The sequence below is a fragment of the Scyliorhinus canicula genome, chromosome 11 (genome assembly GCF_902713615.1).
Source record: "Scyliorhinus canicula chromosome 11, sScyCan1.1, whole genome shotgun sequence".
Taxonomy (NCBI): Eukaryota; Metazoa; Chordata; class Chondrichthyes; order Carcharhiniformes; family Scyliorhinidae; genus Scyliorhinus; species Scyliorhinus canicula.
This window is the reverse complement of record NC_052156.1, coordinates 138,975,284-139,119,462: the sequence shown is the minus strand read 5'-3', so window position 1 is coordinate 139,119,462 and position 144,179 is coordinate 138,975,284. Positions and strand designations below refer to the sequence as shown.

At 46.5% G+C, this 144,179-nt stretch overlaps 1 protein-coding gene across 2 annotated transcripts; it reads right to left on the bottom strand.

Annotated features, from left to right (window-relative positions):
- Positions 1 to 24,770: 24,770 nt before the first annotated feature.
- On the bottom strand, positions 24,771 to 130,249 carry LOC119973418 (guanine nucleotide-binding protein G(t) subunit alpha-2-like). Of its 2 annotated transcripts, none has more exons than XM_038811501.1 (8): positions 130,097 to 130,249; positions 109,460 to 109,502; positions 107,284 to 107,425; positions 93,384 to 93,541; positions 92,844 to 92,972; positions 69,202 to 69,331; positions 61,510 to 61,663; positions 24,771 to 25,563 (listed from the first exon to the last, which is right to left on the bottom strand). In XM_038811501.1, the coding sequence occupies exons 1-8, from the start codon at positions 130,233 to 130,235 to the stop codon at positions 25,373 to 25,375; spliced, it is 1,086 nt and encodes a 361-aa protein (XP_038667429.1). In that variant the 5' UTR covers positions 130,236 to 130,249; the 3' UTR covers positions 24,771 to 25,372. The 2 variants fall into 2 exon arrangements, with proteins under 2 accessions (XP_038667429.1, XP_038667430.1); XM_038811502.1 differs by lacking the exon at positions 130,097 to 130,249 and adding an exon at positions 128,891 to 129,030.
- Between the last annotated feature and the right edge of the window lie 13,930 nt (positions 130,250 to 144,179).

Here is a 144,179-nt window from a genome sequence, read left to right as displayed (position 1 = left end):
TGGTTCTTAAGTATGTTCAAGGCTGAGATAGATTTTTAGTCAGTAATGGAATCAAGGATTATGGGGATAAGGTGAGAAAGTCGAGTTGAGGATTATCTGATCAATCATGGTTTCATTGAATGGCGAAGCAGGCTCGATGGGCCAAATGGCCTATTTCTGCTCCGACGTCTCAAGGTCTTAACCCTTCCAAAAAATGCAATTTGCTTAAATATTACTTTGTGATCCTTAATTACATTGAGAACTGCTTGTTTCCAATTTCAATGCATCTGAAGTTGGTCAAAGACTTGTCAAACAGTAAAATATCACTTCATAGCCCCCATCATTACTTACTATTACGATGGCCTGAATTTTACAGCGGTTGGGGGTGTGGGGGTTGATTTTCACTGTCCTATCTCAACTATGGGATTTTGAGCTGAAAGTTGTGGTCTGTGACACAATTCTCTGCCACAGGTTGTAGTATGGACCCCCCCCAACCCCGCTACAGAGCCAGTAGTCATTGAAATCTGACAGAACTTCTCCTTTCCTATTCCCACCTCAGTGCTAAACCCCATAAAAAATTCAGTTGTGGTCAATCAAGTCTAACTGGGTTTTTAACAACGATGTGAGTAATAATAGTTGCTGGACAACAGAACTGGATACAAACAAAATTGTTGTATTTGTGGATGTCTCCATTTGATGAATTAGTAGATTTTAAAAACATTTTTTGACATAATTTTCTTTTAAAAAGGTTTTTTTCCCCCAGAATATTTCAGCTTCTACCTTCATCTGTGTATATGCCCCCAGTCTTAAATTTGTTCTGTGCAAAGCATTTCAAAGTTGTTTTACTTTTGGTACTTTTCTTTTCTGGGTACTGGGAAAATCCTTTAATATGCTGCTACATGGGCAGTCTGATGACATGGCTGCAGCTGTACTCTGTGAAGCCCCAGTGAAGAATCAGTTGCAGGACCATTGGACAGAAACAGGGGGAAAATTCAAAGATTGTGAGTTCTTACTTTGAGGCCTGCCCTTGCTTCACTTCTGACCCCTAAACTTTGGACCATTATTGAATGATCCTTATTTTCATTCAGTAAACTGACATTTGTTTGGGGAGGGAAAATTGACAGTGGAGCTGTGTTATTTAAATCACCATAGAATTATGCAAAAACTTTTGTGTTTTGATATGTTTTACATCACGATTTGATTATTCGGGAAACTTTCTCTCGTTGGTTCATGAATATTTTCATTGATTTTCCAATCCGTGGTTTTTGAGTTTCAGCAATGAGGTGAACATTGGCAATAATTTCCAGTTCTAAGGTTAAACCCACCATCTGCACAAGGTTAAAAATGAGAAGGCTACCCCAGGCTCAGGTCTGGGTGCCCTCCAATTCATCCTGGAGAAGAGTTTCAGCATTGATGTAGGCTACATGCTGCACAAGTTCATTCATTCTGCAAAATGGCATCACCACAGAGACCTCCGAAGAAACCAATGCCCCAGGGATCTCAAAGTGACCAGAAAGAGGAGCAAGAGGGAGCAGAGAGGATAGAAACTGCAAGGGCAATTGGGGAACTTGGCAAACTTGAAAAAATTGACCACTGCACTCACAGTCCTGTCTATAGGATCAATATGCCTTTACCGAGAGTAGCTTAGGCTTCCAGCAATTCACAAATTTCATGTTCATATCACCTGAAGAGATATGTTTGAATTTTTATAAGAACACAATGCTAAGAGTTTCAATTTCTCCTCAGCAGTCATGTGAATCCAATCCTGTGACAGACAATATTGAACTTCATTTAAGTACAGCCACAATAATAGATCGTTTTGCTGAATGGTAGTGAGATGGTTAGCATTAGATTGTCTTGGGATTAAGTAGAGCTCTCGTTGTGTAAGGGATGGCCTCTGCTGCGGCTGATCATCACAGGCTCCATTGTAGACGTCAATGTTACAAGGCTACGTACATTTGACAAGTGGCCTCTCTCTCCATTTAAACCATCACCTGCAAGCTGCATGGAGAGGTCCCTAAAGTTTGAGCCAGTGTTTAATATCCAGTAAATATGCTTCTTTTCAACAGGCCTTGGGAGGGCAATGTCCTCAAAGTTTAACAGACACGTTAGATGCAAAGTTACTTTCTGGAAAGCCATTTCCTTCTCTCCTGTACTGCTGCTTACTCCTGCTGTGTACCTCCTGCAATGTGCTCTCTTCTAATTCCACTCTCTAAATGGATGTAACTAAGCTGGTTTCCAGATGGGGTGCAGGTAAAGTGCTGGCATAGTTGACACAATGAGGGCTACTTCACTTACCTGAGGCACATTTGGAGAAAGCGATAAATATTACAATGATTTTCTGTGGAGCAAACTTTTACATAGTGTTATGGATAAGAGAGAGAAGATAGGATAACTTTCCCCTTGCTCCTCACCCCCTGGATGTCTGTAGCAAGATGTGCATTTTAGAACAAGTGTTTTGAAACCCTTTGAATGTTGTGTATTTTAATAATAGACAGGGTTTCTGATCAGTTTAAACTCACACAACACCCCAAGATGTAAACGCATTGAAAATACTCACACTCTCAAATGCATACACACATGAAAAGATGAATTCTAGAGACAAATCATGCACTTGGATTCTTAACAATAAACAAAAAAAATTACACGTTTAAATCAGTCCTGTTTAAGATTTGCAGCCCTGGATGGGTTCTCTCTCACGCTTCTTTGGAGGTGAATGGAGGTTGAATATCGATGGGTTTCCAGGTGAAATTGTGGTTAGGTTTCTACAGGGACCACCTTTGCAGGTGAAGGCAAATTAGCCCCTCTCTCATTGCCTGGGTTGATTGGTTGTATTAGGTCGGGTTCCTTCGTGCTTTCCGTAGGATGTGTCCTCTTATGTCTTGCTGGTCTCCCAATTGATTTGGCTCTGGCTGGATCTTCGGCTAGTAAGATTTGTTATCTTTAGTCAGTTTGAATAATATGACTACATGATCAATCCTTCTATTGTCCACACAAATGATTTGACAGTGAAAACCACTGCTACATAATGGGGGAATTAATGGTGGATGTTCACACCTTTTTGTGATAAACTAGTTTCTTCTCAGCTCCATTACGTTTTGAGCTCACAGACACTGCTTTGGGGGATTATTGATTTTGAGTTCCTGTTCATACTTAAACAATTGGAGGTGTAAATTCCCAAGTGGTTTTGCCTTTTGAATATGTTTTTCAATGAAGGTCCTTCCACCCTTAGACATTTTAATGACTTTCCAGAAGCATGTTCCAACATGAATTAATCCCGTTCTGTCTGGAAATCACAAAACAAATTACTTTACCTTTGGCAGCCATCATTGAAGCACATTTAAAGGAAAAGTCAATTTCAAAGCATTGACATTGAATAAAATCTGTGTCTTTAAAGTTAGGAATCTTTACTAGGCTGACAATAGTAAAAGGAATAAGATTGTAAATGACTTAAGTATATGTTTTGCTAACAGTGGTGATATGCATCACTGTAAATACATAAGGGGTTAATGTAAATACACGTAGACTAGCTCGACACTAGAGGGAGCACCAGAGACATGACACACAGACATTCAACCAATAGGTCAGTAAGATAGGACATGGCCAATGGGCATTCAAGACACACACAGAGGTGACACTACCACAGGAGGGCATTACACCAACCCATATAAAAGGACACAGCACACATGATCTTCCTCTTTCCAGTGGAGACACTTAGTGAGTACACAGGGTTGATTGAACATCCCACCCACCACGTGGATTGTAGCAGACTGGTTAGATAGTCTGAGTAGCTATAGCAGGATTAACAGGAGAGTCGAATCCAAGTAGGATAATCGTTAACAGTTTAATAAAAGCTATTTCCAAGTCTGAACCTTCCTTTTTTCAGAGTGCACATCAAGGAAGCAGCTTATGCTACGTCAAGAGCATAACAAAACACTAACAGGCAGTGAAATAGAGAATAGGGAAGAAAGGAGGGGCGAGTAGCAGAAATGGCTAATGAATTCAAATCTTGGGGCAAACTTCCTACTTTACTACTACTAATAATAATCTTTATTGTCACAAGTAGGCTTACATTAACCCTGCATGAAGTTACTGTGAAAAGTCCCTAGTTGCCACATCCCAACACCTGTTCGGGTACACAATTCGCCTAACAGCAAGTCTTTTGGGACTTTTGGGAGGAAACTGGAGCACCCGGAGGAAATTCACGCAGACACTTTGAGAACGTGCGGACTCCACAAGCCGAGAATTGAACCTGGGACCCTGGCACTGTGAAGCATCAGTGCTAACCACTGTGTTACCGTGCCACCCCTACCTACAGCACCCTCTTCCACCTAGTTCTGCAGAATTTTGTGGACCCATTCCTCACTGTAGGGGTAATGGATTAAACCTAATGAGTCCACCTCCTGCCATGAGCTGTCATGTTTAAAATGGGATGTCTTCTCTGGCAATAATAGTAAAATGATGTGAGGATATCACAACAATACTCATGTGTGAGTAATACACATGTTACATATTTGGGTATTTTACCTTGTTGCTCTAGATTATTTCAACGTGCATTTATTTAGAATATGCCCATCATCAAGTTCCTATTCCACATACCTTTGAGCTCTTCGGGGAGCTTTCAATAAAATGTGTGAGAAGCAAATAGCAAACACTGAATGGTGACTGCTTTTAGTTGCTGGATTTATTCTGTGCTGACCACATTTCGGTCTTTGAGAGCAGTAGAGTATTACATTAACCTTGCTTTAAGTGAGCAGAATTATTTCATGAAAGAAGTAATAATTACATAATATTAACTGACAAGACAGGTACATCATTTTAGATTATGAGTGAAGTAATATAAAGGTGGCAAGTTAAAGGTCGCTCCACTGCTTTATGGGTGTTTGTGCTAAGGTTTATAAATGTTTTAGGACAGTTTAAATTGGAAAATGTTGTAAATGCCTTACATTCTAAGTACATTGCATTCATGAATGTCATGGTAAGTTCTGGACAAACATTCTTTTAAAACAACTTGATGTCTTCTAAAGTTAAAAAATATCAGGATGTCTGCTCCATTAAGCTGATTAAAGCTTTAAATTCTGCAACAGGATATGAGCAACAATGATCTCTCAATGAGAGATAATTTACATACCTAGAACTCATGCACAATGATTGAAGTAGACTGATTCTGGAAACATGCATGGGGCAAATGCATTCTCTATTCACACATTACCTTAATTCTGGTTATAAAATGTACAGTATGTTTGACTGTGCAGAGATAGGACAAAACATTCCAGTTTTAAAATAAGTTTATATTCTCATTATCCTTGAGAAATGGTATATGTTACATAATTATACAATAATCCTGATAATAATGATTCTCCATCCGATTGTTTTATGCTCCTGTAGCAATGGACTTTTTCAATCGCAACTCTTTCCACAGCAGTTGTCAAAGTTGGCTGAAAGGCAATTTTGTGGAATTGTCAGGGGTCATTTTCATCTCTGCGGCCCTGGTGTTAATCTGTCGGTGTGGTAGAATTCCCCTAATTTTAATCCCCCCAATTTCAATGTGATGGTTAGCGGACAGGATCCTTCAATCGCTGAGGACCTGATCTGCCCAGGTGGTAAAGGTGGAAGTTTACCCCATCTTAAAAAAACAATTCGTTCACAATGGTCAGATCTTATATAATCTTTACAGATAGATTCATAGACAATAAGTGTTTTAAGTGTATCTGGATACACATGGAGCTAACTCTTTGAATGCCTAGGGCAGCACAGTGGCACAGTGACAGCAACCCAGACCTTGGGCGACTGTCTGTGTGGAGTTTGCACATTCTCCCTGTTTCTGTGTGGGTTTCCTCCGGGTACTCCAGTTTCCCCCCACAGTCAGAAGATGTACAGGTTGTATGGATTGGCCATGTTAAATTTCCCCTGAGTATCTAAATGGTTAGGTGGAGTTACAGGGAGAGGGCAGAGGTGTGGGCATGCGCCTGGCTAGTTTGCTCTTTCAGAGGGTTGATGCAGGCTCGATGAGCCAAATGTCCTTCCGCACTGCAGTGATTCTACGAAAATACACTGTTACAGTGCGTGTTTAGTCTGGGGTTGATCTGCAGGTGTGTAATGATGAATATTATATTAAAGCACTGTTGTTTGATAACACAATACCCGAGGGCAATGACATTTGCTGATCCGTACTTCCTCAGCGGTGACAAAATGCTTGCTAAGATCACAAGGATTAATAAACAAGTTGCTGTCAGGGGTCTCCTGGGGCACTTGTTTTGCAGTTTTACAACCTCAAAGCCCAGGAGCAGATTACGTTAATGAGGTATCTGTATGATATAAACTCCACTGTGAACACTGAACAGAAAGTGAGGCATGAACAGGATGTCAGCAGAAATGAAAAACGATCATCTTTAAGGTGGAAAATTGCCACAAGTTAGAATAATCACAATTAATCAACAGGACTCATTCACCAAAAGAGAAATCTAAAACTAATGAATCCACTGTAGCAATGCTCACATAGAATAATAGCAAAAAATAAGTTTAAATCCCTCTCCTATTTCTGTCTCTGCTCTAATTTTTCCTTTCATCCGCCTTATTTTTCTATTTGTCTTGGAAATCTATCAAGCTTTTTATTCCTCTCTCTCTACAACTTTCAATGGCATTTCTGGTCTTGACTGTTTACTGCATGTTCTCTGTTCCTATACATTGCTCCTTGCTTCTCTCTCCCCTCGCTACTGTATACTTTTGACCCTCTTATACTTCTTTTCTACTTATATCTCTCTTTTATTTTCTGTATGCCTGTTACTCTTTGATATTCTGTTTTTAAATGGAGATTGAGAGGCTGAATTCAGGCCCAAATCTTCAGATAGCCACAGACACGATCTCATCTCTCAGCGAGTACAGCATTGCGATTCTCCTATCAGAACTCAGTACGATCCTGAAACTCCATTTAGGAACAATCTGACACGATCAATCTTTCAATCAAATTATAGATTAGGAAATAACTTCCATCACCATATCAGGTACCATTCCCTATTCCCTCCTCCATAGCCTGCTGGTTTGTAAAGTATATTGTTGGAATGTCGGGAAATGAATCTGTGAGAGGCTAGCATCGAGCTAATACCCAAATCCAAAAGGTGTGCCATTCAGAATAGTACTGTCCTTGGTTAATGTTGTAAAACAATGTCCAGGGGTATGGGAAAAGACAGGAGAAGGGCAGTAAGTCATGATGCTCGTCTGTGTGACATCATAGAAATTTTCCGTGTACAAAGAGTTAATGTTATGTTACAATTAACCACTAGATGGAGCTAGATGCGGTACTATATAAAGCACTGACTCTCAGGCTTCTGGGAGAGGGAAGGCTGGAGTAGAATGCATAGGAGAGATCTAGAAAGAATAGAGTACAGTTAGAGTCAGTAGAGTGTAGATTATTATAATTATTGTTTACTATGGGAGTAAGTTGTCGAACTTAATTTAAGTAGTGTAAATAAAAGTTAACTTTGGTTAATGAGCTTAGCTTCTGTGGTCTTTGTGAACACTATAACAGCCATCCTGATAACAGAATCAGAAAGAACACCATTGTCTGGCGAGCCGGTGTAGCCACAATGGGCCAAATGGTCTCTTTTAACCTCGTAACAATTCTATGATAGTGTGATATCACTTTATAATATAATAATCGCTTATTGTCACAAGTAGGTTTCAATGAAGTTACTGTGAAAAACCCCTAGTCGCCACATTCTGGTGCCTATTTGGGGAGGCCAGTACGGGAATTGAAGCCGCACTGCTGGCCGTGTGCTGCATTACAAGCTAGCTGTTTAGCCCACTGTGCTAAACCAGCCCCTACTTGTCTAAGTAGCGATTAGGCTGTCACAACAAAAATATGATCCAACAAAAGCTATACCTGTGCAATGTTTATTATCAATATCTTGACTGAGCAATATTAATGGCAATGTTAGAAATTACTAATGAAATAATACTGAACATACTTTTATTAAAATGATATCACCCTGTATAGTGTTAAAATCAGCTGAGTGGAATCGTGGGACAATCTTTGTAAGAAATTTATTCACACAGGTTCCGAACTTGAATTGCTTTGGTGATAAATATAGTTGATAGCGTCACTTGTATATTTTAAACTTGCAGACCAAGAGGATAGTTTTGGCAAACAAATTTCTAGCTGTACAGTAAAATATAACTTTCACTGCTCTTTTTGCTGTACAGTACCTTAGAATTGTGCAACATAAAATCATTTTTAGTTGTCTACCGAAAACAAATGTATCATTTAAGTAGTAATGCCTCACTGTAATTAATATCATAATTATGATTGTTATCTGAATGGCCGTAGATTGAGAGAGGGGAGTGTGCAATGAGACCTGAGTGTCCTTGTATACCAGTTGCTGAAAGTAAGCATGCAGGTGCAGGAGGCGGTAAAGATGGCAAAATTATATGTTTGCCTTCATAGCGAGAGGATTCAAGTACAGGAGCAGGGATGTCTTGCTACAATTATACAGGGCCATGGTGGGGCCACACCTGGAATATTGTGTGCAGGTTTGGTCTCTTTATCTGAGGAAGGATGTTCTTGCTATAGAGGGAGTGCAGCAAAGGTTTACCAGGCTGATTTCTGAGATATTGGGACTGACGTACGAGAAGAGATTGAGTCAGTTAGGATTATATTTGCTGGAGTTTAGAGGAAAACTATAGAAATCTAACAGGACTAGACAGGGTAGATGGAGGAAGGATGTTCCCGATGGCAATGGAGTCCAGAATCAGGGGTCACAGTGTAAAGATACGAGGTAAATGATTTAGGACAGAGATGAGGAGAAATATCTTCACCCAGAGAGTGGTGAGCCTGTGGAATTCACTACCACAGAAAGCAGTTGAGGCCAAAACATTGTGTTTTAATATGTAGTTAGATATAGTTCTTGGAGCTAAAAAGATCAAAATATATGGGGGGAAAGCGGGAACAGATAACTGAGTTGGATGATCAACCAAGATCATTGTGACCGGCAGAGCAGTATCGATCGGCCAAATGGCCTCCTCTTGCTCCTACTTTCTATATTTCTATATTTCCAACTTCTGCGATCTCTGTCAAAATCCAGGAATTCCCTTCCTAACAGCACAGTGGGTGTACCTATACCTCAGGGACTGCAGTGATTCACGATGGCAGCTCACCCCACCTTCTGAAGGGCAACTAGGGATGGCCACATCCTGTAAATTCATTTTTTAAAATCCTCCTACTCACTGATCTCTGAAAAAAAAGTCCTTTCTTTCAAAGGAGTGATAAATCACAGAACATTTTTTTCATTTCCTTTTTGAATCCTTAATCTACATTGACTACAAAAGTGAAAAGTGATGTTACATTTGCAGTTGAAACATTACTTGCTACTCTTGGCATCTTACAATAGAAAGAAAACAAAATGTGCAGACACAATTTTCTGGGTTTATACCAGTAATGACGTGAAGAAAAGCTCAATTATGGCTTTTTCATTGGAACGTAGAAAATAAAAGAGGAATGTAAATAGCGGTTAAAAAAATTAGGAGAGCGTTTTCAGAGTAAATTGTAGAACTTGATCATGACCAGCTGAAAGATGAGTAACAAACAAATAGAACTCAGGGTTATCATTAAGGAAGTGCGGAAAGTTGAAAGTATTTTTCACATTGCAGATTTGAAGTCTTTGCAATGTTTTACCGCCAGTAGGTATTAATGTTGATGCTATAATATGTTAACGCTATCGCTGTATATACATATTAACGTTATGGGGCGATTCTCTGGCCATGTTGAGCCCAGTGCTAATCCTGTGATGAATTATAGAATCCCTGCAGTGCAGAAGGAGGCCATTCGGCCTATCGAGTCTGCACTGGCCCTCTGAAAGAGCACCCTACCTCGGCTCAATCCTCCACCCTATCCCGGCAACCCCACCTAGGGACAATTTAGCATGGCAAATCCACTTTATCTGCCATTTTTGGATTGTGGGAGGAAACCGGAACACCCGGAGGAAACCCACGCAGAGACGGGAAGAATGTGCAAACTCCACACGGACAGTCGCCCAAGGTCAGAATCAACCTGGGACCCTGGCACTGAGGCAGCAGTGCTCCATTGTGCCACCATGCCACCGTGCCGCCCATCGTATGCCGGGAGATAAGCCGGAGAGCCCAAAAACAGGATTTGCATTGGGCGCCAACAGTTTGCCATTCTCCCGGCCTGCTCCAGCTGCCATGATCAGGATCTCGCCCACAAATGCGGCGGCAGCCTGGGAGTCACCACCCCAACCCCCCCCAGCGGGAAGTCACCCGGGCGTCATTCAGTACTGCTCGACAAAAGCGGGGACCAGACACCATAGACACCGCGGGGAAGCAAGGAAGTGAGTAGCCCCCTCCACCTACCTCCAGGCAGCACAAGGGCACCGTAGCTGCTGGTCAGATGCTGTGGGGGAGGGGTGGTTCCTTCAAGGGGGCTGAGGGTTGGGGGGCTAGAGGCAGCCAGGTCGGTGGTAGCCCCTGGGTTGGGGAGGATTTTGGGATGTGAAGCCATCTTGTGAACATCCATAACTGGGCAAACCACAGCTGCAGCCTCTCTGTCCTACAAAACTCCCACAAGGCAGAGCCATGCTGCAACCTGTCTCTTGAAAGTCCAATTTACCTCCCTTGAAGTTTTCCCTTTTTTCATGCTTGTCTCAAGTTCATTTCCACGCCCTTGAAGTTTCAATAGGATCTGTGGTGTCAATGTTGCAGCTTGCCTTCTTTTATCCCTTTGTACTAGGTTGTTTATATTCCATTTAACACCCCATTGACTGTGACAAGCCTTTTGCTTGACAGCTAGAGGCTATCTCAAAGTAGAGAGTAACTTTGTGAGTTGCAATAGCACTTGATGGTCCTTGAACCCTGAAGTGCCTCCTTAAAAGATCAGGTGACCTGGCTGAGAGAAATCTTTCTAGACTGGATGTCCTGCAACCTTTGATGCCTGAACAACATGCCTGCACTGTAGGTACATCAGCACCATAGATGCAGCTGGCAACACTCACATCAAAGAGCAAGAGTTCACCACTGAGGACCTTCTCCTGGCTAACGGGTATCTGGATGAGTTGAAGAGAGCAGAGCATGACCTCCCTGATGTTGCCGGCAGTGGACTGGGGGTCTTGGATCTCTGAATCTGGGTGGGAGTGAGTATGCAGAGTGAAGGTTGCCAGCACCAGTGGCTCACTGAATGACACTTAGAGAGAAGATGGAACAGTCATGTTAAGGGTGGGGAAGGTTGCACCCCATGGAGGAGGACACCTGTTCTCGGTGGCCGGGAAGGTCAAGGCTGCACTCAATTTCTATGTAACTGGGTCAAATCATCCCCATTGTCAGGATGCCCCAGGTCCTGGGGTACATGCACGGGAGGGGAACGTTGGTCTCCAGTAAGTGAAAGGAGTTATACTCCAGGATGTCGGTCACTGTGAGTTTCATGAGCTCTCACTAGTGGTGTCCCTTTGGGGGCCTATAACAGGAAGTGGGTCAAGGTGCGGATAGAGACCCACCCTGTTATAAAGCTTTAAATGACAAAGGCATTACATGTTTTGGGTGTGACTACCGTGGAGCCCTGGGTGACTCCATGGGATAGATGGGCAGCTGGAGTGAGCTCCAGAAGTCTCTGATCTGATGCTGCCAGTCCTGGAGGACCCCCATTGCCTGCACCATGGTGTTGATTCCCTCAATGATTCCTGTGACTGAATTGCCTTGGCAATGTCCACCTTGGTCTGGATCATGTCCCTCAGTGAATGGGACATGATACTGAGGCCCTTAGCCATGGCTGCCGCAGACTGAACCATGCTTTGAACACCACCCCTTACGTGTCGGATATCATGCTCCAGGGTTTCCGCTGCAGTTGCCACCCTAGCAGTGTTGGCCACACAATTGTGGCACCATCACCTGCACCTGAAGCCTTGGGACTCCTCCAATCGACCTTACAGTTGCAGAAATGTCATTGACACCTCCACCTGAATCTCACAGCTCTGGCTTATCATCTCTGGCAGCTCAGGGGGAACCTTGTCCAGAGGTTCTGGCTGGGACCCAGCCGAGTCCTGGGGTCCAGCAGACCTCCGACTGTCGATTCCACCTCATGTGCATCAGCAGTTGTGTGGTGCTCACCAGATAGTGACCCAGAAGCCTAATCTCGCCCAATGAGGTGTGTGTCTCTGCAATGGTGGAAGGTGCGGGTGATAACTGAGATGCCTTGTTGGTGTTCTCCTTGGAGCACTCTTCTGAGGTATTTCTTGGATGGCGAGTGGGTGGCAATTCCGGATGGCCCGGCTTCTTCAGATGGTGATCCTGTAAGACAAGGGACATGGGTTCAGTGTAAGGGCAGAACCAGGGTCTGGGAAATCAACAACTCACTTCAGAGAGATCATCTGGATGAAGGTGCAGTGGATCCTCACTTCACTAACGCAGACCTGAGGCACTCTCAATTACGACACGAAAGTTAGGTCAGTAATCAAAGGCTTTAATAAGCAGTGAACAATGGCAGCCTCCATGAGAAGTGTGCTCGCAAAATGGAGTCTCATCTTAAGTACTGTTTCCCAGGGGGCAATGTATTCCGATCATCACAAGCCTCTTAAAGGGGCAAGGTATTCCGATCATCACAAGGCCCATCTCACTTTCTGTCACTGCTCACTCCTCGGCCATCCCCGTGATCTCCAAACCCTTTCATAGGGAGTGAGAACTTGCAACTCAGTGGGCCCCCCTGTCTTGTGCCTCGCCCTCTTACTATGGGCTAGCTTCTCCTGCGGGGACAAAAGGAGGACATTATGAGCTGGATGCCTGGCAGGTCAGGGGGTCGGCAGCAGGTGGCATGTGTGGGCACAATGGCTGCACAGAAAGGGTTTGTGATGAAGAGTGCCAGGGGTTTCTGAGGAGCAGTCTGGGAGGTTGAATGTTGGGTGGGGGGGGGGGGTACACATTGTTAGCCAGTGGATTTGGGGGTGGGGAGGGGTGGGGAGGGAGGATTCCGGGGTGTGATAGGTGGGACTGATGTCAGGAGGAGAGAGGTGGTAACTTACCCCTGCAGCTGGCAGGAGGTCATTCATCTTCTTCCTACATTGGATACCGGTCCTCCTTGTCATGTTGCTGGCACTATGTGCAGCTGCCACTGTTTTCCAGGTGGGGTTTGTCACTGTTTTCGGGGCTATCTTACCCCCTCAGGGTGCCTCCCCTCTCCTCCACGGCATCCAGAAGCCTGGCCAGGTCTGAGTCCTGAAACTGCGGAGCAGGTCCTCCTGGTTTGACTGGGAGTGAGTGCTGAGGGACCATTTGAATGCTGCTCCCCATTGTTAGCAATGAACAGCTAAGCCTCGAGTCGGGAATCCATGCCTGGTGACTCTGGCTTGGTGTGATTCCTGTGGGGGATCACATTTTGCGCTAAGTGTGGGTGAATGACGATCTGGGCCGTGCCCATTCTCCCAACGGGAATCACCCTACGTTTCCCACCCGACATGAAACTATGGGCGCGATTCTCCGGCCTCGTTACGCTCTCGCTCAAGCAAAACGAGGCCGGTGAATAGCGGGAGAGGCCAAAACCGAGAACCGTGCCAGGTGCCAAATAGTTTGTGATGCAACCGGCCCGCTCCCGTAGGCGAAACCGGGATCTCGCCGCAGTGTGGCGAGAAACCAATCATCACCAATTAAACGCTATTTCCATACAATTAACGGGAGCCACCCCTTATCCAACAGCCTCCCATGATTCAGCGGTTTCCTCAGCAAGTGGTCACGCTGGCACCTAATACTCCTTTTGATAAACGGGAACCTGGCGGAAGGGCTTCTGTGGGGTGCCGAGGAGGGGAGTAGCCATCTTTGCTCACAGGCAAGGAGCCCGGGGCACTGGGCTTGCTGCACCAGTGTTCGGCGGGGAGTGGGGAATCCACGGCTGAGTTTTGCGGCCCTCGGCTGGGGATGGGGCCCTCCGCAGAAGTGGCTGCCATGGGAGGCTGGGTGGGAGGCGCTGGAGGGTGGAAATCGGGGTGGGGGGGGCAACCGCTCACGGCACCACCATGCCAACCCCTGGATCGTATGTACCCATTCTGGGGGAAACCCTTGTCCCAGTCTGTCTGCCCCACCAACCACACATACCCTGCCCCCACCATCCTAGCATTGCCGGCAACATCTCCTGCGCCCATAGCCTCTGGTATGCCTCCAAGAGGCTATGAACCTGCTGGAGTGTCGCTTCCATCTCCCTCTGAAAGTCCCAGTCACTCCCTAACATCTCCATCAGCTCTGGGATAGCCTGTTCCACAGGCTCAGCATCTGGCTGGGACCCAATTGGGTCCTGGGATCCAACAGACCTCCGACTGCTGTCACACCTGGGGGGTTCCTGCCTCCACCTGATGTACATCAGCAGCTGTGTGGTGCTCACCAGATTGTGCCCAGAGGTCTGACCACTAACATTTCCCACTGAGGTGCGTGTGTCTGCGCTGGTGGAGGATGGAGATGACAGCTGTGATTCCTCGACCGTGTCTTCCTCGGAGCTCCTCTGAGGTGATTTTCTGGGAGGGGGCCATCCGGGATGAACTGGCGCCTTCAGTTACAGTGAGAAGCCCGTGGGGCCTCGTTAAGTGGACCAATTAACGTTGAATAGCGTTGCCGGCCCCGCTGGGGTGAGTGCTGGGAAGCTCGCGGCAGTTCCTGCTCACTACCACACTTAGAAACCTTTCCGGAGGCACGGTTGCGCAGTGATTAGCACTGCTGCCTCACGGCTTCGAAGACCCAGGTTCGATCCTGGCCCCGGGTCACTGTCCATGTGGAGTTTGTACATTCTCCCCGTGTCTGTGTGGGTCTCAGCCCCATAACCCATAGATGTGCAGGGTAGGTGGATTCGCCACGCTAAATTGCCCCTTAATTGGAATATTTTTGAAAAAATATATCTTCCCGTAGAATCGCGCCCGAAATGTTAACATGTTAATACTATAACATTGGCATGAGTGGAATGTAAATACTGGCATGGACTGGACAATACTGCCTCGGCAGGATTCTCCATTGCCTGACGCAGAAGTCTGGAACGGCAATCGGGCGGAGAATGGCTCCCAACTCCGAAATCTCGGCAGGCGGCGGTTTGATACTGGGTCATGATGTTCCGCCTCCTCCAAATCGGCATCATCGAGACATGTGCTGCGCCAGCTGCAACCCTGTTGGAATGTCATTAGCGGGCCCACCTGTGATGCTCCGCCTCTGGCGGGCCAAGTTCACGGCGGCGCGAGCCACATGTGGTCTCAGCGGTCGTGAGCCTGCCGTGGTGGGTGCGGATAGAGAGAGAGGGCGTATGGACAGTGTCCAGCACCGCCACACTTGGCCAAGATCTGTGCTGCTGGCGTGGTGCTTCTGCCAGGGCTGGGGGGGCGTGATGTGGGGTGGCCAGGAGGTGGACTGTGGGGTTGGAGTGGGCGGGTACACGGTCCAGCACAGCTGGCGGCATCTTCTCCATCGCAATCGGTGCGTGTGTGTGTGGAGGGGGCTGTTTTCTGCGTTCTGCGGGTGTTTCACGTAGTGCCGGTGCTCGCCTCTCACCGGTAGCGAAATTGGTGTGGCATCCGCGCCGATTTTCCCATCGTGAAACACCACGGATCCTCCTGTGGCATCGTCACTTAGCCTCTTAATGGAGAATCCAGCCCCTGCTTCTGTGCAGCATATCCTGTGGCCGATGTGACACTTAAAAAAGAATTGGTAAGTATTTGGAAACAAAATGAAAGATGCTGAAAGGGTGGGGAGAATGGATTTAAATAGATAGCTCTAATTGAAGAACTACCAGTGACTCAGGCACTTTGGGCAAAGTAACCTATTTCTGTGCAGTAATTGCTATGATTATACTGGATGCTGTGGTTGCTCCACTAGAATTTAAGATGGCCAGCAGCACTTCTCTATGGTTAAAAAAAACTATTAATAGAATGCATTCCGTGTCTGTTATCACAATCTCAATATTCACCATAGTAATTTAATCCATTTCAGAAACATAAAATCCAAAGGCCTTATAAAATGGATGATACTGCAGTGTTATCACGACAATAATAAGAAACCTGTTAGCTGACGACAAATGGCCATAACCTGAGGATTATCTCAAATCAGTTCGCTTAAGAAATGGGAAAAACTGAATTTCCTTCTGGATGTGACAAATTGAATTTGGCTCGGCAGAGATTAGATTTTATATTTCATCAGAGAGTTTCTTAATAATAATAATCTTTATTAGTGTCACACGTAGGCTTACATTAACACTGCAATGAAGCTACTGTGAAAGTACCCTAGTCCCCGCACTCCGGTGCCTGTTCGGTTACACTGAGGGAGAATTCAGAATGTCCAATTCACCTAACAGCACATCTTTCGGGACTTGTGGGAGGAAACCCACGCAGACAGGGGGAGAACATGCAGACTCTGCACAGGCAGTGACCCAAGCAGGAATCGAACCCGGGTCCCTGGCGCTGTGAAGCAACAGTGCTAACCATTGTGTAATACCATGCGGATGCTCTGCAATGTATGTGTAGAAGCGTAGAACCCATTTTCTGATTAAAGAGGCATTTGTTTAAAGGTGTTTTGCTGCCTTTTTCAATGATGATCCAGATTACAGTAAAACCTGTTACTGCATCACAGAAGTATCACTGCGTGTTCATGCAGGATGTTATTGTGACGTAAATGAAGAATGTTTGTTCTTTTTCATCCTCTTCAGCAATCAAGACCATGGTCGGATGGTCTTGGGAGCGGTGTAAAATATGCAGCTTTGGATCAGTAATCTGTTATAAACCTGCCTTCTTTCTGTCAAGGGAAGCAGCAAATTAAGTTTCTTAAAGAAGGCACGCACATCCAAGTATTGCATCCTCCTCTAACTACCCAAGACCACAGCATAACAGTGAACGCACAAATCAAAGTGAGCTCATTCGCAGTTACATCTGAGAACACGTTTTTAAAAATTCACCTTTAAGTAATTAAAAACTTATAAAGAAAAAGTGAAACTTGAGGCATCAGGGCCATTGGCACAAGCTAAAGGTTGGGTGTGGTAAAGAGTAATGCAGTTGACTTTGACACTGCTCCAAACCTGGCTGGGAATGATTGTCATCAGAAAGCAAATTGCTTGGGTGAGTGGTTAACTATAAAATGAGAATAAAATAGCTGCATCTGTGAATTTGATGGAAACATTTTCTTTCTTACCTTGCAGATGTGCCTTTTGTGTAAATAGATATCGATGGTGGATTCCAATCACAGAGACCTGTGTCCATGATCCTCAGATCAGAGAGTGAATCACTTGGAATTTCTCCTATTGATCCAATTTAGGAAAGTCCTGACAGCGAGCTGGAGGCACTTTGCTCCTCACCAGTGTTGGTGGATGGGGAAAGGGGAAGAATAACTCAGCATGAATAATAGCAAAGCTGTATTGGATTGTGCTGTAATGCGAGGAGGAACACTTTCTTCCTGCATGTTAGGATGGCACGGTGGTTAGCACTGCTGCTTCACAGCGCCAAGGATCCGGATTCAATTCCAACCTTGCGTGACTGTCTGTGGGAGTGCGCACGTTCTCCCTGTGTCTGTGTCGGTTTCCCCGGGTGTTCCGGTTTCCTCCCACAGTCCAAAGATGGGCAGATTAGGTGATGTTAAATTGCCCCCAGGTGCCCAAAGGTTAGGTGGGGTTCAGGGATAGGGCGGGGGAGTGGGTTGAGGTGGGGTTCTCTTTCGGAGGGTCGGTACAGACTCAATTATCTAATGATCTCCTTCTGCACTTCAGTGATTCTATGATGCTATGTTCGCAGATGCAGTGTCAATATCAGGCTGTTAAAAGTGACAGATGCTTTTAAGTGTAACTTGTTGTCTGTCAATGAATTATGGATTTGTTTGCCAGCTGGTGTTCTATAACTGTCTCCATTGCAACAAAATCAGTTAATGGAAAGCATTGCAACTACTAAGGCAGCACCCATTTTAACAGTCAGGTTCCTGCAATGGCAAAAAGGTAATTCTTTTCCCCCAGAACCCAATTAGTTTGGGTGAGATCTAATCTAGGACACCAAAACTATGTACTCTCAACTGTGAAGTTTCACCCCACGTAAAACTCAGTAAATGATCATTTGAATAAAATATGCAAGAAAATAAATCATCATCCAATGTGAGACTCAGAGCTGTGTCCCTGGAATTCACTACCAAACGAGGACAGAAGCTCCCTACATAAAACCTTTCCAACTTGTTCACTTGTTCAAGTTGTTCCAATAAATAAAAAGAAAAATATAATTTTGTGGTGAAAGTTGCAATGTTAGACTGGTAAATTTTAAAAAACCATCATTAACCTGGGGCATCATTAACTTGGGGCAGCACGGTAGCATTGTGGATAGCACAATCGCTTCACAGCTCCAGGGTCCCAGGTTCGATTCTGGCTTGGGTCACTGTCTGTGTGGAGTCTGCACATCCTCCCCGTGTGTGCGTGGGTTTCCTCCGGGTGCTCCGGTTTCCTCCCACAGTCCAAAGATGTGCAGGTTAGGTGGATTGGCCATGCTAAATTGCCCTTAGTGTCCAAAACTGCCCTTAGTGTTGGGTGGAGTTACTGGGTTATGGGTTATGGAGATAGGGTGGAGGTGTTAACCTTGGGTAAGGGTGCTCTTTCCAGGAGCCGGTGCAGACTCGATGGGCCGAATGGCCTCTTTCTGCACTGTAAATTCTATGTAAACCTGCATTTTCATTTAGTTTCTTGCCTTTTAATTTACTCCAGTAGTTAATCCCAATGTATTATAATTGGCAGCCTTCTGTACAATATTGCAATTTTCATTGCTTCCACTTGTATAAAGTAACAGCATCTCATTCTCAGAGTTCAAGAACTTTTGAGTTTCCCCAATGTAATTTAAAGTTTGTGAAATGTACAAAACGGGATTCTCCCGAATCCCCGCGATGGCCTGACGCCGGCGTAAAAAGTGGCGCAAACCACTCCGGCGTCGGGACGCCTGGAAGTTGCGGAATTCTCCACACTTCCGAGGGCTAGGCCGGCGCCAGCGGGGTTGGCGCCGTGCCAACTGGCGGCGAAGGGCTGGTGCGAGTTAGCGCATGCGCAGAACCGCCAACGTGGTTCCGCGCATGTGCAGACCGGCCGACCTATTCCAGTGCATGCGCAGGGGGTTTCTTCTCCGCGCTGGCCCCTGTCGGGCTCTGCCATGCCCGACGTGGAAGGGAGGAGTGCCCGCACGGCAGAGGCACACCCGCAGATCGGTGGGCCCCGATCGGGGGCAAGGCCACCATGGGGTCCCCATCCTGGGTCTGGATCCCCCCCCCCGAGGACCACACCAGCTGGCCTACCAGCCAGGTCCCGCTGTGTGGGGCCATGTCCAATTCATGCCAGCGGGACTGGCCAGTAACCGATGGCCGCTCAGCCCATCGGGGCCCGGCGAATTGCCGGGGGGGATGCTGCCAACGGCCCCCGACCAGCGCTGCATGATCCCCACCCCCGCCCGAAAACCGGCGCCGGAGAATATGGCAGCCAGCGTCGGAGCGGCGGGGCGGAATTCACACTGCCCCGTGGGGATTCGCCGACCCGGCGGAGGGGTCGGAGAATCCCGCCCACAGTATTAAGTTTGTGCGGTACAGTGGCAGCTCTGAGTGAATCTGTACATGTGCCAGCATGGCAGTCAGAGTGCTGGACGAGTGTGCATGTGGAACTCCTCCTTGACGCCTTTCCGGACAATGGTTGGAATTACAGGAATTACAGGTTGGAAGGGCACCACGGTAGCATGGTGGTTAGCATAAATGCTTCACAGCTCCAGGGTCCCAGGTTCGGTTCCCGGCTGGGTCACTGTCTGTGCGGAGTCTGCACGTCCTCCCCGTGTGTCCGTGGGTTTCCTCCGGGCGTTCCGGTTTCCTCCCACAGTCCAATGATGTGCGGGTTAGGTGGATTGGCCATGCTAAATTGCCCGTAGTGTCCTTAAAAGTAAGGTTAAGGGGGGGTTGTTGGGTTACGGGTATAGGGTGGATACGTGGGTTTGAGTAGGGTGATCATTGCTCGGCACAACATCGAGGGCCGAAGGGCCTGTTCTGTGCTGTACTGTTCTATGTTCTATGTTCTATGTACAGTGTAATAACAACATGGCATTCCCATTCTGATTCCATATTTCTCTCATCCCATGATGGAGAATGACAAATGCTGTTGCCAGCAAAGGTGGACATTGTAATTTATCTGTGTTGCCATGTGACGTGGTGACAATCATGAAAAATAGTTTGTAATGTAATTATTAAAAATAATAAACAACAACTTATATTTCAAGAGCACTTTTAATATAGCAAAATGGTCTGAGGCATTTCACAGCCAGGAATCTTATCAAACAAAATTTGACACTGAGCCTCATAGGAGGTAACAGGACAGATAGCATAAAATTTTGTCAAACCCCCCCCCCCACAAGGATCTAAGCAGGATACATAGAACATAGAACATAGAACATAGAACGATACAGCGCAGTACAGGCCCTTCGGCCCTCGATGTTGCACCGACATGGAACATAAAAAACTAAAGGCCATCTAACCTACACTATGCCCTTATCATCCATATGCTTATCCAATAAATTTTTAAATGCCCTCAATGTTGGCGAGTTCACTACTGTTGCAGGTAGGGCATTCCACGGCCTCACCACTCTTTGCGTAAAAAACCCACCTCTGACCTCTGTCCTATATCTATTACCCCTCAATTTAAGGCTATGTCCCCTCGTGCTCGCCACCTCCATCCGCGGGAGAAGGCTCTCGCTGTCCACCCTATCTAACCCTCTGATCATTTTGTATGCCTCTATTAAGTCACCTCTTAACCTTCTTCTCTCTAACGAAAACAACCTCAAGTCCATCAGCCTTTCCTCATAAGATTTTCCCTCCATACCAGGCAACATCCTGGTAAATCTCCTCTGCACCCGTTCCAAAGCTTCCACGTCCTTCCTATAATGAGGCGACCAGAACTGTACGCAATACTCCAAATGCGGCCGTACCAGAGTTTGGTACAGCTGCATCATGACCTCATGGCTCCGGAACTCAATCCCTCTACCAATAAAGGCCAACACACCATAGGCCTTCTTCACAACCCTATCAACCTGGGTGGCAACTTTCAGGGATCTATGTACATGGACACCGAGATCCCTCTGCTCATCCACACTACCAAGAATTTTACCATTAGCCAAATATTCCGCATTCCTGTTATTCTTTCCAAAGTGAATCACCTCACACTTCTCCACATTAAACTCCATTTGCCACCTCTCAGCCCAGCTCTGCAGCTTATCTATGTCCCTCTGTAACCTGCAACATCCTTCCGCACTGTCTACAACTCCACCGACTTTAGTGTCGTCTGCAAATTTACTCACCCATCCTTCTGCGCCCTCCTCTAGGTCATTTATAAAAATGACAAACAGCAACGGCCCCAGAACAGATCCTTGTGGTACGCCACTCGTAACTGAACTCCATTCTGAACATTTCCCATCAACTACCACTCTCTGTCTTCTTTCAACTAGCCAATTTCTGATCCACATCTCTAAATCACCCTCAATCCCCAGCCTCCGTATTTTCTGCAATAGCCGACCGTGGGGAACCTTATCAAACGCTTTACTGAAATCCATATACACCACATCAACTGCTCTACCCTCGTCTACCTGTTCAGTCACCTTCTCAAAGAACTCGATAAGGTTTGTGAGGCATGACCTACCCTTCACAAAACCATGCTGACTATCCCTAATCATATTATTCCTATCTAGATGATTATAAATCGTATCTTTTATAATCCTCTCCAAGACTTTACCCACCACAGACGTTAGGCTCACCGGCCTATAGTTACCGGGGTTATCTCTACTCCCCTTCTTGAACAAAGGGACCACATTTGCTATCCTCCAGTCCTCTGGCACTATTCCTGTAGCCAATGATGACCTAAAAATCAAAGCCAAAGGCTCAGCAATCTCTTCCCTGGCTTCCCAGAGAATCCTAGGATAAATCCCATCCGGCCCCGGGGACTTATCTATTTTCACCTTGTCCAGAATTGCCAACACTTCTTCCCTACGCACCTCAATGCCATCTATTCTAATAGCCTGGGTCTCAGCATTCTCCTCCACAATATTATCTTTTTCTTGAGTGAATACTGACGAAAAGTATTCATTTAGTATCTCGCTTATCTCCTCAGCCTCCACACACAACTTCCCACCACTGTCCTTGACTGGCCCTACTCTTACCCTAGTCATTCTTTTATTCCTGACATACCTATAGAAAGCTTTTGGGTTTTCCTTGATCCTACCTGCCAAAGACTTCTCATGTCCCCTCCTTGCTCGTCTCAGCTCTCTCTTTAGATCCTTCCTCGCTTCCTTGTAACTATCAAACGCCCCAACTGAAACTTCACGCCTCGTCTTCACATAGGCCTCCTTCTTCCTCTTAACAAGAGATTCCACTTCTTTGGTAAACCACGGTTCCCTCGCTCGACCCCTTCCTCCCTGCCTGACTGGTACGTACTTATCAAGAACATGCAATAGCTGTTCCTTGAACAAGCTCCACATATCCAGTGTGCCCAACCCTTGCAGCCTACTTCTCCAACCAACACATCCTAAGTCATGTCTAATGGCATCATAATTGCCCTTCCCCCAGCTATAACTCTTGCTCTGCGGGGTATACTTATCCCTTTCCATCACTAACGTAAAGGTCACCGAATTGTGGTCACTGTCTCCAAAGTGTTCACCTACCTCCAGATCTAACACCTGGCCTGGTTCATTACCCAAAACCAAATCCAAAGTGGCCTCACCTCTTGTTGGCCTGTCAACATATTGTGTCAGAAAACCCTCCTGCACACATTGTACAAAGAACGACCCATCCAATGTACTCGAACTATATCTTTTCCAGTCAATATTAGGAAAGTTAAAGTCTCCCATAACAACTACCCTGTTACTTTCGCTCTTTTCCAGAATCATCTTCGCCATCCTTTCCTCTACATCTCTAGAACTATTAGGTGGCCTATAGAAAACTCCCAACAGGGTGACCTCTCCTTTCCTGTTTCTAACCTCAGCCCATACTACCTCGGAAGAAGAGTCCCCATCTTGCATCCTTTCTACCACCGTAATACTGTCCTTGACTAGCAGCGCCACACCTCCCCCTCTTTTGCCCCCTTCTCTGACCTTACTAAAGCACCTAAACCCCGGAACCTGCAACAACCATTCCTGTCCCTGCTCTATCCATGTCTCTGAAATGGCCACAACATCGAAGTCCCAGGTACCAACCCATGCTGCCAGTTCCCCTACCTTATTTCGTATACTCCTGGCATTGAAATAGACACACTTCAAACCACAGACCTGAACACTGCCGCCCTCCTGCGAAGTCAAAACTGTGCTCCTGACCTCTCTACTCTCAATCTCTCGCACCCCAAAACTACAATCCAGGTTCCCATGCCCCTGCTGAATTAGTTTAAACCCCCACAAAGAGTACTAACAAATCTCCCCCCCAGGATATTGGTGCCCCTCAGGTTCAGATGTAGACCATCCTGTCTATAGAGGTCCCACCTTCCCCAGAAAGAGCCCCAGTTATCCAGAAATCTGAATCCCTCCCGCCTGCACCATCCCTGTAGCCACGTGTTTAATTGGTCTCTCTCCCTATTCCTCATCTCACTATCACGTGGCACGGGCAACAACCCAGAGATAACAACTCTGTTTGTTCTCGCTCTGAGCTTCCATCCTAGCTCCCTAAAGGCCTGCCTGACATCCTTGTCCCCTTTCCTACCTATGTCGTTAGTGCCAATGTGGACTACGACTTGGGGCTGCTCCCCCTCCCCCTTAAGGACCCGGAAAACACGATCCGAGACATCACGTACCCTTGCACCTGGGAGGCAACATACCAAACGTGAGTCTCTCTCGCTCCCACAAAATCTCCTATCTGTGCCCCTGACTATTGAGTCCCCAATTACTAATGTTCTACTCCTTTCCCCCCTTCCCTTCTGAGCAACAGGGACAGACTCCGTGCCAGAGGCCCGTACCCCATGGCTTACCCCTGGTAAGTCGTCCCCCCCACAAGTATCCAAAACGGTATACTTGTTACTCAGGGGAACGACCGCAGGGGGTCCCTGCACTGACTGCTTCTTCCCAGTCCCTCTGACAGTTACCCATCTATCTCCAGTCTTTGGTGTAACTACTTCCCTGAAGCTCCTATCTATGACCCCCTCTGCCTCCCGAATGATCCGAAGTTCATCCAGCTCAAGCTCCAGGTCCCTAACACGGTTTTTGAGGAGCTGGAGTTGGGTGCACTTCCCACAGATGAAATCAGCAGGGACACTGACGGCGTCCCTCACCTCAAACATTCTGCAGGAGGAGCATTGTACTGCCTTCCCTGACATCCCCTCTAGATTAAAAAAAAAAACAAGAAAAAGAAAAAGAAAGGAAGAGCTTACCTGATATCACCTCAAACCCTGATCCCGCTGAAAGGAAAGCAAATTTAAAGGCACTCACTCACCTTCACGACAGGCCCCTGCTCCCGCTTCCCAACCACCGTGGGGTGGGGGGGTTGGTTAGAGGAGGAGGTAGGGTGGGAAACACTCACAAAGTGTTTCGGGTTTAACTGTCACTTGCCAACAGCCCCTCCACAAACCACCTTCAACTTAGGCTGACCGCACTGCACGTATGCAAATTTCCCCAGAACAGCTGATCAGTAGCTCTGCTCTGCTGCCCTCTGCTGGTTGCTTGCCTTTACTCAAACTCCTTGGGTCTTCTTCGCAGGTTCACCTTCAACTTAGGCTGACCGCACTGCACGTATGCAAATTTCCCCAGAACAGCTGATCAGTAGCTCTGCTCTGCTGCCCTCTGCTGGTTCTAATAGGTACATAGGTAGAAAGATTTGAGGAGGAAATTCCAGAGCAGGTTTGCGGCACAGAAGGCAAAGACACGTAACCTCAGCTGGAAGAGTCCCCTCAGCAATGAGTCTCACTCTGTTACTATATTGATTGAAAAACAAATTAACTCATTAGTTTGCAGCTATCATTGTCGCATTCATCTTACAGTCTCCATTTCTTTCATAGAATTTCAATCTTACTTTCTCACTGAACCTTATCTTTCGCAGCCTTTTTACAGCCTGTCCCTGCCTCGGGGTCAAAGGTGCTTTTATTATTCCTTTGAAATATTTTTCTCATCCTGAAGTTCAAACAATATTATCTGGCCAGTGAGAAAATAAAGTGAAGTCCAATCCTACCTACAAAGAGGCAGTAAACCAGGAAAGAAAAGCTTCAACTGCCTCGATTGGGTCCAGAGTTGTGGAAAATATTATACTTTATTTTAAGGCTGAAAATCAAAATCTTCCATGGACATAACATTTAATAATCCACCGTGAAGTTATAATTATATAGTGACAAGCTCTTGTAATTTCTGCATATTCATAATTATCGATGTGAAAGTAATGGTTTTTTCTGCAGAGGTGTGTCAGGAAGCAGAAATGGAAGTGATCAGAAGAGACCACAGCCCTTCAGATTTTCCTTGATGATTATATCTGCTACTGCATCAAACACAAACTTAACATTCTGTGTATCTGTAGCACAAGTCATATGAGAGTAAATCTCTTTCACATCTTGTCGCAAGTTGAGATTCAGGTATTGAGTCTTGATATAATTTCCAGCATCTTCAAATGTGTTGGAGCCTGGTGAGAAAAATGACACAAAAGACACATATTTTCATGCTAAACAGCGATAAAGAAGTTTTATTTATTCTAACGATATTTGACTTGCGTCTCAGATTCAGGTTTTGTGCAGGCTTGCATCTTAAGTGTAATCTTGCAAAACAAAACCCAACAGAGATGAAAATATTAAAAATATTGAGAGGATGGGGTATCTTTTGATACAAACATACGAATTAGAAGCAAGAGTAGGTCACTTGGCCCTTAGAACCCGCTCAATCATTCAAACAGATCATTGCTCATCTGAATTCAATCTCAGCGCCACATTCCCACCTACCCCCAATAATCTATCGGCCCCTTGTTTCTCAAGAATCTGCCTAATTCTGTCTAGAAATATTCAAAGACTCTGCTTCTTCCGCCTTTTGAGGATGAGAGTTTCAAAGATTCATGACCCTCTGAAAGAAAAAAAATTCTCCTGATCTCTACCCTAAATGAGTGACCCCTTATTTTTAAACAGTGGCACCCCACACTTCATTCTCTGCCGGCGGGATGCTCCGTTTTGCCGGCACCCAGGGGTTTCCCGACGGTGTGGGGCTGCCCCACAATGGGAAATCCCATTGACCATCCGGCATAACGGAGAATCCCGCCAGCGGGTTGGGGCAGAAATGTGGTGCTGCGGGGTGGAGAATCCAGCCCAATATATGTTTTAATTAAGTTACTTCTTACTCTTTTAAACCCCAGTGGATATGGCCTAGACTGCCCAACCTTTCAAATGAAATGAAATGAAATGAAAATCGCTTATTGTCACGAGTAGGCTTCAATGAAGTTACTGTGAAAAGCCCCTAGTCACCACATTCCGGCGCCTGTTCGGGGAGGCTGGTACAGGAATTGAACCATGCTGCTGGCCTGCCTTGGTCTGCTTTAAAAGCCAGCGATTTAGCCCAGTGTGCTACCCACACATTCCAGGTACTAATCTGGTGAACCTTGTCTGAACTGTATCCAAAGCATTTACATCCTTCCTTAAGTAAGGAGACCAATACTGTATATAGTACTCCAGATGCGGTCTCACCAATGCCCAAATAAATTGCAAGGGGATTTGAATACAATAGGGAGGTTATGTTTCAGTTATACAGGGTGTTGGTGAGACTACATCTGGAGTACTATGTGCAGTATTGGTCGCCTTATTTCATGAGCTTTCCTAATTACGTGCTGTGCCAGTATAGCAACTTTTTGTGATTAATGCACAAGGACACCTCGATCCTTCTGCATCTCAGAGCTCCGCAATCTCTCACCATTTAGATAATATAATTCTTTTTTATTTTTCCTGCCAAAATGGACAATTTCACACTTCCCACAGTATACACCATTTGCCAGATCTTTGCCCAGTCACTTAACGTATCTATATCGTTTTGTAGCCTTCTTATGTCCTCTTCACAACTTATTTTCCCAGCTATCTTTGTGTCAGCTGCGAATTGGCAGCCATTCCATACATCACTTCATCCAAGTAATTTATACAAATTGTAAACAGTTTGTGGTGATATGCCTGTGAATAATATTGTATAGACTCAGCAATACGTCTTCCCACCAGCAGGTGGCGGCAGACATCAGTCATGTGACATCTGGATCTCGTCAGAAGGTTGTAAGGCATATACAAGGACAGTGGCACATAGGATGGGGACTCGCGATCTTTGGGGTTGGGGTAGAGCCGGGAGTGCAGGAGGCGAAAGAGGCCGGTGTGCTGGCCTTTGCGTCCCTAGTAGCCCGGCGAAGGATTTTGCTACAATGGAAGGACGCGGGGCCCCCAAGCGTGGAGACCTGGATCAATTACATAGCGGGCTTCATTAAGCTTGAGAAGGTCAAATTCGCCCTGAGAGGATTGGTGCAAGGGTTCTTTAAACGGCAACCTTTCCTCGACTTTCTGGCTCAACGATAGGGTACTGGGACAGTAGCAGCAGCAACCCGGGGGAGGGGGGGGGGGGGGAACGTTGATTATGTTTGCTTATTTTATTTAAATTTGATTTATTTAATTTTATTTTATGGTTAAGTTCTCTTGTGGTGGGGGTGGGGTGGGGGGAGTGTGATACATGTGATGTTACAGTTTGGGGGGTATTGTGGGTGTTATGGGGCTATTAGTTGCATATTACTGCTTGTTGCTATACTTGTTGTTATATTTTTATATTTTCTGTAAAAAATTCCAATAAAAATTATTTTAAAAAAAGGACAGTCGCACATAAGAGTAGTCCCAGGAGAGTCTATGTAATTCAATCAGTAACTTAGTCTGTATGGCATTCTGATTGTTACCTTACCACGTATACATCAATAAACAATCATTCTCGTTAAGTCACCAGCAGTTCTAGAACATAGAACAGTACAGCACAGAACAGGCCCTTCGGCCCTCGATGTTGTGCCGAGCAATGATCACCCTACTCAAACCCACGTATCCACCCTATACCCGTAAACCAACAACCCCCCCCCCCCATTAACCTTATTTTTTTTTTAGGACACTAAGGGCAATTTAGCATGGCCAATCCACCTAACCCGCACATCTTTGAACTGTGGGAGGAAACCGGAGCACCCGGAGGAAACCCACGCACACACGGGGAGGATGTGCAGACTCCGCACAGACAGTGACCCAGCGGAGAATCGAACCTGGGACCCTGGAGCTGTGAAGCATTTATGCTAACCACCATGCTACCGTGCTTCTGCATGAATCATTGCAAAGACAAGGTCACAGATCGCAACATAGTTGATTCCAGCATTGATTCCTGTGGCACACCACTCATTACATCTTGCCAACCAGAAAAAATCCACTTCTATCTATCCTCTGCTTCCTCTTAGCAAGCCAATCTTCTATCCATGCCAATATGTTACTTCCTACACCATGAGCGTTTATTTTTCACAATAACCTTTGGTGTGGCAACTTCTCAAATACCTTCTGGAAATCTAAATTGAGCAGATGCCCTTTATCCACAGCACATGTTATTCCTCCAAAGCATCTAAGAAATTGGTTAAACATGATTTCCCTTTCACGAAACCATGTTGACTCTGCCTGATTACCCTGAATTTTTCCAAGTGCCTCACTATAACATCTTTAACAATAGCTTCTGACATATTCCCCGTGACAGAGGTCAAGCTAACTGCCCTGCAGTTTTCTACTTTCTGCCTCCCTCCCCTTTTGAATAAAGGAATTACATTTGCTATTTTCCAGTGCCACACTGTCCTGTCCCCGACCACCCAGGGGCTCAACTCCCCAGCAAGACATCCTTAAGATGCCAACATGACTTTGTGAATGAGGTTGAGGCCTTGCTGGCGAAGCCGGGGAATCCTGGGTCCTGGGTGAATTAGGCGAACACATATTTAAATGAGCTTAATGGATCATTTAAATATACGTGCCTGGATCTCGCCCAGTGAGAGTGAAATCCAGATTGCGAGGCCTCATGAGTCTGGCACAATGAGGCTGCTGAATCATGTCCAGAAAAACTCTTACTATCTGTCCTTATGGCCGTGATTCTCCGTTGCGTGTGCGCCCCGCTACTGCTGCTTGTGAGGATGGATAATTTGCAGCTTGTCAATGGGATTGCCCATCGAAGCCAATCCACGCCGCCATGAAACTCACGGGCAGGGCTGCACTGTTCGATAGACCAGAGAATGCCACCGCCAGTAAGCGGCTGGAGACTTCGAGCAAGCTTTATCTTATACTCTAATTTTTCCTGCCTTGTCAATATTTTGGGTAATTTCTTGCTGTTTCTTTATATTCTAACCAATCTTCTGACCTGCCACCCATCTGTGTACAATTATATGCTTCTTCTTTAAGTTTGGTGTTATCTACTTTTTTAGTTAACCACGGATAGCGGGTTCTCCCCTTCAAATTTTCCTTTCTTGTTGGAATGTATCTATTCTGTGTATTCTGAAATATCCCTTTAAATGTCCACCACTGAATCTCTATTGACCTATCTCTTGATCTAATTTGCCAGTTCACTTTAGCTAACTCTGCTTTCATGCTTTCATGTGGTAGCATAGCCCCTTTAAGGGGGTGAGCTCTACTGACTGTGTGACCAGCTTGGGGTTGATTGCACGGGAGCACGTGGACCCCAGCTAATGGGGAGTTTGCGCAGGGCTTTGGGAGCAGGATCCCGGGCAAAGTGGGCCAGGGACCTGATAGTGAAGACCTGTGTATGGTGTTCTGTGCCTGTTAACTAACTGTCTTTGTCTTTCATCAATAAACCTCTTTATTTACTACTGGAAGCCTCCGGTGTATGTCTTGAGACACCTTATTGGCAAAAAGGTAAAACATTTCAGGAGCAGCCGATAGGCGTTGTGAATTGAGGGGGGAAGGAAGAGACAGTTGAGAAAACAGAAAAGCTCCAATAAGAGTCAGAAGCATTTAAACTGAGAGTTGAAATGTGTATCATTGGGGAAATAGGCCCATTTGACCAAGGGATTAAGTCATGGAGTCAGTAGATCGAACAGTTCCGTTTCTTCTTTATCATGAACAAGGTCACAATCGAGGACAAGCAGAAGGTGATATATCTGACAGTTAGCAGGTTCCAGACCTGTAATTTGATTAGGAACCTTGTGTCCCCGGAGGCACCCGACTCAAAGACTTTTGACCAGATAGCGAAATTAGTTAAAGAGCATTTCAACCCAAGACCCTCGATTATCCTCCAATGTTATAATTTTAACTCTGCAGTGAGGGACCATAAAGAGACTGTCTCAGCCTTCATAGACAGACTCTGCTAGCTTGCTTAGCACAGAGTTTGGGGCCACGCTTAGTGACATATTTTGTGACCGGTTGGTTTGTGGGATCATAACCTTAATATCCAACAAAGCTTCTAGTGGAGACCACAGTTACGTTGGGAAAAAGTGATTGAGATTGCTCAGGCGACGGAGTGCACTGAAAATGGCACCACTGAGCTTCAAAGCTTGGCTAAGGGGAGGTTAACCAAGTGTGGGGCAGAACGGCCACGAGCAGCAGGATCAACAGGCACAGCTCAGAGTCAGACACGGTCCTCGGGACAGGACCGAAACCCAAGGAGGCGGAAGGAATCAGGTTCTTAAACCGAATCAGATGTGGAGGGGACCATCTCCAGGAGACATGCCCTGTTTGAGAGTTTGTATGCTTCTGTTGCAACCGAACGGGACACATTCAAGCACGTTGCCGCGAGTGGTTATATTCAATGTGAAGAAATTCCGCCAATATGTTTACGGTCGATGGTTTGACATAGTGACTGATCATAAGTCATTATTGGGCCTGTTAAGGAAAGATAAGCCCATACTACCCATAGCCTCAGCATGGATGCAGTGTTGGGCCGTGCTGTTGAAAGCTTACAACTATGCTTTTCAGCACTGACCTGGGACGCAAATTGCTAACGCAGATGCATTAAGTCGCCTGTCCTTAGCTAAGAGCATTCCGCCACAATCGGTAGCCCAGGAGAACATTCTAGCCCTAAACCTCCTAGACATCCTGCCAGTATCCTCAGGCGTATCTGCAGCTGGACTCCATGAGACTATTATTCCAAAAGGAAACCAATACGAGGAGGGTGGCAATACGAGAAGTCTGAACTGCTTAAGGCCTATTTCACACATCAAGACTAGTTGGCATGTGAAGATGACATAATTCTCTGGGGATCACAAGTGATGTCCCACCTCAGCCTAGGTGGCCCCTCCTTCACGAGTTGTACAATGCCCATCCAGGGCAAACAAAGGTGAAGTTGTAGGTGCGCAGTTATGTCTGGTGGTCAGGAATAGACAAAGCCATTGAACAGTTCATACAACAGTGCTGTCCTTGCCAAATGCAGCAATATTTTCCACCTTCCACATTACTACACCCTTGGGAATGGCCAGGTCATCTGTGGACCAGGGTCCACGTGGATTATGTGGGCTTGATTTTGGGAAAGATGTTTTTGGTGCTGGTAGATGCCCACTCAAATAGGCAATTGGTCCAGGAGATGGGGAGCACTACCTCAGCAGCTATGGTAGAGGCCTTGCGCCGAGTATTTGCCATTCATGAGTTTCCTGAAACTATCATTTCAGACAATGGCATTCCCCTCACTGGCGATGACTTCCAGCATTTTGTGAGAGTGAATAGTATATGACACACCACGTAGCGTCGAACGGTCTCGCTGAGTGGGATATTCAAACTTTCAAGCATTCCATGAACATCAGTCAGATAAATCACTTCACCAGAGGTTAGCTAATTTTTTGTTGCTGTACAACTCAACCCCTCATTCATCTATGGGGGCCATAGGAGCTGAGATGCTCATGGGCTGTTGGTTGAGAACCTGATTGGATCTGGTATTTCCACATTTGGCAGAGTGGGTGGAAGCACGTCAGGCCTCTCAGAAGACTCAAAGGTCAGAGCAGAACGAGGACCGGTCGTTCCGGGTGGGAGACCCAGCTTTAGTCCGAAATTCCACAGCAGGTTCATTTTGGTTAGAAGGACAGTTTGTGGCCCGGTTGTGGTCGATGTTAACAGGGAGACCAGTAAGAAGTTCATTGACACCTGAGAAGTCAGGGGTTGTGACCCCCGGCTTGGAGTCGATGAGTCTGGCAAGCTCTGTGAATACTCCTGTAACTCTGTCCAGTCATAGGAAGCTAGGGGCTCTCACCACTGTTCAAACAGCTGCACCTTCCGAGGCAGGTGAGGTTAATTTGCCCATTGTTGAACTGATCCTACCTGAGGTGGCATCAACTGTGGACCACACAATCATTCAAAGGAGTGCCAAACCTATGACTGGGCTTCAGAGGTCCGGGAATACCCGGAGGGCTCCGGCCCAATTGACGTTCTGATGGACTCAATTTCCTCGGTTGTCCCTGTTAACAATTGCAACTTTTGTACAGTTATGGGGAAGTGTATTAAGGGATTTAAGGGTGGGAGAGATGTGGACTCATAGCCCTTTTAATGGCGTGAGCCCTGCTGACCATATGACCTGTTTGGGGCCAACCATGCGGAAGCACACAAACTCCGTCCAATGGGGCACATTAGCAGTTAATACAGAATAAAACTATATGCTTCTATTTTTATAACAGTGAGACATTGAAGCTTTGCAATCTCATGCTTTGCACTTTATACCAATCGCTGCATCCTTATCTCTTTTCTGTGTATTGTATTATTTCTGTATTATCAGGGGTGCCTTATCTCTCTCCTGCGTTAAATTGGCACCTGGGTTACCAGCTTCCTATCAGTAATTCTCTTCCATTCACTGTCACCTTGAATCGCGTCTCTTAGTTCCCGCATCACTTTTGGATGTCTATGATCTTAATTTAAAGCAAGGCTCTGTGTTGCCCTTAATTGTCAACTCCAGTCGGCTAGGAAAAAGTTAATAGCAGGAAATCCCAGACTTTGCGAAATAAATATCAAAACAAATTTAAGTGTAAATTTAAGTACCCCAATTTCCTGTTACATTTGCTGAGAGATTCTTAAGGGGAAAGTTAACCATAAAAAATAATCAAAATCAGCAGATTTTGGAAAGTCTATGGGCGCGATTCTCCCAGACAGGGAGAAATTGTAAGGCTGGCATCAAATCCGGGCGGGTTTGACGCCAGCCTCCCCCTCCCCGACCGGGAACCGATTCTGGTCCCCGGTCGGGGCTAGTATGCCGCGGCCGTGAACTCCGGCATAACGAATTTCGTTAAGCCCGCTTGCCAGAGTTTGCGCCGGCTGACGCGTCACATGACGTCAGCCGCGCATGCGCAGATTGGAAGACTCCAACCCGCGCATGCGCGGATGACGTCATCGCACATTTGCGTGAAACCCGCGCATGCGCGGGCCGGGATGCCCCTCAGCCGCCCTGCGAAGTGATACAGCGGGGCGGCGGAAGGACAAAGAATGCGCGGGAATCGGACCCGCTGCCCGCGATCGGTGCCCACCGATCGCGGGCCCATGGCACCCTTGGCACGGCCGTGGTACTGCCGTGCCAATCGGTGCCATGGTTTTCAAAATCGGGACTTTACAGCCGTTTTTACGAACGGCCAGACCAGGTGTGTTTGCCGTTCGTAAAAACAGCCGTAAAGGGCTTGGACTTCGGCCCATCGGCCAGCTGAGAATCGCTGCTGGCCGTAAAAAAACGGCGGCAGCGATTCGTGTCGGGAGTCGGGCGTGGGGGGGGGGGGGAGAATAGCGGGAGGGCGTCAGACTAGCGTGACCGTAAAAATTTACGAACCCCGCTATTCTCCGCACCGTCGTGAGTGCGGAGAATTGCGCCCTATGGCTTGTACTTGAGGATACATAAGATTTCAGTTCCTGATCTTAAAAGCTCTATGATGTGGAGATGCCAGCGTTGGACTGGGGTGAACACAGTAAGACGTCTTTCAACACCGGGGGGGAAGGGTCGGAGAATCCCGGGGGCCGGCGTCAATCCCGCCCCCGCTGTGTTCAGAATTCTCCGCCACCAGAGATTCGGTGGGGACGGGAATCACGCCGTGCCGGTCGGCGGCCAACCCCCCCGGTGATTCTCCGGGCCCGATGGGCCGAAGTCCTGCCGCTGTCAAGCCTCTCCCGCCGGCGGGAATCAAAACACCTATCTGACCGGTGGGACTAGCGGGCTCTGGGGTCCTGGGGGGTGGGGGGGAGGGGGACGCGGGGCGATCTGGCCCCGGGAGGTGCCCCCACGGTGGCCTGGCCCGCGATCGGGGTCCACCGATCGGCGAGCGGGCCTGTGCCGTGGGGGCACTCTTTTCCTTCCACCTTCACCATAGTCTTCACCATGGTGGAGGCGGTAGTGACCGCCTCCCCTGCGCATGCGCGGGGATGACGTCAGCAGCCGCTGATGCTCCAGCGCATGTGCGGACTTACGCCGGCCGGCGAAGTCCTTTCGGCCCCGGCTGGCGTGGCGCTAAAGGCTGTCTACGCCAGCCGGCGTAGTGCCAGCCCCTCAATGTGAGGGCTTGGCCCCTAAAGGTGCGGAGACTTCCGCACCTTTGGGGCAGCCCGACGCCGGAGTGGTTCACGCCACTCCATCATGCTGGGACCCCGCCCCGCCGGGTAGGGGAGAATCCCGGTCCACGTTAATGTCCAACAAGTTTGTTTCGAATCACTAGCTTTTGGAGCACTGCAAGTCTTTGCAGGTAATTAAGTCTACAGGTCCAGATGGAGCAACTGGTGAGAGGGAACAATGCAGAATCGCCGAGCAGAAACTTGTAGCCAAGTTCCGCGCAAATGAGTACGTCCTGAACCGGGACCTTGGATTCACTTTGCATTACATTCATCCCTCACCATCTCGCCTGGGCTTGCGAAATCGTACCAACTGCCCTGGCTTGAGCCAATTCACATCTCTTTAACCTGTAGACTTAATTAGCTGCAAAGACTTGCATTCTAAATATCCTATTGCATCTTTGACTTTGTCTATATATGTGTTTCTGGAACCCACCTCCTCATTCACCTGAGGAAGGAGCAGTGCTCCTAAAGCTAGTGATTCAAAACAAACCTATTGGACTTTAACCTGGTGTTGTAAGACTTCTTAAAAGTTCTAGAAATAAGAACCTTTAAACCGGTAAAATCTAATTTTGAAATCTGCAAGTGTAATTCTTGTCTTTAAATATTTCTTCTATCAGCTGCAGTTATCTAACAACAGTTTCTTGTCAGGTTTAATTTCCAATACCTTCAAAGTAAATTAGTGCAGTCTAATTTTTAAAGTTGCAAATAAAAAAAAGCTTGTAAAAGCATAGCAGCCTAGTTCACATTTTTATTATAAATTATTTAACTACCCTTGGGCAGCACTGTGACACATTGGTTAGCACTGCTGCCTCACAACGCCAGGGACCTGGGTCCCATTCCAGCCTTGGGTGACTGTCTGTGTGGAGTTGGCATTTTCTCCCAGAGTTTGCATGGGTTTCCTCTGGGTGCTCTGGTTTCCTCCCGCAGTCCAAAGATGTGCAGATTAGGTGGGGTTGCACCTAATAGATAGGGCAGGGGAGCGGGCCTAAGTAGGCTGTTCTTTCTGAGGGCCGGTGCAGACACGATGGGCTAAATGGCCTCCTTCTGCACTGTACGGATTCAATGGATACCTACAAATTTAATCTGTTCACGCAACCACTTGACTCTCTTGTATTCCTATAAACTTCCTGCACACCTGATTGCTTAACCTTTTTGGCTCACTTCAATCATTTCCTCCTGATTTCACAAGCTGTTTTACTTTTATTAGAAGAAAACATTGTAAATGCAACAATAAACAAAAAAACATTTTTCACTGGGTTCTCATTTCAATAATTTGTTTGTCTTTTTTCGTGAGCCACAATCAGATTTTACTGAAAAGCTCACATTTTCCATATCAAATACTGGCAGTCTCTGGCTCGTCAGTATATCTGTCTACGCAATGTTACAATAAAGGATCCTTTGGTTTATTCCTAGTTTTGACAAAAAAAAACATAAATTCTAAAATTGGACTGAATTGGGGTTTGTTGTTGAATTATAACAGGAGAGGGAAATACCCACTCTGTCCAAATACATGAGGTGAACAGGTGGATTAAGGGAAATCGGTTATCAGTTGCTGAAAGCTAGAAACCTGTTGTGGAAAATTGCATTCTCCTGATCAACCTTGCAGTGTGAATGATGCCACTGAGAGTAATATTGAAGGGCTTTACAATTGAGTAACTATCACACGGGCTGACTCTTATTTTCAGGCCTGGGTAACGTTGTGAACCAACCTGGCTTTGCCACCTGGGATGGCTCCGGCCCACCACTAAGCAGGCAGGCAATTATTCAGCTAATTTACAGCTATCTCACTGTCCTTACCTGTGAGTTTATCATATGGCCCTATCACTGCCACCATTTTTGTTTTATTATTTGTGTCTGGAATACAATTTATTTTCATATTCTTTAACAATTTAATTTTGTGGCTCTCGTTTGCTTTCCTAGTTTTTTCATATTCCCTTTTGTTATCATCTGCTTTTATGCCTTGTTCTTTTACTTGAAAATTCCCTTGATTTCTTTATTCATCCACAATTTTTATTACTGACCCGTTTGTTCTTGTTTTTCACTGGAATCTATTTATTCTGGATTTCATAGCTAAAGTATTACTTGAAATGGGTTCTCCTCACACTCCCATACCATCACCTCTGGTGTTCCCCAATAATTTATTCTTTCCTCCTTCCTATTTCTCATCTACATGCTGCCTCCCAGTGCCATCATCTGAAGGCACTGCATTATTTTCACTTGTATACCGACGATACTCAGCTCTCTCATACCACCTTCTCTCTTGATTCCTTCACTCTTGCCAAAATATCAAACAGCTTATCTGACATCCTGTACTGGGTCAGTTGAAATTTCCCTGAATTAAACCTTGTTTTTAGTACCTGCTCCATTCCCTAGGCACTAACGTCATCCCTCTCCCTGGCTACAGTTGGAGACTAAACCCGTCTGTCGCAACCTTGACGTCACATTTAACCCTGAGATAAACTTCTGACGTCATATTTGTACCATCTCTAAGATCGTCTAATTCCACCTCTGTAACATTGCAGTCATCAAAGCTCATCTGCTGCTGAAAACCTAATTTATGTCTTTATTATTTTTAGACTTGACTATTCCAATGCCCTCTGATTCTAACCTCCATAAGCTTAAGGTTTTCTGAAACTCTTCTCGCTGCTGTGGCCACGCAGGCGAGCCTCAGCAATCGGAAGGGTAACCGCTTCAAACAACAGCATTGGGGCCGAAAGGTGTCCCTTGCTTTTGGGGCTCCTTCCTTGGGCCACAGAGCTTCCACCTCCACTGGCTATCCACTGGGGGAGCTGCCTCCTTGCATGGAGTGGCGGAGGATGGGAGGGGTGGGAGATGCTAAATTCTGGCAGCCTAGGAGGTTGGCCCTCAATTGGGCCTTTAATTGGCAAAATCCAGAGGGCAGCACTGAACTTCTACCTTTCCCACTACTGGTATAATGAGCCTGGCAAAAGGATTGCACGAGGGAGCTGTCCCAATTTGGTCCCCTGGCATTTTATTGGACCCACCCCCCCACACCTAGCTTGCCACCCAGTCGTTGCTGAAATCTGTTTTCAAATCCCACTGGTCTCTCTTCCTTCAGTCCAATGGCTCTCCAAGATATCTGCACTCATCCAATTCCGCCTCTTGAATTTTTTGATTTTAATCACTCACACATTCTCAGAAGGAAGAAAAAACATTTTGGACCAGTATTCTTATTTCCCCGTTTTATTGGTGTTCCATGCTAAAATGCACAAGACGAGTTCAGGCAGGAATTCTTATTTCCCCGTTATATTGTTTTTTTCATTCAGGGTTGGTGGCTGTACTTTCAGTTGCCTTGACCCTAAACTCTGAATTGCCTCTTTAGCTTGTTTTCCTCCTTTAAGATTCTTCCTACCCCTTCATCAAGCTATTAGTCTTCTGACTAAATATCTTTACGTAGATCAACACATAGTTTGTTTTATAATGCTCCTGTGGAGCATCATGGGGAGTTTTATTACAGTAAAGGCACTGCTGAATACCTTGTTGTTGATGTTGGATTCTATTGATCAGTATTTTAAATGCTTTCTACTTCTGTTCTCTTTATTTGCAGATCAGCAATTTTTTTTTTGTTTATTTTCCCTAGTTCCCTTCGAATCTACTTAAAATCTGCTTTTCCCCCCAATTTATTACATTAGTCCTTGATTGGCCTCTGCATTTCTTAATTTTTATCTTAACTGTCTTATTTTGTGATCACTCATGTCTTGATGTTGCCTCCGTTTCCTTCACTGATCTGTTCTGATTCATTTCCCCTAATTAATAATAGGAATCTTTATTAGTGTCACAAGTAGGCTTAAATTAACACTGCAATGTAGTTACTATGAAAAGCCCCGAGTCGCCACACCACGGCGCCTGTTCGGGTACACTGAGGGAGAATCCAGAATGTCCAATTCACCTAACAGCACGTCTTTCGGAACTTATGGGAGGAAACCGGAGCACCCGGAGGAAACCCACGTAGACATGGAGAGAACTGGCAGACTCTGCAAAGACCCAAAGCCGGAACTCGAACCCGGGTCCCTGATGCTGTGAAGCAACAATGCTAACCCCTGTGCAAGCGTGCCGCCCTAGAGTTCCCTTCCAAGTCATTCACCATCCTGCTTTGGAAATATATCCTTCACCGTGGCTGGGTTAAAAATCCTAGAGCTCCCTCCCTAGCAGCACTGTGGGTGTACCTACAACACATGGACTCCAGTGAGTCCAAGATTGCGGCTCTTCTCAAACTCTGAATATTACGTACAAATGCTCAAGGGCAATTAGGGGCAGGCTTTAAATGTTGGCCTAGCCTGCGACACCCCCATCTTTTAAATTAATAAAATAGAAAGATCCCACCGCCCCTTGTTGAGATTTTACATGCCAGGTTAAAAAAAGACTCCTACACACTTTGTAAAACCTATTCTCTGTACTCTTTTTGCTCCCTCTTCCTTCCAGTTTATTTGGGGGTTATTTTTCTCTGCACTCTCTGTTAGGAGGGGCGATCACATGGCAATAACTTAGATCTCACATTCCGTAACTCAGTTTGGTCAGAAAGAGCAAAATAGTGAAAAGTAGAACAACATATTGTGCAAAGGAAATTATCCTTGCTGGTGTACTTCACGCAATAGTTGGTGTGATAAATAGATTATTTGGAGTAAAGCAGTGAATCAATCTTGGGGTTTATGTGACAGTTATAGACTGAGCTTTGCTCTTGTGCTTTATGATCTTCGGAACCTGAAATCTAACTTACTGCTTTGTGATCATTCCTACTAACATAAAACGCAGATAAAAATAATAAATTGTCAGTGAGTGATTCATCCAAGCAAGCAGAGAAAGGATTGTAATCTCCTTTCTCAGAAATGAAGAAATTGAAAATGATTTATGAGTGGCTTTTGGAAATTCTGGATAGGATGATTCAAAGGAAGCCCAAATATTATATATTGTTATTCCAGAGGCTCATAGGATTTCTGTATATTTATTCAGCAGAACTCAGTGATGGAGTTTCGCATTTCCAGGATCTTCAAATGTTACCCCTGTGTAATCTAAAATCTTGTCGAGACTGCTTAATGCCCCTCACCATGTTTCAATTCATCTCCTTGCCTAGTCATCAGAGTCAATTGTGGCACAACTACATTGAAACTCTGAATATTATGTACGAACGTTCAACCTTAATTTAAAAAAAATGTATTTTATTCCAAACATATTCAAAGGTACGAAAACATAAATATATCAGAAAACATTCTCTATACCTCACAGTTCACAGTTTGTGCAGGTTTCCCCTCTTTTTCACCCCTCCCCCTCTCTCCCCCCCACCCCCCCGCCCCCTCAAACAATTCCTCAAACATGGTCACAAACAGTCCCCACTGTATCTCAAATCTCTCTGCTGATCCCCTCAATTCGAACTTAATCTTCTTCGGCCGGAGAAAGTCGTCAAGTCCCCCAGCCAGGCCACCACCCCCGGTAACGTTGTTGACCGCCATTCCAATAGAATCCTTCGTCAGGCATTAAAAGAGGCGAATACCACAACGTTGACCTTCCTCCCTTCTATCAGCTCCGGCATTTCCAATACCCCAAAATCACCACGATAGGGTCCTCTACCCCCACAATCTTTGATACCATCCCAAACACCCCCTCCCAGTATCTCTCCAAATTCTCACAGCCCCAGAACATATACGCATGATTTGCTGGTCCTCGCTCACACTTCTCACAGTCATCTGCGACCCCCTGGAAGAACCAACTCATCCTCGCCCGAGTCATATGCACCCTACGCACCACCTTAAACTGAATCAAACTTAACCTCGCATAAGAGGTCAAATTCACCCTGCGCATTGCCTCACTCCATAGACCCCATCCTATCTCCCCCCCAGCTCCTCCTCGCATTTCTCCTTAATCCTCACCGCCTGACTTCCCCCCTGCCCCCCCAGCCATCCGTATATACCCCCAATCCTAGCCTCCTCTTCCACGTAATAATAATCGTTTAATGCCACAAGTAGGCTTCAGTGAAGCTACTGTGAAAAATCCCTAGTCGCCACATTCCGGCGCCTGTTCGGGGAGGCCGGTACGGGAATTGTACCTGCGCTGCTGGCATCATTCTGCATTACAAGCCAACTGTTTAGCCCACTGTGCTAAACCAGCCCGGGAGTAGCCACCGATCCAACAGGTTGTACTGTTACAGCAGTATACAGCAGCTTGGGAAATTCTCTCCATGGCTTCTGGTGCGAAGTCCCTCACTTGTACATATCAGATCTCGCTTTCCTTCAGCAGTTCCATCCTCTGCCGCAGCTCTTCCACACTTACAAGCCCCTCCTCCAGATATAAATCCCTCGCCCTCACCAGCCCTAACTTTCTCCACCTCCTATATATGCTATCCGTCTCCCTCAACATAAACCCATGGTTCTCACATAGCGTTGTTAGCAGCGACATCCCCTCCATCCTGAAGTGTCTCCTTAACTGGTTCCACACCCTAATCATGGACTGTACCACTGGGCTCACCGGGTACCTCCTTGGTGCCAGCGGTAGCGCCGCTGTCACCATGGCCTTTAGGCTGGACCCCGTACAGGACTCCTCCTCCATCCTGACCAATTCTAACCCCTCTCCTTCTCACCACTGCCTCAACCTCTCCGCATTCGTCGCCTAATAGTAGTGCAACAAATTTGGTAATACCAAACCCCTTTCTGCCTCCGCCTCTGTAGCAAGGCCCTCTTCTCCCTAGATACCCTCCCCGCCCATATAAACTCCAAAATCGCTACATCCAGCTTCCAGAAAAAGGCCTTCAGAATAAAGATTGGGAGGGTCTGGAATACAAACAGGAACCTTGGCAGGATGTCCATTTTTACTATCTGCACCCTCCCTGTCAATGTCAGGTGTAATGTATCTCACAAAATCTGTCTCTAATAAACTCCATCAACTGCTCCATCTGGGGCTTTCCAACTTACATAAGAACATAAGAACTAGGAGCAGGAGTAGGCCATCTGGCCCCTCGAGCCTGCTCCGCCATTCAATGAGATCATGGCTGATCTTTTGTGGACTCAGCTCCACTTTCCGGCCCGAACACCATAATCCTTAATCCCTTTTTTCTTCAAAAAACGATCTATCTTTACCTTAAAAACATTTAATGAAGGAGCCTCAACTGCTTCACTGGGCAAGGAATTCCATAGATTCACAACCCTTTGGGTGAAGAAGTTCCTCCTAAACTCAGTCCTAAATTTACTTCCCCTTATTTTGAGGCTATGCCCCCTAGTTCTGCTTTCACCCGCCAGTGGAAACAACCTGCCCGCATCTATCCTATCTATTCCCTTCATAATTTTAAATGTTTCGATAAGATCCCCCCTCATCCTTCTAAATTCCAACGAGTACAGTCCCAGTCTACTCAACCTCTCCTCGTAATCCAACCCCTTCAGTTCTGGGATTAACCTCGTGAATCTCCTCTGCACACCCTCCAGTGCCAGTACGTCCTTTCTCAAGGAGACCAAAACTGAACACAATACTCCAGGTGTGGCCTCACTAACACCTTATACAATTGCAGCATAACCTCCCTATCTTAAACTCCATCCCTCTAGCAATGAAGGACAAAATTCCATTTGCCTTCTTAATCACCTGTTGCACCTGTAAACCAACTTTCTGTGATACATCCTTGCAATAACCCTTCCCCTTCCGCCATATTCCCAAATGCTATTGCTCCACAAGTCTCCTTCAGTTCCTTGGCCAGGTCTTTAACCTTCTTCTGCCAGGTCTGATAACCAGCAAACATGCCACTCCCGGGGGGAACTTTTCCTCCACACATTCAGCTTCCTTTCAAACTCCCCCACCTTCAGGTAAAAAGAGCTCAAACCAATGCCTTCGAGCCAGAACTGCTCTGTGTGCGACCATTCACTCCTTGGCCTCAATCCGAAGTCTCAACTTTATTTCTTAATGCCTCCAATAAATTATTATATTTTCATCTGCTAATATTTGAAAAGATTAATTTCAAGAAGAAGAATTATTTTCTCTCGCTGATGAATTGTAACTATATTTATATGTTTGGGATATTTTAATTTCAACACAACTTTTGACCATTCAACACTTCAGTAAATCGTCAGACAGATGCCCATAAGTGGGTTTCTCAAGTTTCCCAGCCACGTGTTTCTCGGCCACGGGAGGCGGCACGCTGTTCACTGGCGGCGGGATTCTTTATTCCTGCTGCTGTCAATGGGATTTCTCATTAAAGCCATCACACGCCACCAGGATACCCAGAGAATTCTGTCATCAATGAGTGGACGGAGAATTTCAGCTCACATCTGCATAAATGTACTGGGACGTGACACCTAGTTCTGATGGACAGTCATTGACTTGGAATGTTGGCCTGAATTATTATCCATGAGGTGGGTAGCAGAAGTCAGAAAAATACCTGTCTTGGCCCCTCCGCCTTGGCAGAAAGTACCCGCAAAGGCGAGATTTCGCTGGAGGTGGGTGTGCGCTAGAGATGGGCCAGACAAACTGGGAAAAGGTTTGTAGGCAGCCGCAGGGCTGTTGAATGTGGAAGTGGGATGTCTAAGTGCTGCAGGACCTCATCCCAGTTAAAATAAAAATAGAAAGACCCTCCAGCCCTCAGCCCTCACACCCCCCCCCCCACCCCATACACTCCCCATGCGCCATCCATACTACATCATGCCAAGTTAAGGCCTCACAAACCGCCTATATGGCTCCTCATGCCAGCCCATGTGAAGCTATGGCACCTCCATGCCCATTCACCCACTGTGCACTGTATGGAAGCAATGAACCCAATAGTGAGCGTAGGGTGTTTTAAAAAGAGTTTTAAAAACAGTCATTCATTGATAACCTTCCAATTCAATAAACTCTCTTTTACTACGAAGTGTTATGGGCCACGATTTAGAAAACCCCAAAGTGTATCATGGAATTCACCTGACACACGACTTTTAATAGATTGTGGTCTGGGGAGCACACGGTCCACTCTACAGGTATGTAGCAACCAGAGCTTTACAGTACTTTTAAATTAAAACAATGTTTATTTATGAAACCAGTTAACATTTTATAAACCCACACTAAACATCTTAACAACTATCAACACCAATAAATCCCCAAAGAATACAGTAGTCGACAGATAACCCTTTATCCCTAAACAACATTCAGAAGACAAAAGACCCCTTTTAACACGAAGATTAGGGTTAAATTCACTATTGAGAGCAGTTATTAGTTTTAAATCACCAAAGGATTGATGTATAGTCTTTAGATTACAGAGAGACTAATACACATTCTGGCTGTGACTGCAGCTATCCAGCTCTGAAAACGAAACTAAAACACACCTTGCAGCAAACAGCCTAAAATGAAAGTAAAATGCTGGCAGACAGCCCAGCTCCACCCATACTCTGGCATCACTGATAAACACCATTTCTTAAAGGTACATTTCTTAAACACCCATTTCTTAAAGGTACTCTCACATGACTGAAGCAATAAATTGCCAATCATTCAGACAATTTAAAATTTCAATAACTGAACCTATAAGAACTGGAAACCTCTTAGTATTGTGTAAATAAACATTGTGAAATTGACAGCAGAGATCAGAGAGCCTTGGATATCAATCAAGCAATTTTCTCTCTGGGGTTTTGGTGTTTTAGTGCTCTAATGGATGTTTGGACTCTCAGCGAAGAATACATAATGAGGTTTGGCTGATGGCCCAGAAATCCATTAACCTTTTGAAAGACAGATGCTGCCAGAAATTCTGGATATTTCCAGAATTTCCTGTTTTTACCTCAGATTTCCCGAATCTGCAGTAGTTTGCTTTATTTGGATGATAACAGATATAAGAAATACTATATTAGAAAAACTTATAAAAATGAGCTGTTTCCATTAGAAAAAAGGAGTTCAAGCGACGATTTAAGTTTTTCTACAATTATGAAAGGATAGTGTAGATAGAAATTCATTGTTTCCAGTAGCTGGGTCTAGAAAAAGGGGATATAGACATATGATTAAGGACAGAAAGTGGAAGCAGCATTTTACGCAGGGCAGTTGTGAGCTTGTGTATGAACAACCAAAGAAGGTGGTGATGTGCAAGTCATGCCAATTTTTGGGCAGCTCGGTAGCACAGTGGTTAGCATAGTTGCTTCACAGCTCCAGGGTCCCAGGTTCGATTCCTGGCTTAGGTCACTGTCTGTGTGGAGTCTGCGCATTCTCCCTATGTCTGCGTGGGTTTGATCCAGTCCAAAGATGTGCAGGTTAAGTTGATTGGCCATGCTAAATTGCCCTTAGTGTCCAAAACGTTTAGGTGGGGTTACGGGTAATAGGGTGGAGGTGTGGGCTTAAGAAGGGTGCTCGTTTCAAGGGCTGGTGCAGACTTAATGGGCCGAATGGCCTCCTTCTGCACTGTAAATTCTATGATTCTAAGATATGGGAACAGAGCAGATACATAATATAAGGCCAACTACTCAAATGGGTATACGTGGGCTGGTCGAGTCATGCAGATTGCTTCTGTGTTGTAATTTCTATGCTATAGACCTCAGTCATAATGTTCTCATTTTGTACATGATTATAAAGAAATAATAGTAATCTGCCCATCATAGAAAATATCACTGGGCATTTCAGAAAGTTGCTAGATTACAGCATTGTAGATAATGTTACAGTGAAAGTCTTTTCAAACAGTAAGTTACAGATAAAGTTAATCCTTTGAAGACATAGGACAAAGATAAGAGGAGATTGTTATTGGAAGGGGACAAGTGTTCCTGCTACCTAGAGGGTTTTCAGTATCATCAGAAATGATTGAGTCACAATTCCCATATTTCTCCAAATACATTTAGAGATTGGCAGCTCCCTTACAGATTTGCATCATGCTATTTCTGAAAGAGAAAGGACAGCTGAGCTGTGTCTTGTTCATTATTGTTGCAACATAATAATGTGCTTTCATTTTCAACTCAGAAACAGAACTTAAAGAGTACGTGTCATACATACAGTTCTATCTGCAACTATGCTTTTTCACTGCTGTACAATCACTTATTTTCAGGACCATTTCCCTAATCTTTGTCAAGATACAAAATGACCCTCAATTCAACTGTCAGATCTTCCATTCACTGTAAAATCATTTGCTTCTCATTGAACCTTTTCAAAGTTATCTCATTTTTTCATGTCATTTGATGTTTCTCTCATTCTCCATCCTAAATCTCTTCCACTTAACGTTTTATCTCCCTGCCCTCATTCCAGACTGCTCACCCACCGAAAACTGTCTCTTAATATCTGATCCTTTCAGAACTCCAGGTAACTCTATCAATGTATCTGCGCATATCCTCTGTTCTAACATATCTCCTGTGGAATTCTAGCAGTATCTGCCGAAGCACATGATAGAGGAAATGTTTCAGTACTTGGATCCTGCAAGTTTTGGCAAAGGTTGGTATCATGACCGGTACAGGCTTGGAGGGCCGAAGGGCCTGTTCCTGTGCTGTATTGTTCTTTCTCGTTGTTCTCTTATACTTGCTTTTATTTAATTTTACCTGCTTTCTTGACTCCCCATTCTACGCAGAACATCACAACACATCCTTCTTATCACCACCTTTTGATTTATTTCACCTTCTTCTTCCAGTCCAAAGATATGCAGGTCAGATGGATTGGCCATGCTAAAATTGACCTTCAGTGTTCAAAAGATGCTCTGGTTAGGTGGGGTTACGGGGATAGGACGAGGGAGTGCGCTTAGGTAGGGTGCTCAGAGGGTCAGTGCAGACCTGATGGCCAGAATGGTCAGGAATACTATGATTCGATGATGGTACTTGCCCATTCTTTTTAACCTTGAGGGTGTCCTAAACTGGGTTATCAACCAGATTTCTCATTTCAAAATGATGTAAACTGTATAGTATTCGAAGGTTACCATTTACATTCATCCTACACTCCTTTATGAAAGAACATCTAAAAAGGAACACAACTTCAACTTTCCAAAGTAGCATTTTTGTTTCTTTTTTGCAGGGTAATAGACACTGGGATCAAATCCTTCACCCTGATTCTGAGCTTAGATTGTCTTGTGCAACTAGTGACCAAATGATCGAAATTCTTGCATAGACTTCCTCAACATACTGTCATTTTGATACCAGCACTGGTCTTAACTCCAAGGAAGATTCATGGCTCCACAAGATTTTTAAAATTAAAAATTTCCACATTTAGTCAGCGGCCACAGTGGCTGAATAATTCTGAATAAAGTAGGCTTGCTTCTTTGAAACTAATTATGCCAAATGGTCCTCAACACACATTATATCTCTATTAACATATTTACGGGGGCTAAAGCAGACACTTAAAAAAGGGGCACAAATTTATGCTTGTGAGTGTTGTCAAGGCCAGCATTTATTGCCCACTCCTTATTAACCTTAAAAACATGGCAACAAGCTCCCTTCTTCATTACAACTATTGTTAGGTCATTTCAGAGGGTCTTTAAGAACCAACCACATTGCTTTTGGTCTGTAGTCACGTGTAGGCCAGACTGGGTAAGGACGGCAGGTCTTCTTCTGTAAAGACATTAGTGGACCAGATTGTTTTTTACAACGATCCAGTTGTTTCCCAGTCATTCTTGAAACAAGGTCCCTATTTAAAATAATTTAATGAAATTGAATTTCAATTCCCAGCTGCCATGGTGACATGTCCCTGGACCATTGGGCCGCTTTAAATGAAAAAGTTTGTAAGGAGTCTTATTCAACAGTATTTGATGCAAAGTCCCTGGAAGCCAATGTGAGAAGCACATAGACAGCCACATGTATTACATGACCATTGTTAACTGTTCCTGACTCAGATTTCCATGGTGATGACTTTAGTACTGTTTCCTTTGAAATGTGTGGCATTAAACTTCATAGCAGATTGCATAAGCTGTGTCTAAATATCCCAGTTTTCTGAATGAATGTTGTGCGCTTTAAGAGTTTGCTTTAAGTTATCCTTGAAACATTTCCTCAGCCATCCTTATGTCCTTTTTCCTGTTATTAACTGGCTGGAGAGTAGTACTTTAGGAAGCCATTTGTCTGACATGCATATCCCACCCACTGCAGCAGCAGCCAACATGACTGACATTGAAGTCATAATACCATCGGTGATTTTTTTTGGTGTTCTCACTCCAAGCTTTTAACTTCGTTTTGATAAGGGGTGAGGTACACTTTGGTGAATATTTTTAGTTGCTTCATGTCCTAATGGCAAACTATCCAAATTGTGAAGCTGAATAAAAAGAGGTAGCTAAAGAATCTATTTTTACCAGGGGGGTCAGTTTGCTCAGTTGGCTGAACAGATGGTTCATTATGCAGCGCGATGTCAACAGCACGGGTTCAATTCCTGCACCAGCTGTGGTTATTCATGAAGACCCTGCCTTCTCTAACTTGCTCCTCACCTAAGGAGTGAGCACCCACAGGGAAAATCACCACCAGCCAGCTCTCTCACACAAAGGGGAGAGTAGCCTATAGTCCTTGGTGACTTTCATTTCATATTTATACCACACATCTCCAGCTTTGTTTTAACTTCAGATTGTATTGGTCCAAAAATAACACGGCTGTAGGAGGTTCGATGGAAAGATTGGCTTTCTCCATTTCAGTTTATTGATCACCCTTTCCTCCATGCCTTCTTGTCAGTTATGCAATGGAAGCCACTGATCATTCTGCGTTTTTGTAAAAACATTTGGATCTTAATCCAGATCTGCCTTGGTCACCAGCGAACATCTCAAATTCAATTCATTACCTGACAAATTTGGGTAAATTTTCATCTAGCTGTCCAGGTGTAAAACCAGCCAGGTCGATTAGCAGCCCTTCATAGAAAGCACGATTTTTATTTCCATTGATGTGAAACTTTAATTTTATGTACAGGCAGGAAGTTAAAAAGCTACCACAGTAACTTCTGCTTATTCTTTGCTGGACAGTGAGTCTTCAAATTGCTCTTATAGTTAAGATGCTGGACTGAGAAGGAGGTGGAGAATAGAAACCAGCGCAAAAGTTATTGCTAAGAATATCAACTCAAGACCGCCCATGGCTGCTGCTCATCAAGGTTACCTGAGTGGAAGCAACTGTGATCTGTCATCACAGTAAGGCTTGGGAAACCTATCAGTTTAACTCATAGGTCATAGATTTTACAGTGCAGAAGGAGGCCATTCTGCCCATCGAGTCTGCACCGGCCCTTGGAAAGAGCACCCTGCTTAAGCCCATACCTCCACCCTATCCCCGTAACCCTGTACCCCACCTAAACGTTTTGGACTCTAAGAGCAATTTAGCATGGTCAATCCACCTAACCTGTACATCTTTGGACTGTGGGAGGAAACCGGAGCACCTGGAGGAAACCCATGCAGACACGGGGAGAACATGCAGCCTCCACACAGACAGTGAACCAAGCCGGGAATCGAATCTGTGACCCTGGAGCTGAGAAACAACAGTGCTAACCACTATGCTGCCGTGCCGCCCAACTGTGTTGACAATGATGTTTTGTGACCACAAAGGCCTGGGGCTCTTTGATTTCTTGTCACTTTTATTCAGCTGCCCCTACTACTTACCCCTTTCTCATCCATTGTCGTCACCTTGTTCAGCAAATCACCTCCAGCTTCTTTCTGCGTGAGACATGATCTCACATCTTTCTTGAGTTTCTTTCCCTCTGTCTCCCTTATACCTTCTCTGAGTTCATCTTGTCCATGTCATCATCTCCTTAACTCCACAACTTAACCCCCTTTCCACCTGACCACCCAATGTCCCATCCTTGCCGCCATGACATTATTCCCTGTGACTTTGAGAAAAGCAGCGTGGGCTCAAAATTGGAGAGAATCAAGACAGGCGATTCTCTCCAACGTGATTGGGTTTTGGAATTTTTCCCCTCCCCGCCCTCTCCAGTGGAGTAGTGCGAATCACACTGTGGGAGCCTGGGGACCTCATTTTAATACATTAGGCTGTCATCCTCGAACACTCTCTCCAGACCTTCCCATCCTCATGGAATATTCACCGGGTACTGGTGTGATGTCAAGCCGGCGTCATTCACAACAAGTCTACATAAGTGTGAACCTGGTGGCCTCACCTCTGAGGGGAATATTGAAGGTGAGCACTCAGGCAGCCATGATTCTTCAGGGTCTTCACTTCTCAGCGTGCACCGGAGGGGAAGTGAGGGACACAGGTAAGTTCAGCTTGGGGGCCGGAGCTGTGGTCAGGTGCTGGTGTGCCTTCATACCCAAGTGGCGACCGCCTGCCTTCAGAACCTGCAGCGAGACCTCTACGTTGAACCCTCTCTTAGATGTTGTGCCCTGGCGATGCATATTTTCTGCCAGGTGCATGGCCTGAACTATGATATGCAGCTCCTGTTCATAGACCTGAGGGATCTTTGTAACTCTTTGCAGGCGCTGCCAGTCTTTTACCAGAAGCTGCTCACAGTTTGGAACATGGGCGTCACGCGCCACAGCTCTCTCCTGTCTGGAGTAGAGGGAGTTGCTGCTCAGCAATCCGCACCTCCACCAACATAATTTTAGGTGGCTGGCGGAGTCTCCCCACGTTCTCGGGGACGTGGGCTGGAGGGCATTGCATGCAACAATTTCATACAACAGTAGACTGCATCGGTTCACTGACTCCCAAGATACCTGTCATTTCTGCAGCCTTGTGGAGTCCGTAGACCATGTATATGTAAGTTGTTTTAGGCTGCTCCCCTTTTCAGTTTCTAGTAAAACCTTTTGTTGAAGTTTTGTTTGTACTTTAGCCCACGCTCCTGATCTATGGGCATCCGGTGCAGCGAGGGGTGGGGAAGGAGGAGGACCTCCTCACGAACCTGCACCTGGGCCTGGCAAAAATTGTCATAAACAGGTCCAAGCAGCGGGCGACCAAGGGGGTCATCCAACCCAACTGTCTGCCCCTCTTCTGCGGTTTCATTCGAGGCTGGGTGTCCCTGGAGAGGGAGCATTCGGTGTCCACAGGCACCATCAATGCCTTCCACGTTCAGTGGGTACCGCAGGGTCTGGGGTACTGTATTGACGCTCTTAATCACTTTTCAGTTTCATGTTTTTAGTCTCATTTATGTGTTTTTTTTTGTTTAGAGCAGTTGCCCTTTAAGGGGCTGTCCCTTTTAATTTGCCCCTCAGTTAGTTTAATTCAGTTTATTTGGTTACATTAAAATAGTTGGAGTCCAATGCTCATGCAAGAGTTAACATCACACTGGTTACATTGATGTAACCCCCAGAGCAAGGCTTCATGGGGTTGGGGGGGTATCATCTCTCATTCCGTTATAGGTCATGACAGGGTGTCTTTGAGATGAGGAAGCAGGCCTGGGTCTCATGCATCCACTCAACTTCCCTGTCATCTAACGCAAGGTTTGCGGTGGGGGGGAGGCGGAATGTTAGGAGAAATGTGCCAGTGAGGCTCTCGAGGGTATAGGTGCCTAATCCTGGTGGAGCTGAGAGGGACAGGAGTGGGGATTTGCCAGTGTGAGCGGGAGGGTGTGAGGCTCAATGGAGAGGTGTTAACCAGGGGAGAAATGCATGGTGGATGTCCCGGAAGAGTAGAGGGCTGAGGGGCAGGGCTTTCTCAGGAACATGGTGTTCTTCTCTTTTCAGTGCGTGATTCTGGAGAATCATGGAGCTGTCGAGATAGAGATGCCTCTCGACACTTTGTCTGCCCGTGGCATCCTCATCATTGGAGAAGAATGGCTGCAATGAGAGGCTTGAGCGTTGGTGCTGTAGGTAGGGTGGAGCTGCCAGCAGCAGCAAGTATACACTGAGTCATCAGTGTGAGAGGTGGGAGACACATATCACTGCTGCTCTCACACTGCATAGGGATGAAGTGTCGAGCATGCACGGGGGTTTACAGAGTATAACACCATGAAATGTCAGAGTGGAGGTTCTGCTGGTGATCAGAGTGATGTTTATTTACAAATGCTTTTTTCTAGTGGTGACCTATCTTAACTAGCACCTCTGCTCACCTGTACCCACGAGGAACCTACAATTTCTCACTGTTTCTAACCGTCTCACTACATCTAGGTGTTTCCACAAGTTCCGCAGCTGAGGTTGAGGTGGCCTGCTGTTCTTCATGCCCTGTTGCCTGAAATAATCTTGGCAGGCGTCTCCTGGGGGACCTGAACCTTGAGGATCTATGGGGATCCGTGTGTACTTTTGAGCAGCATGGGTGTTGCAGTGCTACCCTCCTCGGTGTTTAGGGCTCGGTTGAGGTGTGTCGCTCACAGGGAGGGGGTGTCAGATGGGCTGGGGGCCCTTGTGCTCCTACATGGGATAGAGAAGCAGCTAGAGTGAGATCTAGAAGCCCCACTGTCCTCTGGCGCAGACACTCATGAATTCCCATTAGCGCCCTCAACCATGGAAGTCATGAGCTGACCCATGGGAAGGACAACCCCCACCGTGGCATGCACGTCCTGCACCAAAGTCTCCATTGTGGATGCCACCCTCGCAGAGTTGGCCTCGTTGTGTTGCACTGATGGAACCATCCCCTTGATCAGGAGGTGATTGGACTTCTTCCAGTCAGCCTGGCAGTCCGAGGAGGGTTGCTGACATCCCTTCCTGATTCTCTTGACTCTGCTTTACAATTCCAGCAGCTCTGGGATGACCGAGCCCAGGGACACGTCATTGGCCAGGGCTCAACAGAGTCCTGGCATCCAGCATCCCTCCGAGTGCCGGTTCCTGGGAAACCCCTGGTGTGGATCTTCAGCTGTGAGGTGCTTACTAGTGAGTGACCCAGAAACCTGACTACTGCTTAATCTCACTAAGGTGTGGATATCTGCACTGGTGGAGGCTGCGGGTGACAGAGGAGACGCTTCCTGGATGATTATGTCAGAGATATCACCCTCTGAGCTGCGTGGGTCTGTGTTTTCCAAGGGAAATGGGGATGGTCCGGGCTGCCTTCTGATTGTCCTGCAAGGAAAGGGAGATGGCATCAGTACATCACAGGGGATAGATTATGCAATATGTTTATGCATGTAAGGTTTGAGAAATGACTGTGTGTCCTTAAGGTTCTGACTTTTGATTGCTGCCCCCACTTCTGAAGGATAGGAGAGAGAATCTATGCGTGGAGCCAGAGGTCATGGATGAGGTATTAAATGAGTACTTTGTGTCAGTATTCACCAAAGAGAAGGTCTTGGTGGATGATGAGTCTGGAGAAAGATATGTAGATAGTTTGGGTCATGTTGAGATCAAAAAGGAGGAGGTATTGGGGATCTTGAAATATATTAAGGTAGACATGTCCCCAGGGCCTGATAGGATACACCCCGGAATTGTGAGAGCGGCAAGGGAGGAAATCGGTGGGGTCTTGAGAGAAATGTTTGTATCCGCACTGGTATGTCCTCACAAAGGACTAGAGAGTAGCCAATGTTGTTCCTTTGTTTAAGAAGGATAGCACGGATAATTCAGGTAATTACAGGCCGGTGAGCCTTATGTCAGTGCTAGGGAAATTATTGTCGATGATTCTTCGAGACAGGATTTACTGCCACTTGAAAATAAGTGAACGCATTAGCAACATAGTTTTGTGAAGGGGAGTTCATTTCTCATTAACTTGATCGAGTTTTTCGTGGAAGTGACGAAGGTGATTGATGAGGGTAGGGCAGTGGATGTTGTCTACATGGACTTCACTAAGGCCTTTGACAAGACTGGCAGACTGGTACAGAAGGTGAAATCGCACGGGATCGGAGGTGAGTTGGCACGATGGATATAGAACTGGCTCGGTCATAGAAGATAGAAGGTATCAGTGGAAAGGTGCGTTTCTGAATGGAAGGCTGTGACTAGTGACGTTCCTCAGGGATCAGTGCTGGGAGCCTTGCTATATATATAAATGATTTGGAGGAAAATGTAACTGATCTGATAGTAAGTTTGCGGATGACACAAAGGTTGGTGGAATTACGGATAGCGATGAGGATCGTCAGAGGATGCAGCAGGATATAGATCGGTTGGAGACTTGGGCGGAGAGATGGCAGATGGAGTTTAATCTGGACGAATGTGAGGTAATGCATTTTGGAAGGTCTAAAACTGATGGGAAATATGCAGTAAATGGCAGAACCCTTAAGAATATTGATTAACAGAGGGATACAGGTACAGAGGTCACTGAAAGTGGCAACACAGGTGGAGAAGGTAGTCAAGATGGCATACGGCATGCTTGCCTTCATCAGCCGGGGCATTGAGTTTAAAAATTGACAAGTCATGTTGCAGCTTAATAGAACCTTAGTTAGGCCGCACTTGGAATACAGTGTTCAATTCTGGTTGCCACACTACCAGAAGGATGTGGAGGCTTTCGAGAGGGTGCAGAAAACATTTACCAGGATGTTGCCTAGTATGGAGGGCATTAGCTATGAGGAGAGGTTGGAGAAACTTGGTTTGTTCTCACTGGACCGATGGAGGTTGAGGGGTGACCTGATAGAGGTCTACAAGATTCTGAGAGGCATGGGCAGAATGGATAGTCAGAAGCTTTTTCTCAGGGTGGAAGAGTCAATTACTAAGGGACATAGGTTTAAGGTGCGCTGGACAAGGTTTAAAGGAGAAATATGAGACAAGTTTTTAAAATAGATGGTGGTGGGAGCCTGGAACTCGCTGTCGGGGGAGGTAGTGGAAACAGATATGCTAGTGACTTTTAATGGGCGTCTTGACAAATCCATGAATAGGATGGGAATAGAGGGATATGGTCCCCGGAAGGGCAGAGGGTTTTAGTTCGGGTGGGCAGCATGGCCAGCGCACGCTTGGAGGGCCAAAGGGCCTGTTGCTGTGCAGCAATTTCCTTTGTTCTTTGTTGTACATTAGCACAGGTGTGGTCCTGCTGCTCCCCCCTCAAGGGCTCTTTCCTCAATAAGGATGAGGGGGCAGAGATCCCGCATGGCTCTGAGTGGCTGGGCCCTCTCACACCGGTTGTGCTCCTGCGGGGATACAGATGGGGAGAGTGTAACTGGGAGTCCAGCAAGTTCAGATTGTTGAGGAATGGGACTGGAGTGGGAGCAAGGATGTGAGGAACAGAGTTGACGATGGGAATGGGAGGGGTGGGGAAAAAGGGCGTCATGACGGTGGGCGACCCACGAGGTGACTGTGTGAGAGATTGTGTTGGACGTGCGAGGGGTGGGTGAGGGGTGCATTGAGAGACTGGAGGTGACAGACTTACCTCCCCAGACTTTACCCTGGCCGCGTGAAGAAGGTCATTCATTTTCTTCTGGCACCGCTGCCCCACCCTCTTCCGCAGTGAGCTGGCACTGACTCATGCCGCTTGACCCTCCCAGAATCGTCAGTCTCCAGAGGTCATCCCTGTCAGCAACAGCTTACATTATCCTTCCTTGGCACTGCCTCGTGTTCAGTCAGACAGTTTGGGGCTTTAGTGTCCTATTGAACCCTAATTAAGTTTCTGACCCTATGTTCTCTCTACTGCAAAGTCTGTCTATTTCCACCTCTGTTCCATAACCTGCCTTTGCCCCAGGGCCAGTTCATCTGGGGTCAAATCTCTCACACTTGCCTTTGTTACTCCAGAGTCAATGATTCCGATTCTCTCAGACAGTCTCCCAACCTCCTTGCATTAGAAACCTTAGCTTATCCAAAACTTCATAAATGAACAAAATGTTTGTCATAGCTAAACTGTCAAACCACTGTCATATTTTCAGTGCTTTTAGTTTATGATATACAATGATTGTGACTGTCATTTATAATTGAAATTTATGATGATGCTTCGTGAAAACAAAGTTTTCTATGAAACCCAGGGAGTGGAACAGCCTTCAAATTTCAGTTCCAACAAATTAAAAATATTTTTAATACCACAATGTCAGTCTCCACTCACTCACGACTGATTGTTCTATTTGTCACAACTGGGGGGCAATGCTGTGGTGATTTTCCACATTTCCTTTTCACCATATGAAGCTTTGCCAGTCAGAAATGGTACTGTAAATTCAAGCATACATTGACTGCAATTTTCCAGTCGGTAAAATTAATAGTGAATACAATGGAAATCAGTCAAAAGTCAGGACAGTGCAATGTATTACTTTTACTTCCTGCGGGATTCTCCATCAGCGGGATTCTCTGCTTCGCCGGAAGCGCACCCATGCCCATGAGTCCCCCGACGACGTGGAGGTGGCCATAATGCCTCATTGGCTGGCTGCGGGAACGGGGAATCCCGCTGCCACAGATGTTTTGTTACCAGTAGAGATGGTAAGCTGTGCTGCTCAACTCAGTTACAGCAGACGCTCTGGAAGAAGGTTCGAAGTCGTCCAGAAGTTTGATAGAAGGTTTATTGAGCAACACAGCTTAAATAACTGCGTGAGCTCTTACTTAAAGAACTGCACTAGTAAAAAGGTTATAACTTTTCTATGCTGTGCAACTAGGCCTGACCACACGAGCAGCCCTGAGCTAAATTTCCGTTGCTGTTCTCCTCACAGTCATATCAGCCAAATAGAGAGGGAGGGCTGTCTGCGTCCCATTTTTATACACGGCAGTGCTGCCCCCTGGTGCTCTTTCCATTACCCATCAGCCCCTTCTGTACATACCCATGTAAGGATCACTGCAACAGAGTCGCGCCGTGCGGAAAATGAGTGGGACGGAGAATTCTGCCTTTTGTCTTTCAAAACCACTGTTTGTTCTGCTTTCTTGGGCGGGATTCTCCCCTTTGGGGATTAAGTCCCCGGGCCCGCCGGAAAACGGGCGAGAATCACTCCGGACTTTTTCCTCGAAAGTTCGGGGTGATTCCCCGTTTTCCAGGGGGCTAGCAGGGCCCTGGCGTGTGTCCCGCAGCTCTAGCTGCTGGCGGGGCCCTGCTGTCTAGACCGTGCGGCAGCGCATGCACATGGCGGCCGCAAGCAGTTCCGTGCATGCGCATGGCGTCCCATTTCGGCGCCGGTGCCGCTGACATGGCGGACCCACACAGCAGGCCCGCGCGGAGGAAGGTACGTCCCCCCCAGATTGTGATGGCCCGCCGATCGGTGGCCCCCTATCGCGGGCCTGGCCACCGCTGAGGCCCCCTCGTAGTCAGATTCCCCCCCCCCCCCACCCCGGAGTCAGATTCCCCCTGCCCCCCACCAGGACCGCCACCGCGGCTGCGGGTCCGAGCTCACACTGGGTGGTACCAGATGTGAACCAAGTCGGCAGGAACCCGGCCAGTCGACCGTGGAGAATTGCTGCAAACGCCTCTTCAAATGGTTCGGCGCCACGTCAACCGTGCTGGGCGCAATTCCGGTGCGGAGGGTCAGAGAATCCCATAAGACCATAAGACATAGGAGCGGAAGTAAGGCCATTCGGCCCATCGAGTCCACTCCACCATTCAATCATGGTTGATTTCAACTCCATTTACCCGCTCTCTCCCCATAGCCCTTAATTCCTCGAGAAATCAAGAATTTATCAATTTCTGTCTTAAAGACACTCAACGTCCCGGCCTCCAACGCCCTCTGTGGCAATGAATTCCACAGACCTACCATTCTCTGGCTGAAGAAATTTCTCCTCATCTCTGTTCTAAAGTGACTCCCTTTTATTCTAAGGCTGTGCCCCCGCGTCCTAGTCTCCCCTGCTAATGGAAACAACTTCCCTACGTCCATCCTATCCAAGCCATTCATTATCTTGTAAGTTTCTATTAGATCTCCCCTCAACCTCCTAACCTCCAATGAATATAATCCCACGATCCTCAGACGTTCATCGTATGTTAGGCCTACCATTCCTGGGATCATCCGTGTGAATCTCCGCTGGACCCGCTCCAGTGCCAGTATGTCCTTCCTGAGGTGTGGGGCCCAAAATTGCTCACAGTATTCTAAATGGGGCCTAACTAGTGCTTTATAAAGCCTCAGAAGTACATCCCTGCTTTTATATTCCAAGCCTCTTGAGATAAATGACAACATTACATTTGCTTTCTTAATTACGGACTCAACCTGCAAGTTTACCTTTAGAGAATCTTGGACTAGGACTCCCAAGTCCCTTTGCACTTTAGCATTATGAATTTTGTCACCGTTTAGAAAATAATCCATGCCTCTATTCTTTTTTCCAAAGTGCAAGACCTCGCACTTGCCCACGTTGAATTTCATCAGCCACTTCTTGGACCATTCTCCTAAACTGTCTAAATCTTTCTGCAGCCTCCCCACCTCCTCAATACTACCTGCCCCTCCACCTATCTTTGTATCATCGGCAAACTTGGCCAGAATGCCCCCAGTCCCGTCATCTAGATCGTTAATATATAAAGAGAACAGCTGTGGCCCCAACACTGAACCCTGCGGGACACCACTTGTCACCGGTTGCCATTCCGAAAAAGAACCTTTTATCCCAACTCTCTGCCTTCTGTCTGACAGCCAATCGTCAATCCATGTTAGTACCTTGCCTTGAATACCATGGGCCCTTATTTTACTCAGCAGTCTCCCGTGAGGCACCTTGTCAAAGGCCTTTTGGAAGTCAAGATAGATAACATCCATTGGCTCTCCTTGGTCTAACCTATTTGTTATCTCTTCAAAGAACTCTAACAGGTTTGTCAGGCACGACCTCCCCTTACTAAATCCATGCTGACTTGTCCTAATCCGACCCTGCACTTCCAAGAATTTAGAAATCTGATCCTTAACCATGGATTCTAGAATTTTGCCAACAACCGAGGTTAGGCTAATTGGCCTATAATTTTCCATCTTTTTTCTTGTTCCCTTCTTGAACAGGGGGGTTACAACAGCGATTTTCCAATCCTCTGGGACTTTCCCTGATTCCAGTGACTTTTGAAAGATCATAACTAACGCCTCCACTATTTCTTCAGCTATCTCCTTTAGAACTCTAGGATGTAGCCCATCTGGGCCCGGAGATTTATCAATTTTCAGACCTTTTAGTTTCTCTAGCACTTTCTCCTTTGTGATAGCAACCATATTCAACTCTGCCCCCTGACTTTCCTGAATTGTTGGGATATTACTCATGTCTTCTACTGTGAAGACTGACGCAAAGTACTATTAAGTTCCTCAGCTATTTCCTTGTCTCCCATCACTAGATTACCAGCGTCATTTTGGAGCGGCCCAATGTCTACTTTTGCCTCCCGTTTGTTTTTAATGTATTTAAAGAAACTTTTACTATCATTCCTAATGTTACTGGCTAGCCTACCTTCATATTTGATCCTCTCCTTCCTTATTTCTCTCTTTGTTATCCTCTGTTTGTTTTTGTAGCCTTCCCAATCTTCTGACTTCCCACTACTCTTTGCCACATTATAGGCTCTCTCTTTTGCCTTGATGCATTCCCTGACTTCCTTTGTCAGCCATGGCTGCCTAATCCTCCCTCTGATAACCTTTCTTTTCTTTGGGATGAACCTCTGCACTGTGTCCTCAATTACTCCCAGAAACTCCTGCCATTGCTGTTCTACTGTCTTTCCCACTAGGTTCTGCTTCCAGTCGATTTTCGTCAGTTCCTCCCTCATGCGCCTGTAATTACCTTTATTTAACTGTAAAACCTTTACATCTGATTCTACCTTCCTTCTTTCAAATTGCAGACTGAATTCTACCATATTATGATCACTGCTTCCTAAGTGTTCCCTTACTTTAAGATCTTTTATCAATTCTTGCTCATTACATAACACTAAGTCCAGAATAGCCTGTTCCCTCGTGGGCTCCATCACAAGCTGTTCCAAAAAAGCGTCCCCCCTTTGTCTTCTTTCTTTCCCGTGATTGCCAACTCTGTTGGGTGGGTGACTGGAGGTTTGATCTTATGATGTCTGATCGCAGGACACATATTGTCCGCGGCTTGCAAACTGAAAAAGTCTGAAACCCTGTAGTTGAATGTCTTTGCTCATGGATTTCTACCAGCAGCTATCACGCAAGAACTTCTGAGAATTAGAGGATTACGACTGAATGGTGTAGATTCGAAGTAATGAGGCCCAGGGAGAGCAAGTTAGAATGGCAAATGTGGATCAAGCCATGTGTTCAGCCCAAGGAGGAAGAGCCTGTAAATATATCTGGAATTCAGAAGGCACATGGTTGATGACACAATCAGAGTGCTAACGCAATTTGAAGACAGGAAAGAATGCAATGGAGAATGTAGGAGGTGTGGGATGAGCTTGAGGTCTTTTTGTTGTATTCAGTCTGAGGTGGGGTGACATAGAGGCCTTTTTGTTGAATTCAGCCTTTGCGTGGCATGGTAGCACAGTTGCTTCACAGCTCCAGGGTCCCAGGTTCATTTCCCGGCTTGGGTCACTGTCTGTGCGGAGTCCGCACGTTCTCCCTGTCTCTGCGTGGGTTTCCTCCGGGTGCTCCGGTTTCCTCCCACAGTCCAAAGATGTGCAGGTTAAGTGGATTGACCATGCTAAATTTCCCTTAGTGTCCAAAAAAGGTTAAGTGGGGTTACTGCGTTATGGGGATAGGGTGGAGGTGTGAGCTTAAGTAGGGTGCCCTTTCCAAGGGCCGGTACATAATCGATGGGGCGAATGTCCGCCTTCTGCGCTGTAAATTCTATAATTCTATGAGTGTGCCTGAAATCTTGGTATTGGTTGAGCTGAGGGGTAACAAATTGTTTGTTATGAAAGGAGATAAAGAGTTTGCGGAAGCTGGGGAGAAATGCATGCAAGTGATATGCAAGTTATTTATTACTTTCAGACTAAAGGAAGTTTGGCCATGGAGGGTGTTAGCGATAATGCTATCCTCTGAAGTTCAATCCGAGGCAACTAGTTCTTCCCACATACAGCTGAACTCCTTCTATGTCATTGAAGACCTCAATGGTAATGTAGACACCCTGTCCCATTGAAGCTGCTCTGTTGATTCAATGGAACTGCCTCGAATGCACACGTTCACTCCAAAATGGCCGTGAGAGCAACTGAGTCAGGAAGAAACAGGAAAGAACAAACTTGATGATAAGACAAGCTTAAAATTTTGTCTCCTGGTTTTATACTGCAAGAGAAAGGGAAGAAAAAAGCTAATTACTGCAGATGCTGGAATCTGAAACCAAAAGAGAAAATGCTGGAAAATCTCAGCAGGTCTGGCAGCATCTGTAAGGAGTGAAAAGAACCAACATTTACGAGTCCAGATGACCCTTTGTCAAAACTCTGACAAAGGGTCGTCTGGATGTGAACTTTGACAAAGGGTCATCTGGACTCGAAATGTTAGCTCTTTTCTCTCCTTACAGATGCTGCCAGACAGTGACCCAACCCAGGAATCGAACCTGGGACCCTGAAGCTGTGAAGCGACAGAGCTAACCACTGTGCTACCATGTCGCCCAACTGTGTTGACAATGATGTTTTGTAACCACAAAGGCCTGGGGCTCTTTGATTTCTTGTCACTTTTATTCAGTTGTGCCTACTGCTTACCCCTTTCTCATCCATTGTCGTCACCTTGTTCAGCAAATCACCTCCAGCTTCTTCCTGCATGAGACATGATCTCACATCTTTCTTGGGTTTCTTTTCCCTCTGTCTCCCTTATACCTTCTCTGAGTTCATCTTGTCCATGTCATCATCTCCTTAACTCCACAACTTAGCCCCCTTTCCACCTGACCACCCAACTTAGCTAAATTGCCCTTAGAGTCCAAAACGTTTAGGCAGGTACAGGGTTACGGCGTTAGGGTGGACGTGTGGACTCAAGTAGAGTGCTCTTTCGAAGGGCCGGTACAGACTCGATGGGCTGAATGGCCTCCTTTTGCACTGTAAAATCTATGATCTATGACCTGCTGAGATTTTCCAGCATTTTCTCTTTTGGAAAGAGAAAGGGAAGACTTGTGTTTATATAGTCCTTTTCATGACATCTCGTTGCTTTACTGCCAATTATGTCGTTCGAAAAGTAGTCATTGTTGTAACGTAGGAACCAATTTGCACACAATTAACCCTCACCAACAGCCATATGCTCCTAATGCATAATTTGTTTTAGCAAAAGGAACAGTTGCCTGTATCACACCTGACATTGAAATCTACTTCACTCGTTTTCCATTTGATTTCAAAGACTAAAATAATATCCTGGGAATAAATGCCAAAGTAAAGTTCGATGTATCACATGCTTTTGCCAGCATAGCTTCAAATGTACAATTAAAGTTGATAAACCCCTTGGACAAAATGTATGTAATTCTATGTATCATAGAAGTCGTTATCCAGGGATGAATCTTCTTGTCAGAACTAAAATTGCAAATTATAACCATCACAAGAAAAGCTAAGACTCATTCTGATTCAATACAGTTTGTGAGCACAGCTATGGATCCTTACCATTGTATTCTGGGAAGCAGATTCCGAGGTGAACCTTTTTCACCTTTTCTTCAAAAAGATCTTTTTTGTTGAGAAACAGCACAATGGAAGAGGTGGAAAAGTATCTGTTGTTGCAGATACTGTTGAAAAGTTGTAGACTTTCATGCATTCGGTTCTGTGAGAAACAATGGTTAAATGGTGACAAAACTCTCAAAAAAGGAAAACCTCTCTGACTCTCTCTGTTGCATCTGTAACCCAAAACATATCTAAGGTAGAGGCTTTCCCACTGAATCTGTGTGTGCTCATTTCTAAATCGCACGGTAGCATGGTGGTTAGCACAATTGCTTCACAGCTCCAGGGTCCCAGGTTCGATTCCCGGCTTGGTTCACTGTCTGTGCGGAGTCTGCACGTTCTCCCCCTGTATGAGTGGGTTTCCTCCGGGTGCCCCGGTTTCCTCCCACAATCCAAACATGTGCAGGTTAGGTGAATTGGCCATGCTAAATTGCCCTTAGTGTCCAAAATTGCCCTTAGTGTTGGGTGGGGTTACTGGGTTATAGGGATAGGGTGGAGTTGTTGACCTTGGGTAGGGTGCTCTTTCAAAGAGCCGGGGCAGACTCGATGGGCTGAATGGCCTCCTTCTGCACAGTAAATTCTATGACTCTATGACATCAATGGATCAAATGAGGAGAGATTCTTTAATGGTGACAATATATCTTGCCATGTACCTCTGAGAACCAATGGATGATTGACAGATTGTACACATTTGAACATTTATTTAAGGTTCAGCTGATCAAAACCCTTCAATTCTGAGCACCTTCATGAGACCTCATGTTACCCTCATTGTTGTAAAAGAGTTTCAGTTTCTCACGTTTTTTCCTCTTAACTAGATGTTGTTGTGCATGTTATTGCCTCTTCTGCACCCTTTGCACCTTTCTTAAAGTACGACACCGAAAACTGAACACAACTGCAACCTCACCAGATTTTTCTCTAGATTTAGCATGACCCCCTTGCTTTTCTACTCAATACCCCTGTTTATCAAACCAAGGATCTCGTGTGCGATTCAAAAAAATCTGCATCCGTTTTTGGGTGTGTTTAGCGGGATGTTTCTCAGCAGCTGCAGTGCCAAGAAACACCCCGCTATTTTAGGCCTTGGGGAGTCTCTATTTGCCGAGGCCGCACAAAGAGTTCTCGCAGGTTGGGGCCCTATTTTGGAAGGCTGATCTGATTTTTCCCCCCTTTCAGCCCCCCCCCACATTTTCAACCCCTCCTTCCCCCAACCTTTGGGAGGCCCCCGGGAAGACCTGCCTCCATGTGGTAAGGCCCAATCATCTGGCACTGCCAACCTAGACTGGTCCACGTTTGTGGAAACCAGCATTAAACGGTGCCCTGGCAGGGTCTTCCAAGTTGGCCTTTACGTGCCGAGCGCCAGGGGAGTCCCACAAATGCATTTTTAAATAAGCCTAACATTCAGGGGCTGGTTTAGCTCACTGGGCTAAATCGCTGGCTTTTAAAGCAGACCAAGCAGGCCAGCAGCACGGTTCGATTCCCGTACCAACCTCCCCGGACAGGCGCCAGAATGTGGCGACTAGGGGCACAGTAACTTAATTGAAGCCTACCCGTGACAATAAAGCCATTTTCATTTTAATTTTTCATCTCATTTAAATATGCAGATCTGGATCACACCCAATGAGGGCGAGATCCAGATCATAACATCTCATGAGATTTCGTTAAACCTCATGAGGTGTTTTGAGCGTCACAAAACCCACTCATGGGTTTTCCAACAGCGTGGAGCGGCATCAATGGTAATTCCTATTGACAGTATTGGGGAAAGAGAATCCAGCTGTCAGCAAACAGCATGCCACATCCCGCTGCCGAGAAACACTGGGCGGGATTCTCTGTTGCCCGACGCCGATATCATAATTGGCGATTGGGCGGCGAATCCCTTCCGCCGTCGGTTTGATGCCGGTTTTCGAGTCTCTGCCCCTTCCAAAGTGGCATAATCGCGTCGCGCACTACACGGCATTGGAACGGCATTGGCGTGTCATCGGAAGGCTTCCCCCGATGCTCTGTCCCAGATGGACCAAGTTCCCGACCGCTGTGCTGACCTGTGTTCTGAATGGTCGGGAACCCGGTGTGGCAGCCGCGGGTCATGCTGCTGGCCGGGGGCAGCTTTCGCGAGGGCTGGGGGCTTGTGCAGAGTGGCCAGGGTTTGTCCTGTGGGGCGTATATGGCAGGTCGGGTCCGCGCATGGCCGGCGCCATGTTGTATGGTTCGACCGCTGCAGGTCGCGCCGTGTGCATGCGCGGCCATGGGCCTGGCCATTCTCCGGCCGATTTTTGGCGCGGGCGCTGGGAGTTTTACTCAGCGCTGCTGTTAGCCCCTCACTGGTCCCGGAATCAGTGAGGGGTTGGTGCCAATTTTGGAGTCGTAAAAAGCCACAGTTCCCATGCCGCCGTCGGCACTTTGCCGCAGAAACGGAGAATCCAGCCCACTAGCTGGCAGACCAGATAATCCCACCCACAGTTGTTCCACTCCGTTTAATGTTGAATTGTGTGATGTATATCATCTCATTCACACTTAGCATCTACCTATCCAACCTAAAATTGCTTGTGGTGCTCCTCATTGTTATTTCATGCACCTAATTTTCCGTCACCCTTAAATTTTTGGAGCATGCACCCCATCCGTAAACCAGATTATTTATTTATATATATATCAAGGCTGAACTCTGGGGGCACCAATTCTCCTTTACAAAATAAACCCATTAACCATTGTTCTGTTTTTTGCTAGCCTTTTGCAACGTGACTTTGCTATCATATGCCATGGGGACAGTGGTGTAGAGAAATTGTTACTGGACTAGTATTCCAGACACCTTGGGGCCCTAGGGATCCAGGTTTGAATCTACCAGGGCACATGGTGAAATTTGAGTTCAATAAAAATCTGGAATTAAAAAGTTTAATGACAACCATAAAGTCATTGTTATAAAACCTATTTGGCTCACTAATGCAGGGAAGGGAATCTGCTGTCCTTCCCTGGTCTCGCCTACATGTGACCTCTGACCCACAGCAATGGCCTAGCAAGCCACTCAGCTCAAGGGCCAAAAATGTGACTCAGCCAGTGACAAATGTAGCCACCTAAGATGGACACTGGGCTAACAAAATGGAGAACTGCTAAGACTGTAGGGAGAAAACAGTCTTAGCCAGGACAAGCAGTCTGCAAAGGCTAATTAGCATTCTGCACGTAACGAAACTAGTTTATGGCCAGGTGAAAGATCTCAACCAAAGGTGCAAATAGCAAAACGCTTTGCATAGTAATGAGGCAATCCAGATCTGGGCACACACAATAGCAACATTTGGGTTTGAATGGATACTTTGAGTGGACGTCCAGACGAAACGGCACCAGAAGTATCCATCACAAAAGACCCTAGAGACCGCCCCACCCATCGAGAAGAGACCCTCAGATTGGGGGATTTGTAAGATATCGATTGGGAAATGGCCCAATCGATACATGGCAGGTAAAGGCCCGCCCCGAAAAGGCACGGACATTGGGGGACCTATAAAGGTAGACCCCGCACATGGTTCTGTCTGTTGTTGCTCCGGCTTGCTGTTGACTCCGGCCCAGAGCTATTTTTGTGCTCCGGCTTGGACTGCTGCTTTGACTCCGGCCCAGATCTGCTGTTGTATCCTGACTCCGACTCCAGCCGTTGATCCTGTCTCCCATCACCAGCCGTTGAGCACCAGCCATCGTTCAGTAAGTGCCAAAACGACGCTCGCTACGTGAACCCGGCATTACTTATACAGTATTCGACTATTAGTGAACAGAAGGTGCAGCCCAGAAAGGAACAAAGGCCTTGTCCCCTGACCTTGCTGGTTCCTACTTAGATAAGTATTTAGTCGTTTAATAGTAGTAATAAGTATTAGTCTTTAGCTTATGCATGCGTATTTATTATATTTGTATAATAAATATTAATCGTTTGAACTTACTAATCGGTGTATAGTTTTATTACTTTGAACCTGACCTTGAAATACTTGTGAGGTGTCTAAATACGGCACCTGGCGACTCCGAGCTGAAAATACACACACAGAGCTGTAGCAGTGTTAAGCACACGACCTTTAAACGGAGGCGTGTTAATACACTCCAATAAACGCGTAATACACTCAAGTAAAACGTGCAACACATCTATGTCCCATGTCCCATGGTCAAAAAAAAAATTTATAAGTCTTATGTAGTACCTTATCAAAACATCTCCTGAAATTCTGATTATGAAAAAAAACACTGTCCTTCATCAATGCATAATATTCATCATGAAATTGTCAGATGCAAGATGCCTTTCATAAATTCACTTGAGCTATTCTTAATTAACACATGGCCGGAATTCTCTGGTCATTGCGATTCACTTTTCCCGTTAGCTGTGCACCCCCACCTGTGGGTTTCCTGGCGGCATGAGGTGGTTATAATGGGAAATCCTATTGACAAGCGGCGGGAAGATAGAATCTCGTCGCCAGCGAACGGCGCACAGCCGTGAAAGACGCAGGCTGAGGGACCAGAGAATCCAGCTCCATAACTTTCTGGGTCAGTATTAATTTCAGCCCATTCATGGCCTCTTATAACTTATTTCATGTTACTGTTAGGCCGGTTTATTGCCTCCTCCTTTATTGAGTTCTATGATCCTGTGGTCCAACTTTCACATTGAAAGGATATTTGGAAAATTCAGTTTGCGAGCCTTGAGTATTTCCTCTCAAATGTTCTTTTAAAATTCTGGGATGCTTGGACGTAAGAGCCATGATTGTTTTATTCTGCTTTGAGTTACACCAATTTTCCAATCTTACTTCATATTTCAGTTATCCTATCTTCATCTCCTCCTCTTGCACCTCTTCACCATCACACTCCTCTGTGAAAATCAAGGCAAAGTATTTGTTCAGTGTCTCTGCTATTCCTCTACTTTCCACAAAAAGGATTGCTCTTTATCATCCTTAAATGGATATACCCTTACTCTAACTAATCTGTACTGCTTCTTTTCAAAAATTCTGATCAGTTATGTTAATTACCTACCTTCCTTCATACCTCCTCTGAATTCTTAGAATTATTTTTTGCTTCCACTGAACATATTTCATATTTGGTTTGATCCCTTTGGAATTATTTGTCCTATGTTTGTCATAGTGTAAGAAAAGAGCTTTAAAAAATACAGCACCAGAAATGGAGCAGCTTGAGACTTAAATTAACGAGAACTTCACTCAATCATAGAGAATGTCCAACATAAATATTTTCCAGTGAGTCACCTTCCATTTCAAGAATTTAATCACCCATATAATTCTTAGGATATGTGCCAAATTGACAAATTAAAGAATGGTGCACCTCACTTAATTCGAAATGAAAGCTACTTGTGCGGAAACTCCTTCCTTCAGATGTGATGTGACCAAACTCCCAAATGTGAGGCTGCTTTTTACAGAGGGCGGGGGGGGGAGTGGTTGTACGGCTCCCAACCAAGAAGCAAAGTCAGCAGGAGGCTGACTCATTGGATGTCAGCCCACCAAGCAACCATAACAGACTGCAAGTGGGCTAAATCGACAGCTGGTAGGACTTTCACCCTTCACTGGAGAGGAAGACGTGCCCTCTTGAGCTGCTAGTCAATCATAGAGTCCATAGAATCTTAGAATCCCTACAGTGCAGAAGCAGGTCATTTGGCCCATCGAGGTTGCACTAACCCTTCAAAAGAGCCCTCTACCCAAGTCCATTACCCCACCGAAACCCCATAATCCCATAACATAACCTGCACATCCCTAGACACTAAGGGGCAATTTTAGCATGGCCAATCCACCTAACCTGCACATCGTTGGACTGTGAGTGGAAAGCAGAGGACCTGGAGGAAACCCACGCAGACACATCAACATATGCAAACCCCACAAAGAGAGTCACCCAAGGCCGGAGTCAAACCCGGATCCTTGGCGCTGTGAAGCAGCAGTATTAAACATTGTACTACCAAGCTGCAGGTTGACCGACAGCTCCAGCAGTCCCAGTAGAGCCAAGAGAATATTAGTGGGCACTGTCAGGGCTTCAACCAATCCCAAGAAGAAAGCCCAAGAGATACCCGAGCGAAGTAAGTCCAGGTATTGGGCTGGGAGGGTTCGGCCAGTTTTGGGAGGTGAGGTGGAGGTGGTGGGTTTTGGTGAGCAGATAGGTAGGAAGAAAGGGGTATTACTCTCTTTGGACAGCTACCCTTCGATGTGCAATGGCATCCCTTAAGATAGTACCCCACTTCCTTTCCGCCCTTTTAAAAGGTTTTTATAAAGGCCTGCCCACTCCTGCCTGATTGCCCATGCTGACTGTATAATGATGTGGGCAGCATATTGTGGGCAGCATATTGTGGGCATCATATTATTGGGGTCAATTGGCTTGCTAACAAGCTGAGTCGACCCTTGTTATTTATTTCAATATGGCAGTTGTTCTGCCAATTTGGGTGCCCATCCACCCCCAGTGTGGGCAGGAATGTGGTGGGGTTGGCACATGCCCTATTTCACTTCTCCCCACCAAATACATGCCCGGTGGGAGCAGGGAAAATCCAGCCGCCACTTCTATAGTTGAGATCGTAATAAAAAAAACAGAAAAACTCCACAGGTCTGGCAACATCTGTGAGAGAAACAGTTAACTTTTCAAGGCAATATGACTCTTCTTCGGAACACCGATTAACTTTACTACTTTTCACTAACTTATACCAGTTTCTTTTGATGTAAATGTGCAATAAATATATGACAAACACTGATTGCTCTTCCTTTTACTCAGGTCCACCTATGGTGCTAAATTGATGTAATCAAAGTAAACTTGAGGCCGGGATTCTCCAATCTTACGGCCAAGTTCTGACGGCGGCATGAAAAGTGGCTGGCGTCAACGGGCCTCAACTGGCAGCTATCCACCCTTTCCGAGGGGGCTAGTACGGCTCCGGAGTGGTGTCCGCAGCTCCGGTGCCCGATAGCCGGCGCGAGTTCGCGCATGCGCACCACGGCCGGCACGGGTTTGCGCATGCGCGCCATGCCCGGCGCGCGTTCGCGCATGCGTGTGGGTTCCCGTCTCCGCGCCGGCTCCCAGGAATTATGCCGCAGCCCTACAGGAGCCCGGCGCGGAGGAACATAGGCCTCCATGGAACTAGCCCGCCCGCTGATCGGTAGGCCACCGTGGAGGCCCCCCACGGGGTCGGCCCCCGCCCTACCAGGACGGCCCCCACAGACAGAACGCCGAGGTCCCGCCGGGTGGGACCATATTTAACCCACGCCGGCAGGACTCGGCCGAACTCTGTGGGCACTCGGCCCGTCGAGGCCTGGAGAATCGGCAGGGGGGCCGCTTTCAATGGCCCTCGACCGGCGTGGCGGCGATCCCGTGGGCGCCCGAAAATCGGCGCCGGAGAATCGGCGAGCCAGCATCGGGGCGGCGGGGCTCCCTGCCGATTCTCTGACCCGGCGTGGGGTCGGAGAATCCCGGTCTGAGTCTTTTGTAGCTGGTATCACATGAACTGAAGGCAAATACAACACCTCTTGTATTAATTAAGAAAGGCTGAGCAGAACATCTGACCATCACGTCAGTACTCCTTTAAAGATTGTGCGCACATTACTTGACAAAGTACAAGCATCCTGTATACCCTTAGAAACAGGATGGTGTCCAAGGGAAGCAACCGAGATACAATGTTTGAACAATATTGAGATGCTCTGATGTTGTAACACTCACCACTTCCTCATCTTCAACTAACACCATGTCGTATGCACTCAAAGCAGCACAAAAAATAATACACGTAACTCCCTCGAAGCAGTGAATCCATTTCTTCCTCTCTGACCTTTGTCCTCCAACATCAATCATTCTGAGAAAAAATGAAGTAAAAATGGTGACCAATAGAAAGAAGATGATTGTTTGATGCAACAGCAATACTTTCACAGGTCACGTCATGGCCAGTTATCTGGTGTAAAAATGCTCATCACAGCTAAGGTTGGTTGGAAAATTCCAGACAACAAAATTAAATTCAAAATGTTTCAACTCATTGCTGGCTTATCGTATTGTCATATCCCGCACAGATCTATGGGGTGGGAATGGATTATTTACCCCGTGCTTCTCCCGGAGTATGAGCTTCCTCACTGAGGGACGGGGGGATCTCCATTCAGCTATGTATAAAAGATTAGTCAGTCAGACACTGACTTTGGAGAGGCCCGGTAGGGATCAATTGGGAGTTGTATATAATGTAACTGTAAATAAACTCAAGTTAATCATCCGTACTCACTGTGGACTCCCAGTGTCCTTACTAAAAGTGTGGTCTGGATTCTCTGATTGATGCAAACACCAATTCACTCAAGGACACGAGTAGAAGTAAATTGTGGCTTTAATCGACTTACAACTGAGCCTGCCTGTGACTAGCTGAACTGAAGGCAGGCTCACAAGACCGCAGCACTTTATACTTTCGGTTGTGGGTGGAGCCATGGGCGGAGCCAAGGGCGGAGCCCTGTACATGCTCCTCATCTCCCCCTGTGGGCAGAGCCCTGCAACGGCTCACAGATGGAGCCCACAGGGACACAGTGATAGACAGTGTGAATTTATATTATACATTCACCCCCTTTTTAAAAAATCAAGTCCGGCGGGGGTGACGGGTCTGTAAGTTGAGTCGGTCCCGTGCTCGAATCGTTCTCGGGGACCGGCTGAGCACCGGATTTGCAGTCGCTTCGGATGGCTGTGTGCTGATGTCCGGTGTGAACCCGAGGGTGGACTCCGGGCGTGGTTAATTCCGAGCTTCATTCCAGACCGGTGTGATGGGTGAAAGGGGGCGCAGGAAACCTGTAGGTGCAGGGGCGCAGGGCGTGGGGGGTTGGGTGGGGTGTGGTGTGAGGGGTACCTGGGCGGTAGTGGTAGTAGTAGTGGTAGATCCTGCAGGCGCCAGGTCCCGGAGGGATTCGTGTCCTGTCAGCCGTCGGGGTGCTCGATAAATGCGTAGTGGGGGTTTGAATGTAGTAGTAGGACCCTCTCTACCAGCGGGTTTGTTTTATGTGTCCGGATGTGCTTCTGAAGGAGGACAGGGCCCGGTGTCCTCAACCAGGATGGAAGCGAGGCCCCCGTGGTAGTGCCCCTAGAGAAAACAAACAATTGCTCGTGAGGAGTCTGATTAGTGGCCGTACACAGGAGGGACCTAATTGCATGGAGCGCGTCGGGGAGGACCCCCTGCCAGTGGGATGTCGGGAGATTCCTGGACCGTAGGGTCAGTAGGACGGTCTTCCAGACCGTCGTGTTCTCCCTCTCCACCTGCCCGTTCCTCCTGGGGTTATAGTTGGTAGTCCTGCTCGAGGCGATGCCCTTGTCGAGGAGGTACTGACGCAGCTCGTCGCTCATGAAGGACGAACCCCTGTCATTGTGGACATAGTTAGAGAAACCGAACAGGGTGAAGACACTGTGCAGGGCTCTGATGACTGTCTGGGAGGTCATATCGGGGCACGGGATGGCAAACGGGAAGCGAGAGAAATCATCTATGATGTTAAGGAAATAAACATTACGGTTGGTCGAGGGAAGGGGCCCTTTGAAATCGATACTCAGTCGTTCAAAGGGCCGGGAAGCCTTTATCAGGTGGGTCTTGTCTGGTCTATAGAAGTGTGGTTTACACTCTGTGCAGAGCGGGCAGTTCCTGGTGACAGCTTTAACCTCCTCAGTGGAGAAAGGCAGATTGTGGGCCTTGATGTAGTGGGCGAGCCGGGTGACCCCCGGGTGGCAGAGGTCATTATGATAGCCTGTAATCGGTCGCCTTGCGCGCTGGCGCATGTGCCGCGGGACAGGGCATCTGGGGACTCGTTGAGCTTCCCCTGACGGTATACAATATCATAATTATAGGTGGAGAGTTCGATCCTCCACCTCAAGATTTTGTCATTTTTAATCTTGCCCCGCTGCGAGTTATTGAACATAAAGGCAACCGATCTCTGGTCGGTGATGAGGGTAAACCTCCTACCTGCGAAGTAGTGCCTCCAGTACCGTACGGCTTCCACAATGGCTTGGGCTTCCTTTTCGACTGAGGAGTGTCGAAGTTCCGAAGCGGAGAGGGTTCAGGAAAAGAATGCTACTGGCCTACCTGCCTGGTTCAGAGTGGCAGCGAGAGCGACCTCTGAGGCATCGCTCTCCACCTGAAATGGGACGGATTCATCCACCGCCCGCATGGCGGCTTTGGCGATGTCCTCCTTAATGCAGTTGAAGGCCTGGCAGGCCTCGGCTGACAGTGGGAAGAGTGTAGTCTTAAATAGTCGGTGGGCTTTGTCCGCATACTGGGGGACCCACTGGGCGCAGTAGGAGAAAAATCCGAGGCACCTCTTGAGGGCCCTGGAACAGTGATGGAGAGGGAGTTGTAAGAGGGGCCGCATACGGTCAGGGGCGGGTCCTGGGACCCCATTTTCCACGACGTAGCCGAGGATGGCTAGTCTGGTTGTGCAGAAAACGCATTTCTCCTTATTGTATGTGAGGTTGAGGTTTTGGACGGTTTGGAGAAATCGGTGGAGGTTGGCGTCGTGGTCCTGCTGGTCATGGCCACAGATGGTGACGTTATCCAAGTACGAAAACGTGGCCCGCAGCCCGTACTGGTCCACTATTCGGTCCATTGCTCATTGGAACACCATTACCACATTCGTGACGCCAAAGGGGACCCGGAGGAAATGGAAGAGGCGGCCGTCTGCCTCGAACGCCGTGTAGTGGCGGTCCTCCGGGCGGATTGGGAGCTGGTGGTATGCAGACTTCAGATCCAGCGTGGAGAAGATGCGGTACTAGGCGATCTGGTTTACCATGTCTGTCATCCGGGGGAGGGGGTATGGATCGAGGTGCGTGAAACAGTTAATGGTCTGGCTGTAATCAACCACCATCCGGAACTTTTCCCCGGTCTTGACGACCACCACCTGAGCTCTCCGGGGGCTATTACTGGCCTCCATGACTCCCTCACGTAGGAGCCGCTGGACTTCGGCTCTAATAAATACCCTGTCCTGCAGGCTATACCTCCTGCTGCGAGTGGCCACGGGTTTGCAGTTAGCGGTGAGATTAGCGAAGAGTGGAGGGGGGTCGATTTTTAGTGTTGCTAAACTGCATATAGTGAGAGGGGGAAGGGGTCTGCCGAAGCTGAGTGTTAGGCTCCTGAGGTTACACTGAAAATCGAGTCCGAGTAGGAGAGGGGCTCAGAGGTCTGGGAGTACAAACAACGGGAAGTTGGAGTAGTTGGCCCCCTGTATGGTTAATGTCGCAACGGTGCGCCCTTGTATCTGGACAGAGTGTGACCCCGAGGCGAGGGAGATAGTTTGCTGTGTTGGAAATATCAGGAGCAAGCAGTGTCTTACCAGGTCTGGGTGAACGAAGCTCTCGGTGCTCCTGGAGTTGAAGAGGTACAGTGTCTTGTATCCGTTGACCTGAACGGACATCATTGAGCTTTTGAGGTGCTTTGGCCGCGACTGGTCCAAAGTGACTGCGCTGAGCTGTGGGTAGTCGGTGGCGTGGTCAGCGTTGCTGGAGTGGCCCCATAATGACTGTCCACGGAGGTCATAGTCATCGATTTGCATATCGGGTGATGGCCAAGATGGCGGTTGATCGCACGTGGCGGGCGGCGAGGAAGATGGCGTCCAAGATTGCTGCCCCCCTGGATCACACGTGGCGGGCGGCGAGGAAGATGGCGCCCAAGATGGCGGTCCCCATGAATCGCATATGGCCGGCTGTGTGGAGGAGGGTTGCCAAGATGGCAGCCCCCATAAGTCGCACATGTCGTGTGGAGGCGGAGGCGGCAGACACGTTGGCACATTGCGGGGTCTGCGGGTCTGTGAGTTGGAGGGGCGATTGTTCTGGGTAGCGTTCGAGTTGGAGTTTTTAGTTTTAGCCAGGCATACCTTCGCAAAGTGTCCTTTCCGCCTGCAGCTGCTGCAGGTCGCGTTGCGGGCTGGGCAGTGCTGCCGGGGGTGTTGGGGCTGGCCGCAAAAGTGGTACGATTGCCCTCTGTGGTGGGCGGGTGGCTGCGCGGCGCAGGCCTGGGGTAGACTCTGGTCGGGGTCCACGATGGGGTCGCGTGGTCGGCTGGGAACGAGTTTAAGCTTTGAAAAGTGACCTCTAACGAGGTCGCTTGTGTTACTGTGTCCTCCAGGTTCTGGGCCCCTTTTTCGAGGCGACGCTGGCACACATAATTGGAATGGACTCCTGCAACATATACATCTCGGACGGCGAGTTCCATGTGCTGGGAGGCTGTAACAGCCTGGAAGTTACACTCTCGTACTAGAGCTTTCAGGTTGTGCAGATAGTCTTCTAGCGACTCTGCAGGGCGCTGGCGGCGGGTTGTTAAAATATGGCGCGCGTAAACTTCATTTACGGGCCGCACGTACAGGCGGTCGAGTATTGCGAGGGCCTTGGTGTACGAGTCGGTACTATCAAGTTGAGAAGAAATACGATGGCTTACCCGTGCGTGTAGAAGACTGAGTTTCTGTTCTTCAGTAACAGCGGAGGGAGTCGACGCAGCCAGGTAGGCCTTGAAGCACCAAAGCCAATGCAGAAACATTTCCTTCGCTTCTGTGGCCTGTGGATCGAATTCCAGTCGATCAGGTTTGAGGGCTGATTCCATGGTAGCTTTTTTTTTAAGTCGATTAAATTGATGCGACCATCAATTCACTCAAGGACATGAGTAGAAGTAAACTGTGGCTTTAATCGACTGACAACTGAGCCTGCCTGCGACTAGCTGAACTGAAGGCAGGCTTGCAAGACCACAGCACCTTATACTTCTGGTTGTGGGTGGAGCCATGGGCGGAGCCATGGGCGAAGCCAAGGGCGGAGCCCTGTACATGCTCCTCATCTCCCCCTGTGGGCAGAGCCGCGCAAATGCTCACAGATGGAGCCCACAGGGACAGAGTGATATACAGTGTGAATTTATATTATACATTCACCACACTGATTTTGCGGCTAAGTGCTGATGCCGGCGTGGGAACGGTGGGAACTCCAAAATCGGCACCGATCCCTCACCGATCCTGGACCGGTGAGGGCCGTGCAGCCGCCCCAAGTAAAACTCCCGGCTCCCACGACAAAAATGGCTGGAGAATGTCCTGGTCCATGGCTGTGCATGTGCACGGCGGCGACCTGCATCAGTCGCACCTTACAACAAGGCACGGCCTTTTGCGGACCCGACCTGCCAAACACTGCCTCCTGGCCACCCCCCACCAGTCCCGCCAGCCCTCATGGAAAACTCTCCGGCCAGTAGCATTGCTCCGGGCCGACTGTGGCAGTGCTGGACCGAGTCCGTGGCTGCTACGCTGGGTTTCCGAGTGCTGAGACCAGACGTATCCCGCGCGGTCGGGAACTCAGCCCATCGGGGGCAGAGCATTGGGGGAGGGCCTTCAGGTGACGCACCAATGTCGTTCCAACGGCATTCGGCGCGCGATGCGACGATGCCATTTTAGAGGGGGCGGGGAATAGAAAACCTGCTTCAAACCGGCGCCGCCCCGATTTAGATGTTGGAAGGAATTCTCCGCCCGATTGCTATTACGATATTGGCCTCGGGCAATGGAGAATCCCGCCTTATATTTCCAATTGAAAATTATATTTTTTGGTGACATTGATAACAAAGCTGCTTTGCAGTTACATCTTGGAATCATCGCAGTAGAACTCAGGTTTCATCTTACTAGCAGATGTGAGGGAGGATAAAGGTGGACACTACATTTAACCAATAGGCTGATCGCGAGGCATCAGCACTCATGCATTGTAATAAGCCTGTTGTTTGGATAGGTATTGGATCCATAGGTCAAGTGCGAAATTCTCAGTAAAATCAGAGGGAACTGCAGCAAATATTGAGAATATTGTGCAGGTACGATATGTTAGGGAAAAAGACATTGCTTGAAAATAATAAGTGTCAGAATTATCTGGGTGGTAGAGGGAGGGATGGGCAGGTAGCATCGTGGGAGTGAGGGTGGCCCTCGGATGGACTTTGGCGGCAGCTCCAAGCAGTTACCCCCTTGGCCCACCGCGAGGTCCACGACATCAGGCTCACATTTAGGGAAACATGTAGTAATCCCCCTCCAGCCCTGGGGATCGGAGCATCACGGAGGGCCAGAGATTAGGGTGGCGGGCCCGCTGAATGGATGCAAATGGGTCATTAAGACACGTTTGCAATCATTGACATTGTCGTGCTGGTGCGCGGATGTGAAACCCGATGCTGCTGCCAGTGGGATATCGGGGCATTGCATTTAGATTGGCGCCTGTCGACGCCCTGCGCTGATCCCGATTTTTCGATTCTCCATCCCATCGGGAAATGCGCTTCAGGCATTCCGGGATGGAGAATTCACCCTCTAAGTGTTTCCGCCGGAACTGAATCGCATGCAATTCGCATTCCTGTTGGCGGTGTTGGTTGTTTTGAGATTCAGGACATGCAAATGGACCAGCACTCTGCCGGCGTGAATTGGAAGCAATTCCCATCCCCACGGACGGTGGGACGCCAGGGCCGGAATTCGCGCTAAAGAGCCTGACAAGCTGGAGTTGCTTATAAGCGCTCCACTCGCACACATTCACGCCAGCCACGCCGATGGCTCAGAGAAGATCTGCCTCCCCAGCTTTGAGAGTCTGAAGTGGATGCACTGCACGATGCGAATGAGGAGAGGAGGGACATCCTCTTCCCCAGGGCGGGCCACAGACTCAAGCCTGCCCTCCTGAACAGCATCTGATGGAGGTAGCAGAAGCAGGCAGTGCTACCAACCTCACCAGGAGGAGACAGCACATGACCCTGAGGGATGGGTTCCACTGGTGAAGCCTCTGCCTTGAGAGGGGCAGTGTGCCAGGGAAGGTGCCAAAGGCCATGATGCAGGTGTCCTTTGGTTGGGATGAATCCACTGCTTCATCTGCAGTGGAGCTGTGTTTCTGAGGAGTACCAACATCTGGTATTGATTGGTATTGATTGAGCATGGCCACACCCATCCCCTTGATGATACTGCTGGGGTCTGAGGGTTTCCAGAAGGTTGGCCTGGTTGGGTTCCCACATCACCAGAGGCTTTCTGAACATTTACAGGACACAGTGAGCAGTCAGCAGTGTGAGCAGCCAGGAGCCTGCAAGTACCAGCAGAGGGGTGTGTTTAAATCACAGGCTGCAGAAATGGCGGACTGAGCAAGGCCACCCCGATCCAGAGAGGGACACCCCCAGTCCACGGACGTGGCACCAAGTCATTCCCCGCTACTGCCCCCAGCCCAGGCAGCCACCCCACAGCGAGCCTGAAAAATATTGATAGTTCTTTAAAGTCTTTTTAGTCCCTCGCTCCCCCTCAGCTGGCATGGCGCTCAGTCCCCGCTTGTAAATACTTCCGCATGAGGGGTCGAACATCGCGGAGGGGATGGAGCATGCAGTGTCCAACCTGCTAATGAGTTTAAAATCCATGCAAATTCAGCTCGTGCATGAGCCCGCTGGCGCAGAACGCAAACTTCACTAACTCTGCCAGTGGGGGACCAGAGTATGGCGTCGGCAATGGTGTCGGGTGCAAATCATGATTTTTCCATTGTACAATCTCCGCCCGATTGTAATTCTCGCTGCCGGTGGCAGGATGCAGGAAATTCAGCCCCAGATCTTCAATGGCATTACAGCTGGAAACGTTTTATGCAGTAATTATTTTTTAAATTACAGTGACTTGTGGAAGGACAATGTGGCCATAGTCTGCATCTGCAATGTCCTACAAGGCTCAATGAATGAATGAATGTGATATTTTAATTTACATTGACTGTGAAGATAACAATGACAAAGGCACCAGGAGAATTCTGTGTTCCTCTCAGTGTACTGACATCAATTTCTAGTGTCCAGCTGAAACATTAAAAGAATCGGATAGAACCACAAGGCTAACATTACAATGAAAATATTGGCAGCTCCAATATTGCAGTTTTCTCTCAGTACTCATTCAGCCCAGATTAAGCACTGAATCACTGGCATGAGGACTCAAACACACAATATCCTGATCAAGAGATGAGGTGCAGAATGCTCAGAAAGGCCCCTCGAGGTTAGGAAAAGAGGCAGCGGGGCCTAAATATAGTGGAGGTGGACGGTGTGTCGGTCTCTCACCACTGTTCCCACACAGCCATTTTGCAGGAGATGGGTTCCCGACTGGCAGGGCTGCCCAACCCCGCAAGGCAGGCAACCAATAAGATTCGTTATGAGCTCATTGAGGACACTGACAACAGGTTGACTGGGGTTTTCCAGTCAGCCTCCAGTTTCACATCATGATGAGGAGCAGTTTGGATGTGGGTTAGCATTCCTTTCCTTCTTGAGCTGGCTGGAGTCCCCCTCCCCTTCTCCATGCAAATCCCTGGTCGATGACTGTCTCTCTCCGCCCACCCCCCCACCCCCCGGCAGTTTCTTGCTTTATGGTCAGCTTGCTTCTACGAGACTATAGAAGGTCACAGGGTAGAAGCACCTACTGAGATTTCACAGTATTTATAGCCAATCATAGAGTTGTTGAAACTAGTACTATAGAGTTTTTTGACAGTGGTGTAATACCAATAGATCAAAGGGATGTCACATGATGTTTGACTGCTTTTGTTGCTGCAGCAGTGATTTCTACCTTCATATTAATGTTAAGTTACCAGAGAAATACTGTAAAAAGCAAACCTCACATTGATATAGCACTTCCCATGATTTTAGACCATTCCAAAGTGTTCTCCAGCCAATTAAGTCCTTTTAAAGTGTAGTCGTTGTTGCAATGTAGGCAAAATGAAGTGTTCGGCGTGAGTGCCTTTGAAGGAAAAGCAGTAAAATGGGAAAATAAGATTACCGGTCCAAGCTGTTTTCCCCCTCCAGCTCTGAAATTCCCTCCTGAAATCTCTCTGCATCTCTATCACTTTGATCAAGCTTTTGCTCATTATCCCCATTATCTCCTTAGGTGGCTAAGTGTCAAATTTTAATTGATAATGTGCCTGTGAAGCACTTCAGGGTGTTTCTGCTATGTTAACGATGGTGCAGAAAGACAAATTTCTACTGCTGTTGTTGTACGGATGTTGCTGCTTCAGCTGCCCTTTTAACCCTGCTTGCACTTTGTCCTCTGAGATTTAGCCACCAGATGTAAATTGGTTGAATAAAAGAAATTTGGCCTGCCCCCCAAAAATATTGCTTCATTAACACCTTCTGAGCTCATGGGAACAGCAGGCATTCGAGCTCCACATGGTGACACCTCAGCTGGGATTTCCTTTCATTAGTTCCTTTGCCTATTACTTACACTGTCAGAGAATTTCTGAAGCAGCCAAGATCGCCAGTGATTGAATGTGAACAAATGAGGGAAATGTGTATTCCACTGTTGAAGATGAGAATGCTCCAGGTAGCAAACCAGACATTAATAACTTGTTGATTAGTGTGTTAATTATTAATATAGATATTAGTGAGATTTTTTTTACAATAGTGCAGGAAATCGTGTCTGCCAGGAATTGCTCTTTAGTGTTCTCAGGATTTGTGCATTTAAGCACAAATCGAACAATAGTACTACAGGCTGTTGGTGACTGGCTGCAGATTCCAGGTGCAGTCGTGCTTACTGCAGTGTAATTTAGATTCATCCTTTGCTCAGTAGTTTTCAGTGGTGAAGAACTGACCCATTGAAAAATGAACAGACACAACAGAGCCCAAAAACACAAAAAGAGAAGGGAGGTAAAGACTAAACGCAAAAGCCCCAGTTTAAATGACTGATAAGAGTTCTGTGGATGGGATCTGTCCAGCCTGTCACAGTGTGAACTGCAGGAGATTTTAATTCCTCAAACTCATCGGTCTCCCACTTGAAACCAGTGCATGTGGTGTAAATATCGAACTTCTCTATTTTTAAAATTCACGGGATTTGGATGCAGCTGACCATTCCTACTTGCCCTTGAGAAGGTGCTGCTCGGCTGCCTTCTTAAACAACTGCAGTCCATGTGGTGTAGGTACACTCACCATGCTGTTAGGGAGGGAGTTCCAGGAATTTGACCCAGCGACAGTGAAGGAATGGCGATATATTTCCACGTCAGGATGGTGAGTGACTTGGAGGGGAGCTTCCAGGTGGTGGTGTTCCCATGTGTCTCTTGTCATTCGAGATGGTAGTGGCCATGCGTTTAGAAGGTGCTGTCCAAGGAGCCTTGATGAGTTGCTACACTGCGTCTTGTAGATGGTACACATTGTTGCTACTGCACATCAGTGGTGGAGGGAGTGAATATTTGTGGACGGGGTGCCAATCAAGCGGGCTGGATAGTGTCAGGCCTCTCAAGTGTTGTTGGAGCTGCACTCATCCAGGTAAGTGGAGAGTATTCCATCGCACATGTGATTTGTGCGAAGCGGAGGAAGATGTGTACGAAGTAGAGAGGATAGTGGACATGAAGGTTTCCGAGGGTCAAGTCTTGTACAGAGTTCACTGGAAAGGCCATTCTTCTGAAGTTGACACTTGGGAACTTGAGGCTCACCTGGAAAACTGTACAGAGGTATTCCAAGTTTTCAAAAGAAAAGTGACAGAAAAACCACCTGTGAAAGACAGTCGGGAGCATGGTGATGACAACTGTTCTGCACGATAGTATAGTGGTTAGCACTATGGCTTCACAGCGCCAGGGTCCCAGGTTCGATTCCCAACTTGGGTTATTGTCTGTGCGGAGTTTCCGAGTGCTCCTCCCACAAATCCCGACAGACGTGCTGTTAGGTGAATTTGACATTCTGAATTCTCCCTCTGTGTACCCAAACAGGCACCGGAATGTGGCGACGAGGGGCTTTTCGCAGTAACGTCATTGCAGTGTTAATATAAGCCCACTTGTGACAATAAGTGTTATTATTGTTATTACTTTGTAGATAGATGATGGGCAGGCTTTAAGGTTTCAGGAGGTGTGTTACTCACTGCAGGATTCCTGGCTTCTGATCTACTCTTGTTGGCACAGTATCTATATGGCTATTCTAGTTCAGTTTCTGGTCAATAGTAACCCCCAGGATGTTAATGGTGATGGATTCAGTGATGGTAATGCCATTGAATGCCAAGGAGCATTGGTTAGATTCTCTCTTGTTGGAGATGGTCATTGCCTGGCACTTGTGTGGCACAAATGTTACTTGCCACTTATCAGCCCATGTCTGGATATTGTCCAAGTCTTGCTGCTTTCAGACATGGACTGCATCAGCACCTGAGTCACAAATGGTGCTGAACATTGTGGAATCATCCCCGAACATCCCCATTGCTGATTTTATGATGGAAGGAAGCTCACTGAGGAAGCAGCTGAAGATGGTTGGGCTGAGGACACTACCCTGTGGAACTCCTGCTGTGATGTCTCAGGACTGAGATGATTGACTCCTACTAGTGGAGAGATTTTCCCTGATTCCCATTGACCCCAGTTTTGCAAGGGCCCCTTGATACCATACTCTGTCATATGTTGTCTTGATGACAATGGCAGTCACTCTCACCTCAACTCACCTCTGGAGTTCAGCTCTTTTGCCCATTTTTGAATCATGGCTAAATTGAGGTCAGGAGTTGAGTGACCATCATCGAACCCAAACTGGCATAGTGAGCAGGTTGTTGATAGGAAAGTGTTCCTTGATAGCACTTTACTGGTGATTGAAAGTCGACTGATAGGGGTTGAATTTTTCCTGATTTTTGCATAGAACACACCCTGGCAATTTTCCACATTGCTGGGTAGATGCCAGTGTTGTAGCTGTACTGGAACATCTTGGCTAAGGGCACGGCACATTTTGGAGCACAAGTCTTCAGTACTATTGTTGAAATATTGTCAGGGCCCATAGCCTTTTCAGTACTCAGTGTCTTCAGTCATTTCTTGACATCATGTGGAGTGAATCGAATCGGCTGAAGACTGACATCTGTGATGTTAGAGGTGGATCGTCCATTTGGCACTTATGGCTGAAGATTGTTGCAAATGCCTCAGTTTTGTCTTTTGCATTGATGTGCTGATTGAGGATGGGGATATTTGTGGAGCCTCCTCCCCCTGTTAGTTGTATAATTATCCACTGCCATTCCCGACTGGGTGTGGCAGGACTGCAGAGATCTGATACGATGGTTGTAGGATCGCTGAGCTCTGGCTGTCACATGCTGCTTACGTTGTTTAGAACACATGTAGTCCTGTGGTGTAGCTTCATCAGACACACTGACACCATATTTTTAGGTATGTTCCTGGCATTTCTTTCTGCACCCTTCATTGCACCAGGGTTGATCCCTGGGCTTGGTGGTAATGGCAGAGTGGGGGCTATGCCGGATCATGAGGTTACAGATTGTGGTTGAGTACAATTCTGCTGCTGCTGATAGCCCACAGTCAAGGATGCCCAGTTTTGAGTTGCTCGATCTTCTCGAAATCAATCCCATTTAGTACAGTTTGGTACAGCCACACAACATGATGTAGGGTATCCTCAATGTACAGATAAGGTTTGATAAGGTTCCCCACAGTCGGCTATTGCAGAAAATACGGAGGCTGGGGATTGAGGGTGATTTAGAGATGTGGATCAGAAATTGGCTAGTTGAAAGAAGACAGAGAGTGGTAGTTGATGGGAAATGTTCAGAATGGAGTTCAGTTACGAGTGGCGTGCCACAAGGATCTGTTCTGGGGCCGTTGCTGTTTGTCATTTTTATAAATGACCTAGAGGAGGGCGCAGAAGGATGGGTGAGTAAATTTGCAGACGACACTAAAGTCGGTGGAGTTGCAGACAGTGCGGAAGGATGTTTCAGGTTACAGAGGGACATAGATAAGCTGCAGAGCTGGGCTGAGAGGTGGCAAATGGAGTTTAATGTGGAGAAGTGTGAGGTGATTCACTTTGGAAAGAATAACAGAAATGCGGAATATTTGGCTAATGGTACAAATTCTTGGTAGTGTGGATGAGCAGAGGGATCTCGGTGTCCTTGTACATAGATCCCTGAAAGTTGCCACCCAGGTTGATAGGGTTGTGAAGAAGGCCTATGGTGTGTTGGCCTTTATTGGTAGAGGGATTGAGTTCCGGAGCCATGAGGTCATGTTGCAGTTGTACAAAACTCTAGTACGGCCGCATTTGGAGTATTGCGTACAGTTCTGGTCGCCTCATTATAGGAAGGACGTGGAAGCTTTGGAACGGGTGCAGAGGAGATTTACCAGGATGTTGCCTGGTATGGAGGGAAAATCCTATGAGGAAAGGCTGATGGACTTGAGGTTGTTTTCGTTAGAGAGAAGAAGGTTAAGAGGTGACTTAATAGAGGCATACAAAATGATCAGAGGGTTAGATAGGGTGGACAGCGAGAGCCTTCTCCCGCGGATGGAGGTGGCTAGCACGAGGGGACATAGCCTTAAATTGAGGGGTAATAGATATAGGACAGAGGTCAGAGGTGGGTTTTTTACGCAAAGAGTGGTGAGGCCGTGGAATGCCCTACCTGCAACAGTAGTGAACACGCCAACATTGAGGGCATTAAAAAATTTATTGGATAAGCATATGGATGATAAGGGCATAGTGTAGGTTAGATGGCCTTTAGATTTTTTCCATGTCGGTGCAACATCGAGGGCCGAAGGGCCTGTACTGCGCTGTATCGTTTTATGTTCTAACTTCCACAAGGGCCGTGCGATGGTGACTCCTACCAATACTATCATGGACAGATGCAACTGAAGCAGGCAGATTGGTGACGATGAGGTCAAGTATATTTTGCCCCCTTCCTGGTTACCTCACCACCTGCCGTAGAGCCAAACTAGCAGCTATACCCTTTGGGACTTGGCCAGATCAGTCTGCAGTGGTTCTACCATGCCATTCTTCATGATAGACACTGAAGTCCCCCACCCAAAGTACGTTCTGCACCCTTGTCACCCTCAATGCTTCCTGCAAATGAAGTTCAAATTGGATGTGTACTGATTCATCAGCTGAGGGGGGTACAGTACATGGTAATCAGCAGGTGGTTTCTTGTCTATGTTTGACCTGGTGCCGTGAGACTTCATGGGATCTAGAGCTGATGTTGAGGACTCCTAGGGCAACTCCATCCTGACTGCATACTACTGTGCTGCCATCTCTACTGGGTCTGTTTTTCTCGTGGGGCAGGGCATATCCAGGTTGGGCAGCACGGTAGCACAAGTGGAAAGCACTGTGGCTTCACAGCACCAGGGTCCCAGGTTTGATTCCCCGCTGGGTCACTGTCTGTTCGGAGTCTGCACATTCTCTCCGTGTCTGCGTGGGTTTCCTCCAGGTGCTCCGGTTTCCTCCCACAGTCCAAAGATGTGCAGGTTAGGTGGATTGGCCATGGTAAATTGCCCTTAGTGACTAAAAAGTGGGCTAAACAGCTGGCTTGTAATGCAGAACAAGGCCAACAGCACGGGTTCAATTCCTGTACCGGCCTGCCCGAACCGGCTCTGGAATGTGGTGACTAGGGGCTTTTCACAGTAACTTCATTGAAGCCTACTTGTGACACTAAGCGATTATTATATTATAAAAAGGTAAAGAGGGGTTATTGGGTTACGGGGATAGGGTGGAAATGGAAATTAAGTGGGTCTGTTCAGACTTGATGGGCCAAATGGCCTCCTTCGGCACTGTATGTTCTATGTTCTATGAATGGTGATGGTAGAGGCTGGGAATATTAATTTGACTATGTCAGGCTGTTGCTTGACCAGTCTGTGAGACAACTCTCCCAGTATAGGCACAAGATCCCAGATATTATTAAGGAGGACTTTGCAGGGTCTCCAGGGCTGAGTTGCCGTTATTTTCAGTGCCTAGATCGATACCGAGCAGACCATCCAGTTTCATTCCATATCTCTATTAACATTGCAAAGAGGGATCCCAGGAAATGAATATCTATGAGCCCCCACCCCTGCCTGCCTCTGTAACATTCCTGTGAAGGGCCCAATGATGTTTTACTATGTTAAAGACATTATAGAAACACAAGTTGAATTTGGTAAAAAATGGTTGAGGTGTGTGATTGCGACAGGTTCTGCACAAGTTTGCCTGTAAATCTCTTTGAATGCTATCACTGAAAATTTGTTTTCTCAATCACTGTGCGAATTGCCCTATCTTAAGTCTAGAACTTATCAGCAGTGGAGCTGGCAGCGCACTCCCTTGAGATACCGATATTGATGACCAGCCACAAGTAGCAATTGCCATAGCAGACTTCCAACTTCAATCTGGGAATGAAGAGGACTGAGTCTGCTTGCTAGTTTGAAGGTCAAAAGAGCAACATTTCTGCCCAACTTGCTGCATGTTTACAAGACTTGGACTGGCTGGGTTGCCAACCCTCCACGATTGGCCCGGAGACTCCAGGAATTGAAGATCAGTCTCCAGGACACAGCAGTGTGCAACCCTGGAGAAAATTCATTGGGACTTTAAAAAAGGTACTTTTTTCAACAATATTCTTTTCACATTTCTCCTCACCAGACCTAAAAATATTGAAAATTAATGCGATGGGGGTGTGTGGAAAGGCTGTTTGGTTGACAGTCAAGCATCATCCAATTGGGTAATGGGTCTTTTTGCTTTCCAATTGGCCTAGAAAGGCATTGCATCACAAGGATGGAATGTGTTGGCCGACTAATAGCTGGAATGGTGTGGGGGACATCTCAGGCGGCATTCCCCCCTACCCGGCGGGACGGGGGGGTCCCGGCGTAGGGGAGTGGCGCCAACCACTCCGGCGTCGGGCCTCCCCAAAGGTGCGGAATTCTCCGCACCTTTGGGGGCTAGGCCCGCTCTGGAGCGGTTGGCACCATGCCGACATGCGCCAAAACCGGCACCAGCGGCCTTGACGTCACCACCGGCGCATGCGCGCTGGGGGATTCTCTTCCGCTTCCGCCATGGCGGAGGCCGTGGCGGCGGTGGAGGAGAAAGAGTGCCCCCACGGCACTGGCCCGCCCGGCGATCGGTGGTCCCCGATCGTGGGCCTGGCTACCGTGGGGGCACCCCCCGGGGTCCGATCGCCCTGCGCCCCCCCCCCCCAGGACCCCGGGGGCCCAGTCGCGCTGCCGATCCCGCCGCCACCAGAGGTGGTTCAAACCTCGGCAGCGGGAGAGGCCTCCCAGCGGCGGGACTTCGGCTCATCGCGGGCCGGAGAATCTCCACAGGGGCCTCGCCGATCGGCGTGGACGTCACGCCGATCGGCGGGGCGTGATTCCCGCCCCCGCCAATTCCCGGGTGGCAGAGAATCTCTGTCACGGCGGGGGCGCGATTTTCGGCGGCCCCAGGAGATTCTCCGACCCTGCTGGGTGTTGGAGAATTTCGCCCCTCACGTGAGCAAACCTCCAGGAATACATTTAATCACAGTTGGCAACCCTACTCTGCATTAGCACCATGCCAAGAAGCTTAATGACCTTCACTTTAGTTGCTTTCAGATGGTTCCGAAAGTGGGATTTCAGGGTAAAATACCAGATACTGCGGTGCTCCCATGAGCTGGCATGCCAAGCAACCACACAATATTGATCCAACCATAATTGAATTGGGCTGATGCAGCCAAAATGCCTGACACTCGCTTACCAATGCAAATCTTCTGTGGAGATCTTGAGCCTAATGTGGGCTCCCATCATTGTTAAAGGAAACTCTACAAGGACACACTGAAGGTTCACTTAGGAGTTTTGATATCGATATTCGGTTTTTGAAAGCAAGTGTATTTCAGAGACAGAGAGAAAATGCCAGGAGAGGAAATCCTGTGCCGGCAACTTGTTCAAAGTTCAATCATCTGCGATATCCTGTCCTATTTGTGACAGAAACTACCTGACGCAGATCACTCTTAGCAGTCACCTATACACCCACCAGAACCCTGCCAAACATCCCAGATAATTGGCACAGTCATCTTCACCTCTAAGGATGAACAAGAAGCAATTAGATAAAAGAAAGCCTTGGATTTATACAGCAGCTTTCACAGCCCCAGGATGTCTTAAAGTATTTTACAGCCAATTAGGTACTTTTGAAGTACACGCATCGTTGACATGTAGGAAACATGGCAGGCAATTGTAGTCAAGAAAAGTTTGACTGGGCTGAGAAATTCCACTGTTGTAGCAAAGAGTCTTCAGTGAGATTGTGACAAAAGTGTCAAAACAGGAAGGCTTACCAAATGTCAGTGTAGCTCGTCAAATACAAAGTGCTGGGACAAAGCTGATTATTTCTCACGTTGACTAGAATGTGTGATTTTTCCAGAGGTAAGGCTCAGGAAATAAAGAATTATAGACGGGTTTTACCAAATCCTCACACACTTGATGTTGCCCTGGAATTTCTGAGGCTTCTTAGATGGGGAGTTACACCTAAACCTGTGGTAGATGCAGTCCCTTTGCAGACATGTTGGGGGGCATGGCTTGAAAATGCGGCGTGCTGTTCAAAAGCCCATTGATTTCAGCGGGAGTGGAAAATCCCACTGGCAGGAGGGGCATTAAAATCCCGCCCCTTAGTTTAAAGTTACCTCCAAACTGATTGAATACGATCAGAGAGTAGTGGTGAACAGTTATTTTTCAGATCAGAGAGAAGTGTACAGTGATGTACCACCCCACCCCGCCCCCACACACACACCTTCCCCCATCCCCGGTGTTGTTATGACCACTGTTCTTTTATATATATCCTAGACTTGGGCATCATTTTAAAGTTTTGCAAATGAGACAAAACTTGGGAATGTAGTAATAGGGAGGAGGAACTTCAGGAGGTAAGTACAAATCGGTGAAATGGTCAGATACATGGCAGAGGAGATCTAACGCGGAGAACTGTGAAGCGTCTCATTTTGTTGGGGAGAATGAAAAAGAGCAACATAACTCAAATGGCACCATTTGAAATGGATGCAGGAACATGCCGAACCCAGGAATATTACTCAAGTCTTTGAATGTGGAAGGAGAAGTTGAGGAGGGGTCCTTAGCTTTCTAATGAAAGGACCAGAGACTGCAAAAACTAAACCTTTATAAATCACTGGTCAGCAACCAGCTGGATTTAGGCTAATTCTGGGCACCAGAATTTAGGAAGGCTGTCCAGGCCTCTGGAGGAGATGCAGAAAATATTTACTAGGATGGTACTCGGGCCGCGAGACTTCAGTTACGTGGAGAAACTAAAGAAGCTGTGATTGTTCTTCCGAGAACAGGGAAAATTAAGGGAAATTTGTTCGAGCTGTTCAAAATCTTGAAGGTTTTTAACAAAAGGGTTGATACCTGCAGACACTGATTTATGGTAATGGACAAAAAAGATTTATACGTGGAAAAAATATTTTATACCACAAGTTATGAGACTGCTTGACAGGGCTATTGGAAGCAGATTCAATAACAACCTCCATAGGGAACTGAATAGATACTTCACAATGACAAATCTCCAAGGCTATGCAGGCGAATAGTTTTTGTACCTTGTTTTTTTTCCCCTAAAAAAGCATTGGCATGTGAACTGTTTTTATTGTTTGTATTCTGCCTCACATATCAACTGCTTAATGGGGTGATGAAAACTATCAAAACTATGGTCGCAAATCAACTATTCAAATTACTCTCTGACGTTTGAGGAATAAGATTCAAAGATTAAATTAATAATAAATATTACATGTACTTTGCTTTGCATACTTAAAGCACACTGTCCTTGTCTAAAGAGTTGAACAGCACCATCTTGTGGGACTAGAATGCATTACCAATTTTTTGCAAGAACAGTGACACTAATTCCTCTCAGCTTTCAATCCCATTGGTTACACTAGAATCACACCCAACGCTAATACTCATCCCTCAGCCGGTTGGGGTTACATTCGTAAGGGTGAGCAGCTGTAAGTGTGAAAAGAGCATTATACTTGTTAGTCACTTGTCCAATGGGTGTTACCTTTGACCCTGAGCAGAGAGGGCAATCTATGTTTCAAAAAGAACAGCACTTTTGGGTGCATGCCGACACCATCATGGAGACCAACATGTTTCCACTCACTCCATGAATGGGAATAAAATGCCTGATCTTGATAAAAGCTCATGAAGTTCCACTTTAGTCCCCTGACCATTATGGTCCTATGGGATTGGAATGAAATTTCCACCTCGTACAAAACATTAAGGAAATCTCTGGGAAATCTCAAAGATCTGGCATGATCAATGTCTGCCATTTACCTGGGGTTTGTCAAATCCCCCACTGATGTTACATCAGAAGACTACTGGAATCCATAAGAAATTGTGGAGGGAGAAACCCCTCATGATGGTCAGGAGGCTAAGCCAATTAACCGTAACACGGACCCTATTACAAATACAATGCTGTGAAAAAGCCAATTCTGTGTGTGCACCACGTTTAAAATAATTAACATTTCACCAACATTAAAAGAACTTCACAGAAATAATGCCCATGAGGCATGAGGGGTGACGAGTTGTGACAAGGGGATCCCAAATCCTGTGAAGGCTCTGAGAAAATTTTGGAAAGAAGGGGAGAGGAGTCACAGGATGGACATGTTTAGGGATATGTTCAGGAATGCTGGACCAAGGTGGCTGAAGGCGCTGCTGCATGGGTGGGGAAAAAAGGGCGGAAATGAGATCAAAGTTAGAATAATGAAGGCTGCATGCTTGCACGTCAGGTTGTGGCATATGGCCGACCGTGTTGATGAGGACAAGAAATTCTGAAATCAGGTTTGGGTAATTTTCAAACAACACATGTTATCTGTTATTTATCCATGGGATGTGGACATCCTTAACTACGCCACCATTTATTGACCATTAGTAATTGCCCTTGAGAACATGGCAGTGAGCTGTCTTCTTGAACTTCTGCAGTCTGTGTGGTGTAAGTGCACCCACAGTGCTGTTAGGGAGGGAGTTATAGGATTTTGACTCAGTGACAGCAAAGGAACAGCGATACAGTTCCCAGTCAGGTGTGTGGCTCAGAGGGGAACCTGAAGGTGGTGGTGTTCACCTGCATCTGCTACCCTTATTCTTTCAGCTGGTCATGGGTTTGGAAGGTCCTGTTGAAGCAGCCTTGATAAGTTGCATCTTCTATATAGTACACACTGCTGCTTCTGTGGATCAGTGACAGAGGGAGTGAATGTTTAAGGCGATGGGTGGGGTGCTAATCGAGGGGGCTGATTTATCTTGGATGGCGTTAAGCTTCTTGAGTGTGGTTGGAGGTCCATTCATCAGGCAAGTGGGCAGTATTCCACCACACTCACGATTTGTGCCTTGTCGGTGGTGGACAGGCTTTGGTGGGGGGGGGGGGGGGGGGGGGGGGGGGTCAGGAGGTGAATTACTCTCTGCAGAATTACCAGCCTCTGATCTGAGTGTTTCCCCTCCCGATTCCTATTGATTCCAGTCTTGCTCAAGCTCCTTGATGCTACTCTCAGTCATGATGTCGACTGCATTCATTCTCACCTCACCGATGGAGTCCAGCTCTTTTGTCCATGTTTGGATCAAGGCAGTAATGAGGTCAGGAGCTCAGTGGCCCTGGCAGACCCCAGGTTATTGAAGAGTAAGTATCGCTTGATAGTGCTGTTGATGCTCCCATCCATAACTTTACTGATGATCAAGAGTAGATTGATAGGGCAGCAGTTATCTGTATTTGTTCTGCTTTTTGTGGACATGACCTATCGGGGCAATTTTCCACATTGCCAGTCTTGTAGCTGTGCTGGAACAGCTAGGCTAGGTGCGCAGTTAGTTCCGAAACACAAGCACAAGTATAGTTTCCAGAATGTTGTTAGGGCCCACAACCTTTGCAGTATCTGCTGCTTTCAACAGTTTCATGGAGTGAATTGAATTAGCTGAAGACCAGAATCTTTCATGGTGGAAACCTCAGGAGCAACCAAAATGGATCATCTGTCTGGCATTTATGGCTGAACATAGTTGCAAATGCATCAGCCTTGGCTTCTGCACTGATGTGCTGGGCTCCCCCATTGTTGAAGATGGGGATATTTGAGGAGCCTCCTTCTCTAGTGAGTTGTTTCATTGTCCATCACCATTCACGGCTGGATGTGGCAGGACAGCTAGGCTTAGTCCTGATCTGTTCGTTGTGGGGATGCTTAGCTCTGTCGATCACTTGCTGCTTATGTTGTCTGGCATGCAAGTAGTCCTGTGTTGTAGCTTCACCAGATAGACATCTCATTTTGCAATATGCCTGATGTTGCTCCTGGCATGCCCTCCCTGCACTCTTCATTGAATCAGGATAGAATGGGGGATATGCCGAGATAAGGTTACAGATTGTGTCAGAATACAATTCTGCTACTGCTGATGGTCCACAGCACCTCATGGATGCCCAATTATTAGTTGCTGGACCTATTTGAAATCTATCCCATTTAGCACGGTGATAATGCCACGCAGGAAGATAGAGGGTATCCTCTGTGTGAAGGCCGGGCGTTATTTCCACAAGGATCGGCAGCGGCCATTCCTACTGATACTGTCGTGGACAGATGCATCTCCAACAGGTAGATTGGTGAGGTTGAGGTCCAGTATGTTTCCCCTCTTGCTGGTTCCCTCATGACCTGCCGCAGGCCCAGGCTAGCAGCCATACCCTGGCTAGCTTGGTCAGTAGTGGTGCTACTGAGCCACTCTTAGCGATGGACATTGAAGTTCCTTCTGTGCCTTTTTCACCCTCAGTGCATTTTCTAATTGGTGTTTAACATGGAGAAGCACTGATACATTGGCTGGGCTGGATGGGGGGAGGCAGGGGGGAGGGTGGGGGGGGTGGTCAGTAGGTGGTTGTGGTGAATGTAACTCTGTAATTCACACTGTGATATATATATGAGACCGTACGATTGTAAGCGCAGTTGCGTTGCCCGACCACTAGGGGGAGTAGCTCTGGGAATGCTTAGGAGTTTGTACAGGGCTCCAACCTTGGCTCCGCCCACAGCTCCTCCCCCTGGACTGCTGTATAAATATCGATGCCCAGAGCCAGCCGACCAGTTCATCGAGAGTTCAACGTGTAACAGGCTGGCTCTGTAGTAAGTAGATTAAAACCACTGTTCATATCTCAAAGCACGTGCCTAGTGAATTGATGGTCTCATCAGTGGTAATCAGCCAATATTTGACTTGAAGCCATATGAGATTTCATGGGGTCCGGAGTCAATGTTGAGGACTCCCAGGACAACTCCCCCTGATGTATACCACTGTGTCACCACCTCTGGTGTGTCTGTCTTGTCGGTGGGACAGGACATATCGATGGTGATGGTGGTTCCTGGGACATTTTCTGTAAGGTATGATTCCGTGAGTAGGAGTATGCACATCCAACATGTCTACCAATTTCCACTGCACTGAACTATTAGCCTAGAAAATGGAAGTCAATTTTTGTATTGATCCTTCCAATCATCTTACATTAGTCGAAGATCCATGGAGATACTGGAAAAACAGCATAAAAGATCAGGAGAACCCACATGGAAATTCACCCTTTTTGTGTCCGGGTACTGGAAGGGGACTTGAACTCATAACCTTCTGTCTCAGAATCAAGGTGTCAGAAGGAAACTAATTGGGTCAAATCAGATGCTTGCTTTAAAAAACCTACCGAATTCTACTTTTTGTTCATTTAAAAGGGGAAGCCAATTCAATCCTGTCAATTTTGCATCAGTAAGAAGTCTTACAACACCAGGTTAAAGTCCAACATGTTTGTTTCAAATCACTAGCTTTCGGAGCGCAGCTCCTTCCTCAGATTCATCTGAGGAAGGAGCAGGGCTCAGAAAGCTAATGATTTGAAACAAACATGTTGGACTTTAACCTGGTGTTGTAAGACTTTATACTGTGCTCACCCCAGTCCAACGCCGGCATCTCCACAACATGGCTACCAATTTTGCGTCAGAGGGATTCATTTAAACATACCACAATAGTGTTACCAACTGAGCATAAAATATTTCTGCAACTTTAAAACATAAAATCCCCGAGACTGAATTTTCCACTTGCTCCATGGGTATTTGGCACTTTAAGCTATTTTTGTTAAGCATTGGCAGGATGCACTTTTGCAGCAATAGCCTCTTCCGTCAATTCAGTCTTCTGACATGACAGACACTCATCTCCATGCACCTTCGCATTACATTGCTGTCTACAGGAGAGGCTGCCGAACTCTGTGACTGCTGGCAGCGGTGCTACTTTCCTGTTGAGCTGAACAAAGCCATGAGGAATGATGAATGAAGTGGTAACTTACTTTCTCCCTTTTCGCAAGCAAATACGCCAGGGAAATGTCCAGTTAATAACTTGAAATCCATCACCTCTCCAATCCATTGTTTGGTTAATCTAAATTTCAGGCACGACCGAGTATCAAATCAATATATTGGTGTGACATGATTGACTCAATATTGTAATAGCCAAGACAAAGCTAGAAATATTTTAGGATCAAACTGACAGCAATGAGAAGTCCCTGTTCTTCACATTCTCCTTAATTCAAGATATTTCTCAACATCGTCATCACTCAGTCTGACATTTAATGGCAGAACATGAATTTGTGGACAAGTTGAAACAGTTGAGTCAAAGTAAGATTTTAAACTAGACGTCGTTATGTGAAAATTGGACTAATTTATCATTGGATCTCCCGGGGAACTCATGCTTACACAATCAGGAACTACCTGAAACGTAAATCCTTGAATGTAAACTGGGTCTCAGTGATCCCTGTTGTCTTTACTCTTGACCGTAAGACATCTTGTTCTGATGGGACATACCCGGGGGCTGTGAGTCTCTCCAAAGAATTGAGGTAGCTGATGAGATACAAAGAAGGAGCCGTGATTGTAATGCTGTTCACTCTTAATCCTCACATTTCTCTGTGACCCTTCTGATTGCCAGAAACCTTTCCTGGGCCCTGGTGTTACAGAAAAAATGTCAATCTATAATGCTACTCTATTCTTCTGCAAAAATAAACAAAACTGGATTCATCCTGTAACAATAATAAGATGCCTTGATATAGCACCTTTAACATAAATAAATCGATGCTCAAAACTTTTGATTTTAAACCAGTCAGTTAAGCTAGCAGACAAATTAATTCCATACAAATTTTCAACGGTCCTGATTTCAAATCATTGGCTCATTACTTTATAATCCCTTATTATGACGCTAGCTATATGTAGTTTCCCGTGTTATTTCTCTGAGTAATGAATATAAGTGTCACTTACTATGAGGCAGAATCATTGAGCTGATACTCTGACGCCCTCTCGAAACAAGCCTGAATTCCTGCGTCATTCCAAAGCCGACCGATGATTTCCACGAGTCCTGTTGGCAAACCCCCTTCCCCTAATGAATCAGCCAGATTAAAAAGGTGCTGCACATCAGCCTGTAAAGAAAAGATGATAACTATATTTGTTTCCGAACATTATCATAGGAATGAGCTGAAATACATCTCGAGTTTTGGCTGTGCTGACTAACTGAGGTGTGGAATGTGCTGTGTAATGTAATATTCACAGGACTGTAGAGGTATGAGCGGCCATCTGGGTGGCACGGTGGCACAGTGGTTAGCACTGCTGCCTCACAGCTCCAGGGTCCCGTGTTCAATTCCGGCCTCGGGTGACTGTCTGTGTGGACTTTGCACTTTCTCCCATGTCTGCAGGGGTTTCCTCTGGCTGCTCTGGTTTCCTCCCACTGTCCAAAGATGTGCAGGCTAGGTGGATTGGCCATGCTAAATTGCCCAAAATGTTAGGCGGGGGTTACTATGTTACAGGGATAGGGTGGAGGTGTGGGTTTAAGTGGGTTGCTCTTTCCAAGGGCTGGTGCAGACTCGTGGGCCGAATAGCCTCCTTCTGCACTGTAAATTCTATAATTCTATGATTGGAACATGTAAAATTCTGATGGGGCTGACAGACTGTATTCAAGATGATGCTCCCCCTGGCTGGAAGGTCGAGAAGAAGGGAGAAGGATGATGTAGGAATACAAAGTAAATAGGGGGACTCTGATACAATTGAACAGATTAGCATTGAGAGGGAGGAGGTTTTGCCACTTTTAGCATGCTTAAAAATTGACATGCCAAGGCCCAGATGAGACGTATCCTAGGCTTCTGTGTCAGGCAAGGGAGGAGATTATAGGGGCTCTGATGCTAACTTTCAAATCCTGTCTGGCCAGAGGAGAAGTACAAGAGGATGGACGGACAGCTATTGTGGTACCATTATTCAAGAAGGGAAGTAGGGAAATCTCAGGTAATTACAGGCCATTGAGTCTAACATCATTGGCAGGGAAATTATCAGAAAACATTCTGAAGGATAGAATTAATCTCCATTTGGAGAGGCAAGGTTAAATGTCAGATAGTCAGCATGGCTTTGTTAGAGGGAGGTGGTGTTTAACAAATTTGATTGAAATTTTCGAGCAGGTGACTAGGTGTGTAGATAAGGGTAGTGCAGTTGATGTAGTTTATATGGACTTCAGTAATGCTTTTGACAAGGTCCTGCATGGGAGACTGATCAACAAGGTAACAGCCCATGGTATCCAGAGCAATCTGGCAATTTGGATCAAAAATTGACATAGTGGCAGATGGTAATGGTTGAAGGTTTTTTGTGTGACTGGAAGCCTGTGTCCAGTAGTGTACCGCAGGGATCGATCCTGGGTTCCTTGCTAATTGTAATATACATTAATCATCTAGACGTGAATGTGGGGCGTATGATCAGTAAGTTCGCAGATGACATGAGAATTAGTGGTGTGGTAAATAGCAAGGAGGAAAGTTACAGGATGATATAGATGGGCAGAAGAGTGACAAATGTAATTTAACCCTGAAGTGTAAGGTGATGCAGTTTAGGAGGACTAACAAGGCAAAGGAATATACAATGAATGGTAGGAATTGAGGAAGTGCAGAGGACCAGAGGAATCTTGGGGTATATATCCACAAATCCCTGAAGGCAGCAGGACAGGTAGACAAGGTGGTTAAGAAGGCATATAAGAACATAAGAACTAGGAGTAGGAGTAGGCCATCTGGACCCTCGAGCCTGCTACGACATTCAATGAGATCATGGCTGATCTTTTGTGGACTCAGCTCCAATTTCCGGCCCGAACACCATAACCCTTAATCCCTTTATTCTTCAAAAAAACGATCTATCTTTATTTTAAAAACATTTAATGAAGGAGCCTCAACTGCTTCACTGAGCAAGGAATTCCATAGATTCAGAACCCTTTGGATGAAGAAGTTCCTCCTAAGATCGGTCCTAAATCTACTTCCCCTTATTTTTAGGCTATGCCCCCTAGTTCTGCTTTCACCGGCCAGTGGAAACAACCTGCCCGCATCTATCCTGTCCATTCCCTTCATAATTTTATATGTTTCTATAAGATCCCCCCTCATCCTTCTAAATTCCAAAGAGTACAGTCCCAGTTTACTCAACCTCTCCTTGTAATCCAACCCCTTTAACTCTGGTATTAACCTAGTGAATCTCCTCTGCACACCCTCCAGCGCCAGTACGCCCATTCTCAGGTAAGGAGACCAAAACTGAACACAATACTCGAGGTGTGGCCTCACTAACACCTTATACAATTGCAGCATAACCTCCCGAGTCTTAAACTCCATCCCTCTAGCAATGAAGGACAAAATTCCATTTGCCTTTTTAATCACCTGTTGCACCTGTAAATCAACTTTTTGCGACTTATGCACTAGCACACCCAGGTCTCTCTGCACAGCAGCATGTTTTAATATTTTATCATTTAAATAATAATCCCTTTTGCTGTTATTCCTACCAAAATGGATAACCTCACATTTGTTAACATTGTATTCCATCTGCCAGACCCTAGCCCATTAACTTAACCTATCCAAATCCCTCTGCAGACTTCCGGTATCCTCTTTACCACTCTTCTTAGTGCCGTCTGCAAACTTGGACACATTGCACGTGTGGCACCTTGTCAAAAGCTTTCTGGAAATCCAGATATACCACATCCATTGGCTCCCCATTATCTACCGCTCTGGTAATGTCCTTAATAATTCCACTAAATTAGTTAGGCACGACCTGCCCTTTATGAACCCATGCAGAGTCTGCCCAATGGGACAATTTCCATCCAGATGCCTTGCTATTTGTTCCTTGGTAATAGATTCCAGCATCTTCCCTACTACTGAAGTTAAGCTTACTGGCCTATAATTACCCGCTTTCAGCCTACCTCCTTTTTTAAACAGTGGTGTCACGTTTGCTAATTTCCAATCCGCCGGGACCACCCCAGAGTCTTGTGAATTTTGGTAAATTATCACTAATGCATTTGCAATTTCCCGAGCCATCTCTTTCAGCACTCTGGGATGCATTCCATCAGGGCCAGGAGACTTGTCTACCTTTGGCCCCATTAGCTTGCCCATCACCTTATATCCTTAGTGATAACAATCATCTCAAGGTCCTCACCTGTTATAGCCTCATTTCCATCAGTCACTGGCATGTTATTTGTGTCTTCCACTGTGAAGACCGACCCAAAAAACCTGTTCAGTTCCTCAGCCATTTCCTCGACTCCCATTATTAAATCTCCCTTCTCATCCTCTAAAGGACCAATATTTACCTTAGCCACTCTTTTTTGTTTTATATATTTATAGAAACTTTTACTATTTGCTTTTATATTCTGAGAAAGTTTACTCTCATAATCTATCTTACTCTTCTTTATAGCTTTTTTAGTAGCTTTCTGTTGCCCCCTAAAGATTTCCCAGTCCTCTAGTCTCCCTCTAATCTTTGCCACTTTATATGCTTTTTCCTTCAATTTGATAATCTCTCTTATTTCCTTAGATATCCATGGTCGATTTCCCCTCTTTCTACCATCCTTCCTTTTGGTTGGTATAAACCTTTGCTGAGCACTGTGAAAAATCGCTTGGAAGGTTCTCCACTGTTCCTCAACTGTTTCACCATAAAGTGCTCCCAGTCTACCTAAGCTAGCTCTTCCCTCATACCACTGAAATCTCCTTTGTTTAAGCATAAAACACTCTTGTTTCTTCTGACCCTCCATCTGTATTTTAAATTCCATCATATTGTGATCGCTCATTCCGAGAGGGTCCCTAACTATGAGATCACGAATCAATCCTGAATCATTACACAGGACCAGATATAGGACCGTTTGTTCCCTCATAGGTTCCATTACATACTGTTCTAGGAAACTATCGCCGATACATTCTATAAACTCCTCCTCAAGGCTGCCTTGAACGACCTGGTTAAACCAATCGACATGTAGATTAAAATCCCCCATGATAACTGCTGTACCATTTCTACATGCATCAGTTATTTCTTTGTTTATTGCCTGCCCCACCATAATGTTACTATTTGGTGGCCTATCGACTACTCCTATCAGTGACTTTTTTGCCTTACTGTTCCTGATTTCCACCCAAATCGATTCAACCTTATCCTCCATAGCCCCGATGTCATCCCTTACTATTGCCTGGATGTCATCCTTAAATAACAGAGCTACACCACCTCCCTTACTATCCACACTGTCCTTCCATATAGTTTGATACCCATGGATATTTAACTCCCAGTCGTCACCATCCTTTAACCATTTTTTAGTAATAGCCACTAAATCATAGTCATTGACGATGATTTGCACCATCAACTCATTTACCTTATTCCGAATACTACGAGCATTCAGGTAAAGTACACTTATGTTGGCTTTTATACCTCTGTTTTGAATCTTAACACGTTGATCCGTAACCTCTCATAAGTTATTTTTCCTCTTAACCTTTCTCCTAATTTTCCTATTCGTTGAACCCATATCTTCATGTAACAACCTGCCACGTCGCTTTCCATTTATGTTTTTACTTCCCGTTTTATGCCTTTTAGTATTACTGGGCCTATTCACTGACCTCCCCTCAGTCACTGTACCTTGTACTGTCGCCCTTTTTGATTTTTGACTATGGCCTCTCTGCCTTATACTTTCCTTTGTACTGCCTTTTGTTTCTGCCCCTGTTTTACTACCTTCCGACTTCCTGCATCGGTTCCCTTCCCCTGCCACATTAGTTTAAAGACTACCCAACCACTCCAGCAAATGGATATCAGTTCCAGTCCTGCCCAGGTGTAACCCGTCCAGTTTGTACAGGTCCCACCTCCCCCAGAACCGGTCCCAATGCCCCAGGAAACTGAATCCCTCCCCCTGACACCATCCCTTCAGCCACGTATTCATCTTATATATCCTGTCATTTCTACTCTGACTAGCACGTGGCACCGGTAGTAATGCTGAAATCACTATCTTCGAGGTCCGATTTCTTAACTTCCTTCCTAGCTCCCTGTATTCTGCTTTTAGGACCTCCCTCCTTTTTTTACCTATGTCGTTTTTACCGATGTGTACCACGACCACTGACTGTTCACCCTCCCCCTCCAGAATGTCCTGTACCCGCTCCGAGACATCCTTGACCCTAGCACCAGGGAGGCAACATACCATCCTGGAGTCTCGTTCGCGGCCACAGAAACGCCTGTCTATTCCCCTTACAATTGAATCCCCTATAAGCACTGTCACACTTATCACCCCTCCCCTCTGCAGCAGAAACAACCGTGGTGCCACGGGTTTGGCTGCTGCTGTTTTCCCCTGAGAGGCCAATCCCCTCAACAGTATCCAAAATGGTATATCTGTTCTGCAGGGGAATGGCCACAGGAGATTCCTACACTACCTGCCTCGCTCTCTTGCTCTGTCTGGTGGTCATCTATTCCCTTCCTGCCTGCTGAGTCTGATCCTGCGGTGTGATGACCTCTCTGTACGTGCTATCCACGATACTCTCCGACTCGCGGATGCTCCACAGTGTCTCCAGCCGCCGCTCCAGCTCTGAAACTCGAGCTTCCAGGAGCTGCAACTGGAGACACTTCCTGCACACATGCTGACCCTGGGGACTGGAACTGTCCCCAGCCTGCCACATGGAGCATGAGGAGCAGACCACACCTTGGAGCTGTCCTGCCATGAATTATTCCTTTAAATTAAATCTTTGAAATTAAACTTTAGAAAGATGTTTTTGTATCAGATTAAATCCAATTCCCATGTACAATTTAATTAGATTTTTTAAAAAACTGAGTATTTATCCCTCTTGATCTGACAACAAATTAAAAATAGTTATTTAATTGAAATTTAAAAAGTTATTTAAATCAAATTAAAAATATTAATTTAAATCAACCCAAAATATTTATTTAAGTCAAATTAAAAATTTTAAAAATAGTAATTCAAATCAACTTAAAAATGGTAATCTAAGTCAAACAGCTTTTGAAAGACAAACAGCTGCCTTACCCGATAGTGCTCTTTACTGAAGTCTCGCCCTCTCTATCCACGCTTTTAATGAAGTCTCGCCCTCTCTCTCTCCGTGCTCCTTAATGAAGTCTCGCCCTCTCTCTCCGCGCTCTTTACTGAAATCTTGCCCTCTCTCTCGCCGTGCTCTTTACTGAAGTCTTGCCCTCTCTCTCTCTCCGCATTCTTTATTGAAGTCTCGCCCTCTTTCTCTCTGCCCTCTTTATTGAAGTACTTGCCTTTATTAGCCGAAGCATAGAATATCAGAGCGGGGAGGTTATGATGGAGCTGTATAAAATGCTCATTAGGCCACAGCTAGAATACTGTGTACAGTTCTGGTTGCCACACTATAGGAATGATGTGCTTGCACTAGGAAGGGTGCAGGGGAGATTTACCAAGATGTTGCCTGGGCTGGAGTGTTTCAGCTATGAAGTGAGGCTTGTTAGGCGGGGGTTGTTTTCCTTGAACAGTGAAGTCTGAGGGAGGACCCTCATCGAGGTGTACAAAATTCTGAGGGACATAGATAGGGTAGATAGGAAGAAACTTTTTCCCTTAGTAGAGGGATCAATAAACAGGGGACATAGATTTAAGGTAAGGGACAGGGGATTTATAGGGATTTGAGGAAAAATATTATCACCTAGAGGGTTGTGGGAATCTGGCGCTCACTGCCCGAAGGGGTGAGAAACTTCACAACATTTAAGAAGCATTTAGATGAGCACTTGAAATGCCATAGCACACAAGGCTATGGTCCAAGTGCTGGAAAATGGGATTAGAATAGATGGGTGCTTGATGACTGGCACAGACACAATGGGCCAAAGGGCCTCTTTCTCTGCTGTAAAACCCATTGACTATGACTCTATGACTGAAGGGACACACTCAGGATACAGGGTAGGTCATTTCGGATGGAGATGAGGAGATGTGTCATTGCTCCCAGGATGATGAACCTGTGGAATTCTCTTCCACAGAAGGCAATGGAGGCCAAGTCACTCAATATATTTAAGAAGGAAATAGATAGATTTCTAGACTCTAAAGTCATCAAGGGGTATGGGGAGAGTGCAGAAGTATAGCGTTCAGATACAGGATCAGCCATGATCATATTGAATTGCAGAATTGAATGACTTTCGTCTGCTCCTATTTTTTCATTTTCTATGTAACACAAGCCAGAAGCATCCCTCAGATACCAACCACTTTGTTTCACACAAACTATCTTCACACATTAGTGGTTTCCCCTTAAAGTTAATACTTTAAAGCAGACAGTATTGCAAACTGACTTACCCCAAGACATCTAAGAATTGTATGCCAGCTTCTGTATATCCACGGAACCTGGAGTACTAATGCACCAACGTGTGGCTCCTATTCTGACTTACTTCAGACGCCCAATGTAACTATTTTCAAAACCTGAAAGGCTATTCTTCATTAGCCTGACTAGGAAAATTTGAAGGTTAAGAATGTCATTTTGGTATTCTGTGACTATTAATAGTGTTAGAGTCCTTTGTTTTGATTTCCCTTTGATCCCAATAATTTTATTTTATATCTTTGGTCCATGGATCCATAATTGGCATGTGCCTTTAAGCAGCGGACTCATACAGTAGCAGCCGCTAGTCAGGACATGGGTCACTGTCCGTGTGGAGTTTTAGATTTTGGAGAGGAGAAAACAGACTCGTGGGTCCGTGTGAGCATTGGAGGAAGTTGGTTTGATTGGCTGGTTGTCAACCTGTGGATTGGCGAAGAAGTGTTCTGGCTGACAAGTCAGTGATTGGTTCTTGCGTGATGCTTCTGAGAGAGCTGGGCAGAAGTGGTTAGACTTTGAAAGGAGAAGGGGCTCTCTCTCTCTCATTGCTGAAGTAAAGAACTGCTTTATTGTTCTAAAACTAGTGAATGCCTGGCACATCTTTACTATATATTTGAAATGATCTTGAACTACAGAGAAAATAGACAGCCTTCCCAGCGACAACCAACTCCAGTCTAGAAGGCAGAAGTATCAAAGCAAAAGCTTGAACTCCTGAAAGACTTTAACTGGAATCCATCAGAGATCCTTTATTCTTATATTTTATCATTATTTTCTTCCATCTTCACAACCCTTTTCCTCCATGTTTTCTGTGGGATGAGTTGGAAGGAGCAGGGGATTGATAAATAAGGGGATCAGGGGTTATGAGGATGAGAAAAATATTAGCCATGATTGAATGGCGGAGCAGACTCGATGGGCTGAGTGGCCTAATACCGCTCCTATGTCATGTGTTCTTATGGGTATTGTAAAAGGGCTGAGATAGTCAGTTACATTTTTATGAGTTTAATTTCATTATTGTTAAAAAAAAGATTATTTGTGTGTTGAATCTACTAACCTGATGACTGCAGTTTACTGGACTCAGCCGAGGTCCTCAGGTATTTTTAAATAACATCTAATTTCACTTGTGTTCCAACTCCAGGTCAAGTGGGGCTCAAATTGACCGCGCACCAACCCAGGGGGTCATAACAACAGATACTAATTTTTCACTGATTGAAAACATTGGTTTACCCTCCATCTGCATTTCAATAATAGCATCCATTTAATAAAATGCCAGTTGAGTATATTTCACACTTTTGTTCAATGTCCACCTTATTTTTATAACTCATTTGTATTTTAATTCCAGGATTACAGCCCCATTCCTGGCACTGGCAAGTTTCAGTGGTGTGGGCAAGGGGGTGGGTCACAAGCCAGTGCCCAGCTGCCCTGATGTTGATGGCTTAATTGTAGAAGTGCTACTCTAATCGCACAATAATGAATTTCAGATTTGAGGGTTTGAAAAGCCCCGTTGCTTTTATGTTTTCCTTGAGGGCTGTATGTTGTTTCTTCTTTGGTGGGCTGTAACCCGTGTCCATAAATCCACTTAATTCTCCCAATGATTATATGATTCAGACTCCAAGATAATCAGAGAGTAATCATACATCGACAAATTGGACCTGCTCTCGCCATTTTCCGCATAGTTACTGGGATCATAACTTACTCTGATTTTTTTTTTAGCTTTAAACTTCACCTGTGATCATCCATTCTCTGTTGTCATGTTCTATTCTGGTGGGATTTGACCTTTTATTATTGTTCTTGGATGAAATTTACAAGGAAGATGATTATTTAAATGCCTGTGAGACATGGTCCAAGCTTGGATAGATTTTGGAACACAAGTGGGTATTCCATGAAGGAATTGTAGAGAAGGTGTTTCAGTTTCAGGATCCCTGGATCAGGATTGGTGTTCAGGTTGCTGGAGTGTACTAAGCTATCTCATATTGATGCCCATTGTGCTGATTTGCATCTCCCACAAGCGAAACCCGAGTCATCCTATCAGACCAACAGAACCCCAAAAGGGCTAACAGGTCAAATAATCATAGAATCCCCACAGTGCAGAAGGAGGCCATTCAACCCATCAAGTCTGCATCGACCCTTCGACCCATGTCCACTACCGCCTTCACCCTGCCCTATCCCTGTTGGTTTAGGAGGTGTACACATGTAACTTTGGAAATAAATATATATTTAAAATGTTGCCAAGAGGCAATTTAGCGTAGCCAATCCACCTACCCTGCACATCTTTGGGTTGTGATGGTGAGACCCACGCAGACATGGGGAGAATGTGCAAACTCCGCACGGACAGTACCCACTGCTGGGATCGAACGCGGGTCCTCGGTACCATGAGGCAGCAGTGCTAACCACTGCACCACCATGCCTCCCGTAAATAAACATGGGTGTGTAAAATTGGCACCAGTTCTATCCTTCTTCACCTGACTTTCCAGGTTAGAACAATATCAAATTATCAGCCCCTTATTTTCAATTAAATAGCTGAAAATTAATCAGCTGTGCTTAATACCATCTGTTGACCCTGGAATGAAAATTAATTTCTTTTAAAAAGCTTTGGCAGTATTCGAGAAACCATTTTTAAAAAAAATGTTGATATTAGTGTTCAGGAGCACACCTGCAGAAAACATCATACTTCAATTGTTTGGTTGCTCAGGCAACCTGAATGAAAAATGTTTTGCTGTTTACCAGAAGAGAAAAACTATCCTCTCACAGAGAAACCTGGATAGGCTGCGATCTTATTTGAAAAACTACGTGACAATGTGTAAAATATTCTTCAGAGCTGAGTCCTGTTCTTCAGTTGAACGCGCACATGCATATGAATGTGACACTTCTCTGGAGAGTTCAACAATTCACTTAACCTTTTCAAAAATCCATTCTGATTTCTGAATATTTAAGGCGGAATCCGGCCATTTTAGAGATTGAAAGGTCTCAGAAGAAACACATGTCAGGAAGATACTGCGCATAAGCAATAATATTTTTGTGATGAGATGATGAATTTGGGAAGCGAATAACAATTTGTGTGATGTGACTAATGTCTGTACATTGATCTACCGAAGGAGTAAGCTTTCACAGTTCATTCACAATCGCAACAACGATCCTTTTATTCTACTTATTTGAATAAAACATAATCAAAGGGCTTGGATGTGAGTGCAAAATTATTAGACCTATAACCTGTACAATTTGGGACATAATTTAGAAGAATCAAATTTGTCGAATAATTTGTCGAGGGCATTTTACAAATGAGATGAAAGACCCGGCAGCTAACGATCTTAAATGAAATATGCTACACTCATTTCAACCTAGTTCTAAATGAAGGACAATGTGTATATCAAAATATTCTATCTGATGAAACATTTGAGGCAGATGAAAATACAGGGCCACGTGATTACATTTAAATAGCTCATGTGAAGAACTTGCACAGGTAAGCTGAGTGGTTTCCTTCTGTGCTGTAAATCGATCTAAATTGATAATCTTAGTGACTGAAGGAGGTGGTTAGTTTTAGAAATAAAGCTGCCAAAGTGCTGGAGGAGATGGAGTTATTATGGCAGTTTAGAAGAATCTTTGAACTGCGTGCATACCATAGGATTTAAAATTCAAGTGTTGTCAATCGTTAGAAATTCCATTCATAACTTGGTCACGTTCGCAAGAAAATAAACTGCTATCCCCTCTGAGATTCTGAGATGAATGAGCTAATTGAATGGATCAGCTGTGAAGAAATTAAACAAGATATTGCTGATTATCCCCCAGTTTGGGTGCCCAGTTTACCCATTGACTACACCACGATTCTCACCTGCAATACAGAAATATACAGGACGTGAATTCAAATGATTTGCTGAGAGCGGCACGCTGGCACCGTGGTTAGCACTGGTGCCTCACAGCACAAGGGACCTGGGTTCAATTACGGCCTTGGGTGCATGTCTGTGGGGAATTTGTACGTTCTCCCCCTGTCTGTGTGGGTTTCTTCCGGGTGTTCCTGTTTCCTCCCAGTTACAAAGATGTGCAGGTGGATTGATCAAGCTAAATTGCCTGTTAGTGTCCAAAAGGTTAGGTGGCGTTTCAGGGATAGGGAGGGGGAGTGGGCCAAGGTAGGGTGCTCTTTTGGAGGGTTGCTGCAGATTTGATGGGCTGAATGGCCTCCTTCTGCACTGCAGGGATTCTATGGATTCTATTGAGGTTGGTTTGTCATTCCACAGTGCATTGGACCAGCTAAATTGAAATGTAGCATCTTAAAAAGAACGATGTTCTGATAATAGCTGTTACGATGATTGCAGAGATGAGGAAAAATGTTCATCAGGATCCCGGTATAAAACCACCATTTTGAGCGAGAGGCCCGATCACAAAGTCCGACGGCAGGCTCCTCTCCCCCCACAACACAAATTCTGATCCCCTTCCACGGGCAACGAGGAGCATCCTCCTACCTACCACCGGAATTACAGGCCACCCCTCCCCACCTCAACATGTTCGCTTGATGGTGACCCCAGAATGGCGCCCATGTCTGGTCCGCATCTTCCAGCTGCAGACAACCTGAATATCACCCTTAATATGGTGATCTCTGCCAGCCCTCTGCTAAGCAGCATCCTCCTAGTCTGAGTTTTTAAAATTCTGATGTTACCTTCAGCCTGAACTGTTCTACCTGGCAGGTGAAGAGCAGTCCAGGCAGTCGAGTGAAGAATCAATGCAGAAACACTTTCCCTTTCCTAACACCTGCTCCCTCAGACAAAAGCCTTTAAAACAGGCAGAAAGCACTTAGCTGCTTTGATGTGGTAAGAGTTATTAATCATAGCAAGAGTGTTCATAAATATTGTGGTTTTCATCAAACAAGGTACCTGAGATGCATTCAGGCATGAAAGGAAAGATAAATAAACAATCCACTGTGTAGCTGTGACTGAACCATTAAAATGTCAATCACAGGCTAGTGGAAAGGTCTTTCTCTGTGAAATTGAATGGACATTTTGCATTTCAAAGGCTTTCAAGGGACTTGAAGCCTTTTCGAGAAGCCTCTGACACTTGTAACAACTGCTGTTTTAAAGGCTTTTGTCTGCGGGAGCAGCTGTTAGTGAAGAGAAAGTGTTTCTGCTTTGACTTCACTGAACTGCCTGGTCTGATATTCAGCTGTCAGGCAGAGCAGTTAAGGCTGAGGGGCCCACATCAGAATTTAAAAACTCAGTCAAGGAGGATGCTCAAGAGCAGTGAGCTGCTTGAGATCACCATGCCAAGGGCGATCTTCCGATTTCCCAGGGTTGGATCAACCCCTCACCCACAGCCTGAACCTACCCAACCGCCAGGAACCTTAGGGGACACCCCTCCGAAGTTTAGTCGAGGCAGAGGGGCACATCATCCGTGTCCTGACCCCCTTGACCCTCACTTGGGTTCCACCAAGCCAGGTCTGTGCTTGACCGACCTTGCACCAAACCCCCCACTGTGGGGTCGGAGCAACGTATGGGGGTGGGGGGGGGAATCAGGATTACAGCCCATTAATCAAATGCTTGTTTATGCTTCTCATGAGTTTGCATTTTAAACCCCCCCCCCCCCCAGCCCGGGGTGGGTAGCGTGCTACGGCCGGCGGCAGGGGAAAGGAGACTGGCAACCAGTCTGGCGCTCGGTGCTGCCCCCGTTTTTCTGCCGACGCTCCATTCTCCGCCCAATTGGGATTCCCAATGGCAGTGGTAGTGAATGGAGAATCCCAACCCATATTGAGAAAATAAGAAAGGTCACAATTTTAAATAATCCCATCCAAATCCAGGTTTCAGGTGATTCTGACGATCTGATTCAAAAAGAAGAAACACAATAAACTGAGATTTCAGCTCTGCGAACAAAGTCACATATTGTGAAGCGTTATGAGTGTCAGAGACACTGCTGAAGGCGGATAAAATGCCAACTTTTGACTGGTGTTGGTCCTGTGTTTAATTTTAGGTGCAGTTGTATTTCACCTCCTGGTCCACTTTGAACCAGAAGTGGGCATGATCAAGGTGCAGGATCCCTGCTGGCAGGTGAACACTGGGCAAGTTCAGATAATTGCTCGGGAGAATATATCAGGAGGGAATAGAGGAGACAGTGGGAAGTGAGGTGGCGACTTTCCTTATGAGGCCAGGGAAGAATTGTTACTGCTGACCTCCTATCTTACTAGAAGGGCCTCTTCTGTCGTTACACCTGCTTCTGTCTGGCGGCAATGCTGTTGCAATTTCCCAGTGTAGGCCCCAGTTCAAATTGCACTGGGGTTTACAGAGGTAAGGACGCTGATTGTCGCAAATTTATGAGGCTCCCATCTTCAACAGCTGGGCCCCTAATCCTGGGATCGGAGTAGGTAAGTACTCCACTCATTTTTAAATGCTTACTCACCTTGTGTGAAAGAGAAACATGTGAAGGAAATTAGTTCAGTTCCTGCCCCTGCTCCTGTGGCACAATAACCAATCTACACTGCAGTGTGAAGCCAGGCAGAAAGTGTACAACTAATTCTGAAAAGGGGGAACCAGTCAACTCAGTGCGGAGGATTAATTTTACTTTTGTAATTGGTATTGTACATGTTCCTTTTGAAATTCACTCCGAATACTTACTGTCCTAACTGGATCTTGATAGCTGATTCCTAGTAATGACATTGCCCGGACAATTGCCAACATGGACTGTATTATGTTGCTATAAATTATAGTTTTAAATTCCATACATTCGTGGTCTGTGTAGCCATCTTTATGGATGATTCTATGAGAAAAGAAATGTATCAATTTCAGTGCAGAGGACAGATTTGACAGTAAAGCTTCAATGGTTTTGCTGAGAATACCCACTTTGATCAGTAATCTAACACCTACACGCAACACTTCAGCATTCATTTCAAAAAGGCATTTAATCTGTTTAAATGAGTGAATGATATTCATAGGAAGTAATAGCTCAGTTTATAACTACATTAATAGAAATCTTATCCATAGGATATCCAAATAAGACTATATTCATTCATTTGAATTAATGAATTAATTCATTCATTCATTTTAATGAGAAATTATGAAGATTCCGGTGTTCACTGTTCCGGGATCACCTGGAGTTCAAAGATAATCCCCGTCTTCTCTTCTCCATTACAAACTGTCTTCTTAAACCCCTCTTCCTTCTCACCTCTGCCTTCATCCCCAACAAAAGTTGTGAGCATCTCATGGATTTCTTTGTCACAAGGGTTGACTCTATCTGTATGGCTGCCTCTTCCATTTATTTCCCTTCAACTAAACCACCTGCGAAAACTTCCTCTTAAGCTCTCTCTTGTTCTAACTTGAATCTTTTTCTGGCTTCCTACTCAACTTCTATCCTGTCACTTCAAGCTCATCTGATTCAAGAGATGGGTATCCAGTTCCTTCGATTCTATTCCTACTGAAGTGCTGACCCAACTTCCCTTCCTGACATCCTCCACCACAACACCAGCCGCAACCCCCCCCCCCCCCCCCCCCCCACCCATTTCCTCAGGCACTACTCTTCTTCAAATCTACTGTCATCATCCCTCTATTCAAAAAAACAATTTGACTCCTCTATCTTTGCAAACTACAGCCTCCTCTCCAATCTCTCTTTTCTCGCCGATGTCCTTGAATGTGTTGTTGCCTCCTGAATAGGAACACAGGGCCAGGAATAGGCCATTTAGCACAGGGAGCGCATTCCAACATGGTGAGATTAAACAAAACACCCCCATTGAAATAGTCCTTGTCATCAACGGCCGCCCTGTGCAACGGAGGTTCTGTGCCATCGCCTACAAGACTGGCCCATCTCTGTGTGTCTGTCATATCTTGTCAATTCAACATTGGAAAAGTGAATACAACACCAATTTCAGCCCACCAACTTTCGTGAAGGAACACCTCACTGGACTTTGATTTAAAACTCTAGAACGTACGTGAACCAATATTTATTTTCCATGTGGATGATGTACTGTAACTCTTTCTTTTCTCTATCCCTCTCTCTCACCCTCTCTTTATTGTCTGCGCATGGAGGCAACGTTGCAACCCTCCTTTCACATCTTGAATGCGTGCAGAGTTTTCATTTTATCCCACCTCGTGTTTGCTGTGGGGTTGTTAACGTAAAAATAGCTCACACAAAAACCGAGGGATTGGGGAAACGCTCCACCACTTATAAAGAGGGAAACAAATCAAAACAGCGGGAGGGATTCTCCGGTTCGCCAGCCGCGTGTCTCTCAGTCGCGGGCCATTCGGTGGTGGAGAGGGTCTCTTTTCCCGCCGATTGTCAGTGGGATTTCCCATTGTAATCACCCCACGACATCACAAAATCCACTGGAAGGACTGTGCTGCCGGCGGGAAAATTAAATTGCAGCAACCGGAGAATTCCAATCAGCTTCCTGTTTACGGATGGGTGGTGAGAGGGGAAATTAGTGCTGTCCAAATGAATCTCCCTCCTGTCCATAACATTGTTATTAGAAAATGACATGAGGTTATAGCTGTTTTGATGTTTTACTGGTTTCGAAATGCTGGCTATTTAGTACAGTATTTCTTGATGCTATTGGGATTGTTGTGACTTTTCTCTGTGACATTCCCTCTTCTTAATTACCATTGTACTCATACTAAGGGTAATTGGTTCTTTGACAGCAGATTGGATCATTTTCTTTTCTTCGATTAATAATACCTTGATGAAATCTTCATGTGATCAATAACCTTTGCAAGGGTAACTGGTGCTATTGAGTATTTATACTGTAATACAATACACAGCATTTATTGTGTTATTGAATTAGGTTCAATTTCTGCTACTTACGTCATCTGTTTGACTATTGTACTTTTACCCGATTCACCAGCACCTGGAACATAAAATTAAGGAAAAATAAATCATTTTATTATATTACATTCCCAGCTAATGAGGCAGAGACGCCCCCTCGTTTGCTGCCACTGTTCTCATCTGAATAAAGAGAACCAGCGTTAGCAAAAACGGGAGCTTGAACCTAAAAAAATGTTTTTCAAATTTCTAATGAGCTTCCTTGGGGACGTTATTGTTACAAATAATATAAAAGGATTCAAGAAACAAGGACACGTGCTGAGAAAGAAAGGAGAAATCGATGGATGTAGCGACGAAGCAGAAAGGTGGGGTTAAAATCAACAAAAAGCAGTAGAGTTGCTGGGCCAAATATTACTTTGCTGTTATTAATAGTTGCTGCATTTTCTACGAAGAATTCAAGGATTTGAGAAATTGGATGGTCCAATGGGTTGGATGCTAACTTTTCTCCTCCAGGACCTGAATTCAAGCCCTGTGTTTGCTGCCTGTAAGGGTGCTTTGTAAAGTGAGTTTGGCAGCCCGAACCCAAGGGCCTTTGCTGCCACCCCAAATCTGTTTCTGATTCGGGCATCATTTGGCAATCGTACTCTGTGAAACTACAAGAGGGCTGGTGTGGGCAAAGGAGAAAATGCCATTTTGGTGTGATTGTTCTTCCGGAGATTCAGGCTGAGGTGTGTTGTTGGGGCTGAGTTAAATAGAGTTCTGACCTAGAGGAGTGTTTGCTGATGACATTGGGTATCTTCAATGGGAAGGATTCCATTCCCAAGCACTAATACCCTCACCGAGACAGGCAAAATGTTGAAAAATCAGGATAAATGCAACAGATTACATTAAAAATGTGAAATGGAATGAAAAGGAGGAATGAAAACCAATCTGCAATGCAGGGGCTAATGCATTCCAAAGATCTCTGGCGGGATTCTCCCGTACCCGGCGGGGTGGGGGGTCCTGGCAGGACGGAGTGGCGTGAACCACTCCGGCGTCGGCCCGCCCCAAAGGTGCGGACTCCTCCACACCTTCAGGGGCTAGACCGGTGGCGGAGTAGTTTGCGCCCCGCCGGCCAGCGTGGAAGGCCTTTGGCGCCACGCCAGTCGGGGCCGAAGGGACTCTGCCAGCCGGCGTGAGTCCGCGCATGCACGGGAGTGTCAGCGGCTGCTGACGTCATCCCCGCGCACGCGCAGGGTGGTTCACCTATGCGTCGGCCATCGCGGAGGCTCACACGGCCGACGCTTAGGAAAAGAGTGTCCCCACGGCACAGGCCCGCCCGCAGATCGGTGGCCCTGATCGCGGGCCAGGCCACCGTGGGGCCACCCCCCAGGGCCAGATCGTCCCGCGCCCCCCCCCCCCCCGCCCCCCCGGCAGGACCCCAGAACCCGCCCGCGCTGCCAGGTCCCCCCACTAAGGGACCAAGTCTAATCTACACCGGTGGGACTGGCAAAGAACCAGCGGGACTTCGGCCCATCGCGGGCCAGAGAATCTCCGGGGGGAGGGGGCCACTGCAAGCGGCCGCCGACCGGCGTGGTGCGATTCCCGCCCCCACCGAATCTCCGGAGAATTCGGCGGACGGCAGGGGCAGGATTCATGCCACCCCCCGATGATTCTCCGACCTGGAGGGGGGGTCGGAGAATCCCGTCTCTCAATACTTCTTTAAAAGTTAAAGAAATGAAAAAAACTATACTTGGTTGCTTATATCTAACTTCATTATTAAGTCCAAAGATGTGGATTGATGATGTTAAAATTGCCCCTTATAGGCCGAAGATGTGCAGATTGGGTGGGGTTACGGTAGTGGGAGGGTAAATGGGCCTAGTAGGGTGCTCTTTCAGAGGGTTGGTGCAGACTCGATGGGCCGAATGGCCTCCTTCTGCACTGTAGGGATTCTATGGATTCTATGGATAATTGGTATAAAATCCACAATAGTTAAATGCACACATGGGGTACTGAGCCATACAGAGTAAAGAAGTTCTAGATGCAATCACTGGCCTGGATTGATCTAGTGAAGTGGGGGCTACATTTGACCTCAGCGTCCCCATGATAGGAGAACCGATCCTTTGCTGGAAAATGTGCATTTTTGGGACTCATGCGGAGGATCAGATTTGGTTAGGTTATGCAGCTGAGATGTAAGTAGTCTTTGGAACCTCATTGACTGTGATCATATATGACATTTGATTCCAGTACCCATGGAAACATGATCCAACAAGATGGCTTTCAGGAGAGAAGACAAGGAAACAACATTTTAAAAATCTGATGCTTAGCTTTCGACAGCAGTGTTCCGTAAATGATTCAAACAAATGGGTCACCTGCTCCTGCAAGACCATACACAACATTTCTTCTCAAGTAAAAAGATCAGTCAACATTTTTCTGCCAGACAGCAGTTTATTGATTGATTTTTTTTCTTATTCCTTGGGTTCTATCGTTTTCAATGAAATATTGGCCTGATTCTTTCTGAAGGCATATTTGAACCTGAATGCCAGAGATTAGATACCCATCAGATTTATGCTTCAAAATGTGTTGCGAGCAAGTTAGCATACACCGCTGTGAGCTTAGTGATGATTCTGGAGCAGCGCAGTCAATAACTATTGACAAATATTTGCTATCAATTCAAATTTTAATCACTTGAATGATATTTGAGAACTAGCCCAGTTGTTATTCTGGTAAGTGAAAAGCACATATTCAACCCAGGAGACCGGTTTTGATAATTTACCAAAAAGATGTGAGCAGCATTATTTAAAATTCTTTTAAAGTTAGTCCTGGGTGTCATACGGATAGTATGTGTGGTTGCAAGTTCCAAGGCTCATTGAAAGATTATAAATAGGAGTAGTTTTAAGATGTTGGTGGGTAAATTACTTTCAAAGCACCCGTTCTATTTTATTGGGAGTTATATAAAAAGCCAAATACAAAATATGTAGGAATTTATATTTTTAATGTCTCCACCATTAAATTCACACCAGGGATATCGTATATCTCTTCAAAAAGTCCAATTTTACATTTATTCCCTCAACAAATACTTATTGATGCAATATTCCATCTATGCAGAATTTAATGTAATTAGATTTGTTAACATAAATTCCAAAAGGAGCGCGTAGGGACTATGTTACAATTAGTGATTGACATTGTTAAGGGACCGGGGGTCAGTGAATCGATACAAACATTAAATGGCTTTCAAAAATTCAATTCCATTTAACAGGAAACATTCCAGCCAGCCAGAATGTCTGACAGATAATTATTTTTACATTCACTAAATAAATCGACAAAACTCAGGGAAAAGACGACTTTGTTTTGAGGAGATCGATCTTAAATCATGCCTCTGTCAGTTGCAGTGCAGTTGCAGTTCACTCTAAGTAGCAGAGTTGATCAAAGTAGCACTAATCCAGCAAATTGGACACTGCCATTGATCTTACTGGCATTGTGGGTGCAGACCAATGATAAGGGGATTCTCACTGTTGGACAAGATTCCACTAGCTTCTTTTCTCCACTTCCTTGAAGTCATCCACCTATTTCTTCAACATCCAGCCATGGATAAGCTGCAATTTCCTCCAATTAGACATTGGGAAGACCAAAGTTATGACCTCTGACCTCTGCCATCAACTTGTTCCCTGGCCACTGATTCCATTACCTGTTCTGGCCATTGTTCTTTTTCAACCCCGAGAGGAGTTTCTCATCTCATATTCTCTCCATCACCAAGATGGTGACCAAAGACAAAACTTCAAACAGGGCCTTCACAGCAAGTCTCCACCTCCATTTCCCATTCCAAAGCACATACTCAAATCAGCCACTTCGATGAAAGACTGACAGAGCTCTGCATTCTGGAGGAGTCACCTTTTGGATGAGATGTTATACTGAGGTCCAGTCTCCTCTTTTTAGTTGAAGTTAAAAATTTGGTGGCATTAGTTGAATAAGAGCATGGGAGTTCTCCTGGTGACCTGCCCAATTTTTATTCATGAAATAACATCGATAAAACAGATTAGTTGACCTTGAACTCATTGTGGTTTGTGGGAGATTGCATGTGCATGAGTTGGCTGCCATGTTTCCTACATTACAACTCCTCAGTGGTACCTCATTAGATGTAAACCATTTGGGACATCCTGAGATCATGAGATAACTTATTTTTCCTAATCCTCCTACTGTTGTGACTTTCCAGAATTGCCCAGGGAACCCACCTCTAAATGAGATACAGCTATGGTCAACCTCAGTGATGAGTGACCCTCATTCATCTCAGTGGGATTCAAGATTGAAATCAGGTTTGTTCACTCACCATGACCCCCTGAATAAAATTAAATACATTTAATATTCCTAAATATTTCATAAGTTATAAAAAATGCTTAATTATTCATATATCAATAGAACTGTCATCAACTCCAAGCAGCAAAAACATTGAACTCAGCTGGAGCACACGTCTCGCACAGCCAATGTTGTGAGCAATCAGCACGGACCTTACTTCACTTGTCCTTGCTTTATTTATGTATCACTTCTGTCACACTGATAGGAAAAAAATTATGCGGATGGAAATCAGCAGAATGTGGCAAACCTGCACATGGGCAACAGTCAACAAAATGTCTCATGGTCTGCACTCAGAACCCTGATGGGCTGCATATGGCCTCTGGGCTGCAAGTTGCCCACCACTGGAGAGCCCCCTGCGAAGGCAGATGATTCCTTCCACTGGAGATTGATTCCAATCAAGGCATAGGCTGGATAGAAAGCCGACACCTAAATAGAAATTAATGGATAAAGATACAGCACATATTAGTAGTTCCAGCTACAGCCCAGATTTTCGGCACGGTAGCATAGTGGTTAGCATTGTTTCTTCACAGCTCCAGGGTCCCAGGTTCGATTCCCAGCTTGGGTCACTGTCTGTGCGGAGTCTGCATGTTCTCTCCGTGTCTGCGTGGGTTTCCTCTGGGTGCTCCGGTTTCCTCCCACAGTCCAAAGATGTGCAGGTTACGTGGATTGGCCATGCTAAATTGCCCTTAGTGTCCAAAATGGTTAGGTTGGTTTTGTGAGGGCCACGAAGAATCCAGCACGAGTTTACAGGATACAAAGAAATAACATTTATTTACAATAATATTTATATACAACAGCAGCAGCAACTTCACTTGCTGCTCACTCCTCTCTCTCTGGTTCCAAACTGGCCAGCTCTATTTATGCAGGGAGTCTGCTAATGATTTCTCCGCTCCCTCATTGGGGAAGCTCATACTCCCATAGTATTTTGGATTGTCATTAGTCCCCAGCCAATGGTAAGCAGACAGGTTATAACATCCCTCCCCCCCCTCCCCCAAAGTCCAAGGAATCCACCGAAGACCCTGGCGAAGGAGGGCGTCGGACTCGTTTTGCCGCAGGCCAGACACCATTTGAACGAGCCGCTGGATTGGACAGCGTGTAATGAGACGGAGACCGGCGCTTCCGTGATGAACGGCGTAACAGTTGTACATCCACGACCCGTGGGCCCGAGGATTCCCCCTCTGAGGTGTCTTGTGTCTCCATCTCTGAGTCGGAGTCCGCTGCCTCCGTCATCCTGGCATCTTTATCTCTACGCGGTTCTGTCACGACCTGCGCAGGCTTTGAGTGAGGCACCAGAGGAAGAATGTGAGGAATACTTTCCATTGTGTCTTGTCTCTGTGGCTGTAGAAATGAGCTCTTGGGGCGGGGAATCATTGGAAGGGATAGTCTTCTGGACCGAACGTGGTCTACATGTTTGCGCTGGAGACGACCCTGGGTTTGCATCTGGTAAGAGATAGGGCCCGTTTGCCAAAAAATTACACCAGGGACCCACTGAGCACCACCAGCAAAATTCCGAATGAACACTGGGTCACCGGGCGCAAACTGCCAAATCGGCCGATGCCGAGAAAAACCATGTCCCTGCCATTCTTGTGTGCGGCATACTTTTGCGCCAATGTCCGGGAAAACCATGCTATTGCGTTGTGCTTTGTACGCATGGATTCGAATCCCATCCTCGTCGCCAGTTTTGTGAGGGCCACGAAGAATCCAGCACGAGTTTACAGGATACAAAGAAATAACATTTATTTACAATAATATATATATACAACAGCAGCAGCAACTTCTCTTGCTGCTCACTCTCTCTGGTTCCAAACTGGCCAGCTCTATTTATGCAGGGATTCTGCTAATGATTTCTCCGCCCCCCCCCCCCCCCCCCTCATTGGGGAAGCTCATACTCCCATAGGATTGTGTGATTGTCATTAGTCCCCAGCCAGTGGTAAAGCAGGCAGGTTATAACAGTTGGGTTATGGGGACAGGGTGGGCTTAGGCAGGGTGCTCTTTCCGAGGGACGGTGCAGACCCGATGGGCCAAATGGCCGCCTTTTGCACTGTAAATTCTATGATTGTATGATTCATGCTAGTCTTGTGACTCAGAGACTTAATCCATTGAGAAATACAGCCAAGCATACAAGGAGGATCTTGGCTTTGATCTCCATTCCACCTTAAATGAGCAGTGACCTCAATAGGGATGGCTGTGTGGGTATAACTATTGGCCACCATCACCCTAATTCCGTGAGAGGATCAATCTTTCTTAAAGTTTTTGCTTCACATTACTATCCCCAACTGCTCCTATTGGAAGTGTCTGTGTATGAACACATACTTATTTCAGACTCATCTGCAAGTCTGAAATAATCAAGCGACACTCACCATGAACTTTTCACAAATGAATAAAGATTAAGTGAAGATAAAACTGGTGCGTCTCTTTTAAAGATTGAGTCACTTTCATTTTTTGTAAAACTAGATTTTACAATAACTTATGGTAATCACAGTCATACAAAATAAGATATTGGACAGCTTACTTTAAAAAATACTTCAAAGGAATTTGAACACTGCATTGTAGTATTGTGCACAGTGGCGGACTGGCCAGGGTGTCAGCTTGCCCGATGGCAAGTGGGTCCCTGATGAAGTGGGCCCCCTATATCAAATAAAAATGCAATAAAGAAACAAACACAGACAACTGTTTTAGTAATAAAAAGGAATAAGAAAAAAAAGAGAACAGGACACAAATAAGCAGTGCATGAAAAGGAATGAAGCAGGGGAGGTAGTGGAAGGATGTGGAATAGGGGGCCCCGGGTCGGGCATAATTAAGGAAATTTCAGCAAGAGTGTGTGAATTTAAAGATAAAGTTACAATTCGTGATTTGAGATGGTCGGCAACTTCAAAGGATATCAAGCAGTAGTCTTGGTTCAGCCGGTACATCGGTCCGGGGCCCGGAGAGCCAAGAAGGGGCCCGTGAATCTCTGAAGGGCCCTTAAAAATTATAATTAATTAGATAAATAAATCTCCAACTTCTTTCCTGAGATTTGTATTCTAACTTAATAAAATATAATTGTTTTTAAAAAGAGCAATACCAAATAAAAATGCAATAAAGAAACAAACAAATAATCACTCAGTGTATGAAGGAACGAAGCAGTGTTAAACGGATGTGAGAAGGAGTGGAGGGGGGGGGGGGGGGGGGGGGGGGGGGGGGCTGGTTCACCCGGGTCGGACATAGTTGGAAATCCACGTTTTCAGCAAGAGTGTGTGAATTTAAAGATAAAGTTACAGTTCGTGATTTGAGATGGTCGGCAACTTGAAAGGATATATCAAGCAGTACATAGGGTTGTGAGGTCACCGAAAAGGAGAAGCGGTACCTTTGACTGTGAATCATGAGTTCAAAGATATTGAAGTGATAAGCCATGATCGGTAAACTCAAAGGGTAGTGACTTGTAACACTACACTGGTATCAAACTGGACATGTTAACTTTGGTCGTGGGACCATTCTTAATGTCTTACTATAGTCGGACCAAACTTCTAAGTTTCAACAGTTGTCTCAGTTGCTTGCTGGTGTGAACACTGGACAGTGGATTGTCTCCTCTTCTGAAGCTGCATAGGCCAGTATTGACTAATGAACATAGCCTATTGAAGTGTAAGTAAGTTATTTTATATTTTTTATCAAGTAGGGGTTTATCTGGCGTTCCTTCAAGTTATTCTTGCAATCATCAATATTCATTTTTCCCAATGTGGGCTATTTTTAATTAAGTTTTTATTTCAGGAATATTACCCCTACCAGCATGGAAAAGAAAAAGCATAAATCTGGGTCGCTAAAACGCAAAGAACAAAATGAAGCAGAAAGGAAGGAATCAGCCAAGCGATGCAGGCCTATTACAGAGTTTATAATACCACAAGCACAATCCACATCAATATCCAATTCTGCAACAAATAATCAAGAAGCAAGAAACAATGCTCATGGTAGTGATGCAATGACATGTGAGTTACAAGAACAGAGAAGAGCTACTTTGAATGTAGAGACAAATACAAGTGCATCCATTACTAATCAACCCAGGCCCAATATTTCTTCTGGCTTCCTTGTTCCGGTATCTGTACTGCCTGTAGTTGCAACATCTGAACACATAGCTTCAACTAATGACAGGGAATCAGATATTCCTTCAAGCATAAATGACTTGGTTTCTGAAGCACATCCTGTAAATGAACCAACGCAAGAAAATAAAAGATCAATTACTGGAATCTTCCAAAATCTATCACGAGCAAAGCTAAAACAGTTTTTTGCTGAACATCCACTTCAGCCACTTGATGATCTGCCATTTGATGCTCGTTTGTATGAGAGGAAAATTATGAATGACTCAGTCCCAAGAAAATGGCTAACATATAACAAAGAAAATAGATGCTTATATTGTTCATACTGCTTAGCCTTTGAGTTTCCCAACACTTGTAATCCATCACCCTTTGTACGTGGCTTTAGTGACTACAGGCGTATTAGCCAGAGCTTGACTTTACATGAATCGACAACAACACATGTCAGAAATGCTCAGCAATATATCAGTGTGGTTAATGATGGCACCTTAGATAAATTTTTTGCAGCATCACTAATTAAAAGGAAAGAAAAAGTATTGAAGCAGAGAAGTATTGTCATGAGGATTATAGACATCATAAAGATGTTAGGCAAGCAAGCACTTCCTGTTCGAGGTCACAGAAATGAATCGGCCTACACTCTAGATAATGAGGTTCTGAATCATGGCAATTTTTTAGCTACAGTGCAGTTGATGGCAAAATATGACCCCATTATGGCAGCTCACGTTTCTGCAGTGCAAAACAAGTCTAAACAAAGAATCAAACGATTAGAGCAATAAGGAAAGGCTCAAAGTAAAGGCCATGGTGGACATGTTACATACCTGAGTAAAACAACTATAAACATGTTAATCAAAATTATGAAGAATATGATACAAGAAAGAATTAGTCATGAAGTTTCTCAAGCAAAATATTATTCTATTCAGGTTGATTCAACACAAGATAATTCAACCATTGATCAGTTTAGCATTATTATTCGGTATGTGCTTAAAGGTATTATCTGTGAGCGACTACTTTCAGTTGTGCCAAGTAATGATGGTACAGGACAGGGACTTTTTGATCTATTGATTGAAACATTACCGTATCTTAAAATTGACCCCCAAAAATGTTTATCTGATAACACAGATGGTGCTGCAAGCTACCATGGCCAGTATAATGGTTTACAAAGTAAAATTGCTGATGTGGCTGATCAACATGTTCATATATGGTGCTATGCCCATGTCTTGAATTTGGTGATAACTGAAACAACAAAATGTTGTGTGCCTGCAGTTTCTTTTTTCAATTTGCTCCAGAAGATAGCAACTTTTGTGAAAGCATCATACTCACGGTAGCATGGTGGTTAGCATCAATGCTTCACAGCTCCAGGGTCCCAGGTTCGATTCCCGGCTGGGTCACTGTCTGTGTGGAGTCTGCACGTCCTCCCCGTGTGTGCGTGGGTTTCCTCCGGGTGCTCCGGTTTCCTCCCACAGCCCAAAGATGTGCGGGTTAGGTGGATTGGCCATGCTAAATTGCCCGTAGTGTAAGGTTAATGGGGGGATTGTTGGGTTACGGGTTACGTGGGTTTGAGTAGGGTGATCATTGCTCGGCACAACATCGAGGGCTGAAGGGCCTGTTCTGTGCTGTACTGTTCTAAGTTCTAAGTTCTAAGAGAATGGCTGTATGGATAGACGTTATTGGAAAACATCTAGGACAAGAAAAAATGAAACGATTAAAGCTAATTGGTGAGACCAGATGGTCAGGAAAATCCAATGCAGCTACAACTATATTTGGACGTTTTGATAATGCCGCTGCCAGTACTTTCGTAAATCTATTGACATGCTTATCAATGATACAAGATTCAGAAAAGTTTGATGCAAAAACAAAACATGAAGCAAATGTTTTACTTCAAAGTCTTCTAAAGTTTGAAACCATATTGACAGCATTTACTTACTTGTATATATTTGAAACTACAACCCCGTTATCAAGTTATCTACAGACAAGTGGTTTAGATATGTTTACTGCATGGAGTTTGGTAGATTCAGCTACAACAAAGTTGAAGGAACAGACAAGAACATTTGATAACATTCACGGCAAGGCTTTGGAATTTGTAAATAAATGTAATGACAGGATTTCACAGATGAATATGGATGAAAATCAAACATTGGAAATTGATGCGTTGGAAACAGCATTGCCAGTTAAGAGGCAGAGGAAGAAGAAAATAATGGCAGATGAGCTTATTGATGATGAAAGAAATTCCTCAGATTCTCTAGCTGATTTTCGAGTAAATGTGTTTAACCTAATAATTGATCGCATTGTCCACTCACTAGAATCACGCTTTGTACAACACAAACAGTTGTATAAAGATTTGTCCTGCTTGGACCCAGCAAAGTTTAAAACTATTGCAGAGAAGGGCCTTGAAGATGAAGCATTGGAAGGTATTATTAAGCTGTTTCCACAAATCAGCAAATATCAAGTAATATTGGAATTGGTTTTTTTTGCTTCAAACTTTGATGTATTAAAGCTATTGCTTAATGATGGTGAGAATATGGATTCCAGTTGCAACAATTGTATAATTTGCAGCACTTGCCCATCGTGTGTACTAAAAATTCTGGCATCCAACAGACTTCATGACAAGGCATATGATAACCTTTATGAACTTTATAAAGTCATCTGCACACTATCAGTTACTCAAGTCCAATGTGAGAGGACATTTTAAAAGCTAAAGATCATAAAGACAAGGTTAAGAAATTCGTTGTCTGAGGAGAATTTGGAATCATACATGTTGCTATCCATTGAAAAGGAATTGTTAGATGAATTGGATGCAGAAGCAATTATTGGCAGATTCGCACAATCATCTAGCGAACATAAACGATTGCTCTTAATATAGTGGACTGCATGCAATGCTCTATTGTGCTTTTGAACTATCTGTTAATGTGTAAATTGTGCAGTAAACTATTTAAAAATATCAACCAATTACTTAAAATTAAAAAAATAAATTAAAAATTCAATTATAACATTCTGTATTTACATTTGGTATCTACTGCCAGTAATATGTACAGTACATGTACACTGTAATTACTAAGAAATACACATTTTTTCCACAAAAATTTTAATTGTACTCTTTTTTCCATATGTATTTTTTGAAAATTTTATTTATTCGTTATGAAAATTAAATGATAGCATTGTAGTTGTGGGTGGGCCCCCTTTGTCTCCTGGCAACCAATATTTTTAGACCCAGTCCGCCACTGACTGTGCAGTCCACTTCATACTATACCAGCTCTCACTTGGCTACATGTGACTTGTCAGTTTTTACCTTGGGAACAGTTAGAACGAACACTCAATTTATGGCTACTGAAAGTGTAAAGCATTTTTGAAACTGCATTGAATGGATCTGCATGGAATTAAACCTGCTCCTAAAATTGGTGCAAATTGCGAGTAATTTGTTCCTTTGCCAGAATGGGTCATTAACCGTGCTAAATTCAATTACCCAAGGGCAACAGCTTCACTGTTCTGGTACCTTTCGCTGCATCTTCCTGGCTGATTTCTGACTTTCTGAGCTTGCTGCACTTCACATAATTTACCGGATCCCCTTTGAACCAACTGAGCTGTGTGTGAGTCCGAGAAAATTTCATACCCCGAGTTACACCACGCAGAATTATTGTACTGCCAAAAAGCATAGATCAAAAGTAAAGCCGTAAACCCTTTTCCACTTCTACAGCCTGCTTTCTGACCAGCCTGTTTGATCCATCTTGTGACCCAAGGAATCTAGCAGGATATTCAAATAGAAGAAGTGCCTTTGAAAGAGCTTTCTGTGTGTTGTTGAGATATGAAAGAAAGATGACAGAAGTGATCACCCACAATAAATTTCTGCTGCAGGTTTGAGAGGAGTAAATGTCATTCTGTTTCTTAGGCTTTCAATTTGATTTGATTTTTTTGTATTTCTTCACCTTTTTCATTTTCATTTTCTTTGAATATTTTCCGAACAGGGAACACTGCATAAAGCAAATAACCTGCTCCAGTAAAATAGAGCAATTCCAATATCTTCATCATCACTTCACATCTAAACCTTTTTGACTGGTTGACTATCTTAACTTTGAGTGGGAGAAGGGGCACTTATGCTCAAAGGCAGATTGAGCAGTTTAGGACGATACTCTCTGGTGTCTGGAAGAATGAGAGGAGAGTAATTTGAGGTATATAATAACATATAAAGGTATGGATACAGTGGACATGGAACGGATGCTTCCTCTTGTGGGGCATTCTAGAATGAGAGGTCAGTCTCAGGATAAGGGGTAGCAACTACTTTTGCCAAAGGGTCATGGATCTGTGGAATTCGCTACCCCAGAGTGCGGTGGATGCTGGGGCAGTGGGTAAATTTAAGGCCTCAGGTGAATGCTGTTCAGCACTGGTCCTCACAAATGGGGACCAGATGGATTGGCATCTGTGGGGGTCTCACAGAAGATTGGAGGCCTCCAGCTGCATGCCCATTGGGCAGGGTAGTGCCTGGCACTCTGACAATGCTATCTGAGTGCCAGCTTGGCACTGCCAAGGTGCCCAGTGGCACTGCCAGCTGGCATAGGTACTACCAAGCAAGCATTTTTTTGTGTGCTGGCGATTGGGCTCAGGGGTGCCCTGTGTGTGTGTGGGGGGGGGGGGGGGGGGGGATTTTAAAATGGTGTCCTGGTCTCTCACTACAGTTGAGGGAGGGAGGGAGGGGGGGGGGGGGGTTCCCAATGTGCGGGTCTCCCCTGTGTACAAAATGGGGCTATGTGCGGCCTTGGCTGTCTGTTCTCTGCTGAGGCCACTTATACAACACGAACCGTGTTGTATAGTCATATATTTCTCGATGCTACGAGCGCCGGGTAACATGTGGCTAAACGTGCTCGCTATGGGACCTCATTCCCAGTTAGTTGAATTGCTTTTAAAAGATGGCACTTTACATACTCCAGTCCATTTTTGTAAAAGCCTATCAACAATAGTCTGCAATTCGTGAGCTTTCAACCTTTGAATACTACAGAATACATATTTCCTCTCTGTTATTTAATCCAACAGCTGAAGGCAAATATTCAGAAAAACAAAGTTTTTGTAATAGGGTCTCAGCACTACTGGCTCCCCTAGTGTCAGAAGCTGTTCTTAGTTCACTGTGACCTGGTTTGTTCCGACATCCCCCGTGAATACATACCATCAACACCAGCAAATGCAATTTCTGTTGCTTAGCAACTAACAGGTTCAAATTATATCCTTCATAAACAGTCTCTGGCTGCATTGTTTTGACAAACTACCCAATATTGGGGAAAATCTGATGAGGGTATTAAAAGATAATTAAAAATGAATATTATCACTGGACCAGGGAATTTCTAAATGTAATTTCAAGCTTCATTGAATGAGTCCCGTTGTTATTTGAGAATCTTCATGTTTTAAGAAATACTCAACTGACATTTTGTAGTTGCAAAGGATATGAATGATTAATGGCTACTTTCAAACAGTAAATTAGCCCGCTGAAAAATAATACAACATATACAATCCAATCCCTAAGCATTTAGAAATTATGGTTGAAAAAAGCAATGAACATCGTTTACCACACAAAAAGGTTGCAGTTTTCTAAGTGCTAATCAAATTACATGCAAATAGATGCTTTTTAAAAAGAAATTACAATTAAGGGGCAATTTAGCATGGCCAATCCACCTACCATGCACATCTTTGGGTAGTGAGGGTGAAACCCATGCAGACATGGGGAGAATGTGCAAACTGCACACGGACAGTGACCCAGGGCTGGGATCGAACCCAGCTTCTCGCCGCCGTGAGACAGCAGTGCTAACCACTACGCCACCATGCCGGCCATACAAATAGATGCTTTTGCAAATCCATATTTGTGTGTATGTTCTATTGCAGTGTTTCCCAACCTTTTATATGTCATGACACACCTCTATACTATAAATATATTTTGAGGCACACCTCCTATTTTCTCTGTCTTCTTCCCTTACTGGGAATTTCATTTTAAACTTCTCCCTGTCCTCTCTCCTGTTTTTATTTTACCTCTCCCTGCCTCTCTCATTTTTCCCAGGGTTTTGCACCCTTCCTGAGATTTCACCGTTTGTGCAGGCACATGGAACCTCTGTCTTCAGCTTCAAGTCTCATTCGTCATGCGCATGGGCCTGACCGACATAAAACATCTAAACCAAGCATCTGCCGCTCTTTCACAGCTGGCGTATGCATGGGAGGTCCAAGCTTGGTCGGGATTTGGAGATGCCAACTGATATACCTTCAATTCACCGTGAGGCAGAGAGAGCAAGTGAATAGTAGGCTTTATTAGTCATGAACATGCCTAGCCAGAGTCAGTAGTACAGAATGGATGCCGCCCACAAGAGGCAGGCTTATATATGCCCTGGTGCAGGCGGAGCCAGAGGCGGAGCCATACCGGGGTTGCAGTACAGCACCTGGAAGCAGTTCATATCACCACTTTCAGGTCATAGGTCACAGGTTACAGAATCATGCATGCATTATGGTGAACACATTCACCACACCAATCACAGAGCTGAAAATGAAGGTTAGCTATAGTATAATTCCATGAATTGTGAAATCATCTTGAGCCTTTTTTTGCAGCACACTTGGTGGGAGGTGAGGGGGGGGGGGGGTTCTTCACAGCACACCAGTGTGCCGTTGTAAACCACTGGGGGGGGGCAGCATAGTAGCACAGTGGTTAGCACTGCTGCTTCACAGCTTTAGGGTCCCGGGTTCATTTTATAAATAAACCACTGGTCACAGCAGCGGAACCCCCTCCAGAGCTGTAGCCCGCGTATCTCTGAAGCTCTGGTGGGAGGAGATCTGAAAGAGGCCTCAAGAACCCCACCCCCTGCCTCCAGATACCTGCCATGCTTTTGGGCTCAGCAGGGCATCGATCTGCCACCAGGAAGATCCTGATGGTGTCTTCAATCCGCCCCAAATCAGGCACTGAAATATAGATTGGCTGACCAGTGCTACCAGATGTGTAGCCACCCCGTCACCCCGCCCCTTCCACCCAGCCCACTGACCTGACACCGACTGTTTCACATTTCTCTCTCCTTTCAGCCGACTCCCTGGGATTGGGATTGCTCCAGCCTGAAAATCAAACAAATTTCTAGATTTCATGACAAGGGGCGGGATTCTCCGTCCGTTCACACCAGCAGGATTCTCTGATCCCGCGGCAGTGAAAGGGAGATTTGGCTAAACCGCCAAATTCTCCGCCCTGGCTAGCCGAGTGGTCGTGGGTGGACTCGCAGAATCCTGGTCAGGGTGACCAGTAATCAAAATCTTCACTTCCCCTACTTTAATGTCAGAAAGATCAGCCAATTCCTTATCTAAATGAAATATTCAGGAGCACCTCCAAACATCCAGATTTTTAGTCTTATTCGGGATAGGGGAGGATGCTTTGTCGCCGCATTGAACTTGATTCTCTTTAATGTTGCTTGTTGCCATTTTTGAAAATGAACTGAACTTTAGAAATGAATCATGAAGTAAAGACTTCAAAGAGGGACAACATCAAAGGTTAACTATTTTCACTATAAGCAGCTGCTCTGTACTTGCAGTGGAACACGAGGAGCCTTTCATTTAAGATACGGTTCAATGCCAAAGTGGAGGGAGCTGCAAAAGGTTTTGCACAACTTTGTACATCATTTCAGTTCATAGTAAAATGTGCCGCATTATGTGAACCAAACTTGCTCGCAGCCCTACCACAATACACAACATAGGTCATTTGACCATGTGATAGTGTGAAATAGGTGACAGTGAATCAGCAGCCTTCTCGCTGTCTCTTCTGTAATTTATTTTTACAGAAGCCAAGATAATTTATCATTTTAATTGGGGCAGCTCTCGAAAACATTTTTGACAAAATGTTTACAACAAAATGGATTCCTATCTTCCATATAATAATTCTTGTGACATAAACAATGTTAGTCTTTTGCATCTTGCCAGTTCACCTGAGCAGCTGAACAGGAAATATAAATTTCAATTTTGTTTGAACTAACATAGATCATGAGCGGGATTCTCCGTTTCTGAAACTTAAATGTTGACGTCAACGCAGAATTAGTGGACTTTCACGACATAAAATCTGGCGCCATCACCTGGACCGATTACGTTACTGCTAAGGAGCAAGAACCGGCGCCACATGGAACACAATCGATTCTAATGAGAAATGGTGCCAGATTCGTCAGTTTCGTGATTCACACTCAAAGGCTGACAAGCTGCAGCCGCAAATACACACTTCACTCCCCACACACACCATCTCGGCCAACAAGGTGGAAGCGAGGAGAGCAGCTCCGAGGTTTACCGATGCCGAGCTGGAGACCCTCCTGGACGCGGTGCGGATGGCATTGTACCCCGGCCCGGGAAGGAGGCTGCCAGCTGCTGCCGTTCGCTGCGCCCGGGAATAGGTGGCAGAGGCCATTAGCGTCATGGGCAACACCGTCTGGACAGGCCAGTAGTGCCAGAGAAAACTGCACGGCCTTCTCAGGGTGGCCTGGGTGAGTAGGCAGCTCCGTGCCCCTGGCAGTAACCCGCATCCCGCATACACACGGAACCCTACTCACCCCCACCAGGAGGAAGGCCAAAACCCCACCCTGCCCACATGCCGGTACCCGTACACTGAGACCACCAGTTACCCACACCCTGGGCTGCATGCGTTGTTGGACTGTCTAACACTGTCATTTTCTGTACCCTCCTCTCCGCCTCTGCCCAAGAGAAGCCCTCGTACAATTGCCATGTTGTTCCCCCACCCTGCCCCACTTTGGATGAGCAGAGGATCCTGGACATGATCGGCAACCCAGAGCAACAGGAGGTCACCGAGATGGAGCTCAATGGAATGGCCAACTCTCATGCAGGGATCACCCAGCTGCATGGTGGACAGTATTACTGTAGGCAGGAATCAGATGTTGTCATCTGATGCGGAACACTAGAGCTCATCGCAAAGCTGGTTGTCATCATCCTCCATCCCATGGACCAGACCTGGTGTTACTCTATGTATCACGGAGGGAGTTGCAGGCGGTGGGGGGAATGAGAAACTGTGTGTATTTGGGGTGCAGTGTCCGCTCCGTGCCTCTGGCCAGTCCCCCCCCCTCCCCCTCTCCCCGCGCCAGTCGGTGAACATGGAGCCGATCAGAGCGACCCGTGCATGGTGGCCCTGACGCAAATGTTGTGCGGCCTCCCGTGCCAGCCTGGGCCCCATCTCCTGCCCATCCTTGCCCTCCCCCACATCCTCCTCATCGAACAAGGCCTGCCATTCCGCCTCCATCACATGGGCCCTCTGCTGTGCGATGTAGTGGAGGACACAGCAGGCCGCCATGATGCGAGCAGCCCTCTCAGCAGCATACTGGAGGGCCGCTCCGGAGCGTCCAGGCAGCTGAACCACATCTTCAGGAGGCGGAAGCGCCACTCGATCACACTCCTGGGTCCCATAAGGGCTTCCTTGTAGCGGGTCTCCACGTCGGACTGTGGTCTCCGGATAGGCGTCATCAGCCACAACCACTATGGATAACCCCTGTCACCCAGGAGCTAGCCCCCCCCGGCCGGTGAGGGGGGGGGGGTCTCGAACATGTGAGGAATCATCGAGTGTACCAGGATGAAGGCGTTGTGCACACTTCCCGGGTATTGAGCACATGATGCACAGCTGATGGTCACGTGCATCCTGTTGATCGCCCCCCTGGACCCGGGTCATGTCGGCGATGGTGGTGAACCCTGCTGTCCAGGCATCCTGATGGGCTCGGTCCACATTGAAATGGATGTATTTAACCGCCTGGGCACCGAGGTCTGTGAGATCCTGGACAGGTCCCCACTCGCCGCCTGGAAGGATCCCGCCACGCAATGGTTTAGGGCGACTGTCACCTTGACGGCCACCGGGAGCGAGTGTCCTCCCCCAAAGCCCCTGGTGCCAGATGTGCCATCATCTGGCAGATATGTCGCACAGTCTCTCTGCTCAGCTGTCATGCCCGGTCTGGCAAGTCCTTGAACGAAAGTGGTGCCAGTACATGCGAGGCCTCATGCGGCGTCTCCTTCCCACTTCCTCTTCCTTGGCCTATTGGGCAGCCGGATCCCCAACCTGGGTGGCTGCCTCCTGTCCCTCTGTGGCACACTCCACTGCTGCAGCTCCTCTGCCTCCTTGAGCAGCTCCAGCTCGTACAGCCGTAGGGCATCCCACAGGGCTGTGGCGACGAGCAGGAAGGCCACCATTGCTGGTTGAATTCCAATATCCATTGTCTGCAGGGGGTGAAAGGCTGACATGTTAGCCTGGTGCATACCCCTGTGCACAACCATGTCCACCAGGCTAAATGGAGGCCCCGGTTGGCACTGCGGACCCCACCCCCACATTTCCCTCCTCCATCCCTGCTCCCCTGGCCCCGTTGGTGGCTGGCACCCTGGGGCCTCTGGCACTGGCGCCCGTCCCTGATGTCAGGGGTACCGTTGGCTGGCACTGCCCCCACCAGTGGTATGCACCGTGGCCCCCGTAGGGGCTACTGTGGGTGATGCCCTGGATGGGTCGCTATTCAATGACACTTTTTTGGGGAGTTTCTCTCTGGTTTAGCCCACACTTAGAATTTTTTTTAGCACTCGGTTGCTGAACTCAAGAGATCGGGCTGCCATTTTGAAAGGGTGATCCAATCTCTAAGTAAGCTTGTGGGTCACCCCCACCCATGGGCAATGTCATCCCCCACACTCATAGACACTACCCCACACCCCCAAGTGAGGACACCCCATTATGGGGTCCCTGGGGGTGCCCCCTTTTCGGGCCCCCCCAAGTCTCCTTACAACACTCCCCCCCTTTTAGGACCCCCACCCACCACCACTCCAACCTCCCAGAGGCCCCTACCTACCTGCCCTGCACTCCCACCCTTCAAATCCCCCCTGCACCCTCATTTCATGGGCATTGCCCCCCCCCCACCCCTGGCCCTTGGCAGTGCCACCCTGGCAGTCGGGCACCCTTGCACTGTCAACCTGGCACCCATGCGGTGCTTCTGGCTTGGCAGTGCCATCCAGGACCTTGGCAATGCCAGGGTGGCAGTGCGAAGGTGCCAGCTGGGCAATGGCAAGGTGCCCACGTTCCAGGGGGAGGGACAAGGAGCCACCTTGCACTTACCCTGACCACCTAGGGATCTCCGATGGCCGGTGGGAGCCCCCGGGTGATATTCCACCTGATCCACATTTATGTGGACCAGCACTGCTGCAGCCTCCCTGGGTGTGCTGGAGAATCGACAGAAACTGGTGGATCCCGGTTAGGTAGGTTGTAAGTAGGTTTACGACTTACTTCCGGGAGCGGTGTTTGGTCACGCCCATTTGGGGCGAAGTTCCATCTCTAACGTCTTGCGGGACTTCGGAGAATCTCACAAGTTGCGGAGCCTGTCAGGGGGCCCGCTGGAGGCCTCTCCCAGGATTCTCCGGCCACGTTGTGCTCTCGCTTGAGCGCAAAGTGGCCAGAGAATCACGCCCCTGGAATCTTGTAACTCAGAGGTCAGAGTAGCACTCACATAGCTAACAGGCCTCAGAGCATGAACTCAACCATTCACATAGGCCGTAATTCTACGGTTCACTGGCGGCAGGATTCTCTGCTCCCGCTGGCAACGCTACCCCCCCCCCATGGGTTTCCCAGTGCCCTGGTGTGGCTTTAATGGGAAATCAATTTGAACAGGCTGGTGGCCAGACACTTACTGATTTTGCTGCATTTGCAAATTACCTTACACTGTGTAATGTCATAATTATAGGTCTCACTAGATAATTGGTGGTTTGGGCCTTTGAAGTGTATATTATGAAAGCAAAATGCCCTTCCTCCAATATGAACACTATGCTGGCTGCCATCCGATTTACCACTCGTATAGAATGCACTAGAAATCCTGATTCCAATTCAAAACTGCAGGAAATAAGAAATTGATATCACTCAGTTATAGATAATATCATCATTGTCAAATATTAATTTCTCTCTCTCAATCGAACCATTTCAATGACTTTGGTTCTGACGAAGAAGCTGGTGAGAACATAAGTCAGAAACACTTTCATTATTGAAATGCAAATGTCAATTTTATACGCCACACAATAACTATTGAAAAATGTCCCAGCTTATATGATTGCATTTAAATTCATTTTAACGCGAACATATACTAAAGCAGGTACAAATTAAGCACATAAAAAGTGGTTTAAAATGAATAGGTGAATGGACCATTTACTCCCATAAACTTTCTCGATGGATTAAGTGTGTTGTTTTTTCTGCTTCTCCCTGTTATTCCAGCTAAAAGATTGATTACCACATGAATACCTCGATTTGGAAAGTTTCACTTTAATCGCTACTCACCAAGCAACAGAAGCTTCACCACCAGAGATGTCTTTTCCCCTTCTTGCTGCAGTAGTCTGTCGATCGCTCTTGATTTTCTGCTGGCTTCTGATCTTCTGCTGCTGCAGCCACTGCCCATGACTGGGCTGACTGAGGACATCAACAGTTGTGGCGAGTGGCTCCAGTGTTGTGTGGCAGATTCCCCATGCATTGAACGAGAAAGTAATTACAGCGGAGCAGAGGTCCCTGTAATGCAAAGCAAGGAAGACGATACTCATCCACCGAGACAATGGCCACTTCATCACACAACGCCATATGCTGGTCAGGCAGATTTTAAATTACAGGAAACAAACCATGTTTCACTTAGCGCTGTCAGTTCAAATCGCTGAAAGACCTTTACGAAATGTCATGGGTTTAATATAAAAGAAAAATTCACCTTCAGAATGAGAGGATCAGTTATATTTTGACAGATTTACTGCGAAATGGTATCACAGAGACACGGTGTCGGGGATTATTTTAGTCATACATTTTTACGCATTTTGGCAAATATCTGCAAAATGTCAACTGAAATGAAAATGGCTTATTGTCACAAGTAGGGTTCAAATGAAGTTACTGTGAAAAGCCCCTAGTTGCCACATTCTGGCGCCTGTTCGGGGAGGCTGGTATGGGAATTGAGCCATGCTGCTGGCCTGCCTTGATCTGCATTAAAAGCCAGCTATTTAGCCCTGTGCTAAACCAGCTCCTGCATTGCAACACATCATCATGTCACCCTGATGAAAATTATACAAAGCTTTCTAACGCTTCACTCTAAGACAGAGAGAACCTGTCAAGAATATTTTCTTAAATTCAGTGCCCCTTTAATTCTGTCAGCAATAAAACTAATTAACTGTTGCTTCTTGCAACAAATCAATTGAATAAAAAGGGTATGCAAGGGTATGGAATATTGACTGGAAAAAGTCATAAACATTACACAATTGAAATAATACTGTCAATAAATTGACAAAGGAAATCATTTTTGGGATGGCGGATCCTTGATACCTAAAACAGAGTTTACTAAGACCCTCACGTAAAAGGTTCACGGTTAATAGAAAGGAGTCACAGTGCAATATCATAGTTGTTATTTGGAAAACGGCATTCACTTTACACAAAATAATCAAATCACAGATAATAATGAGGATTGATGCTGAATAGTGAAAGAAAGGAAAAATCAGACATCTGCTCTGTTTGACAGAAAAAGCATGGGTGGATCAAAGCAAATTAATTCCAAGTCTGGTAGCAAACAGGATTCGCCAGGTGTTTCCTGGCACCCGACTGGGCGTGGCCGTCACCGGTACCCAACATTAATTAGGGTACGTAATGATGCCCCACAGGCTTTGCGCTGCAAATGACTGTCCCACCAGCCGATTCACTGGGACTGCGCCTGGCAACTCCCTACTAAGGACAGGGGGGCAATACTTAAACCAATACCACAGAGCAAGTAGCGTTGCCATCACGCAGACCAGCTCCGCTATTCAGGGATGCTGACCTGGTCAGGCTCATGGGCCGAGTGCAGGAGGGGTCCCCTGTTTCCCTCAAAGGGGGCGGATAGTCAGCTACAGGATAGCCAGTGCCGTCTGGGAGGCAGTGGCAGCAGCCGTCAGCGCAGAGAGTGTGACCAGGAGGACTGCCATCCAGTATTGCAAGAAGCTCAACGACCTACACCGGGCTGCACAGGTGAGTTGGCATCGGCCCCTATAATGATATATTCATGCAGATAACTAAAGGGTTAATTATAACATCTAGCTGTAACACTACCACTAGGGGGCACCACTAGATCCCACTATAAGTATCAGTTCCCAGAGGATCTTGGTCTCTTTCCACTCAGGAGTGACTAGACAGCATTAGTGTATGAGAGATAGATCACAGCATAGTTAGCACATGTAGTTTTGAATAAGTTAATACATTAATATTTAATTACTTGATTACTAGTGATAGTTCTGTAGAGTGTCGAACTCAATTATAATTAATCGTTACTTAATAAATTAGTTGGCTTTCAGTTGAAGACTCGTGGTTTCTTCAGGATCACACCATCAGACCATTCTGGACAAACAGCAACTAGTTACAAAATTTATTACCAGTAATATAACAGCCCCCGGCACCAGTCCTGCCTACCATCCCCGCCTCCCCCACCCCTTGTGACACTACGCCTTGCGCCATACCATTACAGAGATTCTGTGCCAGGCACCAACCCCTCCTCAGCACAATGCCATGTCCATGCGCCAGCAGACCCTGGCACTCATCAGCATATCCCCACCATGCCCTGCAGTGTTATCGCTGTCCCCCGCCGTGCCACCCACCCCACACCCAAGAAGCATGAAGTATTCAGCCCTCTCTGAGTCCCCGCAGGAGAAGTTGACACACAATCAGTGGGAAAGGGCCAAGATGGATGACAGGTTGCCAGACTTAAGGGTCCTCCCCCTATAGGAATGAAGTCCAGAGGTCAGGTGGGTGGCCGAGGATAGATTAGTCACCGGCGTCGAACTTGGCTTACACTGCACAGGTGAGGATCTACCGGCCCCCACCCAGGTGACCTGTCACAGATGAGGTGTTCATGCCAGTACAATGATCCCCTCCCTTTCAATGATCACATGTCTATTCTCACACAGGATCTACAGCTGATGGTGCTGGCCTATCCGGAGTGTCCCTCCAAGTCGCTGGGAGACGTGTCTGTAATATCCCACCCAAAGCACACGGGACAAGTTTGATGATAGTCCCCATGTGGCTTGAGTATTCACACCTCGTTAACTACGGGGCAGGGACTGTTACATAAAAGGACGGCCTGGCTAGAACAGGTCTCCAGAGTGAAAGGACTGGTGAAGCCTAACCGGGTCCTGTGTGTGTATATATGTTCATGCTGTAAATAAACCACTACTTTATTGCTAGTCGACTGACTCCGTTGGTTTTACTGGTGTCCTTGACGCAGAGGCCCTGCATTGCATTTCCCAGAAGCTAGGGGACGTATCCCAGTCTCAGGTGGACCTTGCCGGGACGCTGTGGAGCATGTCCCAGTTTCAGGTGGGCATTGCTGAGGGATTTCAGAGCAGATCCCAGTCGCTGAGGACCACGTATGAGATACAGGTGATATTGGCGAGGCGCTGCAGACCATGGCCCGCTCACAGAGGGCATCAACACCATGGTATAGACATTGGAGAGTTGCTAGGTCTGGCAGAGCCTGATGATGCAGGGGCATCTGGTGATCAATCCATCTGCCTCTCCATCCCAAGGTGACCCCCAGGTACTAAGGGCATCGATTGGAAGGAGGGAATACTGGACGCCGACCCGGAGCCTCCCTACAGGGAGAAGATGGCAGTCACCAGCTCTCCCGAGTCCAACCCCCCAACCATGCCACCTCTCAGGGTCAGGGAGCGGAACAGGGTGGCATGGCAAGGCATGTACCATCACTAGGTTGACACTAGGCCCTCCAGAGGACGCCCGCCATGGGACGTGATAAGCAACAGGAACCGTCCACCTTTGATGTGGAGCCATACTTTGAAGCAGTGGTAAAGCACTGAGGGTTAAGCACATTGAGGGTCACTCAGAGGCCACAAGAGGAGGAGGGAGGCACCATTGGAAGCTAGAGACATCGGGGTCACTATTGCACTTGACACGTACATGTACGAGACATGTGAAGCCTCCGTCATGTTATTCAGCACCGCGGGACGGCCCGCGCTTTGCCCCCTCGCTCCCCCTCCCCGACCGAGCCCATTCCCCTCCCCACCAGCTCCCGGCTGACTGCCCGATTTCCAAGATGACTACTCACCTCCCCAGATCCCCACAGCAGCCATTCCACTGGCTTCACGTTTTAAACAGGTGTACGGAACGGCATCGGCGTGACCGCTCGCTGGGGAGGCGGTTAGATCACGGGAGGCCGTTCGATAGGGTTCCTTCCCGTTAATGGGGTGGAGATTGGTCTTAATTGGTGATTATTGATTTCTCTCCACGTCACAGCAGGATCTGGATCTCGCCAACGGGAACGGGCCGGTTAGATCGGAATCCAATTGTCACCCGGCGTGGTTCACGCTTTCGGCCTCACCTGTGATCTAACTGACCCGTTCATTTTCGAGCCCAGCGTGACGACTCTGACAGATCGCGCCCCATATTTGTTTTCCATTATTTGCTGCTCCTTTCAACTTACATTACCACTGCGTTAGATTGAAGCAAGAACATTTGACATTAATTCACGTCTTGAATGCTCAATGATAACCCTATAATGAAAGGATAGTGAGAACCTAAAAGGAAAATATTTTATTGCATCAGTGCCTTTGCTTTAAAATGTTAGCTTATAACTAAGTAATTACTAATATGTTCAAACCATGATATATTAGCATCATTTTGCTCCTTAAAGGCTCAGAATCATATATATTTGTTGGCATTTTATTGATGGTACCACATCATTCCTAATGTGAATAATAATAATTTCCACTAAATCTATTACCTTCCTTCTGGTGCTCCTGGGAAGCTGTTTCATTTGAAAAATAGTTATACCTACAGCCTGCTGATGGTTCTAAAATAGTAAGATTACCCACAGAATGGCATCATTAAACTAAATGCCACAGATTTCAATGTGCTAATTTATCAAACATTTAAAAAGGATCACCACACTGTATGAGGGCCATCATCCCACTAAACAGAACGAGTGCATCAGCAGACTTGGCAGCCAGAAGGAACATTTGTCCAATCTTAGTTGTGACGATCAATAAAAGATTGTGGAATTTTAAAGGTCGGGCAACCAGGGTGTCCTGGTTTGACCACGACAGTTTTTCACGAAGTACCTCGATGGCCCACCATCGTTTTTCTCCAAATAGCTCAAATGTCCTGGTTTTTAGCTTTTCAGAGGCCTCCCCTGCTGCCCTTTAAGCCTCCCCCTATGTTCAATTTACTGTCAGCAAAACAAAACCCTTGTGCTTCCCTGTACCCTGGGGCTCAGGGCCAGCTCCACTCTGCAATTGAGCAATGGTCGCTACAGTTGTTGTGCAGCCAGGAAGATCAGGAGCTCAGTCCAAGGGGGTTTTCACCAGCGTTTTGGTGCTGACAATCCCATTGCTGATGATGCCTTCTGGGCACTCAGCCACTAGCCCAGCTCACCTGATGCCACAGCATGAACTGGTCAATCCAACCTGCTACTGCAGCTGCTGCCAAACCACTTGCCTCCTCAGCCCTCCTCCTCGACAATCCCACTGGCTTCTGCTCCAGAGGTCACCCTCACCAATGCACCATTTGTGTGGCCGTGAGGAGCTGTCAATCACTTTGCAGGTTGGGATCATAGAATCAGGATGATCCTGTCTTACCAGTCTGGTTGGCCTATTGAGCAGTAGACAATTCAACTGCACAATTAATCTTCTAATAATGTTTCGAATCATTTGGTTAATTAGTGATCAATAATCCATCAATAATGACAGACTGGGACACAAATTGTAACCCAAGATACTCAAGATGCACCAATTACCGGTACAAATATGTACATTTGTGAAAATGATATTTGATGTTAATTGGTAAATATACCTAAACGCAATCCTCCTTCCGCATGTTCACACAATCTGCTGTATAAAATGTGGTTCGACCACAACTACAGTACTGTGTGCAGTTCTGGTCACCACACCATATAAAGGATGTGATTGCACTGGAGTGAGTGCAAAGGAGATTCACCAGGATGTTGCCTGGGTCGGATCGTTTCAAGAGAGATTTGATAGGCTGGGTGATGTGACCATCAATTCACACGACACGTGGTTGGAAGTGAACAGTGGTTTTAATAGTCTTTCAACAGAGCCTGCCTGCGATGAGGTGAACTGGCAAGCAGGCTCACGACTGCCAAGCTTTATACTTCCGGTTAGTGGGAGGAGCCATGGGCAGAGCCATGGGCGGAGCCGAGAGTGGAGCCCAGTACAAACTCCTCACTCCCCCAATGGCAGAGCCGCGCAACTGCTCGTATACCGAGCTTACATAGACACAGTACATCATATATAATAACAGTGTGAATTACACGGACTGTGATTCACCACATTCACCCCCTGTAAAAAAATTGAGTCCAGCGAGGGTGATGTGTCTACAAAATCCAAATTACGAGTTACAAGTTACAATTTACAGGTTATAAATTACAGGTTAAGTCGATCTGGCGGCCGAGTCGTCCTCTGGGATCGATGAAGCACCGGGGTTGCAGCCCCTTCAGGTGTCTGGGAGTGGCGGTCGGCGAGGGACCCATGGCGGACTCCGGGGGTGATTTGGCCAGAGCTTCGTATCTGACTGGTTCGACTGGTGACGGGGAGCGCCGGAAACCCAATGGCGCGGGGGCGTGGAGCACGGGCAGTGGAACTGCAGGCGTGGGGGCGCCGGGCGCCGGACGTTGGGAGGGGTATAGTGTGAGGGGTATCTCAGCGGTGGTGGTGTCGGAGTTGGATCCTGCAGGTGCAGGTCCCGGAGGGAAACAGTGTCCTGACGGCCGTCAGGGTACTCTATAAATGCGTTGTGTGGGTTTGAATGGAGCAGGAGCACTCTCTCTACGACTGGGTCAGTCTTGTGAGTCCGGAGGAGAACCGGGCCCAGTGTCTTTAACCATGTTGGGAGCGAAACCCCCGTGGTAGTGCCCCTGGAAAAAACAAATAGCCGCTCGTGAGGGGTCTGGTTGATGGCCGTACATAGGAGGGACCTAATAGCATGGAGCGTGTCGGGGAGGACTTCCTGCCAATGGGAGGTTGGGAGCTTCCTGGGCCGGAGGGTCAGTAGGACGGTCTTCCGGACCGTCGCGTTCCCCCTGGGATTGTAGCTGGTAGTCCTGCTCGAGGCAATGCCCTTTTCGAGCAGGTACTGACACAGCTCGTCGCTCATAAAGGACAAACTCCTATCGCTGTGTACGTAGCTGGGGAAACCAAACAGGATGAAGATACTATGCAGGGTAATGACTGTGTGGGAGATCATATCGGGGCATGGGATAGCAAAGGGAAAATGAGAGAACTCGTTGATGATGTTCAGGAAGTACACATTCCTATTGGTCGAGGGGAGTGGCCCTTTGAAATCGATAGCGAGGCGTTCAAAGGGCCGAGAAGCCTTGACCAGGTGGGTCCTGTCTGCAGTTTGCACTCCGCACAGATCGGGCAGTCCCTGATGATGGCTTTCACCTCCTCTGTGGAGAAAGGCAGATTTCGGGCTTTGACGTAGTGGGCGAGCCGGGTGACCCCCGGGTGGCAGAGGTCATCGTGAATAGCTTTCAGGTGGTCGTCTTGCATGCTGGCGCATGTGCCGCGGGACAGGGCATCTGGGGGCTCGTTGAGCTTCCCCGGTCGGTACATAATATCGTACTTGTAGGTGGAGAGTTCGATCCTCCACCTTAAGATCTTATCATTTTTGATCTTGCCCCTTTGGGAGTTGTCGAACATAAAGGCAACCGATTTTGGTCGGTGATGAGGGTGAACCTCCTACCTGCGAGGTAGTGCCTCCAGTGACTTATCGCTTCCACGATGGCTTGTGCTTCCTTTTCGACCGAGGAGTGTCGAAGTTCCGAAGCAGAGAGGGTTCGGGAGAAGAAGGCGACTGGTCTCCCTGCCTGGTTTAGTGTGGCTGCAAGAGCGACCTCTGAGGCATCGCTCTCTACCTGAAAGGGGACGGATTCATCCACCGCCTGCACGGCCGCTTTGACGATGTCCTCCTTGATATGAGTGAAGGCCTGACGAGCCTTATCTGATAGAGGGAAGAGTGTAGCCTTAAATAATGGGCGGGCTTTGTCCGCATACTGAGGGACCCACTGGGCATAATAAGAGAAAAATCCCAGGCACCTTTTGAGGGCCCTGGGACAATGAGGGAGAGGGAGTTGTAAGAGGGGGCGCATACAGTCCGGGTCGGGGCCCAGGACTCCATTCTCCATGACATAGCCGAGGATGGCTAGCCTGGTCGTGCGGAAAACGCATTTCTCTGTGTTATACGTGAGGTTGAGCTGAGGTTGGGTGGATTGGGAGCTGGTGGTATGCAGGTTTCAGATCCACTGTGGAGAAGACTTTATAATGGGCGATCTGATTCACCATGTCTGAAATTCTGGGGAGGGGATACGCGTCTAGGAGCGTAAAGCGATTGATGGTTTGGCTATAGTCCACTACCATTCGGAATTTTTTCCCGGCCTTGACGACCACCACATAAGCTCTCCAGGGACTGTTACTGGCCTCTATGATCCCCTCACGTAGAAGCCTATGTACCTCGGTTCTGATAAACAACCTATCCTGCAGGCTGTATCGCCTGCTGCGGGTGGCTACGGGTTTGCAGTCCGGCGTGAGATTGGCAAAGAGTGGAGGGGGGGTCGATTTTTAGTGTGGCGAGGCTGCAAATAGTGAGTGGGGGCAAGGGCCTGCCGAAGCTGAGTATGAGGCTTTTCAGGTTCCACTGGAAATCGAGTCCCAGTAGGAGTGGGGCGCAGAGTTCAGGGAGCACGTACAGCTGGAAGTTTGAGTAGCTGGTGCCCTGGATCGTTAGGGTCACGACGGTGCGCCCTTGGAGGTGAACAGAGTGGGAGCCCGAAGCGAGGGAGATAGTTTGCCGTGCTGGAAAAACAGGGAGCGAACAGCATCTTACCAGTTCTGGGTGTACGAAGCTCTCGGTGCTCCCGGAGTTGAAGAGGCACTTCATTGAATTTCGGACGTGTTTTGGACGCGGCTGGTCCAGTGTCACTGCGCTGAGCTGTGGGTAGTCGTCGGCTCGATCAGCTGTGCTGGAGTGGCCCCATGATGACTGCTCTCTGAGTTTGTATTCTTCTTGACGAATTTCTGAGTTGGAAGAAGGTGGCCGCCCCCGTGGATCGCACCTGGCAGACGGCGAGGAAGATGGCGGCCCCCATGAGTCGTACGTGTCGTTTGGGGGCGGAGTTGGAGTACAGGCTGCAGCATTTCGGGGCCTGCGGGCCTGTGGATTCTGGAAATGAGTGCTCAGGGCTGCGGGGGAGTTAGGAGAGGAGGCCTGCTTTGCCAGGCAGACCCGGGCATAGTGTCCTTTGCAACCGCAGCTGCTGAAGGTTGCGTTATGGGCCGGGCAGTGCTGCCATGGGTGCTGGGGCTTCCGCAAAAACGGCACACTGGAGCTGGGTGATGGCTGGGTGGCCGTGCGGCGCAGGCCTGGGACAGTCGCTGGTCGGGGGCCCAGGATGGGGTCGCTTGGTCCACAGGGAACGAGGTGAGGCTGCAGAATGAGACCTCCATAGTGGTAGCTAGTTCAACTGTGTCCTCTAAGTTCTGGGCACCTTTTTCTAGCAACCGCTGGCGCACATAATTCGATCTGAGGCCTGCCACGTACACATCTCTAACGTCAAGTTCCATGTGCTGTTCGGCTGATACAGCCTGGTAATTACAGTCCCGAGCTAAAATCTTTAACTCCCGCAGGAATTCTTCCAACGACTCTGCGGGGTGCTGGCGGCGGGTCGTAAAAATATGGCGCGCGTAGACCTCGTTGATGGGCCTCACGTACATTCAATCTAGCATGGCTAGGGCCCCCATATACGAGTTGGTACTATTGAGTTGAGAAGATATACGATGGCTCACCTTTGCGTGCAGTAGACTGAGTTTCTGCTCCTCTGTAGTTTCAGCAGTACTTGATTCAGCCAGGTAGGCCTTGAAACATCTGAGCCAGTGCTGAAAGATTTCTCTTGCCTCTGTAGCCTGCGGGTCGAGTTCTAGTCGGTCAGGTTTGAGGGCTGATTCCATAGTTGTTTCTTCGATTTCTTCTTGTTTCCAAAGATTATTAAATTGATGTGACCATCAATTCACACGACACGTGGTTGGAAGTGAACGGTGGTTTTGATAGTCTTTCAACAGAGCGTGCCTGCGACCAGAAGAACTGAGAGCAGGCTCACAACTGCCAAGCTTTATACTTCCGGTTAGTGGGAGGAGCCATGGGCGGAGCCAAGGGTGGAGCCCAGTACAAACTCCTCATCTCCCCCTATGGGCAGAGCCGCGCAACTGCTCGTATACCGAGCTTACATAGACGCAGTACATCATATATAATAACTGTGTGAATTACACGGACTGTGATTCACCACACTGGGGTTGGTTTCCCTGCAGCAGAGAAAGCTGAGGAGGGTGTATAAAATTATGAGAGACATAGATATGGTGGATAGGAGGATATCTTTTCCCCTTAGATGAGAGGTCAATAACCAGGGGCATAGATTTAAGGTAACGGGCAGGAGGTTTAGAGGGAATGTGAAGAAAAACCTTTTCACCCAAAGGACGGCTGCAATCTGAACTCACTGCCTGAAAGGATAGTAGAGGAGGGAACCCTCACAACTTTTAAGAAGTATTTAGATGAGCATTTGAAATGCCATTGCAAACAAGGCTATGGACCAAGTGCTGGAAAATGGGATTAGAGCAAAGTGGCGCGTGATAGCCGGCGTGGACACAATGGGCCATAGGGCCTCTTTCTGTGCTGTAAAAACTATATGACTTTAAAATATATGTTTCCCTGTAACTTTACGGACTGGATTGCTTACAATGCTGTTCTGAGTAACGAACATATGTACAAAGCCCAGCCAATATGTCTCCATTTTCATTTTTGAAAATTTGGTCACCCTAATCAAATAGTTCGAGGGGAACAGGAGTTGAGAAGCTATTTCTGATCTCAGTGTAGAAAAGGGACAAAAGATGATTGCGGGAACCTGATTCAAGTTTACAAAAACATTTATGAAATAAGAGGGAACCAATGCTTCAGGAATAAACATTTACACCCACTTTTTCTTTCCTGCAATCTATTTACAGCCATTTTTGTAAAGCCACCGAAGGAAACTAGCTCCAAAAAAGCAAGTCGCACAAGAATATAACAGGGATATATGCATTTTTAAATAAGAGAATCCCCCCTGCACATTTCCAATGTGCTTATTGTATATTTTTTGGTTAAAGCCACAATAATTTGTCTTTTCTAAGTTACATTAACAAATGTTCCTCTGTCCAATTGTCTTCTACTGGATAGTGAAGAGAAATGGGAGCAGCTAATGTACTGTAAATAATTCAAGATCAGGTAAACAGCTGAAACAATTGTCCTGTCAGAATAATTTGTGATGCGACTGTGAAAGAACAAATGTGTTGTTCACTTTCAAATATTAATATATTCATGTCTTGTCTCTCTCCATTTGAAAGATTGTTGGGCCTTGACACTAATTAAAATATATTTAACTAGCCACGGTTTACAATATCTTCCTTCTCCGTCATCAGTTTGATGGACAGCAAATACACGCTGTGGGTTTGATACTGAAGTATTCGCTTTCGATGATGTCTTTGTCCTTCATTATATTCAGAGCCTGACACCTCAAGCTTATGTAATGTTAATTTATGCAAGGTTGCCCTGGTGACAGAAAATACATCATACTACTTAGGACCAAGCTACTTTGCCTGTCGAGTATTAGCAGATTCAAAACTTGCCTGTCAGAAGATGACCGATCCATGCTTTAAATGACTGAAAAATGCAACAGCTGAAAATTATAACCTTTCTAAAGATCTGTCCGCTGATAAAGGATCAAAGCACTTGCACCGCCCACAGGGTACAAGTCAGAGGTGAAGGGGTGATCGCCACTTGCCTAGATGGCTGCCACTCCAAAGCACTCGAGAGCATTTAGGACAAAGCATAACTGGCATTTCATCTATTATGCATCTACGCTTGGCATCGCCAGTGTACTGTAGCTGCACTGTGTACGATTTACGAGATAAACTACAGCAGGTTGCCAAGGCTTCTTCAGAAGCACCTCCCAAACCCACAGCCCCCACCACCTAGGAGGATAGGTGCATGAGAGCATCACCATCTTTAAATCCCCTACCGACCCAACTTAGACATACATCCTCGTACTTCCGTTGTTGCTGCATCATCATCCTGAAGCACACTACCTAATAGCATTGTGGGTGCACCTTCACGATACCAATTGCACAGATTCAAGAAGGGGCTCACAACCACATTCTCAAGGGCAACTCGAGAAAGGGCAATAAATGTGGCCTGAGTCAGTGACACCCGCATCTGAGAAGAAATCATATTAAAAAAGATGACACTTATCTCATCTGGATCCGATCAACCTTCAAAATTATTAGCACAAGCCTCTTTTTCCATTACTGGAGAATCGCTACATTAACATGTGTCAATGCGGTGACAATCCATCTTTCCTATAGAATAACAAGGTTATTGCAGATATTGGCTGGAGGCATACATTCGCAAAACAGTTTGCAAGTTTAACAGTCGGTACCTTTCTGCTTTTTGAAGCTACTGCACTGTGGATGTTCAGCTTGACTTCATGTGGATGCTAAGTTGATGATGCTCAATACCTTTTGTTGCACTGCAGTCTGTGTAATAGCAGCTCCTTTCTGTACACCGGGATCAGATTACAGCGATACACAACTATGGTGACCAGAATCTGTCAACATCCAGATGGAGACACGTGGAAGAAATCAACACCTACGCATCCCAGTCTCTCAGAAAGTCATCTATAAAATGCTTTGTGATTGAAACATTTCTTCTGCTGCTGCTGTTTGGAAGTGTACATCCCTCCGAGAATGAAACCTTTTCATTCTCCGTCCTTTACTTTCCCTATCTCCCTAGCTGCCTCCCTCTTCCTAAGCTGCTGTGCAAGCATTCTGCTGGCCTTCTCTCCATGTTCATAGATTGCTGCTTTCTCAGCTGCTCCACTGCCCTCCCTGTGGTCAGCAAGCTAAACTCCACCTGTAACCTCCGCCGTTCCCTTAAAAGCCCTGCCTCTGGGGTCTCCGCATACCTCCTATCAATCTGTAGTATCTCCTTTACCAGTCAGTCCGTCTCTGCTCTGTCCACCGTCTCCCTATGGGTCTGGATCATTTCTGGAAATTTCCCCCGTGTCATTGGCCTGCAGGTAGCTCTGAATACATTTCTTCAGCCGCTTGCACACCCGTTCATCCGCCCACATCCAACCTCCAGTGGGGGCGCTGATTACTGTCTTTACTAACCTGCAGGTCTTCCCAGTGCGGAGCATGGTCTGAGATTGTAATTGCCGAGTACCCCATGTCCACCACCCCAGGCAGCAAGGCCCTGCTCAAAATAAAGAAATAAATCCGGGAATACACTTTATGCACATGTGAGTAATAGGAGAACTCCTTCACCCTCGGCTGCCCAAATCTCCATGGATCCACCCCCCCCCCCCCCCCCCCCAATATCAGCTCCATGAACCCTCTTAGTTCCTTTTCCATTGCTGGCACCCTGCCCATTCCCGAGCTTGACCGGTTCAAGCCAGGGTCCATAACTGTGTTGAAGTCCCCTCCCATGACCAGCCTGTACGAGTCCAGGTCCGGTATCTTCCACAGCATCCTCTTTATAAACTCCACATCATCCCAATTTGGCGCATAAACATTTACTAATACCACCTGCCCCCCCCTCTAGCTTTACAATATGTATTGCTTAACATCATCCATGGTCTGAAATATAAACAGAAAAGTTTTGAAATACTCAACAGATCTGGCACTTTCTTTGGAGAGAGCAACAGAATCAACTTTCAGGGGCCTGCAGAGGGGGCAGGGAGGCAGTGGGACTGAAAAATCAGGAGGGAGGATGAAGGAGGAATGCCTGTCGCATTTCTGCCATCATGGTATTTTGCCAGGGGCAGGAAAAGTGGGTGATGCCCCTTACACCGAAACGCCAGTGCCTCCTAATTGGCCTTGTTCCATCGCAGCTGCCATTTTAGCAATAGTGGACAGGCCCTCTATTGTGTAGAAGATTGCCTGGTGAAACCTGGTGGTTTTCCTGCAGGCACAGAGGAGCCCTCCTGCTTGGGCAGCCTGCAACCCACGCAGGGCAACAACAGCTGTCTCCATGGCAACACACCCTCACCAACCAACCACCCTGCTCACATCCTCACTGGGGCCAGACAGGCAGGCCTCGGGCATCCACTGAACCTTTTACCTTGATGCGAGGCTGGTGTCCATCACTAATTCTCCAGACTGGATATTCCCAGCAGCGGCTACTGCTCATGCCGGTGCTGTGGGACTGAACAATCGACAGCCCTCTGATTGGCCGGCAACCTTTAGTGGTCCGGTCTCACCCTATAGAGGGCTGGGAGCCCCGATGGCTGCTCATTAGCTGCTAGCTTGAAAGA

Excerpts from the sequence above, each read along its gene's own strand:
- LOC119973418 (XM_038811501.1), bottom strand. The coding sequence starts at position 130,235 with ATGTCCTCAGTCAGCCCAGTCATGGGCAGTGGCTGCAGCAGCAGAAGA. Across the intron at positions 109,503-130,096 it reads GGTGAAGCTTCTGTTGCTTG|GTGCTGGTGAATCGGGTAAA; the intron begins GTGAGTAGCGAT and ends TTTATGTTCCAG. Across the intron at positions 61,664-69,201 it reads TAGTTGAAGATGAGGAAGTG|AACCGAATGCATGAAAGTCT; the intron begins GTGAGTGTTACA and ends TGTTTCTCACAG.